The following is a 144179-nucleotide window of genomic DNA, read 5'->3' as shown; positions in this document are numbered from 1 at the left end:
GAGCAGTGGGACGCGGTAAATTTAAATTGACTTGAGCAAACCCCTAGCGTGTTATCTTGGGAAGAACTGCAGAGGGACCGCATAATAGGTGAACGGGAAAGAGAAGGGCTGCATGTATTTGGTAGGGGCGCTAGTGGACTATCGTTTTTTCTCGACATTTGCAATGACAGGAGCAGATACGCGGCCATATTTTGTTCTTCCTCAATCGACACGCGATTGTTGGCGCAAACGGTTTCGCTGTGGCACGCGTATGCATGTAATCGGTTTAGTTTGCGACCTTTATAGCTATAATCAATGTGGAGCTGGAAGCGGCAAGCGCAGCAGATATCTTCGGGCAAGGACAACCTAAAAGTTCGAAGTTACTTAATTTACTAAATGTAGCAGCTTGAATCATGCGGCTTGAAAATCTATTGACAACATAGTGGGCGAAGCATAATGTTGAAATTTGTTTTTGGATATACTGAACATTCGAGTACTCAAAGTTGGAGTTATCGCGAGCTTAGCGTAATCTGGATACCAAAAAAAACGTAATAAAGGGGCTATGAAGACGAAATACAACTTTGTTTATTTCGAAAGATTTCGTGTTTTATAGCGCCCCCAGCGCTTGTCCGGATGGAAACGATGCTTTCTTCACTGAGAAATTAATGAATTCCATTAAAATTTTGAGTTTCCCGCTAAATCTGGTCTTATCTGGAACACCGCAAGCAAATAGTTCAAATCGACGACTGTTTTTCTGATCTACTGCCTTTATCTTCTGGTGTACCACAGGGGAGCATCTTGGGACCATTTCTTTTTAATATCTATATTAATGACGTGTTCAGCAATAGCCGTAGCGCTGAAGTTATTACTTATCCTGATGACACCAGCATATTTTTACGAGGAAATTCGGCAGACGAATTAGTTGGGGAATAAAATTTTGCATTAGAAAAACTAAACAGCTGGACTGACAAAAACCACCTTGAAATAAACACGAGCAAAACCAAATCTGTAATATTCACAATTCAAAATAAGACGGTAACAGTTACGCAACAAATACTTCTGAATTCGACCACGGTTGATATTGCACCCAACATTAAAACACTAGGAGTGGTCTTCCAGGAAAAGCTATGTTGGAACGAGCACATCGACACAATATGAAGTTATCTGAAATATTGTGGCTAGTTTACCGGAATCGTCTGATCCTTCCGAGGCATATAATGATATTTTTTTAAACTTTTTATTTTCCTCAAGAATAAACTATTGCCATTTAGTGTGCGCATCCAATAGTCAAGGAAACATAGAAAAACTGTATTCTCTACAAAAAAGGTTTCTACCTGCTGTAGAGGACGTGCCTTCACATTATCACACGTACCCCTTGTTTGAAAAGTACAGTCTAATGCCTTTTGAGAAGATGCACAACTTTAGATTAACGAAAGCCTATAAACAAGAAATAAAGAGGAAACATGCATTCTTGACTGAACTTGATTACCTTAAAATAAATTCTCAGCCTTATAAAACGTGAAATTGAGCAATTTGGAACGTTAAAACTTCTAGAACAACATATGGGTGACATACGCTAGGAAACAGGCTTCCATGGCTACTTAATGCTTTGCACGAACTTAACTTTCAGGTGGAAAGCAACACTTTCAATGCAATACGTACCTTTCTTGCAAATAATTACATTGACACAATAGAATAGCTCCCGCATGCCTATGTGTGTCAGCTATAGTGAATATGTCGTTGTACGCTAGTCATGGTGATTTATAACCAGCTCATATTTCTTTTCGGTCGTGTATTGAATGATTTGTGTAATTCTATAAATATAGTGTACCTAATATATATATATATATATATATATATATATTGTTACGCGGTGGCAGGACATAGATGAGACGAACGATGTAATGTGGTGGAACGATCTATCTACAGTATTTACAAGCGGCCATGGCCGAGTCCGCTGAGTCTGCACGCGCCCTCTTCTACGTCGTCTTCGATGCCGAGCTATGCCACCATGGGGCATTGTCCACTGGTCCCGTGACACTACCCCCCCCGGGCAAAGACGACCGCCCCGGTCGAGGCCGTAGGAATACGACTCGAAGGCGGTGCCGTTGATTCCTTTCACCTGAGAGGGTCCGAGTCGGCAGCTCGACCTTGTCTTAGCAGTGCTCGATTGCCAGCCGCAGTAGTGCCGGTGGTTGCTGATAGGTTGAGCGCAATTGCAGAAGACGGGGGCTGTGTGGTTGGATGTGCCTGTACGACGCTCAGCTTTGTTATTGGGGCCTCTCAACCGGGTAGCTACAGGCAGCTCTTGGTCCACAAGCTGTTGCACCAGTAACTCAATTTTTCTTCGGGACAAGGCTTTTCCCGTCGCGGAGAATCCGTCGGTAGCAACCAGTGCGAGTTCGATGATGTCGACGCACAGCCGGAAAGTTTTGACGTCGATAGGTGCGGTGAGGACGAGATGAGATGAGTATATATAGTGAAGTCCTGGACGCCGCATATGATGGTGACTGTCGTGATAAGCACCGGCCCCAGAACAGCTGTGACCACCGCCGACCCCACGAGGCAGCATCCAAAGCCCTCGGAGAAGCGCCGGAGATCTGGGCGGGGGAACGTCGTCGGCTCTACGTCTGGTCGTTGCTGGTCAGTTCGTCTGGTCTCGGCGGGGCAAGGGCAGAGGACACGGGGCTGGGGAATGGTCGCTTCCATGGCTCACCGGGGCTGGGGCGGGCCGACGCTTTCCAAGAGCCAGGGTGAGACCGCTTCATGAGTCGAGGCGAGGTGAAGCTCGAGGCCGGGATGGGACTGTGCCCCGCACCTCCACCAAAATGTTACGCGGTGGCAGGACATAGATGAGACGAACGATGTAATGTGGTGGAACGATCTATTTACAGTATTTACAAGCGGCCATGGCCGAGTCCGCTGAGTCTGCACGCGCCCTCTTCTACGTCGTCTTCGATGCCGAGCTATGCTATTATGGGGCATTGTCCACTGGTCCCGTGACAATATATATATATATATTATAGAGTAATGTAAATCTTTATGTATGTAAGTTGAAGGTAATTTATATGTATTGATTGATTTAGTACATCCGTCGGTGTACATTTTCTTTTGTATATGGTTTGTACACAAGGCATGACTATTTAAATTGGGCTCGCATTTCCTTCGGGTACTGTATTGAGTGATTTATCAGTTCAGTACACATTTTTTTCTTTCTTTTTTTCTTTTCCTTCTCTTGTTGTTATTGCTGGTGTTGTCTGTTTTTTTACATTCTTTCAATGGCGCAAGGGATGCCATATTTCTACACGGTTATTATTTTTTTTTGTACTGTAGAACACTGTTGTACGCTGGTGCCAAATGGGGGCCCGTAGCTCCATCAAGCTGTCCTTGAGATGGCTTTTTCTGCCGCCCTCTGGCATTGTGTACTATGTACATGATTTCAATAACGCTCATTGTTCACTGTTCAAATTCTGCGTTTTCGTCGTCTTTAATGACATCACAAGAACCGACCGCTCTGCAGCCGATTGCGCACGGCCGGGCTAGAGCAGCGGCGTTCGCGGATTTGTTTACGTTACTGAACGTAGATGGCACCACCATGACGTAACAAGCCGTTTTCTGCCCCTGGTTTGTTCTTGATAATATTTAAACCTGGCTTGTTATTGTTCTGGGAGAAAATATTAGCGCTTGCTCGACAAATATGGTCACGTAAGACAACTTTGCTTGCTTCAATCGGACAGTGTCGCCTGTCCGATTGAAGCAAGCAGGTAAGCCAAGCAGGTAAGCCAAGCATAGTGCGCGCAGTACTAACAGCAGTACACATAGATAGTAGTTATTTACATATGCTTTGGTGACTTCCACAGTTTGTCCCACCATCCTGATTCCCTTAAGAAGAATGTGCCCTAAATATAATCACAAGTAGCCCGTTCAGCAAGCTTATAAGATCAGCCCAATTTGCGTTTGCTTGTGCCGGCCTCCGGCAATCGCAGAACAAGAACAGGCTGGTATGACATCATAGGTTCTGTGGCGGGAAATGAGCGAGTGGGTCACATGGCCATACCCTTTTTTCCTAATTATATTGGTTATTTTAGCGAAGTTTACGTTAAAAGTGGTCATGATTCTAACGAGGCAATCTTTTGAATGAACCAAACTTTATGGCTGCACCACCTTTTTCAACTTTTTTTTGAAATCTGAAATGTTTGGAGAACACAGTTCAACCAGATATTCAGTACTTAGATTAGGGGGTCGCAAACTATTTCAGCCAAACAAAATTTGCTGGTAAAATTTACATTTGGGTCTTAACATGTAACAAGCTATTCTGTATTAACCTGTAACAACGCCTTCTGTATCGACTCCCAGAAGGCGTTTCCTGGAGCACTTGCTGTATTTACGATATATGCTTAACGCGTACTGAAGGTCAGCGAAGAGAGAAAGACCGACAGGGAGTGTTTTTTAAAGACGATGGTCCTTCTTGGGCTACTTAAACACAGAAAGTTTGGTCTGTCTGTCTGTGTCTCGACTCAGCCACCCGACCAAAGTGAAACGGAAATTGCACAATAGTCATGTATACTCACAGCCAAATCTAAACGTCCCTGTCCGGTGTTAATGTTCCTACCTGTAGACATCATTTTACAAAAATAAGATACTGCGCAAATACGAGAAAGAAAATGAATCAAAAAGTGATATTTACAGTGTTCCTTTATTTAAAAATTCATGAATATTTGATTTTTGCGAAATGAAATACCACGTCCACAGCAGAAAAAAAAAATTCACTCCGTCGCCTGCTGTCGCCCTCACCACCATAGCTTCTCAAGAAATCAAACAGCAAAAATTGGCCGCCTATCTGCTCCTTTCGTAGCAAATGTCGACAAAAGACGATAGTCTTTACCGGCCTTTGCCAAGTAAATGCCTCCCTTCGCTTTCCCGCTCACCTCTCATGTTATTCCTCTTGCGTCGCGCTCCTCTAAAGGTAAAGAGGCCAAACGTTTGCGGAAATCATTTTAAGTTTACCGCGTTCCACTGCTCCAGGCCCGGTGTATGGATGCCAACGCTGCCGTACGGCGGAGACGCGCGTGAATCGAGTCGCCCTACTTCGTCGTTTATAGAACCACGTTGCCTTACTCTACGTGCGTTCCAAGCAGAATGTGGAACCTATCAGTGGTGGCTTTTGTAACTGCTGCCGGTTGATTTCTGAAAATGGCGCCAGAAGCTATAGTGGCGCGGGCGACAGCAGGCGACGGCGGAGTGAACATTTTTCTGCAGTTGATTAAGTATTTAATTTCGCAAAACTAAAGCATGTATGAATTTTTATAAAAGAACACTGCAAATATCGCTTCTGTATGAATTTGTTGTCTTATATTTGCGTGATGTTTTGTTCTTCTTCAACAATGTTGACAAGTATGAACATTACACTGGACTTAGACGGGTAGATTTAGCTGTGACTATATAGGACTAGTGTGCAGGCCTTGCATTGCTTTGGTCGGGTGGCTGCATCGAGTCACAGATAGACAGACAGACAGACAGACACACATACTGAGAGATATACAGACATACCAAAATTTTTGGGCTTAGGTAGCCTAAGAAAGACTATCGTCTTTAAAAGTTACGAAAAGTTCCAGTAAATAGGTTCCAGGTTCTGCGTGGAACGCACGTGGAGTAGCGAAACGTGGGTTTATAAACGCGGAAGTAGGGCACTTTGACTCACGCGCGTCTCCGCCGTACGGCAGTGCTGGCATCGAGGCAGGGAACATACAGCAGTGAAACGCGGTAAAATTAAATTGACATGAGCAAACCTTTAGAGTGTTTACCTCAGGAGGAATCCGATGTAAGACGAACAGCATCAGAGGTGAGCGGGAAATCTAAGGAAGGCATTCGCTTGGCAATTGTCGACAAATACTATCGTTTTTTGTCGAAATTTGCAACGAAGTAGCAGATACACGGGAAATTTTTTATTCGGCACCGTCCCAAAGAGGCAAAGGCCCTCTGCGCTTTCGTGGCGTAAGATGTGACAGTGAAAGGTTTCGGCTGCAGGGTGTTGGTCAGTTTGAGTGAGAAGGTGTGAGTGTTTCAAAGTATTTATTCACTGACGTCTGAGACGGTCTGAAACTTTTTGGTGTTTGCAAAGAGATAGGGAGAGAGAGAAGGTCTTTGTTAAGAAAAGAGTAGTTGGGATTTAGAAAAAGGCGTAAAGATATTTTAGGGAGCTTAAGGGCTAACCCTGAATTCAAAGGCGCCAGGTGCAGCAGCTTCGTCCATTGCCCTCTCGTCAGATAGCATTGATCTCGAGGTAACGAGCAGGTCAAAGCTGTCTCCCATGTCTTGGTAGAAGTGGTATATGTAATGTTTGAGGCGTTCTCCCCGAAGCATACCTTTGGACATGTCTAGATTGCGTGAAACAGGGTGGACGTTTCCCTGATTTTGGCAGAGTTATAAACTAATTTCTGATGTTCCCATCGAACATCTTCATTCAGCAGATCTGCAGATAATTGCGTTTATTTATCCTCCGCTGAGTTTGGGATTCCTCCGCATGGAGACCCCCGTGAAGCAAAGGTAAAAACGTGTCCCTAGGCGTAGGACGGAGATGTTCATAGCGTGCTTCTTGGAGGGGAGTGCGGTAGTTGTGGTCACAAGGAGCAGGGTATATGAGCTCACGTGCCCCATGGTCGGTTTCTCGTTTTAGATGCGGAGCATCTTATGGTCTCGGCATCTCCCGCGTAGGCGTCCGCACTCACACTGCACATGCGGAACTGTCCTCCTTACACCCACAGCTGCGCGATACTGCACTACAAAAAAAGAAACCGGCGCCCGGTTTCCATCCCACGACTCTCTGGCCGTAACGGGAGGTAGGCGTGCTCTTGCCACTACGCTACAAGTCCTGGACAGGAGCAAGTGCTAGGAACGCGCCTTATGTCCTTGACTTATTCAAACTACGTCAAGAAGCTACTGATACAATGAAGGCACGCGAAGCTGAAGGTCAACGGAAACGACGAACTGAAAACTTTAGAGGAGGATGTTGAATTTCCCGTGGGAAAGCTGTGGCGGGAAGGGCCACGCGCCTTGCAGCTAAACCATCCCCGTCCGCAGCGCCTCTGATGCTGATTGTGGCAGGATGCCCCTAGGGATTGGCCAACCAAAGAATCCATCACGAGATAGGTTCGCGTTCAACCACCGTCATCATCTTCCCGTAGGGGAACCGCTGAAGAAGAAGGAGAAGAAAAAGCTGTGTAGAGGAGGGCGCATACATTGCTCTCAGCCGGTGGACCAATGTCAACAACCTTTACCTCACCAACGCTGACGAAGACTACCGATTCTACCACAGAGACAACATCGACAAGAACATGATAGACGAGTTTCGGCGCCTCTAAAACCACCGCCTACTCACCGTAACACAACAGTACTTGCGTGCCTTTGCCACCGGTGTGGACCCGGACGCGGAATTCCCTCTGGCGCTAGTAAAAATACCCAGTCGAAAAACACAACAGGAATTTCTGTCGTACAACAGAAATTTCTGTCGCACGACAGGGATTTCTGTTAGGACTGCAGGATGGTCTGTCGTGCTACAGGAATTTCTGTAGTACAATGACAGAAAATCAGTCGTACGACAGGCATTTCTGTCGCACGACAGGGATTTCTGTTGAGACTACAGGATGGTCTGTCGTGCGACAGGAATTTCTGTAGTACAACTACAGAAAATCTGTCGTGCGACAGGCATTTCCGTCGCACAAGTGGAATTTCTGTTGGGAATGCAAGATGGTCTGTTGTGAGACAGGAATCTCTGTAGTATGACCACAGAATGTCTGTCGTACGACAGAAATTCATGTAGTACAACACACATATCTATCATGCGACAGACATTCTGTAGTCCCACTACAAAAACCTTTGTAGGAGAACTACAAAATGTCTGTCGCATGAGACATTTCTGTTGTACTACACAAATTTCTGTTGTGCAACACCCTGTAGGCAATACACAAATTACCTGTTGCACCACAAACTGTCCTTCAGCCGCTACATCTAGCATTCCGTAATTACTATTATTATCTGCCGTGCGACAGACCATTTTGTAGTCCCTGCATCATATTTTTATTGTGTGACAGATAATTTTCGATTCATTGCAAAAGTGTCACGTGACAGACCGTTCAGTATTGCTACAAAACGCCGAGCTGGACAACAGCAACGCGGGGACCGCATTTTCCAGAATTAGGAGAGCGATGGAATACGCGGGAGACAACGGAGAACACTGGAAAACGCCGCACTGAACGACAGCAACGCGGGGAGGTTGCTGGAGAGCATCGAATAACACGGGGACATCGCCTTTGGGGACAGGGCTTCAGCCAGGACGAAAGGGATAGCATGAACAGGATAGTACGGGATATAGTGGTGCCGCTGCTTGGCTGGACACGGGAATGCCGCGCGCCGGTTAAGGGGTGGACTGGTTGTATTCGAGCACCGCAATTGACGCAGATGCTACGAAACTTGGTGTTTGCGGCCCGTGCGGTACCGCAAATTCCCATTTTTTTAGCGTGCGCTGCACGGAAACAATGGTGCGTGCAAGTGACGGTCATCTCACTCAATTGCATTGCAAGCGTCTGTTGTAATGAACGTTTGTTGCATTGCTGCCAGTAGCATTGTGGCCGTGTTAAAAAAAAACCTTCGCTACAAATTTCCAATTATAACAACGCAACTTAGCACAAATCACTCTAATGTTGGAACATCTAAGCGTAGCCCCAAAACCAAAGAAATGGATACATAAAAAACTTCGCAAATTCCTTGGCGTCTTTGAGTGAATTGCAATTGCATATAATGTACTGTGGACAATCTTTGATAAAACAATGAGGCAATAAGGGTAGCCCGTCGGCAAAACGGAGGCATAAAGGACAAGCAAGACGTGCTTTTTGAAGCCTGGTGTAATAATTGCAGTGCACGTTCTGGCATGTATTTCGGGGTGTTTGAGAGCACCATCGTTTCAATCTGCGTGCGGTTGTTTTACTTTTTTAGCGAGCAATTTGTTTATTTTAACGCGAACCATGTGAACAATCAAGCCTAAATAGTTAAAATAAGATTTTAAAACTAGCTAACTAGTTGCCGCTACATGTGTGAAAAAAACGAAACGGCGCCAGTGAACTGGTTGCATTACCATGATGTGTTAAAAAAATAAATATAGAAAGATAGAAAACGCACGCCTTCGCTCTAGCCCGGCCCTTTGGAAGAAGTTCGGGGAAGCATCGTCACCCCTGAAGGCATGTCGCGCGACAGCACTCGCGGGGTGGGGAGACCACAATACGAAGAAATGGGAAGGGTGCGGAGGGGTCGCGTTAACAAGTTCTCGTGATCGGCCGGTTCCCTCTTTACCCTTCTTTCGTTCCCTCCTGCGTATTGTCTTTCGGTCAAAATTTGGCGGTGGCGGCGTGACCGAGTGGCTCGTTCACATTTAACATCGGCGCTTTGCCTAGCTGAAGTTACGCGTAACTTTTTGAAAAAACGTGCATCTTATGTCTCCGCGAAGTATCAGCAGCAACATTTGAAGCTTCGGAAGCTGTGGTAAAAGCAAGATCAGTGGTCCGGATTTCAAGCATCTCGAACTGAGGACTCCTCTAGCTACGACTAACCGTGGCGCTTGGGATTATTGGCACATTTATGCGAGTGAATACGACACATTTTGCAGGCAGTGTGATTTCGAATACGCGCGATGTGCTTCGACAATCGACTGAACTTGCAATGAATCGACCCCTGCGTGAATTCGGCAGGTATCGTGCGTGCATACTCTTCGAGATAGTGCAGCACCACAGAGACGTGCGCTTTTCGCCACAGGATACCCTTCCACGTTTTGCTGTGCGAAAGCATTGTCAACGAATCAAGGTTCACCAAGGCAAGCATTCCAGCTAAAGATTGACTTTCCATTTTAATTCTCTCACGTTCTCTCGCGTTTTGCTGTTTAAATAAATCAGGTTCAACAAATATTTCTTTGCCTCTGTTTTAATGGTCCTGACTAATATAAGGAACGAATTTTCGAACGGGTATTGTCCATGCTCGTTTAATAGTTTTTTTCTATCCGGGAGAATAAATTTGCTTTCATGAACAGATTGAGCGTCATTGACGGAACGCGATGATGGGATGCGATTTGGCCCTGCTTCAGAAGCACGGCCAAATCAACTGAAAAGTGTCCAAATGAGTCTAGCTAAATTTTGTAGTGCTACTTAGGTGTCCCTGAAGGAAGGACGTCTGTATTCCTTGTTAACAGCTACGCGGGTTTGTAATTACACGGCTATTAAAGAAAAAAGGCCTAGCGCGAGCATCGGCCACGCTATTCGCTGGAGACCGCGTCGTCTCCGGCGTGTTCTAGCGTGGCGTTCCAGCGGCTGCCGGATCCACGAGTTTCCGCGTGTGCACGAGTTTCCGCGACTGCACATGCATCAGGCATGTGGAATCTGCGTAACATCAAACTTTTGTATTGCATGCATTAATGTACCACTTGTTGCACTGCTTACATTGCCTTTTAGTACAGCTTTCTGAAATCAGTTATTCACTAAAAACAATTTTAAGCTTGTTCCAGAAAGCCAAGAATTCCCCTAAATGCTTATGTTTGTTGGTAATATTTTTGTTGAAATTGCTATGCATATCCTGCATACTTCAGGTACTTAATAGAAAGAAACATCACGGGAAGTAAATTTCTTATGCAAAACAAGTTGAAATTCGAGACATGACACGATTTACTACGAAAACAGACATTACAGGATTTTATATGGACTACCGGACAGGATTTACTACCGACTACAGGACAGGATTTACTATAGACTACATGACACGATTTACGACAAACTACAGGACAGGATTTACTACAGACTACAGGACAGGATTTACTACAGACTACAGGACAGGGTTTACTACAGACTACAGGACAGGATTTACTACAGACTACAGAATGTCCCATTCCCTCACAGGATCTTTCTGTCGTATTTTTCTGTTGTGTTTTTCGACTGGGAACCAGATCACTCAGCATAATGGCAACACAATGGAACCACACGGAACCCCCACGATGCTTGGCATCCTCATCAGGGTTCAACTACGGGTAGATGGTGTAATTTTTTTTCAAGACCCTTGTGTCCGGGAGTACAGGTGAGGTTATTAACTTTTAGAATTGTAGAAGGGAATATCTTACCAAAACTTCTAGGCATTCTGCCTACAGAAAGCAGTCTATTGCCTTTTGAGAATCTTTATGATGTCTGCGCTTGTACTGGATACTTCCGTTATTCGGATTGCCAAGAGAATGTCTCCAGTTTCAATTTCCCTGTTCCTGTACGTAGAACGGTCATGCAGTAACTAAGACTAACTACGTTGTCAACTGCCACAATTTGCTGCCTCGTACTTTCATAGATACCAGGGTCGGTGTACATTCTTGCCTCATAATTTTGGTAGTTTTCTCAAATAACTGTGATCCTGGCCTTTCGCCTTTTCTTGGGTAGGATTGGGTTTATGTTTCTGGGATAGGAGAGCATTTGTGTTGTGTCCCTGGATCGAAGACATGTTTATCATGATGACCCACCCGGTTTCTCGACCAGCAGCACTGGCGCAGCCCACGGAGACGTAGAGTGCTCAATGATCTCCTGGTCCAGCAAATCGTTAACCTGCTTGTCAATATCGTCTCTCTTGGCATGAGGAATTCGGTATGCCCTACAATAGACAGGCGCTGCGTAGTTAGTAGGAATTCGGTGCTTTATTACCTCGCAGTGACCGATGTCTGTGTTTCCCGTGGAAAAGGGAGAGCTAAACTCAGGGATCAGATCCTGAATGCGGGATTTCTCGGGTTCACTGACGTGGGAAACGTCAAACTTATTGCAATGGTCGGCCATGCTAATTAGCCTGCAAACTGCCTCCTCCACCGGCTGTTCGGTCACGACGGCGGGGACGAGGACCTCGACCACTTTGTTTCGAGGTAATTTGACTTCCTTAAGCGTAGTGTTTACAATGTGCACCGGCAGCCGGCCGTGTTGGGAATATCTGCCTAAGGAGTAAGCTCCGGCAGGCCCAGATACATGTACTAAGTCAATCGCTGCGATGCCCAAGCGCCCATTTGCCGGTCCACAAGCGACCTGGCCTCTCGGCACGCACTCGCCTAACGGCGGTAGTATGCCTTCCTCTGCTAAGCGGATTGTGGTTCTCTGCGTCGAAACCCAATCTCCGTGATTTTTGGCCCTGTCGACCTTACCAGCCCAATTTACAAGGAGTATTTCGACACCGTCTAATCCTACTGTCCCCTTGCTCTGCAACAGGTCTATTCCCTGCTCTGAGAGAATGTTTTGGCTAATAAGGCCGGCTACTGGCAACATGGGTTTTTAGGTGGAAATAAAAAAACCTTGCCGTGAAATGCCGATCCCCCAACGACACAGGCACTTCACAACACGCGACCGTTTCTAATGTATCGCCCGTGATGGCGACTAGGTTCGCTTTCTGTTTTACCGATATAAGTTTCAGCTTCCTGTCCTGCTTGGCCTCATTGAGAGCGCTATGTCTTAAAATGCTGACCTTGGAACCAGTGTCTATTAGGCATTTCAACAGAGCTCCATTCAAGCCCCACTCTACACTCGGGCTTGTCTCCCCACAAATGTTTGTAACAGCAGTCTGAGCACCCCCTTCGTTTTCCGGTTCCATGCGTTTATGTGAGAAAGGGGGCATTATTAGTTTCCCTGCTTCGTCTCAGAAGCGTTCGTGTTTGTGTTCCCCCCTGCTCGGGTGCGGCCGTCGGCGTGCCTGTTCTCTTTAGAGTTCCAAGAAAAGTCGGAGTACTTTCCGCAGTTGTCACAGGCCCCCCGTCGCGGCGCACTCACCCTTCTGCTGTCGCAGTCGCGCATTTGTTTGTTTTGAAGTTCGGTGCTAGCCTCTAAAAGCTGCTCAACCGTTTCAAGGCGCGCACGCAGCTCGTTTGTCTCCCTGTCGCCTTCCCGCACGCTGCGTACGGGCGTATGACCGCTAATCACCACTCGTTCGTTCTCTCCTCTCGTACGGCTGCGTCGACCGCCTCATACAAGGTCTTGGAGTCTCGGGAGAGCGTGAACTTTTTTATCGGATCCCTTAGCCCGTCCAGGAATTGGGTTAGGAGTTGCTCGTCGAGGAGCTCTCTGCGGATTTCGTGCTTCGATTCGGGCTCCATGTCACCACCTGCGCCCATAGCCGCGTTGCCGAACGTGCGGAACCTCGCCGCGAACGATTGCACTTCCTCAGTCTTTTTGCCTGGCGCATATAAATTTTCGCAATTTTTCACACTCGGGCTCAGTGTCAAACCGCTTTTTTGCCCATTCCTTCAACTCAGCGTAGGTTTTAGCCGCGGCCACGGCCTCATTATGTCATGCAAAATCATATGCGGCACCGACCATGCCTACCAACTACGCGTCAGACCACCCGCCCAGACGTCCCACTGCCTCCAGGACATGCAAAAAGTCAGCGATGTTGACCCCGTGTCCATCTCCCGTGAAGGACAGAACCATGCCACCCAATGCCCGACAACTGCACCTATCACGCTCGCTTGGGTAATAGTAGCCTCGGCCATGGTGTCTCGTTTCCTCCTAGCGTGAGGGTGAAATCTCACGTTTTAGCTCGGCGATTTAGCTTACGTGGATGGCACCGCTGGCACCATGTGTAACGCTCGTTAAATGGGTTAGTCACAAAGTCATATTAAGGTGAACGCACGCTGACCTTGGAGGAAATGAGAAACTGAGGCGGGTGAAAAAAATTAACAATTAGTTTAATGGGGTGCCTGCGTGGTGCTGGCTTCCTCACCAGGCTGGCGGAATCATTCGGGTTGCAGGGGGGTCAATCGTCGACGGGATGCCGACGGGCCAAGAGGGTCTCGTGGCCAGGAGATGGAGTCAGTGCGGGGCCGGTGGCTCGAAAGGTCTGCGCGGTGAACCCGAGGGCAGGAACGAGAGGCAGTACCGGACAGGTAGTTCGGCGAGCTCGAGGTGCAGACTGGGGCAGGAAACGCTGGCACCGCGCGGGCTCCTGGGAGGGACGCACTTTCGGATTGCTCCTACGGCTGCGTCCGAATGGCAAGACGGTCGCCCCAAGTCTAACCTCGATCCCCTCTGTTCGCTCCTCGTTATCTCCCCCTCCTCCTACGTCCGATCAGCGGCGGAGAAAAGGGGAAGAAGGGCCGGCTTCAAGCGGCTGTCTGCCCACCCGCCAAGGACGCGTCGAGCGGAGGGAAGCCTGGCTCTCCCCGAGGAGGCAAAAAGGAACCATGCGTCCTTAGCGAAGCGGCCGCGCGTTCCCGCGGGGAAACTTTCTGCGCCCAAAGTTCTTCCATCTGGTTCGGAGTAGTCCGGGCACACACACGACCGCCACACAGTGTTCCCTCGGTCTCGTCAACTTCATTTTGCCAGTTGCCTGTCTTCAGATCCATCAAAGAGAAGTACTTCGCCTAGCCGGGGGTTTCAAGGACGTCGTCAGTTCGTAGAAGGGGCACTTGTCCTTTTTAACCTTTTCAGGGTCACGGACGTAAATATACGTCCTCTGCAAACACCTTCAAAAGTGTCAATAATGAATCTGTACGTCATCGCTCTATAAAAAGCGCGCCTTTTTACCCAACTTCTCTTGTTTGGCATGCGCTGCCACACTGCGGAAATACGTCAAAATATTTTCTTGCGCCGATGGGTCTTCGTTTTATTTTTTCATGATTTACTTCAGCGGCACGCAGGCTATCGCTTGCGCTTCCGATAACGAGGAGGCGCGCTGGGTATCGATCACCGGGCACCCGTGCGCCTCTCGGTTCTTGCGCCTGCAACAAAGCAAGGTCGCCTCCGAGACTGATGAGGCTGTTTTCTACTTTTTTGTATTTCATAGCAGCGGTCGCCGTCTATGGCTCACTCATCCTGCCGCGCGCGCAGCGGCTGGTTTCGGTATCATCCTCCGGGAGCTTCCAGCTTTTTGCGTACGCGAAACTGATGTCTATCTGTTTTCGATTCACTCAGAAGGTGCCGTTTTGTTATTCTCTCGTTTTTTGGGGGGAATTTTTCTTCTGGTAATCATGAATAAAACACATGTATGTAACAACAAAAACGATTTTTTGTCACATTTAGGTCACCCTAAAAAATTGCCATAATTTTTTCTCGACATAGATTGACTGTAGAGTTTAACGTGCCGACGCAACGGTGACGATGAGGCGCACCGTAGTGGAGGTCTTCGGATTAATTTTGACCACCTGGGGATCTTTCACGTGCGCCGAAATCTCGTACACCCGGGCGTTTTTGCTTTTCTCCTCTATCAGAAGAGCAACCGCTGCGACCGGGAATCGAACCCACGACCTCGTGCTCAACAGCGCAACGCCTTAGCCACTGAGCCACCACGGCGGGTCCTCGAAATAGATTGATCGGAAGAAATAAAATCATCAATAACGAAAATCGATACTGGGGTGTCGCATTTGACAAAAAATGTCAACCCTCAAAATGTTAATGAGTGTGTTCACTCATTGGTAGTCAACGCAGAACCTTAATGAGTCGTCTTTTTTCTTCACGAATACGACCAGCGCAGCTAGGGGCTTTGCGATGGCTGCATAGTTTCATCGCTGAGCTTGTCTTCGACTTGTGTCCAGATAGCTTCCCGCTCGTGTAAAGACACGCGGTACGGAGACTGTTGGGTAGGTCCGGTTCCATCTTGGGTTACTATTCGGTGCCTTGCTAGAGGTGTCTGATGCAATTCTGAGTTAGACGGAAAACACTCGCTGTAGCGACGGAGCAAAGCGAATTATTTGTTCCGGTTTTCGTGGTGTAGTGCCGGGTTCACGTAGAAGGAATGCCGAAGGTTGGAGGCATTTTCGGGTGTGCGTCCAAAGTCGGCGACCGCCACCACGCTTCGTGCCTTTCTTCGAGGGACGCATTGCAACGCCCTTGTTTAGATGCTGGTACTCCTCGGTGAAATTAGTGACGAAAACGTGGTATTTGCATTGCTTAAAGAGTGGAATGCCTTTTGAGACGGAGACACCGCATTCGGGCAGCAAACTTTGGTCAGGGTGCGTCTATGTCAGGGACAGCCTCTTCACAGTACACAGTGATCATCAAGCTTGCGCGGGGTGTCAATGTGACGTTATCATCGGCGAGCCTTACAGCAGCACAGTGGTTGTGATTCGGTTCCGGTGTCATCGATTGATCGAAGGAAAAAGTTACCGACTTTGTCCGCAGATGAATTTATTGCAGCCAGCGGTGTCTGTCAAAACGTCCATTCGAGAATTACTTCGCAGGAGAAGTGAGGCAAAATGACGAACGCAGCAGGGTACGTGGTGCCATCTATGGTGACGGGTCATGTGCACGTTCTACTTGGCGTTACCAGATGGCCTAATGATGTGCATATGTGGACACCATTCCAGCTGGTCCTAACGTTCTTCAGCTTAGATGCGAATGATTCGCTCATTACTAATTGGTCGGCTCCTGTGTCTATGAGGTCGACCACATCAAGGTCATCGATGGACAACTGGACATCGTCATCGTCGTCTCGGGAATGTGGTGTACCCGTCGCGCCGTGTGGCTGTCATCATGTTCGCGAGTCACATCAGGCTTAGATCAGATCTTCGGGCGGAGGGCTTGCCGTGAATCACGGTCTTCGGTGCGTCTTTGCTTCGCTGGGGGGTTTCCGGTTTTCCACCATGGGGCAGCTTCGCCTCCCGAGGTTGCTGGGTTCATCTACGCGTGAAGTCTGCATTGCTTTTACGACTTGGCGATCGCTTTGGGTACGGTGGCGGTGAACGGTTGAAGCTCGCGTAACCTCGGTTGGTGTTGGAAGGGTATTTTTCGATCTCAGTAAGGCGCTGGATGGGTAGGGGTCGCGGTTCGTCGACGGAAAACTCGCAAACCGAGCCTCTTGTAGGGGCAGCGACGGTAGATGTGGTCGGCATCTCCGCAGTGGTAGCGGAACGGACGATTATCGGGCGTGCGCCACACGTCAGTCTCCCTCGGCGTCTGGTATTGGACTACAAGGGCTCGGGCGGGTGATAGTAGACGGCGGTACGGCGGGGCTTCCTGACGACGGGTTGGGGCGGGGCGGGGTAGACGAGATGCGGTGGAGTAGACCTTATCCTGTCACTTGCGGTGTAATTTGGATGGCGTATAAGTCCGCAGTGCCTCTTGAACCTCTTTTCGGGTCACGTCAGTCAGGGAAGCAACATGAGGTTGCGGCGTCTTTGGGAAAAATTTCCGCAGCTCCTCCCTCAGGACTTCACGGTTGGTGTCGCCTAGTGTGTCGGACGTAACAGCCACGGCACCCATCGTCTCCGAAATAAGAGCATTAACTGGGTGGTCGTACTGCCCTGTTGGAACTTCAAGCGTCTTCTCTGTTGCGGCCGCCTCAGACGCGAATTCGGTCACCGTCGTAGGGGGCTTACGGACAAGGCAAGTAAAAAGCTCTTGCGTTTCCCCTCACATCAGAAACCTTAGTTTCTTTTCTTCTATCATTTGCGGGACCGCACGCCGAAACAAACTCATAATCGCCTCAACAAAGATCAGTATCCCTCCGTTGGGGTGTTGCGTGCGTGTATCTAGCAAAAGTGCGGCTTGTTTCTTTCGCACGACGGCGACGGTGGCGAACGTTTTAAGCAATTCGCTTTACAAGAAAGTCTAGTCAGTCAGAGCTTCCGGGGTTCTCCAACCACGTTCGAGCTGCATCTTCGTAATAGAAGAACACATGCCGAGAGGTTTCTTCGTCATCTAACCTGTTAAACATCCCGACGTGGTAATTTCTCAGGGCCTTCACCGGGGAATCTGCGGAATGATGATAGTTCCCGGGGCTTTTGCAGTACTATGGGGGGAGCGGATTGATGCACCATGTTGACGGCTGCGGTGGTTTTACTCGTCGTTCTTTCTGGTAGGAGGCCAAACCGGGCCGGTGAACCTTGAAGTCGGCGGCTTGCTCGGTTCGGGCTGGCTTGTCGGCTTCCAGAAGGCGTAGGTAGCATGAAGGATGCGTACTCAGCACATCCACCAGATGTCACTTAGCCAAAGACGATGTAGTTGTCTTGAAGGAAAAACAAGTTTATTGGAGTGAACTTGTGCTGCCCTAAGAACTAAAAGATACACACGCGGCAAATTACCAGCCAACAAAGTGGCCTGCGCAGGCGAGGTTCGACGAATACACTGGGGCGGCGTCTGCTCACGGGCATTTCTCATTCGCCGGGCTCGAACCGTTAAATGACATCGAGAAAACTGCAGATTAATACTATTCTATGGTAGGGGCGTTACGGTGAAACATTCTCCCCATCAAATGAGATAACCATCGGGGCATAAGAAAGAAAGAATGAAACAGGCGCTTCACATGGCGCACAGATAACACTGCCCTGAGCAGCCGGGTGGTAAAAACAAAGCATAAACAAACCCAGTGGATGTTTCACGGCAACATTGTCAAGTTAACAGAGGCATGTTTTCCACTTCAGGCGGCGCAAAGTATTGTCCATCACACGTTGGAACGTTGCAGGCGTGTTGGAAAGACCAAAAGGCATGACGTTAAACTCGTACAAAATATTTGGTGTTACAAAGAACGTTTTCTCACGATCAGCGCCCGCCATGGGGACCTGCCACTAGCCAGACCTTAAATCAAAGGAACAAAATAACTCGGTTCCTTGCAAAGTGTCAATGTCGTCGTCAATCGTAGGGGAAGGGAAAACATCCTTGCGTGTTATTTTGTTAAGACCGCGAAAATCAACACACAAGCGAAGGTATCCGTCTTTCTTTGTAACGAGAACAAGCGGTCACGCCCATGGGCAGTTGGAAGGCTGTATGACGCCACGTTCAAGGATTTCGTCCACATGATGTCATAACCCCAGGTTGTTTGGCTGACACATGATAGGGCTGTTGTCGTGATGGGGTTGAGTTCCTGTGCCAATGGGGTGAGGAACCAGAGATTGGTGGCCCAAGGAGGATATCTGGCAGTTGAAAGACGAACGGAAAGCTTGAAGAATGTAGAGAAGTCGGTTTCGTTCCCGTGCAGGATGAATCCAGTCGACTGAGCAGAGGGAAACCGATCGATTTGGGGCTGGATCGGAGGGGTAGAGAACAGCAAATGCAACATGTGATGAGTATTGGGAATGTCGGTCAAGAAAAGGGCGTCGATCTCTTCTATATGACCCAGGCACTCACCACGAAATACTGTAGCTGGACAGGAATAGAGGCTGCAAATAAACATTGAGTCGAACGCATGCTGCATGGCTAAAACTGAGAATGGAACCGGGAAGCATTTTAGGGCGATAGTACAGATTGAAAGGGCTGAACAGCACTGTGGCGTCGAGAGCTGAGTCGCGCGGAACGTGTAGAAGTACGGCAGAGCCATGCGGAACGTCGGTGTCCTTGGCGACAACGAGGCGAAAAGAAACAAGGGGCTTGTCCGGTGAGGCGTCTTCAACTGTAAATAACTCGAGCTCAGCGCGTACGCAATCGATGACGGCGTGGTAAGCCGACAGAAAATCCCGAACGAGGATGACGTCGTGCGAGCACAAAGGAAGCGCGATAAACTCAATGAGGTAGGTGATGTGATGATGATGATGGTTGGAATTTTTTGGCGCAAGGCCACCTGGGGCAAAGAGCGCCAAACAAAAGGTGATGTGTTGAATGGGGACCCGGGCTGGGCACGCAGCAACTGGCTGAATGTGTTATGCGCTTGCGGTGCGTAGAGTGAGGTCGGACACCGGCGTCGTCTGCGTATTTTTCGGCGCACTTTTTCGCTGATTACTGACACGGCATGTCCAGAATCGACAAGGGCGAGCGCCGCGCGGCCTTCAACAGTGATATGAATGAGTTATGATGTAAAAATTGGTACTAAAGGTTTTCGACGTGGACGCAGCTCTTGCCTCAGGAACTGCGGCGACTAGTTTTCTTTCTGTGTTGGCTCAACGCGACGACGCATGGGCGACATACATGAGCTATGCTGCGAGGATGACATGGAGATGTTAAAGGTTGGTCTTTCAGCAGGAAGCGAGTGCGACGGCGGCAAGGTGGACTTTTGACGAAGCGGAAACTCATGCGCGACTTCGGACGCCGACCGAAACGACTGATTGCATGGAACAGCTTGGCGGCGACAGTAACGGGCGACGTGACCGGTTTTCCTGCTTCAGTTTCGGTTTTGATGCCAAGTGATTCTACCAGCACGGGGCTAACCCCAGGGTATATATATATATGACATCACTGAATAAACTATTCTCTTTGGGTTGACTCTTCCACTCGAGCGTAAGTCTCCTGCTTCGCCCTTCAGAGCCCTCGCCGTGGCGACACCACAATGGCGCAGCCGACTACTGAACCATGGAAAATTTAAGCACCCACATTTCCTGAACAACATGTACTATTATGAGCAATATGAAAGGGAGCACAGGAACGCGTGGCAAACAGCCTCGAAACAGACACGGAGCGATACGCGGATGGCGCTGTGAAAATGAAAGGGGGAAGGAGGGCGCTCTTCCACTAACTGTTGGCACTCCCACCACGCTCGGTTTTCTAAAAAGCAGCAGCTTACGTTATTTCGCCAGTAATATGGTGTCGGCCGACAGCCGATAAGACGCACGGCGGGAATGGGAAAAGTTGTTAGAACAGCGTCCTCCTCTCCACTTTGTTTCCGACGGCGGCCGCAGCGTATCACTGATAGCTGGATCTTAGGGTGTTTTTGTACGCGTTCCTGTGTTCCCTTTCATATTGCTCATAATAGTACGCCGCCGTACTAGCCGCAAGTTTTTCGTTTGTGTATTTCGGCTTAAACATTCAATCAAGTTCGGTAGAGCATTAGGCCTGCGCGGTTGACCGCATCAGGAAGAACACGGCGGCTAGCGACATCGTTCCGAAATCGGCCTTCATCAAGTGATACTCAGCAAATCCATCCAATAACATGTAACCATAGCGTAATACTTCAAGATATCGCCAACTGGCACCAGGTATTTATTGCACCACGATTACAGAACTTCAGGAAGCACAGTAAAGGGGCACCATTTCGTTCATTATCTTGCCAAGATGGCTAACATAGCGTCAACGCCACCTCCATTTCTGTCGTGCCTGGGGAGGCCGGCCATTCCATGGCGCGAGTGGCATCGCTGGTTTGAAGCATACCTAATCGCAGAAGGGTGTAAAAATTTTTTGCCGAAACGCAAAGCAGCACTCTTAATGACCTTTTTGGAGCGGAAGTAAATCTAACTGCGCACGTGATCCAGTCACCCAGACCGGCGGGTCCATGCACTGGCAACGACTATGAATATCCCGTTCAGGGCCTCGCGGGTCACTTTGACGTCTTGACATCAAAGCGGGCGAATGGCATACAGTTCAGAAGTTTATGTCAAGCAGAAACGGAATCAGCGAACGACTTTGCGCGCTGTGTGCTACATCTTGGTGGATAGTGCAACTTCCGCTCCGACGAAACCGCCTCACTCGTGGATCAACTCATCGTGGGACTTGCGTCCGATCGCACCAGAGAACAACTCCTCCTAGAAGGCCCGGCACTGACGTTTGACAAAGCAATTCAAGTCATCCAATACGTAACTGAAGTCCACGATCTCATTCAACGATATCGAGCAGCCAGAGAAGAGATAGTTCAAGCGATCGATGGGGCTCAACGAACTCGACCTCTTCGATTTCCACATCGTGAATTTCGATCCACTACGTTTAGAACCAGCCACCGACGTTCACCGCCCAGAAATTGTGGCCGTTGGGACAGGGCATGGCATCCACGTCAACAGTGCCCCACCCAATTTCCGCGTCGCGAGTTTCGCCCCCACAATCTCAAGAAACAGAATTGTACGACCGTCACGTCCGGGGCTCAAGTTATCCCGGACCAGTGCTCGGCGTTCTCCTCCTCCAGCGTGCGGCCGCTGTGGTAGGACGCGGCACCCTCTTCAACAGTGTCCTGCTCTAGGGAAAACGTGTTTCTGGTGCGGCAAAATCGGCCACTTCAGGAATGCCTGCCGTACGCCGCGTTCTGGAACCACGCATCCGTCGTTACCTCACGTGAAACGACACACCCGGCCACCGTTGCGAAACATCAAAAACCCAACCGACGACGATAAGGCAATAGTCGTCAACCAGCTGGGCCAACACGCAAATTCATCACGGAAAAGTTTCTACGCTGATGTCAAGGTGAATGACACTCCACTCTCCCTTCTGGTAGGCACAGGTTCAGCTGCCTCAATTCTATCTGAAGAAATTTTTCAACGTTACTTTGCTACACAGATAGAACTTGGCGCTTTACCACGAATTCTTAAAGATTATTCGGGTAGTATCATACCTGTGTGAGGATGTTTTACAGCTAATGTTCAGTTTAAAAATACTCAAGAACCTCTTTTATTTTATGTTGCGCCAAAAGGGAGATCTCTACTGGGCATGAATGCTATTTATGCTCTCTGTCCGATACTTGCAGAAGACCACCCCTAATGCTGTCAAATAGCTACAGCATCTGAGAGTCCGTTATTAAGGTCTCAAATAGATACCCAAAGTTCGCTGAAAGCACAGTACAAACCCTTGGGCGCCGACATAGAAGTATGTAAGCTGACTTATGAGGCTCAAGATCCTCGCGAGGAAGATCACACCGAGTACCCAGACGAGCGACACATCGAGGATGTCGCAAAGAAGCGCCCACAGTTTGTCCGTTACCCGATCAAACCCCTCGCCGAGAAGGACAAAGAGAAAGAAGCTGAGAAGGCCAAGGGAGACACCGAGAATGCCGACGAAGCCGACAAGTCTGAGGGAGGCGTTGAGAAGGCCGACGAAGAGGGCAAGCCTTAGATCCAGGCCGTCCAGAATAACGACGATTCCGCCGACAAGAAAAAGAAAAAGGGCAAGGGAAATAGGGCAGTGTGTGAACTGAAGCACAGTGCAAAGACAGTGAATTACATTTAAGTGAAGTGCTGTGAGGGGGAAGTGCCTTCAATGTGAAATTTTGGGACATGTAGTATTGGTGGAAATGTGAACACAGTATTAGCGTTGCTGCTGGACTGTGTAAGTTGTTTATGTTGGGTATGGGAATGTCATTTGGTCGTTTTGTTCTCTTCTTTATAAGGGGAGAGATGAATTACAAAAAAGATTAAGGGAAGGAGAATGTTGTAACTGGGGGTTTAGGTTTTGATGTCAAGTGATTCTACTATCAGGGAGCTAATCCCATGGTATATATATGACGTCACTAAATAAATCATTCTCTTTGGCTTCACTCTTACACTCGAGCGTACGTCTCCTGCTTTGCTCTTCGGGGCCGTCGCCGACGTGACACCACATTCAGCAACATCTGAAAGCGTCGTTATAGATCCCCCTCAGAAGAAGCCTGATCTTGTCAGCCTCGCTCATGGAAGGGTCTACACGCTTGCACAGGCTGATGACGTCTTCTATGTAACTCGTAAACGCTTGGTCGGCATGTCGCGCCCGCTATTGCAAACATTGTTCGGCACGAAGTTTCCGCATTGCAGGGCGATCCTATACTTTAAAAAAATCGGTTATAAAAGATGACCAAGACTGCATGTCGGCTGCGGTGTTCCGGTACCACGCCTGAGCAACTTTCTTAAGGGAGACTGCGACATTGTTCAGCGTCGTCGCGTCATCGAATCGGTTATGTGCGTTCACCCTATCGTAAGATGACAGCCAATCCTTTACGTCCTGGCCGACAGTGCCATTGAACATGGGCGGGACTCGGTTGCAGCATGAACCGCACCGGGCTATGGGAGGTTGCGAAGAAGACGCCATTATCTGAGGGTCGTCAGTGAACAGGGCGGGACGGGGACTTCTGCTTCGTAGCTCCAGGCTGCGTTGAGGACAGAACTCGGACACTCCACCAATTGCAAAGGTGTTTGTTAACACGGAGGGGTATCGTTGGAGATGATGGTGGTCAGCTGGATGCCGAGAATTGCCGGAGCTATGATCAAAGTGGAGAGAGCTCTCTGAGGTTGTGGCGTGTTCTGACTGAGGCCGGCGCTGTATCCTCGTCGTCTTTATTGTCCCCATTTGCCGCATACGCATTATTCCACATGGCCACACACAAGGGAGTGCGCAGTATTTTTTGCAACGGGGGGGCATCCAATAGCGGGGAGGGGAAGGGGTTCTACGGTTCGATAGCACCAAAAAGGCGCTCTTTGTGGTTACAAAAATTACAAGCAGCGAATTAGAACCAGACTTAGAGAATATACATTAGATTTTACTACCGAACAAAGAAATTAAGTTAATAAAAAAATGCAAAAAGTTACTCTCACTTTGCAAAAAAGAGGTGTCAGTGTTCTCTGCGTGAGGGTTCTCGATTCCCGCCAACTGATCACCAGAACACAGCACAATACGTCTGCATACATGCAACTGCACTCTGTCAATCTTCCTTGAATAGCAGCTGCAAACGCTTCGAGTTTTTCTGATAAAATTGCGAGATTACATGTGTGATGCAGGCTGTTGAAATGGCTCACACAATAAAGATACTACTGGCCTCCCTCACTTTCAATGTACTACCGGAGTACAAGCGTTTTGAGGGGCTGATTTATAGGTTTTGTTTTGAGGCTTGGGTAGTGCCGACATTTCACAATTTCGAAGGAAAGGGTGTTCAAGGTGATGGGACGGCACGCGAGGGGGTTACTCTCTCCCTACCAAGTGTAGCAGGGAAGATTTTGCGCTAGATATAGCTGCAAATTTGTACGAAAACTGAAGTTCTTGTGGTAAGACAACCAAAATCTAGTTAGAAAAAAATTCAAACCTTTCAGAATTGTTTGCTATCTTCAATAGCCAGCACAGGCAGTCTGTTTCACTGCCGTTACATGACCAGCAATGTTAGTGTCCAAAATACAATGTTGACCGCATTCCTGACGGACGTTCCATACGGATCCACAGGACCTGAGTGTAGTTATTATTTGTGGATTGTTGGGCTAATTGGTTCACGTACATAATAAAAAAAAACTTCGCGCTAAAGGACGGGACAACGGAGAGAACGTCGGTGTTGTTCTCTCCTGTCTTCCGTACTCAAGGGCAAAGTTATTTTAATTATGGGCAAACCAAGCTGTGCAGCGTTTTTTGTAGCGCATAAATATATCGGAATCTCCAGGGGGGCGGGGCAGTTTCCCCCCTTTCCCCACCTTCCGGACGCCCGTGGCCACACATCGTAGCGTACCCACAAGGGGAAAAGTGCCTGTTTCGCAGTGATCAATAAACCCTAAATGGGCGAATCTTTACAACTGCGGTATTTGTTAATACTTCCCGACCAGGTGTAGACTTGTCAAGTGTGTATTGCGTAATTAAACTCAGCCATCATTATAGCGACGTCCAACTACTTTTTATTCAACCCACAGTGTGGTGCCTGAGGAGTGGGTACTTCCACTTTGAGGTATTTATTTCGTAGTTCCTAGAAAAGGCATTGCTCTGAGCTGCGGAATGTATGCTGGACATAACAATGTGCTGAGAATTTCGGTAGTATTATACCTCATTTTGTACGTCCGTTCCTGCAGCAGAAATATCTGGTGGAATATATCGGGCGAGTCCCCCGGATAGCGCCCACCACCTAATATTCATATCAGTTTGAGTCTTGCAGTGGTATACGGACTGCTTGAAGCAGAGGGAATACGCCGTACGCCTATCGTAACAGCTGCTGTTGTCTGGGTCGGATGAGTTTCTTTTTGTGATGCCTTTGTATTCCAGAGGCGATGCATATCTCGTCAAGTGGGGCTATTTAAATGACTTTTACACAACGCTGCAGAAAGTAAGGAGCCGGCATATGAATCTTCAACGTAGCGGGCAACATTAGTCCCACCATGCGCCTGCACGGAACACACACAGTCCAAAGGAAACACAATTCAACGTCAGGCGAGCCATTGATAAGTGTAACTGACGCGGCATCAACTGCCAAAATATGTCAGCACATCAGTTGTTATGCTGTTTTAAAGCAACGGACGCTCCTGTACAGACATTCAGAGGCGCAATGTGTCCAACCAACCTTGCTTCAAGTTACGTTCACAATTATATCTGTGGGCCACTGAATGAGAGACGTTTTGCTGAACTGGTACGTATTCAGTGTAATGCTTTCGGACGGTTGTGTCGGATGCACCTCCCTTCATCAAGAGGTTTATTTTGATATCCCACACGCCCTAGCGACATCACTTTGAATTTTAACTTAATCTGTGACTAGCGACGTGTATATCACGATGCTTTTATTTATTCAACGTAATTAATTTACCTGTTTATAGCCTTCATCGAGAGTTTTTACAGCATTCATATGAGTGTATATAGCAATATTATCACGTATCAAGGACTGCATATAGCGTTGATAAGGGTCACAAATACTCGTTTTGGAAACTAAATATTTCAGCAGAAAATTTTCTTTTTGTGAGCGGAATTAATGTTTTCAGAAATCCCACTTGAAAACTTGCGTTTCATTTTTTTTTCAATCGTCGCTTCTTGCGTTGGTTGTGAGAAAAGGCAGGCAATGCTACCAGCACAGTGCACTTTCGGGGGGAAGGATGCCTGTGTTATACCGCAAGAGCAACCAATTACGTGTGCGCAAACGAAACCATTGACGACGAATCAGACGTAAAGAAATGTTTCGCAATGCATGCGCAATGGTATTTCAACTAACTTAGCACCATTGTGGCATAAAGTGAACAAACAAAAAATTCAAGTAACTATGCGCTCTATTTGTAGGTAATTTTCAAAATAAACGTTATGACGCGTTTTTAGGAAAAAATGGCCGCGTATCTGCTCCTGTGGTAGCATATCTCGACGAAAGACGATGGTCGACTGGCGCTCCTTCTCCTTCCGGCTGAACTCTCATGCTGTTCTCTCCGGTCTCGTTTCTCCCGAGATAACACGCTAGAAGTTTGCTCAAGGGGATTTAAATTTACGACGGTCTACTGCTGCAGGCCGAGTGCCTCGATGCCAACAGCGGATACGGTGGTGACCCGCCTGATTCAAGGCACCCTACTACAATGTTTATAGAACCACGTTTCCCTGCTCCACGTGCATTCCAAGCAAACGTGGAACCTATCTAATGGAACCTTTCATTACTGTTGCCGATTGATTTCTTATAATTCTCCCAGCACCTATAGTGGCGCAGGCAACAGCAGGCGATGATTTTCTGCTGTTGATATCGCAAAAGGCAATCATCCACGGATTTTTAAATATAGGAACACTGGAAATACTACTTTTGTATTGATTTTATGCCTCACATTTGTGTAAAGTTTTGTGCTTCTCAACAATATATGAAGATTGCCACAGGACGTAGACCTGAAGATTTGGCTGAGCGTATATACGACTCTTACACAGGTTCAGTTCACTTTGGCCGGGTGGTTCAATCGAGTCACAGACAGACAGACATACAGAGAGACAAAAATTTCTGCGTTTACATAAACCAAGAAAGGCCATAGTCTTTAAAAAGCAACGCAAGAAGCACTGTGTGTCCCACAAAAATTGCAGTGACTGGGCGTGGCCACACGGGGGCGCGTGTGGCGCCATTTTTGATCTAACAGTTGTTTTTGTGTCTGCCTTAAGCAGCGTTAATATTAAACCAAGAGTGTAAAACATAGAGATAGTAGTCCTTTTTGGTAAGATGGCACGTCATCACCCCGCTAGAAAGGGAAAGCAACAGAAATCATCATCATCATCAGTAAATGACTTCTGGGGCACATCTGGGATGCCAATACGTGGGCACGTTCTCGAAGAGTGTTAAAATATTTTGGAACCACAACAAAAATTCAATAATTAGCTAGTTTTGTCCTCAGTCCGCGCTTAAGAAAAGCAGGCGAATCAGCACACTCTCCCTACTTCTCAGGGGCTCTATTACGAAAAAAGGCGAGATAAACACCCATTTATGATTTCACCACTCAACAGCCACAAAAACAAAAAAAAATGATTTTCTTTCAAATTTAACAGCCTAAAAGTGGTAAAGAGAAAATGAAAATTCTTGAAAAAACTATCAGGCACCACTCCGAAAGTAATGAGCAGCGCTACTGCTGCCGTATCAGCAAGCAGCCTGGGAGCTGAGCCCAATACGGTTTATGTAAATGATCAGCTAACTTTCATAGCTGCATCGTGGCTTGCACAAACACTTCCTCAACAATCACGGAAGTTACGCAAAGCCCGTAATTACGACAAACGAAACGGCATGGCAAATCTTTGTGGCTGTACTTCTGGCACAATCTTATGGTACAGGAAAAGTCAAACGACTTGCAAAAAATCGCGTCCCTCCAACGCATCTACAAATTAAGAACTGTACAACTACCATCAGCCATAGCAGTGGTTCCTAATTTCATTACCCTGTCGCAAGTCTATATCCTATCGATGAAACCATGGCTTCGCTCACAGTCACGATGGCATGTAATAACCTCATTGGCTCGTATAAACTGGTGGATTTACTTCAGAATTGTTATTAAATTTTATATCCTGAACTGTGGCCTCTATTCACGAAGTGGAAAATTCACCGAGGCCCATTTCTACATGATGAGCGGTTCACACCACTGTCTCTTATGGCCTTGGAGTCGTAGTCTCAAACGATCTCAGAAAGTCTGGCTTGCACTGAGGCTCAGTCGCACTGAAACTCAGTTGCGATCACTTGGGCTCAAACACACTCAGTCTGAGGTGTACTCAAACTCGGTCGGGCTCAAACTTACTCGCGATCACTTGGGCTGAAACTCGCTTGTTTTCAGGCGTACTGAATCTCACTCAGTATCACTTGGGCTATAATTCGCTCGGGCTCAGTCAGGCCCAAACTCACCCGGGCTCACAAGTATTCAACCTTCGTCATCATCATCCCCAGCCTATCTACGCCCACTGCAGGGCAAAGGCTGCGATTACTCGGAATCCCATTCGGACACAAAAATAGCCTGGCAATATGGCTACAACTCAAACCTAAATAGGAAACAATCCAACATGCCATACGTCGCCTGTCGAACAAATTTGGTGGAGCAAGCCAGAAGGCGACCCAAACATTAGCACAAGCTGTCGCCATTGGTACTATAACTTACGCAGCCCAATTCTACGACCTTAATAAAACGCACATGAGAATACTTCAAAATCTGCGCAGAGCCACCCTTCGAACCATCAGTGGACTACCCAAACATACTCGCCTTGAGAACCTGCCAGCTGCAGTTGCTCTTCCCCCTTTGGAAAATATCATTCAAGAGAAAGTACATCAATCCCTTCATAAACGCTCAATAACTCATCAACGTGTCTCCATCATCGCCTGGGACAATCTGAAGCCGTTACAACCCAACGACATCCCACCGCCTTTGGATCCCTGGAACAGCCCTTCTGTCACGGACTTTACAGCCAGCCATGCCGTCCCGCTTAACGCCCACCCCGTCCGCGCAGCACACATCAACGCCCTCCAGAAAAGTAAACGCCTCCAAGAAATTGATATTTACACGGACGCAAGCATAGCTAATCCACTAGTTGGCACCGCATGGACATCACCTGATATCCCCTCCATCCAAGGCAAACGAACCCTTGATATTCCATGTGCTACCATTCTGGAAGCGGAACTCCATGCCATCATTCAAGCCGTCGACTTTCTCATGTTCGACTTTCACTCCTCCGTCACCTCACAAATACGCATCCTGACGGACTCATTCGAAGCCCTAAAGACATTACAAAGTCCCACATCGACCAATCCTATTGGCAACAATATCCTGCATCACATCTCCATCCTAAAAGCTAGCGGCATCCATCTTCCCATCGACTGGTCGCCTGGACACGAGGAGTCCTCACCGGGGAACCAGGCAGCCCACTCGGCGGCGCGGGAGTGTATAACCTCAAGTCCTCCGCTGCTACCCGACTTGGCTCCTTCGCCTTCTGAGCCATAACCACTACCCATACAGATTCGACGGTACAAAAAAGAAAAAAGACAAAAAAGACCGCCTCAAGGCCCTCACTCCAACAGGCTTTTTATCTGCTCTGCCCCCGCTCCAAAGATCAGCCGAAATTTTTATGAACAAAAATTTTGCAAATGCTTGCTTAACCCCAGAAACATTCAGTAAATGGTATACCTCTTCCCTGCCACCTCGATGTCCCTTCTGCGCCTCCCTCACACCCGCCAATCTCCAGCACCTAATTTGGCACTGTCCGAAATTTACGTGTTACAGAAACTTCATCCCTCCTCCAAATGCCTCCTCCTCATAATCGACCCTCAAACACTGCAACCCTCCACGCTGAGTTTAATTGCGTGCTACTCCCTAGAAAGCGGTCTAGCGCGAGCAGTTTAGAGCCGTGAGCATGCTCTCCTCACCCCACGTGGCTTCTTCCGCCTTCGTGAGGAGCCAACCGGCTTAAACTTGAACGGTTTATTTTCAAGATGTCCGAAGCTACGAATATCCCACCCCCTACTCCAACTTCCCCACTTGACCTAAGGTCTTTCTGTTGTAATAAAGTCTATCTCCTCGCTCACCTCGTACAACGACACTCTGGAATGGTATCGGGATAGCAGGTGGGTGTTTCCGTCGCCCCATCTTAAGCTCACCAGACAAGAAGCAGTAACGCTGCGACAGCTACAAGCGCACGCGGTTTGGACACCAGTGATAGCCAAGCACGTATGCCAGGAAGTGTATCTCAGTGACGTATGTGCGGTGTGTGAGAAGGACAGAGCCACGATGGCTCACATCCTGTGGAACTGTAACGTGAAAGAAGGTACTACAGAGACGTTACCACCGCACCTGGCCGGTGCGCTAGTTAGCAGAGGACTACGACGCCCAGCGTAAGGCAGTCCAGCAAGTGTTGGAAGCCTTCGAGCGTCAGCTGCCAAAAGCACTGTCTCCTCGGAGGCTGGGTGCAAATAGGTAGCTGATGGAAAGGGACCGTCCAGCGCGACGTTAGGCCGTGTCATATCTGCCGGACAAATAAAGACGTTTTCTCTCTCTCTCTCTCTCCTCCTCCAATTACCCTGGTCCTGTGGTAACTGCGACCAATTTATCACCGCAAACATCTTGATCTTATCTGCCAAACTAAGTTTCGGCCGCCTCCAGCAACGCTTGTTTTCTCTAGGAATCTACTCTATTACTCTTAGTGACCAATGGTTATCTTGCCTCCGCATTACCTGCCCTGCCAACCTCCATTTCTTGTTAATTTCTACTATGATGTCCTTAACACGCGTTTGTTCCGTGACCCACTGCGGTCTCCTCTTGTCGCCTAATGTTACCCCTATCATCTTGCGCTCCATTTCCCGCTGAGTAGTTCTCAATTTAAGTTGAACCCTCTTAGTGAGCTTCCAAATTTTTGCCCCGTAGGGGAGTACCGGTAAGATGCAGCTCTCATGCATTTTCTTCTTCAGTGGCAATGGTAGGCACCGATTCATTATCTCAGAATGTCTACCGTATGCACTCTAACCTATTCTTATCCTTCTAATTGTATCTGCCTCATGCTTGGGATCCGGGTTCACAGCTTGGGGTAAGTAGATATATTCACTCACAACTTCCACTGCCTCGCCACCTATCTCAAACCGCTTCGCAATGCCGAGGGAATTGATCTTTACTTTGGTTTTCTGCATAGTAAGTTTCAGGCCCACGGTTCTACTCTGTTTGTCGAGTGCGGAAAGCACGCTTTGCAATTCGTGCCCCGAGTTACTTATCAAGGCAACGTCATCAGCAAATCTGAGGTTACTGAGGTATGCTCCATTAACCCTTACTCTCACCTGTTCCCAATCTAACGTTCTGAATACTTCTTGTAAACATGCTGTGAATAACATTGGAGATATTGTGTCTCCTTATCTGACGCCCTTACTTATATGTATTTTACTGCTCTCCTTATGGAGGATGATGGTAGCTGTGGACCCATTGTAGACATTCCTAGTATTCTTACGCAATCCTTATCTACCCCCTGGTTCCATAATGCCTGAATGACTGCTGAGGTTTCGACCGAGTCAAATATTCTATAATCTAGTCTCATAATCTATGAAGGCTATAATTGTCACGTTGCCAAAGACGACGCAGTTGTCTTCAAGAAAAACAAGTTTATTGGAGCGAACTTGTGCTCCCCTAACAACTCAAAGAATACAAGGCGGCGATAGAGCAATCAACAAAGTCACGCGCGTAAACTGGTGTCGGCGCTTCGAATGCTATGGTGTCTGTTCGGCAGGCTTTTATCTATTGGCGCGAGTGTTTCTGGAACCATCAATGTACATTCAAAACATTGTACATCAAAGAAGCTCATTCTGGGCAAGTGACGTTAGGGCGAGACAATCTGCTTATCTCAATGTGTTAGCCCGTTGGGATTAAAAAAAGAATGAAAGACGCGCTTCGATTGGGACGCAGATAACACAGCCTGGCAAGGCCGGGCAGCAAATACAAACAATAAACTTATACATGGTTCGCAGCATTCCCTCCCCCCTCTAAGAGTGCATAGACCCGATGCTAAAATAAAAGGCAGTCCAAACAACAGCAAAAAAGTACGCCATGTCTCATAGTAACGTTTCAAGCGAACTACGTGGACGACTTCGGGCCACGTGCGTCGTCGTGATGTTCGGGAGTCACCATCGGGGATGACCTCTTAGGAAAGTTGGCCGACACGTCCTAGAATCTGGTAGGTCCGAAATGCCGTCGCAGAAGCTTCTCACTTAGTCCACGTCATCGGATGGGAGTCCAAACCCAAACACGATCGCCTGAGTGGTGCTCGATTGGTCAGCGTCGGAGGTTGTAGCGCCCGGCATCTACCAGCTGCTGATCCATTGTACGAACTCGAACGAGCTGGCGGGACTCCTCGGCACGCTGAAGGTATCCTTGGACGTCTGGATTGAGGTCGTCGTCTTCTACATGAGGAAGCATGGTGTCAAGCATTGTAGTCGGCAGTCTTGCGTAGACAAGCTCGAACGGCTTCATCTGCGTAGTTTCCTGGATAGCTGTGTTGTACGCAGACGTGACATTCGGGAGCACACCGTCCCAAGTCTTATGTTCAACGTCGACGTACATTGACAGCATATTCGCGATCGTCTTGTTCAGACGTTCTGTTTGTCTGTTCGTTTGGGGGTGGTACACCGTCGTTCTATGGTCATGCGTGTAGCTGTAGCGTAAGATTCCTTGCATAAGCTCCGCAGTGAAGGCCATTCCGAGGTCCGTGATCAGGATTTTAGGGGCTCCATGTCGCAGCACAACTTGGTTTATGAAGAACTTGGCGACTTCTTTTGCAGTCCCCCTCGGAAGAGCGGTGGTCTGTGCGTAGCGCGTCAAATAGTCTGTCGCAACAACAATCCACTTGTTCTGTGATCGTGACGTAGGGAACTGGCCCTAGAAGGTTCATTCTAATCTGTTGAAAGTGCCTCGACGGGACGGCGATCGGTTGCAGAAGTCCGGCGGGTCTTGTCGACGGCGTTTTTCGTCGCTGGCAGTCTAGGCAACTCCGAACGTAGTGGGTGACGTCGGATGTAAGGCGGGGTCAGAAGTACTTCGCCTTGATTTCTGCTATAGTGAGAGCTGTGCCGAGATGTCTGGAAGACGGGTCGTCCTGGCACGCTTCCAAACTTTCATAATAGAGGTCTGCGGGGGCGACAAGTACATAATTCGTTCTCTTTCCGGGGCTAAAATGTTTCACGAGGACGGAGTTTTTGAGGCTGAATGCTGGTAAGTTCCGCTTGAACGCCCTAGGCACGGCGACTTTGCGTCCTTCGAGGCAGACGATCATGATGCGCAAGTCGGGGTCGGCATGTTGCTGCGCGGCTAGGTCCCTCTCAGTCACCACTCCGAAGAACGCGCTGTGCTCATCGGAGTCTTGTGGTGGCGGGTCGACGGGGGCGCGGGACAGGCAGTCGGCGTCGGAGTCTTTCCTGCCAGATTTGTAGACGATTGTAACATCGAACTCTTGCAGGCGCAAGCTCCATTGCCCAAGACGGCCAGAGGGGTCCTTCATATTGGTGAGCCAACACAGCGCGTGGTGGTCTGTCACAGCCTTGAATGGTCTACCATACACGTATATGAGAAATTTTGAAATGGCACATATAATTGCGAGGAACTATTTTTCAGAGGCTGATGAATTTGTCTCCTCCTTCGACCGATTCGTTTTCGTCGAATTCAGCGAGCGCAGGAGGGTTTTGCAGGCGTTGTTGCAGCTCGCAGAATGCTTTTTCTTGGGCGTTTTCCCAGGCGAAAGGGGTGCTATGTTTTGTAAGGCGCGTGAGTGACTCTGCAATGCGTGCGAAGTTTGCGACGAAGCGCCGGTAGTATTCGCACAGTCCGAGAAATATTCGCATAAACTTTTTGTCTTTCGGTCTGGGGAAGTTCGCTAAGTCTGATGATTTCGCCGGGTCGGGCAGGACTTCTGCGGCGTTGACGACGTGTCCCAAAAACTTGATTTCCTTGTAAGCGAAGCGGCACGTTTCAGTCTTCACCGTTAACCCTGACATGCGAATAGCCTCGAGTACAGACTCCAATCTTGCGAGGTGCTCGTCGAAATTTCGGGCGAATACCACAACGTCGTCGAGATATACGAGACAGGTGTTCCACTTCAGGCCATCTAACACAGTATCCATGACTCTTTCAAACGTTGCGGGTGCCGTACACAGCCCAACCGGCATCACATTGAACTCGTATAGACTATCCGGGGTTATAAATGCAGTCTTCTCTTGGTTTCTCTCGTCCACTTCAATTTGCCAGTAGCCGGTCTTCAGATCCATCGATGAGAAGTAATTCGCATGGCAGAGGTGGTCGAGCGCGTCATCGATTCGTGGCAGGGGGTACAGGTCCTTTTGGGGGATTTTGTTCAGTCGCCGGTAGTCAACGCGGAACCTTAAAGTGCCGTCTTTTTTATTCACGAGTACGACCGGCACAGCCCACAGACTTTTCGATGGCTGAATAGTGTCGTCGGTGAGCATGTCGTGGATTTGAGTCCGGATGGCTTCGCGCTCGAGTGAAGAGACGTGGTACGGTGACTGTCGGGTAGGTCGGGCTCCATCTTAGGTTATTATCCGGTGCTTCGCTAGAGGTGTCTGACGTAATTTTGAGTTCGACGAAGAACACTCGCTGTAGCGACGCAGCAAATCCAATAATTTATTCTGTTCTTCTTGCGGTAACGCCTGATTCACGTCGAAGGGATTCAGAAGCTTGAAGGTATCTTCGGATGAGCGTTCCAAGTCGGCGACCGCAATCACATCACTTGTGTCTTGCGTTTCTTCGAGGACCGCAATTGCAGCGCCCCTGTTTAAATGGTGGTATTCCTCGCTGAAATTAGTGACCAAAACTTGAAATTGGCGTTGTTTAAAGCGCGCATACTCAATATACGAGACAGGTGTGCCCTTCAGGCCAGCTAACACAGTGTCCATGACTCTTTGAAACGTTGCTGGCGCGCAAACGCAATATACGAGACAGGTGTGCCACTTCAGGCCAGCTAACACAGTGTCCATGACTCTTTGAAACGTTGCTGGCGCCGGGCACAGCCCAAACGGCATCACACTGAACTCGAATAGACCATCCGGGATTATAAATGCAGTCTTGTCTCGGTTTCTCTCGTCCACTTCAATTTGCCAGTAGCCGGTCTTCAGATTCATCGATGAAAAGTGCTTCGCATGGCAGAAGCGGTCGAGCGCGTCGTAGATTCGTGGCAGTAGGTACACGTCCTTTTTGGTGATTTTGTTCAGTCGCTGGTAGTCAACGCAGTATCCTAAAGTGCCGCCTTTTTTTTCACGAGTATGGCCGGCGCAGCCCAGGGACTTTTCGATGGCTGTATAATGTCGCCGGTGAGGATGTTGTCGAACTGAGTATGGATCGCTTCGCGCTCGAGTGAAGAGACGCGGTACGGTGACTGTCGGGTAGGTCGGGCTCCATCTTCGGTTATTATCCGGTGCTTCGCCAGAGGTGTCTGACGTAATTTTGAGGTCGACGAAAAACTCTCGCTGTAGCGACGCACCAAATCCAATAATTTCTTCCTTTCTTCTTGCAGTAACGCCGGATTCACGTTGAAGAGATTCGGAAGCTTGGTGGTATCTTCGGGTGAGCGTTCAAAGTCGGCGACCGCGATCACGGCCCTTGTTTCTTGCGTTTCTTCGAGGACCACACTTGCAGCGCTCCTGTTTAAATGCTGGTATTCCTCGCTGAAATTAGTGACCAAAATTTGGGATTGGCGTTACTTAAAGCGCGCAATGCTTCACGCAACAACTCAAAACGTCGACTTCAGGAACAGCATCTTCACATTAAACAGTGATCATCAAGCTTGCGCGGGGCGGCAGGGTGACATGATCATCGGCGATCCTTACAGCAGCATGGTGTTCGGGGTTCGGTTCCCGCGTCATGGAGTGATGGGGAAAAAAGTTATGGACTTGGCCTGTAGATCAAATATTGCACCGTTGTCCGTCAAAACGTCCATTCCAAGGATGACGTTGCGGGAGCATTAGGCCAAATGACGAACGCCGCAGGGTACGTTGTGCCGTCTATGGTGACGTGCGATGTGCACGTTCCACTTGGCGTGACGAGGTGGCCTCCTGCTGTGCGCATGTTCGAACCATCCCATCTGGTCATAACTTTCCTCAGCTTAGACGCAAATGGTCCGCTCATTACTGAGTAGCCGGCTCCCGTATATACGGGCGACTACATCAAAGCCGTCGATGGACACCTTGACGTCAGGTGCCGCCTTCCTCGAGTTCCGGGTGCGTCCGGGCGTCGCATCTCGGCTTGTGCGTGTTGATGGTTGCGCACTGTGTGTCGTCGTTGCAGTCGACTTCTCAGCGGAAGATTCCGTCATGTCGGGTACGCGTCGCGCCATGTGGCTGTCGTCATGTTTGGGAGTCTCGTTAGGGTTAGGTCGTGTCGTCGGGAAGAAGGCATGTCTTGAATCACTGCCTTTTGCGAGCCGCTATGGTGCTGTGGGTATTCATTTTTCCGCCGTTCTGTAACTTTACCTCCCGAAGTTGCTGCTTTTAGTTTCCCCTGCGTGGGCTGGAGGACCTTCCACGTAAGAAATCAGCATTGCTACGGTGGCTCGGCGATTGGTATGGGTAGGGCGACGGGGAGTGGTTGAAACCGGCTGTGCCACGGCTGGTTTGAGAAAGGAAGTCGTCGATCTCACGTGGTCGTTGCTCAGGAAGAGGGCGAGGTGCTCTATGGTGAAACCATGCAGTCCGAGTCTCTTGTATGGGCAACGACGATAGATGTGATTGGCCTCGCCACAGTGATAACACAAGGGACGATTATCGGCGGTTCGCCAAACGTCGGTGTTTCTTGGCGTCTGGTTTTGGGCTGTGGACGGCGGTACGGTGGATGGCGGTGACAGTGGGGACGGCGGCGAGAGTGGATGGCGGTACGGCGGAGCTTCTTGCAGACGGGCTGGAGCAGGGCGGAGTCGACGAACAGCCATGGAGTAGGTCCTCGCCTGGGGCTCACGCGGTGCCTCGGATGGCACAGAAATGCCCAAAGCGTGTTGAACCTCTTCGCGGATGACGTCAGTCAGGGAAGCCACTTGACGTTGCGGCGTCGTCGGAAAAGCTTCCGAAGCTCCTCCCTGATCACTGCTCGTATGGTCTCGCGCAGTGTGCGGTAGCTTGTAGCCCCGGCACCGATCGTCTCAGAAACCAGCGCGTTTACCGGGCGTTCGTACTGCCTCGTTCGAACTTCCAGCGTCGTCTCTATTGCGGCCGCCCCGGACGCGAATTCGGCCACCGTATTGGGAGCGTTGCGGACAAGGCAAGCAAAAAGCTTCTGCTTTACACCTCGCATGAGAAACCTGAGTTTCTTTTCTTCTGTCATTTCCGGATCCGCACGGCGAAACAATCTCTTTATCTCCTCAACAAAGATCACTACCCTTGGTTGGGGTGTTGGGTGCGCGTTTCAAGCAACAGTGCGGCGCGTTCCTTTCGCAAGACGGTGGGGAACGTTTTAAGGAACTCGCTCTTTAAAGGAGTCCCGTCAGTCAAAGAGCTTTCATGGTTCTCTAACGAAGTTCGAGCTGTATTATCCAAATAGAAGAAGACATGCCGAAACGTTTCTTCGTCATCCCACCTGTTAAGCATCCAAACACGCTCCACTTTCTCCAGCCGGTCCTCAGTGTTTTCCGTTGGTGATCCATAAAATGATGGTGGTTCCCGAGGTTTCTGCAGGACTACAGGATGGGTCGTGGTCATCGTGGATGCGTTGTTCATGGCAAGGGCCGTGACGTCTTCCGCTTTCAATTCATCTGGCAGTAGTCCAAACTCCGGCTCTAGGCCATGCTGTCGGCGGCTGGCACGAGTTTGGCTTGCTTGATGACGTCAAGAGGGTTGACGATGCATGCACCCAGCACCTCAATCAGATGTCACGTTGCCAAAGACGACGCAGTTGTCTTCAAGAAAAACAAGTTTATTGGAGCGAACTTGTGCTCCCCTAACAACTCAAAGAGTACAAGGCGGCGATACAGCAATCGTCAAAGTGACGTGCGTAAGCTGGTGTCGGCGATTCGAATGCCGTGGCGTCTGCTCTGCAGGCTTTTATCTCTTGGCGCGAGTGTCTCTGGAACCATCGATTTACATTCAGAACATTGTAGATCCAAGAAGATTTCTGGGCTAGTGACGTTAGGGCGAGACAGTCTGCTTATCTGAATGTGATATCCTGCGGGGCATAAAAATAAAGAATGGAAGACGCCCTTCGCTTGGGACGCAGATAACACAGCCTGGCAAGGCCGGGCAGCGAAAACAAACAATAAACTTATACATAATTCGCGGCAATATATAAGGGTTCAGTATACTAAGCGCACTTCTATATCACCGGATTGATCGTGGGAATATGGTCCATTTCTGAATAGCCTTTACGGAACCCAGCTTGTTCTTTAAGTTGACTGAAATATAAGGTTTCAGAAATTCTGTTAGAGATTACCTTGGTAAGTACCTTGTAGACGACCGACAGTAAGCTTTTCGGCCTGTAATTTTTCAAGTCCTTCATGTCACGTTTCGTTTGGATTAGGATGATGTTCGTGTTCTTCTAAGATTCCGGGACGCTTGCGGTCATCAGGCATTGCGTATACAGGTTTGGCAGTTTTTCAAGTACAATTTCTCCACGATCTTTGAAGAGGTCTGCTTTTATCAGATGCTCACAAGGTGCTTTGCTTCTTTTATTTCTTTCAAAGCCATCCTTATTTCTTCGGTGGTTATTGGTGGGAAGTCTATCTCCCCTGAACTACTTTCTCGTTAGGCATTATCCTGGATGTCCCGGCTACTGTACAGATCCCTATAGATGTCCTCGGCTACCTATTTTATCCCTATTTGTGATGATATTGGCTTGCTTGTATTAGGTGCATACATCTGATTTTTCCCTACGCCCAACACAACCTTAATTAGGCCCAAACCCGCTCGGGCTCCAACTCACTCGGGCTCGCACACATGATGCGCTATATTGTCCCGCTCACTCAATCTCACGCGTGAGTTTTAGCCCTGATGAGTATGGGTGAGTGGACTCATGAGTGAGTCCATTCACCCATTCTCAATGGGGTGAGTGGACTCACTCGGGTGAGGCGACACTCATCATACTCATGAGTCAGTGCGCCGACCTCCGTCCAATAAAACACCATTTTAAAGGTTATGCTTTTTCTTAGCCATCTACAACACCAAACATGGCGCAGCTTGCACCAGTAGTGCAAGGCTGGAGAAACAGCTGAGCTGGGAGTCGACGTAGCTTGTTTTTTCTTGTGTACGCTGTGGGGAACCGACCGGAACGGCGTTGTAAAATCCAGCTAAAATTGCCGTCACCACTCAACACTAGCCTAGCCTAGCAAGAATATCGAAAAAACGAAAAATATCTAACAAGGCGTAGCAAACCTCAGCACAGCCGGAAGAAGCTAGGTCTATTCGAGATGTGCAGTTCAACCAGCCCTGCTGCATTAAAGGAAGCTATGCCATTTTTTTATTTCATTATTTACTAGGTGTTTTACTGTATTTGCTTTATATTTATCTGGGGAGTTGTGTTCACAAACTCCACTGGTAATGCGTTAACTCTAACTTCTCTTGCAGAGCCTTCGGGCCGTGCGCGTTTGCAGTATTAAGACATCTTGGCTGCTTCTGCCGCGTTGCATATGCAATTCAATATGCATTGCTAGTGACCAAAGGTTGAAAATGTGCGTTTGTTTTTTACATCACTACCAGTGAAAGCTTTTTTCTACAAAATTCGCTAGTCTCGTCTTTTTATCGCGATCGGAGTACTTGAAATTGCCACTGATAGATAAATGTAATTTTAAGTTTTTATTTCCTAAACATTATTGCAAGCATAAATGCGTTTTGCAGTCTGGCGTTAAGCAGTGAGCGACAGGATTATTTATTCAGTATAGAACATTGTTTCACGCAGAAGTTGCTTTTACCAGCTTCTTCTTGTGACTGCAGTTTTGAATATAATCCAGTGTGTTTGCGATTCTTTATTGCGTCTTACAGTGCTACAACAAGTTGGACGATCTAACGCCGCACATGACCTTTCCTTTGAGAAAAATGCTGGACCAAGACTAGCCGGACTTTCCAGACAAGATTCCCGCGAGGAAAACGCGCGAACTGAGAATACACACTGCCTTACAGTCTTTGGCGCGACGCCCATGGCCTCAAAGGCCACCTTCCAAAACACGCGACTATTTAAATACAACATTTTCTCGAGGAGAACGCGGGAACAGAGTACGCACTCCCTCACAGTTGGTGAGCTCTGCCGATGGCCTGAAAGGTCATCTATCAAAATTGGAGGCTCATGAATTTCTAAAGCGAGCTGCATTCGACAGAGACAAAATCTTTCAACTTGTCGCTAATGTAAAGGGCATCCTAATAACTACTTACAGCTACAACTATTCGAGGGAGATGTAGTAGAAGCTAAAGCGTGTTTGGTAGGAACAGCGTCGAAACTGGCGAAAGGCAATCGCTTGATTCACGATAAAAACACCCAATGATAACAACTGCGCAGACATTAGTACAAGCAGCAACTATATCGGCATGTCTAGGTTCCAAGCCCTCATACTTCAAGTAGTAGACAACACTACACGTACAAACACCAAAGCCACGAGAGGCATAACTAAAAGTGCTTGTTGGTGCAATTTCCTGCAACCAGCCAAGGGAAGACAGCAGTTGCGTTAAATGTTGTTTAAACACATTGAAGACAGGCAGCGCGCTAGGTAGGAAGCACGTAGAGGAAAATAGTTAAACAGAATTTATTGGTCAATGCGCAACAAAGTGTGTAAATTTTTGTGTACGTAAGACTGCCATGATAAACACGAGCAATGCACAGAAAGGGGAGCTCGTTAGGAGTCTTGTAATTCACAATGCATTGAGGCTGCTCCTGAGTTGTTTGAGCAACGAGAAGCGAGGGCCGCAGGTGTTATCTTTCTGGGATGTCAGGTGCACGTTGAAAACCAGCCAAGATATCCTTTCCCGCACGCCAAGTGTCTCTATGTACTCGACCTGCGAACATGTTTTAAAAAGGGGCTTAGTTCCCGTTTGGCACACAAGCGAGAAGAGTCTGCGATAACTAAAAAGGTTGGGAATACATTCAAAGTTCCAAAATGGCGAACATGCAACCCCCCTTGACAAGGGGCGTACCCAAGAGAAGTGCGTGCCCATTTTTAACACAGAGAGAAAACCGTACTTAACATAAAGCAGTGTGGTTTTGCGGTATGAGGTGCACAAATTGTGGTTTGGTTCCGATAGAAGAGGAGAGTGGTTGGCTATATACTCTGGGTGCTCCTACTACACTTGTAATGTACATTGCACTGGGCACGCCACCATTGTCATTGCTTAAGAGTGATAGCTGGCCTGGAGCTCGTCGACGGCCCGTCGTGCCAGCACTGTCGGGCGGCTGTCCAGACCTTGCTGCATCTCGTACTGGAGTGCCCCCCGTTTGTTGCAGGGAAGACGGAACTGTTGGCCGCCTTTGGGGGAGGGGCTCGGCCCCTCGAGGAGTTTTGCAGCCACCAGGCAGTGCCAGAGAGCAGGACGGAGTCCATGAGGCCCTGGGGTCCTACCTCAACGCCTCAGAACTCCTACCGGCTCTGCGCTTTCTCCCCAGCTAAGCTGAATTGTTCCAGTTTTTTTCTGTGTGGGTCTTTTTCTTTTGTTGCCCTCGTGTTCCAGCGTTTACCTTGTATATACTATACATATATGTCCTGTTAGACCTGTTTATATGTATATATGTATCCTCTCCTTCTCTCTATCCTCCCTTTCCTGTACAGTTGTGTTACCCGTTGCCCACACCAGCAGACGTTCCAGTATCCACCCTTACGTGAGACAAACTACGCCTCCTGGTGATCTTTCCTTTCCTTGTTAACAATAAATCCATTCATTATTCACTCGTCGGGTGCCTCTATGCGATCCCGTCATTTAGGCGCGACAAGGAAGGGGACTTTTAAATGCATAGCATTTTAGTAACTCACAATGTCACGCGGCGTTGGCGTGCGCTGTCGTAGTCCGCATGCGCGTCTTGTAGTCCGCATGCGCGCCCTGTCGTAGTCCGCAGGCGCGCCTTGTCGTAGTCCGCAGCCAGGAAGAAATAACAGTTTCCGGCGCCCGGTTTCGAACCCATGACGCCGCGGGCGGAACGCAAGGTGCCCGGCGCACAACCGACCGAGCCACGAAACCGACACAGATTTCGATGCACCGAACGCGCCTTATATCCTTCACTCCTTTCTCGTTTGTTTCGAAAGCGCCACAAGTTGTCCCGCGCTTCCAAAAGATGGCGACACGGGTCCCGCGATCAAGAGATACGACTTGCCGGCGCACCCCCTCGGAAATGCTGTGCATTTGATCGTGCCCCTCGCGAGGGGGATGTCTTTTTTTTTATGCTAATACGCTTATTTTGAAATCGTAGATGCTTTCTGGTGAGAACGTTTAAATCAAAGCTCTATACCTATACCAGCCAACGGGTTTTTCGCGGCGTGCGGGTCAGTGAACTCCAACGCGGCGGACCCGCCGGGATGGGAGGAGGAGGGCGGACGGTTTCACTTACGGTGCCTCTGGAGATGGCGCGGCGAATTTGCCCAGCGCTCCCCGCGTGGAGGTGCCTGGTCGCTGGCTGGCGGGCTTGCCGTACGGCTTTGTCGTGCTCTTTAGCGACGATTTTTTTTGGGCCTGTTTTGGCGGAGCTTCGCCACCATTGTGCGCTCAGTTCGGACGGACTGATTAATCTGTTTCCCAGCACATACTCGGTAACCCGGACCCGAGGGAAATAAGTGGGCGTACGAAAGATACGTTAAGGATTGGTTTGAATGGTGAGTAAACAAAATGTATACACCACATACAGACATATGGCACCTAGAGAAACGCTCCCTTTTGCGCACTCCTGTCCACGAATAGCCCTACGTTTTCTAAACTGATGAAAACCAATTCAGTTGTTTTTAAGAGGTATTACAAAATGCGCAAGGAGAAACTTGTCCTGATAAATGGCGATTATCAGGACAAGTTTCTCGCAATTGTCAAACCTACTAAACTAACTATTTGATGATGATGCATAGCAATGTACGCGCATACAACAGAAAACATCATTTAAAGTAGTTATCGAGACAAACTACAAACTTGTTTGATTTGACTACTAGGATTTCATACTTTACTCAGGTCCATTCCGGCCACAAAAGATGTTTTTCAACAGAAACAACAAAAGAAGTACTGAAAAGCGTTCAAATTTCCCGCTAATGTGATGTATCTAGATGTGACATCATGTGAGCCAGCACTAAAAATAATGTTTGGTGTGTTAAAAGAAACTTAGCATTGAAGTTAAGCTATCAAACAGAAGAAAAGGCCCCACTACAATCGTCCAATGATGCGTCTTACCAAAGACTTACTTCGGCGGCCGCGAATGGCACAAACTAGGCTTTGTGACGTCACAAAAAAAGTTGGCGCAAAGTGCATGTAGAGTCGCTACTTCTCACCGTCACATGTTCTATTTGAAATGTTCATTATGTTTCAAAGTTTGCCATAAAACTGCCCCCACCGTATTCTGACAAAGCAGTCCTTATAATAAACCAAGCTTGGAATTTGTCTTCCGGCTATTTTTATTGCGAAAGATTTCTGTGGTAACGCAAAGACAAATTTCGTCTGTTCATGTTCCACACTTTTCGGCCCCAAAATATTTCTCGTTAGAAAAAAAAACCTGTGCCAGCATAGAGGATCAAACATTGCCGGTTGGGTTTTGATTGCACGCATTTACCCACTACAGAGACTTTCGGTTCTCCAAGCGGTCGCAAAATTGCTCCTCTTGTCTGTAGTTCTGCAACAGTACCAACGCTGAGTAGTAGTAACCGTGTAAGAGAAACACGGCACCTCCTAAACCACAGAAACAATAAAGGCGCCGTTGTGAGCACTCCGGTCACATAATCTGAAGGGCAAATGGCACCTGTCATGGCAGATAAGTACAGCGTGAGCTGCTTATGGAGGTGAAAGTGATTACGTGGCTGAGAGTGGTGCAATCGCTTGCCGCATGGTTGCGCGTGTCAGTCGGTCGCCCCCTTCCGCCTTGCCACCACCTGCGTTGACGTTGCAGTATTGGCGCCAAAGAAGAGAAACGACTGACTAATGGAGAAACAAGACGCAGAAAGGGCGAGCAGAAGCTAACCTGTCGCCTCCGAAATGCACTGATGAAGGCATAGAATCGCGGCTGCTATCAGCAATGACGGACTGAATGAAGAGAAGCGGCAGCATTTTAAAGCATACAGGCAGTTATGCTGAATGGAAATATACAATGCAGGTCAAGCAAGGCCAAAGCATGGGCAACGGAAGCGGTGTTGGGAGAGTGTGCACTGGTAGGACACAAAGGGCAAATTGTGCCACAAGAACCTTGGCTAGCTCTTGCTCCCCTACCCCTGCACGTACAGCCGCGGAGTGGGCTGGGTTCAGAGCATTGACAGGCTGTGTGCATTTATGCTTGAAGAGCTTTCATGACCGGGGAGGGTCCTATCAATCATTACAAGGGAAACAACGCGTACGGACAGTCATCCAAGTGGCAAAAATCAGCGCGATTTTAATAACATAACTGTTTCAGGTTGAGCTTGGTCTGTTGGCGTTTGCAGAATAAAACACGAAGGAAAAACTGCTGCGCGAGGTTCTCCGCACGACCTTTGTCCAGCCGCGTAAGCGGAACAAATAGGCGCCTAGGTGTGGAACCGTCGCGCGCCAGCACGGCTCGACCTTCGGCAACACTCGGCCCAGTGCTTGTGGCGGGATCTCTTGCGTGCCGTTTTCCTCACCAGGTCACGTGCGTTCGCGCATGATGCGGCAACTGCAGAGCTCGTCTTACGGACGCCTGTTTTGCGAAGCCGGTTGGCGCAGGTTCTAGCGTGTGCTAATGCGCGTCAGTTTGAGATAAATGTGGAAGCCTGTGGACAAAACCAGCTGGGCGTGCCTGTAATAAACAACTTCCGGTGCCAGCTTTAGAAATCCATTTGAGTGCACAGCTGGTTCTCCGAGGGAAGGAGAGGGGATGCCAGTTCTGCTTTTTGTGCAAGCTTGCACCACTAGTGCACCCCGCACAATTTTTCAGCAACAAGCTCATTAAGTTTGAACTCGGTCCGATGGAGCTCGCAAAAAATATCAAGAAAAACTCCTGAGGGCACTTGAGTGCCTTCTGGGGAGGAGTTCCATACAGCGTCCAGATTTGTGCGTGGGTTTTCGCTACGTGAGGAGCTTGCAAAAAATGCAAAGAAAAAGAGGTGCGCCCCGCATCGTGCATTCTGCTTTCCAGCGCACTCTCGCCAACGTTCGAGAGGTGATCTCTCGTGTGCTCTTCTTGCCAGTTCACGTGCGTTCGCGCCTTAAGTGGGGAGACCACAAGAGCTCGCAAAACAGATTCGATCTTCGCGAAAACGGTTGCTGCGGGTCCTAGCGTGTGCTAACACTGTGTATGGACATGAAACACTTTGTAGCACCTTCGTAAGACAATAAATCAAGCGGGAAAAGATGATCCGGGCCTGCCTGTCATTGAGAAATTTCAGCGGAAAGTTCGGCATCCCTGTGAGGTGCAACAGCCGAGTGGCCGATGAAGAAAGAGTGGCCAACAGTTAGTCCGTTCTTTCCAGCCTTGCACCCCTAGGGCAAACAGCGCCATTTCTTTCAAAAATGCCTTCATCCCGTAAAGGGCTAGAGAGCACTCACTACAAACTTGGCTGTGCCGCAATATTTATTTTTCTCGATGAGAATTTTTCTACAAACCCGGTTGATTCACGGAGTTTTCACCAGAACAGATCCTACAAAAGTTCCGCTGTATTCACTTTCATGGTCAACCAGCGCATCACTTTTTAAATTACATATACTGAGACAACGTTGCGCCGCACGCAAACTGTGGCCATAAAATACGTCTTCTGTTGCCCCAGAGAGAGGAGACCAACTGCGATGCTCACGCTCTGCCACAGAGGCTTCCGAGAGTATCTAAAACACGTAAAGGGAAAGCGAGTGAACGCAGATACCTGATACCAAAGTAAGGGCAGGCAAGCTTATGCCATTCCGCCACGCACTAGATATCCCGCAACCTTTTGCTGCCGAATGTACATTCGTGTAATGTACTCGTCACAAGGTTGCTGTCACGCCTGTTTGTGATCCCTGCCGTGGGTACGAACAAACCGTCTATGCAGGAGCCGTGGATCGCGCGGGACAACTTGGGTCCTACGCCATACCTTGAACCGAACGTTAGAGGCAGTACTACTATAATTGCTGACTTTGCCGTTCGGTTCAAGGTATGGCGTAGGACCCAAGTTGTCCCGCGAGATCCACGGCTTCTGCATAGACGGTTTGTTCGTACCCACGGCAGGGATCACAAACAGGCGTGACAGCAACCTTGTGACGAGTACATTACACGAATGTACATTCGGCAGCAAAAGGTTGCGGGATATCTAGTGCATGGCGGAATGCCATAAGCTTGCCGTTCGAGCACATCATATAGGCTGGACGCTTTTTCCATCCAAATAAGTGATTTTTACTCAAGGCTGCTTAATTGCGATTGTGCACATCGTTGTCGAGGGCAACTTTTAGGTCAAGATGGTGGGTGATATCATGTGCCGCGGGCAAGAAGTACGCTACTCCTTCATGTCGGCCCTGCTCTAGGAAGGACACTACATACGCGTGGGTGCCAGCAGTGCAGCTGGACCACCAGGAGCCGCTGTGCCTTTGGTCGAGAGCATTTAGCAGGCTTTCTAGCAATTTCAATTTGCCAAGAACCACCATCTCTATGAGAGTTCCCACCAGCGAGGGTGATGAGCCGATACGAGGTGGGCTCACCCTGAGGTTAGAACGCGTTCCTCAATGATGTCAAAATGGCCGTCCTCCAGCACTAAAAATGGTGCCATTTCTCCACACCAGGTTGAAGATGCCAACTAGGCGTAGATGATGATTGGTGTCGAGGTTTAGCATTATGGCATATGTAATTTCGTCTGAGCCACGCGTGCTGCGCATCCAGGGGCTGTGCCGGAGATCCGCCAGTAGTTCAGCCACTGTAATATCGGCTTGCGGGTCGCATTCACTTGAGGATCAGCAGGTCTCCTAGGTGGCTCGGCGTCGGGCACCGTGTACGGCAGCAGGGAGCAACCTGCTGGCGTGTGAGCCGGCCCGAACATAGTGGCCATAAGGGGCGGTATTGGCAGTGGGTGCTGTGTTTGGAAACATGGGGAAAGTTGGGCCGCAAGGACCTCGGCCTCCTGTTCCTCCCATATCACTGCTGCACGTCTGACCCGGTGCACAGCTGCACTGCTGACCCCCCTCGCAGGTATGGAGTCCTTTCTAGAGCAGGCCCGACACAGGGAACAGGGATCGTACTTTCTGCTCCTGGACTTCAAGTAAGCTTTCGACACTATACCCTAGGAGACCATTCAGGGTGCCCTTGACGGCCTGGGTATTGAGGCGAGGTGCAGGGAATATGTCAACGACGTCCTAACAGAATATACATTGCGTGTACATGTTGGTAGGACCCTGAGCGCCCCCCGTCGAGCAGGGGCGGTGTTCCGCAAGGTAACGTCCTGCATCCACTTCTCATTTACCTGGCCGGGGCCAACCTTCATAGCTGCATTCCGGTATGGCTGGAGTATCCGTTAAAAATGGCCATCTCTGCCAACGACGGGTCCCTCGGGACCCGGGACCCCAGAAAACTGGCAGGGGGTACACGCATCTCTAAAGGCAGACCTTGATGAAACGGCAAACCACCTGACCAGCAACGGACTTCAATTATCCGAGGTCAAAAGGAGTGGTATCGCAAACCATTCGCAGCCTAGCCCAAGAGGACGTGCTGCTCCACTGCATCTCAACCGCAGACATCTCGCCGGGTGATGCAAAGTTGTGTACGTCAGCCTGACCACCGACGAAACCCTCTCATGAAGGAGTGCAGTCGAGGCACAGTTGGACCAGATAGCCCGCACCGTCAGGGTCAGCAACCAGCTCCTGGTGAAGGGTAGGAGGTGCTCTCACCAGTCAGAGATCCGGATCAAGATATTAAATGCGAAGAATCTCTTGCTGGGGGGTATGTCCGGCATCCGTGACCCGTCCGCAACGCCTCTGGTGATGATTGTGGCAGGATGCCCTAGGGATTGGCCAATCAAAGAGTCCATCACGAGATAGCTTCGCCTTAAAGCACCGTCGTTATCTTCCCGTAGGGGAACCGCTGAAGAAGGAGGATAAGCTCGGGAGGATGTCCGCGTCCGTGCCCCGTCCGCAGGGCCTCTGATGATGATTGTGGCAGGATGCCCCTAGGGATTGGCAAAAAAAACAATCTATCACGAGATAGCTTCGAGTTCAACCACCATAGTCATCTTCCCGTAGGGGAACCGCTGAAGAAGAAGAAGGAGAAGACAAAGCTGCAAAGAGGAGGGCGTGTACGTTGCTCTCAGCCGGTGCTCCGATGTCAACAACCTTTACCTCACTAACGCTGAAGGAGACTACCGATTGTACCACAGAGATGACAACATCGACAAGAACATGATGGACGAGTTTCGGCACCTCGAGAACCACCACCTACTCACCATAACACAACAGTACATGCGTGCCTTTGCCGCCGGTGTGGATCCGGACGCGGAATTCCCTCTGGCGCTAGTGAACACCAGATACATCAACATAACGGCAACCCAATGGAACCACACGGAGCCCCCAAGAACCTTTGCATCCACATCAGGGTTACACACGGAAATATGGTGTAATTTTTTCACTGTCTCTCGGGTCATTTAAGCACTCCCACTGGTAGATTTTCCAGATGCTCAATGGAAAGCCCTAGGATAGCTCATTGAAAGACTGTGCGGAGCTGCATTGGCAGGCTAAGATACTCTCCAGTGGCCAGAACCCTGACTGAAACCGGGAACTGGTCCACCCGGCTGCTCGTCACGCAGATCTGCAGCGTGTGGAGTGCCTCCCCCTGCAACCTGGGGGGTTCCCCATTCCTTACGAGGCGGCGCTCGAGAAGACAATCCCGCGTAGACAGCACGTCCGCTAATATTTTAGTACTACATTGAAGCCCTCGAGGTGGCTTCGGTCTGCCCCCGCCGCCACCCGCAACCTTTCCCCTCGACGTCACTACCACGCTGCCAGAAGCTAAGTCGCGGATGAACTGCCAGAGTTCAGGATTCGTCGGGAAGCTGCCGGCCTTTTAGACCTGGAACTGCCAGGGCAACTTCTGGTCTACACAGATGGCACGGTCATTCCAACAGAGGACCGAGATGGAACGGACACTCCACAAACGGAGTGGACAATCCTCCTCCGGCTTTGCACCGGCTGCTTTAACACCGCGCTCGCCTTCACAGGCTTGGTCGCAAAGCGTCACTCACCTGTTCACACTTCCGGGACACTGAAAGTGGATTACATTCTCCGCACCATCGCTACGTATACTCATGCTGGGCACATACTTATGTCTGAATACCAGGCGTTGGGGCTACCATCGAATACTGCAGAGGACATCCTGAGGCCTCGAGGCCCCTAATGTGGCACGAAAATGCCTTTAGCTCATCATCACGTACTTCATGGAGTCAGGCCTCTACACGCGTCCCCGAACTGTCAAAGGCTTAACCTACCCACCCATACTCCACTCACTCACCTGTTTTCGTTTCAGTGTGTGTGCGTGTGTGTGTGTGTGTGTTCGTGCGTCTATATGTATATAGTCTGCCTATAGTCTGTGTGTATGTATGTAGTCTGTTCATTGTATGTGCGTCGCCTGTGATTTTATTGCCCTTCGTAATATTGAATTGCCTTTTACTTCTCTTACTTTTATTGCTCTGCCTTCCTCCCTCATAGACCTGTGCGTTTTTTTGCGGGGCAAAACTTCGCTATTTAAATATCACCCGTTCCATGGACACTTTCGCTACAGTGAAGCTGCAGACTTTACAGGATTCCCATTAGCTGTCAATACATGGCCGTCACGTGGTATTACCTCATACCGAAAAAATTCTGCCCGTCTTGCTTTATCAGAGGTATCCCGACACAAGGTGCTATATCGAAATAATTGCTAACAAGAGTGGAACATTACACTGAGTTTTATTTATTTATATCATTACGTTATTCAAAGTGTAGTTGTGGATAATCCTTACTCTCGACTGGTCTCAGTACAGCGCTTTCTTCGAAAGGGGAGAATCCGACTCAATTACATCCAAGTTATATTCAGCTTACTATCCGGGAAGCATGCTTGATCGCAATTCACGAACAACGCACGTGTTTTGTGCCCATCTACGCTGCTTGCCCTGGAAAGGGTGGAAGGGCACTATGATTTTTGCCATTTCCGTTGAACTAATATCAAGAATGTTCTGCCATTTAGGATTGGTGCACCTTCTCGTCTTCAGAAAAAAAAACTGTGTGCAAACTAGGAACTGAGAGAGGCTAACCTAGAAGCTTGTTCGCACCTTAGTTCCAAGCACCTTTAGAGTACGTGACCTCGGCGACGGTCATGGCAATGACACAGCACGGGGTGTTGAGAAGCTGTGAGTCCGGGCAGGCCGACGTTGGAATTTGAACCTGGCAGCGTTTAACTCACGATGTCTGTCTATCGAGAGAACCTTAGCTGTACTAGTGGAGGAGCTCTAGGACATTAGTGGGATTGTATAGGCTCAAGCGAAGCTCGAACTACAGGAGAAGGCGCCAGGCAACGCACTTGCGGATATATTCTGTGCTGCAGAAGACATCAAGGAAATAGAAAGCACGGGTTTGGATTCCGAATTCACATGCAAATAGACGGGAACATGCAGAAATTCTTAACGAAAGAGTCGCAGTAGGGGTAATCAAGCTAACATGCGATACAGGATAAACATAGTACACGCCTGTGTTCCAACCGCTTGATGCGGCTATGAGGGCGAGGATAGTTTCCACAAGGACGTCGAATCAGCAGTGAAGAGGGTAACATCATATTTAATAATTGTGATGGGAGACTTTAGGCCACAATTAGCCGAGAAGCAGATGAGGGAATGGTAAGTTAGAAGCTTTGATGTGAGCAGATATACTGGGGAGATTTGCGGAGAGAAACAACCTGACAATAATAAACACACATTCTTGCGAACAAAAGAATAAGAAGCGGGCAAGAAAATCCCAACGGTAAAATAAGATCGAAGATGATGTCCTTTTATTTGACAACCCAGAAATTTTGCAGCACGTGGAAAGGCTAAGAACAATTCGGTGCAGCGATCATAGGTTGGTTAGGTGCGTGGTAAGTAAATCTCAAAAAAAGAAAGAAGAATACGTGTGAAACGTAACCCAACATCAAGTCAGTAAGAGCAAGGACGTAGGATGTCCATTAACGCATTACAACAACTTCGCGCATTGAACTGGTAAAGACGAGCATGGTGTAGACATGCTAAATTATGGACTAACCAGGGATTCCTAGAGCAACCAGCAGCTGTGGGAGAAGTACCCTCTTTAAAAAACTGGAAAACTAACAAAGGCAAGGAATTAACTCATTGTGAAACGTCGGGGCGTGAAAGTGTCGAGTAATGAGGATCGCAATAAATCAGTATAGCTGTCGAAATAATTACCAGATGTAAAACGAACGACATTTATGCGTGCAACGTGGCAATGATCGAATAAACACCGACGGAAAATGGAGGAAAACTAAGAGCAACTAAAAACATTCTGGCTATAGTCAAAAACTATGTACACACTCAGAGGTGAGCAGGGTGCATTACACACGAAATAGGCACAATAATCAAAATAGCGGAACGATTTACAAAAGGCTAAACGCCTGCGACTTTGAACCACATGGCACTAAGCGTATACGCTTCGCTCGCCATGTCCCACTCGTAACCACAGTCAAAGCAGAAATTACAACCAAGGAAACGAAACGGTGAAACGTTGCAGGGGTAGACGGCAAAGCAGATCTTACAGAGGAGTTACTGTACTAGTCAAGCTCGGTGCTATATTGTCTGAACACTTGAGGATTCTAAAAGTGGACGTGGCCTGCAAAAACGCCCACAGAACTCCCCTTCACAAGAAGAGAACGCCAAAGACCTTAAGCACTACACTTCATAAGCCTACTGTCCGTTATGAAGAGGCAGTTTACCAAAGTAACAGTTAACCGCATAAGTAAGAGTGTAGATTCTCATCAGGCCGAGAACAGGCTTGGTTGAGGAAAGGATAACCGACAATGGATCACATCCACGCCAACAATCAAGCCGGAAAAAAATCGGCATATTGAAATAAACCACAATAAATGACATTTATAGATTACAAAAAAAGCGTTTGATTCAATGAGCGGCAAGGCGGTGCTAGAAGCATTGACAGACCAAGTTAGAAAGGCGACCTCCATGTGACTTGACGACGGCTTATATAAAGGGTGTTCAGGCAGGATATCCTCCACAAGCCAAGCGACTACTTACCAATCCGCAAGGGCATGAGACACGGTGGACCCATCTCGTCAGCACTGTTCACAGCTTGTCTGGATGAGTATTGAGAATGCTTGACTGGGAAAACAAGTGATTCTAAATAAACGGAGAATAGTTGATTGACTCAAGTTTGCAGACTGCATGGTCTTGCTAATCGAGACTGCAAAACACCTGCAAGAAGTTCTTGATGCGCTAAATTCAGAAATCAAAGCACTGCAGATAAAAAATATTACGAAAAAAATCTTAAGTAATGACGAATACCCACGAAGAAAGCGCCCTTTTCAGCATATGTAATAGAACACAGGAACAAGCATAAATTTATAACTACCTCCATCAGGCCACCTCTGCTGATCCAAACTATGACAAAAAAATCCTGCGCAAACTAGGAATGGGCTGGCGTGCACTCGGCGGACACCACCAAATAGTAAAGGTTAGCTACCTCTATCACCAGAACGTTGAATATACAAAGAATGTGCCCTACCGGTGATCATTTATGGGGCAATAGTCTCGCGTCTGACTAAACATCATGAAAGCAAACTTAGGTCGGATAATCAGGGCACGGAAAGAAGAATGGTAGGAGTTCAAGATCCAAAGTTCCATGGTTCATAGTTCCAGGAGTTCCATAGTTCATATTTCCATAGGAGTAGCATAGTTCCAAAAAAACAAAAATAAATGGACTTTGGCTGGTCACTTTAGGCGAAATGACCACCCGTGGACTACCAGGGCGACAAAGCGACACTGTGAGATGGGTCTAGAAAAATAGGAAAATACTCTACGAGGTACAAAGTAAATAAATTCGGAGGAAAATAATGAACTGGAGCGGTGCGGGACAGTACTGCACTGGACTGGAAAAGAGTTAGCGATAGCCGGGTCACGGCTGCGCCTCTACGTGGCGAGGCGTCGCACCCTCTTCCGCGACCCCACTCGTCACGAGCCCGTTTTACGGAGCCCTCGCCTTTCGAGCGCGGTGCAGACCTGCTTTATGGCCCATGACTGGTCTGTCTTCCTTGTAGACTCAATGGCACTCTGGAGTTCAACCATATGCTCTTCGACGGTCGTGCCGTCTCAGTCGGCGGCACGGTCCCACATCATGGGCCGGTCCTTTCAATTACACATCGCACTGATGACTCGGGTACTCGTCCGGGTACATTCGCTGTAACACCACCGTCGACGTTGTGGACGCCGCTTCAGCGTCTTCAAGGCCTTTGCTGTAGCCCCTGGCTGTGTCTTTGGTTCCCGTCCACCACTCCCAACCAATACGAGTGCCACTGGGAGCGCGGGGGGTCATAGCGCGTACCTCCCTATGGGCCGTCTCGTTGGAGTTCGGCGAGTAGGGAAAGCAGTCGACCGCGTGCGCAGGGATCAATCTGACCTCCACTCGTTTTGTGTCCCGAACTCCCGACCTTTCGATAATTCTGGCCGCCTTGCCACTCACTCGACCTCGCGCCAATTTGTGGAGGGCCTCTTCCAAATCGCCCACGATCGTGTCGCAAATTTCCTCGGACATCGCCAGGGCTATGCCCATCGCCTCGGCCTCAATGGCGTTCTGGCACTTCGCGCTCGCCGACTTGCAATCCCGTCCCGTACTTGCAATCCCGGTCTCAAACGCGCATCATTCTTGCTCGTACTCCGCCGCGTCAACGTACCTCGTCCACGGGTCCCCGCCATACTGTACGATGAGAAACTTTGCTCGCGCGCGTCTTCTCTCTCCGTCATGCCCCAGGTGCAACTTTCTGCGCAATGGGGCTAGCGTCACTAAATAAGTTACGCTTAAGAGTACCGCCACTTCGTGCGCCCGGTAGCGTCTGGGGGCCATTTTATTTCTGGCTTGCAGTGTTGCCATCTCTACCAACAAAACCGCCGCTGCTTGTGACGGGCAGAGTGCGACCGGCCGCCCTAGCGTCCGCGCAGCAGAGAGAGAGGGAAAGGAGAGGCACCGAAAATCAAAATGGCTGCGCCCATATGTAAACAAATATCACAAGGTGGCGACCGACCAATGAAAATCTTGGCGGCGCATAGCAATGAGAGAGAAGAGTCCCGATACTCTAAAAGCCTTGACTTAGTGACGCGAGATGGGGCTCACCGACACGATCTCGCGCACCCTATTTTCGTGTTCCCATAGGTGTCTCCATAGTGGTTATAGTTCATTGGGAGAGCCCGTAGCCCTGCAGTATACTCAGTGGGCTGTTCTCAAGGTTGATGAGGACAAACTGCGATATTTTCTACACATGATAGGGTGTCTGTAAATGACTGTAAACTTGACTGTACCCATGACTGTAAATTAGGTACAAGAAACTCTACGGCCTGGCGCTCGGCCATTGTGTGGGACTACAGCGCTTAAGAAGTGCAACCGGATTGCACCGGAAATCGCCCCATTGCCAAGAGGCGGCTGCAAAAACTAGGGAACTATTTTAAAGGCTGTTTCTAAAGTATATAATGACAAACTGTGATATTTTCTACGCACATGTCAGTTTCTAGTTCCCCTTCAGAATTCCGGATGCTCGTAAAACCAATCTTCAATGATCTAAAACCGCAGTTTAATGCCATTTTGTCGTCGTACCGGAATATTTTATTATGATTTTTAAGATACCTATCTTACAATGAGAGCAATAGATCATTTAACAAAAAGATGAATATGCCAAAGTATTCAAGCTCGTTGATGAGAATTTTTCTTCACACATTGTTGATGCACGCGGTTGTCGTGAGAAAATGGCCTACAACAGCTGTGCTGTACCGAATTAAATGGTGGACCAGCGCTTTACTTTGTTCATAGCTTACTCAGACAACATTGCACCGCGGGCGTGAAAATGGTGGATTGTGAGCTTTCTTTTGTTCCACCAGAGAGAGAATACCAACGGCGGTGGTGACGCTCTGCCGCAGCAGCTGCCGTGAATAATGAAAGCACTTCAGGGAAGAGCCAAGTACCACATATGCCTGATAACTAATTAAAGACAGGTATGCGCAGACAGTGCATTCGCACAAGTTTGGTGATCCTCTTGAAACCAGATTGTCCATGGCGGCAGAGGGCGCAACAATGCAACTTTTTAGCTGTTCTACCACGAACTACAGATCCTGCGAACTTTTACGGCCAACTGTACATCGAGTACGAATGAAGAAACTTGCAAAGGGCCACTCAATTCAAGGTTTTTGTTCTACGCCAGAAAAGCGCAGTCGATACACTACGCAATGCACAAAACCACAAAACAAACCTTTATGCAATATACATTTGCTGTCATATTGACCCAACTTGCCTTTAGCTCTATCCATATTGATCACTCTTCGTTGCCTTAAAATTTGCACCACTTGATTTTGTGGGAGTTGGCACATCTTTGTTGGAAAAGTATGGCTTAGAACAAAAACGAACACATACTGAATGTATGGAACGAAGTTTCGTTCGTCTCACTAGATCTGTTTTTCCTTAAAGCCTGCGTTTACTCCTTTAGAGGTGTAGGCGATGCGTTAATAATTGTGCCAATCACATCGCCTTTCTTCTGCTATGCTGGTATAATTACCATTTAGGTTTTGTAGCCTCATTTGTCAGTTCTGTAGATTTTGCTGCGGTTCCTCTCTTCATCACACGGAACAGAGTATAGTATTCCTCTACTCCTGATAAATTCATAGTGCTGGCAGTCACTTCAAAGTTGCTTCGGCTTCTCTCGGATTTCCTCGGGGAAATCGATTTGCTGAAACATTTTTTTTCCTCTATTTAGCAGTAAAACTCGATACCGAGGGATAATCGCATGCTTCTTATTGATCAGCTTCTGTGCGCAACATGAACTGCATAATAAAGGCAGAGTTCGATGTACTCCTGCTTTTTTTATCTCTCTCTGTAATTAATGCTGCAAACAAGATAAAGTTTGCGATGCGCTAGTGTTTATTTTTTGGCTTTCTATGATCTGTATGTCCACTGTTGCAACAGCCCTGACTTGGAGCAGTATGCGAAGTACATTAGTGAATCAATATAACGAAAGACCTCTGCTTATATTTCAAGTGGACTGTGATTTGGGAGAGTTGGTGAACTTTCGTGATTGAAAATCAGCGAGGAAAACAACACGGTGCACAAGGAATGAAAGGTCAACTGGACAGCGCTGAACTCAGTGTCACGTGAACCGATGGTCAGGTTGTCTCAACCAGCTCGAAGAGAAGGAAGCAGGAAAGCCGTTGACGAGTTTGACAAAACACCCATGTAATGCACACCCAAAAAAAACCCGAAAGCAAAGCACACAGTGAATTAACTGCACACAAATGACACAGGCTCATGCCTCTAACATTCCCAAAACACACCTCCAATATAAACCGATAACTTAACAGCTCAATATACAATTCAAATCAAAACCGAAAATCTCTACAATGAAGTCCTACACTTAGTACACTCTAAATACGCTCCTTAATCAAGTTCTAGATAATTGCTCTCGTACCACAACTCCTCAGTTGTGTCCTACAACTATGTCCGTATAATGGACTGGCCTAAACCGCTGTCGTCGGCGCTGACGTGTCGCACCCCTTGCGTGGCTGCGACTCGGTGGTTGCCGTCCTCGTATCGTTTCGGTGCCGGTGTTCGATGCGGGCGGTCACTCTTTGGACGGCGTGGGCTCTGCGGGTCCCGACTGGTTTCCTGGGCGGCTACCCCCTGGTAGCCGCTGTCGTGCTGGCGGCCGCTGGAGGTCTCAGGTAGGCTTGGCATGAAAGTCGGCTTTCGGGGCCGTCGAGAAGAACGTCGACGGAGCGTGGACGTTTGCCGCTGGTGCTCGACCGATGCCGCTGGGAACACGAAGACAGGTTCGTGGTGCACCTATGATGACGGTGCCGATGCGACATCGGCCCGCTCCCGCCCAGGATCGGAAGGCACGGTCGATGTCCTGGCTGCGTCCCCTTGGCTCGTTCCTTGAAGCGCACGTGCTCCTACCGCCTACTTGTTTTAAATGCGAATGCATTTTTTAGTCGGGGGTTGTCTTGCGTCCATCGAGCGGCGTGCGCCTGCATTCCTCCAGCGCGAGCGCACGTGACCGCGCGCCTCGTAGTTCTGCCTTCGTGGTCGTCGTCGTCGTATATGCGAACGCATTTCTTAGTCGGGGGTTGTTGTGCTCCGTTGGCGTGCGCCCGCAGGTGTTATCTCTCCGCGCTCAATGCCGAACGCATGCGCTTGAAGCGAGCTGTACTAGTTTGCTCGAAGCGGCAAGGACGGCGAGTACTGCGGTGTTAGTCTCGTGTCTAACGTGTATGGGAACATGATATCGCACGCCGTTGCCACGTCTCCCGTTCGAGACACGTCTCCGTACAAGGACTTGTACACCCTTGCCTACGCCGGAGGCGGAGTCTTTGTGGTGACCGTGTACCTCGCGCCCAACCTCGCTCGAGACGCCGTTGCCGCACAGCTGGACGCGGCTATGGAAAGTGTGCGCGTGCGCTCCAAACCCTCTGACCCCACAGTCTTGGTTGGCGACTTCAACGTTGACGTGCGCAAGAGTGGCGATTGGCTGGTCGAGTACATGCAGACCAGGCACTCTGCGCATTGTCTCTCTGCCGGCTTCGACACGTGCCCCACTACCATTCACGGGAGTTGCATTGATTTGGTCTTTACGCGAAACTGTGACGTGCGTATGCTTCTCAAAGACCCTGTGACCGTGCACTTTAGCGATCACAAGGCAGTGCTTGTGGCCGTCAGGTACAACGATAACACAAACAGGTGCTGGTCTTGGTTGGCGACTTCAACGTTGACGTGCGCAAGAAGAGTAGCGAGTGCCTGGTCGAGTACATGCAGACCAGGCACTCTATGCATTGTCTCTCTGCCGGCTTCGACACGTGCCCCTCTACCATTCACGGGAGTTGCATTGATCTGGTCTTTACGCGAAACTGTGACGCGCGTATGCTTCACAAAGACCCTGTGACCGTGCACTTTAGCGATCACAAGGCAGTGATTGTGGCCGTCCGGTACAACGATAACACAAAGAGGTGCTGATGAATAAAATAATTACGTTCACACTCTCGTCATTAACTACGCCATTACTCGCAACACACTCATCGGTGCACCCAATGCATTCGCATTTCTGCACGATTCCCTTCGGGGAGGTGCGGGGGAATTTTTTTCTTCAGTTTCTTGCCTCCCGGTCCTCTTTGTGCGCCCCGATTTTATCCCCTCTGGGCTTTCCCGTGGCGTACTCTCATTGACTGTTTGTCGCTTCTATGTACTTATATGGTCGCCCCGCCACTGGTATCCTGCGCGGCGTTCAATAATTGGCCGACCAGTGTGCTGCCACCTTTGCCCATGATTCCTCGGGTTTTAGGCGCTTACGTTCTCTGATTGGGGCGCTCCTGGTGCGCACTTCAAGTGGCCGTTTCTTTGTTCTTTTCTTTCTATTTTAAATGCGGGGCATTTCTTAGGCTCGCGATGTCACTTGTCGATGTTGTCGGCGCCGTCCACACGCTCACTGCGTATGCGCGTCGCGTCGAGGCGTAGGTGCGCGTCTCACCCCGTACCGTCCTCGCTCTCAACAACAGTTGCGGCGGTGCGGGAGGAGCGCGTGTACCCCGTGCGCTCCGTCGCTCTCAACAACAGCTGCGGCGGTGCGGGGGGAGCGCGTCTGTGCGCGCATGCGTCGTAGCTACCCGTGCTCTGCGTCGCACTCAACAGTAACGGCGGCAGGGCGTGTACACGTGATAACGGCGTGGTGGGTGCGTGGAAAGTTCGCGCGCTTGTGTACGGAAGTGTGCGCATGCGCGTCTCTCCCCCGTACTCCTCTCCCTCCAACGCGGGCGGTGTGTATATAAGCGGCGGAGCGCGCGTTCGGAATTCAGTCAAGGGCGTCTTTGCTTGGCTTTCGCTTCACTTGACACTTTGCTTGACGGCACCAAGCAATAAAGACAGACTTTAACTTTACACTCCTTGCCTTCGATTCTCCTTCATTCAATAAATAAGAATAATAAAGACGAAATAACAATTAAGCATTCCCAAATCTTACCCCATTACGCAACATTCACGCGAAACCCCCACCACTCGGCGACGCATTTACTCGAGTTCCCCCCGTGGGAAGATGCGGGCGGGTTTCCTTTTGTGGGTTTTGATACGTCCCCCTCTCAGGGGGTGCCCTGACACGTGACAATTACTCCCTGCTTTAAGAGTTTGTTCTCAAAAAACTGCTTCATCTTGAACGCCGAGGTCCCCTTGTTTCACAATCCTTGCTCGCTTCTCTGAGTCCACGGTTAACCACCACTCTTCGCTTGCTTCGTCGCACTGTTCACCTCACACTTCACCTCATCTTCACTTTTTCCACACTTGTCTGTAGTTCACTCCTGTCACCGAACACGCCCAGTTGGTTCAAACCGCGTTTCCATTCTCTCAACAATATATCACTTTCTTAGCACTTGAGATACTCATTCCTTCTACACTACACTACAATCAAGCACTGCAAAAATCTCTTATTGGACAGCACTTTTCCAATCCGCGCACACCAGCTTTTTTCCTACTTCCGCTCCTGTATCGGCACTTTTCAGCTACTTCTAAATCTATACTTAATAAACTCGCCTTTACACTCGGGTTCCTACTTTATTCCTATAATGCATGCACTTACACTACCATACACATATAATCATACAATCTATTAGAACACATCATCAAATCAAACACATCAATGATCTTGTATTCGACACCACCATGTTTCAATCCTAACTTTGTCACTCACTAATTCATCTCTTTATGACATAGATCGACTCCAACCTTGCTTTTTCCCTATAATGCAATGTCTATGCTGTGCCACAATACCCATCTTATTCGCCACCGGTATGGGGGCTCTTGCTTCCACAACTCCATAAATTCACCCAGCTTTTTTTTACTTCATCTCTTCCGCAAACACCCCACTGAGCCGCATTGGTTTTACAATAGTTTAGTGGTTGAAGGCGCATTTTGTTTCTCTTACGCCCACGCCAAATAACGGAGCACACTGCCTCATTGTTTTGGTTGTTTAGGACAGGCCGCCTTTGCGTCTAACCAGCGATTCTCCCCTTAGCGACAACCCTCCCACATTCTCTGCACGCTCTCACATATCTCCGGAGGTCACTGGGTATACGACGCCAAAAGAATTCTTCAGTAATTTTGGCAGCCGTCTGCCGGGCTCCTAGATGTCGATCTATAGTACTGACATATCGTAGCCTTAAAACTGAACCTCGGAGACCCTTTGGCACTACTATCTGACCCAATTGTCTGCCCACGCGAAAGGTGGAATGGCGAACCAAAACTCCCTCCACTATCTTAAAAGTGTATACGATGGCGTTGCACGTTCGCCTAACCTCCTCACCAGCCTTTCGAAAGCACACTTTCAGTGAGGCATCTTTCTGCTGTTGATACGCAAACTCGCTTAGTCTTACCGTCAACCCTCGCGACACTGTAGCCTCTACTGTTTTCACCCGTCTGTCTTTTTCAGATTTCACGCTTGCGTGCACTGCTGCTAATAATACCTGTCAATTCCGCTGTTTCATCTACATGCTGGGTACCCGCCCGGACCCTTGGCTTTTCACTAAACTTAAACTTGTACCTCCAACTGTGCTCTGGATCATCGACTTTCCTTACACCAGGTATATTTCCTAAGACGATACCATAGAGTGGATCCTCCATACACTTAGCTTTTAATCTTCCCGAGTAGTGCGGGGAGTGCACTTTGATTATTGTCTCTGCCAGCAACCTCTTAGTGTCATTCGCCATGATGATGACGGCCTTATTTCTAGTTAAATCTTTGTCTCTGGCCAAGCTCCTCCTGACGAGCACCGTAGTTGAACCGCTGTCTTTTAACACTGACAAGCGACGGCGGCTCATCACCCCATATACGATAGGCATTTTCTGTTCAACATCAGCGGCCAGACTCTCTGCGTCTACCTTAGCATCTACCTGGCCCTCCTCGTCTTTCACCTGGGTGGACTTTGGGGTACTCACTCTGGGGCATATCATGCAAGCCACCTTGTCTGTTGTTCGCGACCGGCAGTCCTCTGTGCGGTGTCCTTTCTTATTGCACGTTTGACATACAGGTGTCGGGGCTCCCGACGGGGTTCCACCCTGCACTCTGCGACCTTATGCCCTACCCGACCACACAGAAAACACTTCTGCGGTGCTCCAGCCACTGCCCCTCGAGTTATTTGCCTCTGATCATCCCCTACCTTGACTGGTTTTTTTTCTTCAGTTTCGCTACGCCTTTTAGGCCCTGAGCCTCCATGAACCTGTCCGCAAGCTCCAAGGTTACCCCAGCCCTCTCTGTTTCCTTTCATTCAGGAACACCATCAGCTCCGGGCTGCAGCGCACGTAGAACTGCTCAGCAATCATGAGCTCTATTAGGCCCTCGAACGATTTGGTTGTCCCGGCCAGCTCTATCCATCGGTCAAAATACTTCGACGGGCGCGCGACGAACTGCTTGGATGTCTCAGCGTCTTCCGGTTTGGAAGATCGAAACTTTTCGCGGAAGCACTCCGTGGTAAGACGGAACCTCTGTAGCAACGCTACCTTCACCTTATCATAGTCCATCGACTCATCCGCGGGCATTCTACCAAATACACTCAATGCTTCGCCAACCAAGCACATGCTCAGGGATGTGTCCCACTCTCTCCGTTTCCACCCCTGCCCTAAGGCTATTCTTTCAAAGCGGTGCAGATAAGCATCCATATCGTCACGCTTTTCATCAAACGGGGCAATCAGTTTCCTAGAGCATATGCTCCCTGAACGCGGCATCGCCACTCCTGACAATATAGTATCCAGCTGTACTCGAGAACTCTGTTCACTTGTCTCTGCTAAGCGCGACTTCATTTCCACCACCGCCATCTCCATATCAAGCTTCGCGCTTTCCTTATCCAGCCTCGCGTTTTCCTCACGCTTTAATTCCTTCTCCTTATCAAGCCTTGCGCTTTCCTCACGTGAACATTTGTAAAACAGAGCCATCTCCTCCTCCTTACTCAAGTATAATGAGCTGCACGACACCAGCTTTCCCAGATCCATTCTCACAGCTGGCAAGACACGTGACTGGCCCAGATGGAAATATCCTGTATAAGGATAAATCAATCCTGGCAGGCTCGCTAATTGTTTTTATTGCCACGTTAACCGATAGTCCGGTTGTCTTAACCAGCTTGAAGAAAACGATTCAGGAAAGCCGTTGACGAGTTTGACAAAACTCCCGTTTTTTTGCACAGTAAGAAAAACCGTAACGCAAAGCACGCAATGAATAAACTGCACACAAATGATACACGCTCAAACCTCTAACAATCCCAAAACAAAAATTCAATATAAACCGATAACCTAAAAGCTCAATATACAATTCAAATAAAAACCGAAAAGTCTCTACAATAAAGTCCTACACTTAGTACACCCTAACTACACTGCTTATTCAAGTTCTAGTTAATTCCTCTCGTACCACAACTCCTCAGTTGTGTCCTACAACTATGTCCCTATAATGGACTGGCCTAAACCGCTGTCGTCGGCGCTGACGTGTCGCACCCGTTGCGTGGCCGCGACTCGGTGGTAGCCATCCTGTTTCTGTGCCGGCGTTAGATGCGCGCGGTCAAACCTTGGACGGCGTGGGCTTTGCGTGTCCCGACTGGTTTCATGGGCAGCTACCCCCTGGTAGCTGCTGCTGCTCTGGTTGCGGCTGGAGGTCCCAGGTAGGCTTGGCACGCACGTCGCCTTTCGGGGCCGTCGAGACGAACGTTGACCGAGCGTGGACGTTGGCCGCTGGTGCCCGACCGATGCCGCTAAGACATGAAGACACAGGTTCGTGGTGCACCTAGGATGACGGTACCGATGCGACGTCGGCCCGCTCCCGCACAGGCTCGGATGGCATGGTCGATTGCCTGGCCGCGGCTCCCTGGCTCGTTCCTTGAAGCGCACGTGCTCCTACCGCGTCCGGGTTTCTTGCCTCCCGGTTCTCATCGCGCACCCCGCTTTTATCCCCTCTGGCCTCTCCGGTGGCGCGCTCTCATTGGCTCTATGCCTCTTCTATGTTCTTATATGGTCGCCACGCGACTGGTATCATGCGCGGTGTTTTTAATTGGCCGACCAGTGCACTGCCACCTTTGCCCATGATTTCTCGGGTTTTAGGAACTCGCGTTCTCTGATTTGCGCGCTCCTGCCGCGCACTTCAAATGGGCGCTTGTTAGTTCTTTTCTTTCCTTTTTTTCGAGGGTTTTGATACGTCCCCCTCTCAGGCGTTGCGTTTGCACATGACACTCGGAACTAGAATATGTTGAGGCGGGCTGTTAGAATATTGAATTGCTAGGAAACAAAATTACCTTTGTCGGTAATTTGGGTTGTAGCTTCTTCACTTTAATGTGCTGGGCAGTTCCTAGTCTTTGCTGTAACGAGACGCCTTGCGCTAAAGCAGATGTAGTAGTTGTACCTACCTACCAGTCGTTATGTCCTGTTCCACCTCTTATACCCCCTCCCCCCCGCGCTCTCCTTCCCTGGTTTTGGTTCAAAAGTGATGTATACAGAAAGCAATTATTCCGAGTTTGCATAGCTCGGCTGGCATCTGTCGAGACAGTGCTGTAACCACGTGCCTCCCATAAGAGACCATGGTAATATAAAAATGATCGGTATTAGTGGCTATTAGGGGCACCTACTAAGCTAGGACTAACCATTGTTGCGTAGTCGTTTGAACACGCCAAACTTGTCCAATTTTCTGATAGGTAGTTTTAAAACCCTAGTTCCATGCGTTCCCTATAACCGCAGCCCGTAGGAGGCTTTAGGTATTGACTACCGCCGAAATATCCCAGTTGTGTACAAGTCCATCGGGATGTTACCAATAAGGAATAACTCAAGATGGCTTATATCTATTGCTCTATCGGCCCAGAAATCTATTGCCCGATACTATAACTTGTAAGACGTACAAATAAACATTTCTCCTAATAAAAGCCGAGAATCGTTGGGCGTGTACGTATGCGGTTGTACCTCAGGACGAATGAATTTCACGGATTTATTTGTTGTGAACTCGGGAAAACAAAACACAAATTCTTGTTAAGTATACGTATCGAACGACCGGCTCTAAAGGTGTCGTAGAGGGGGATACATTAATGCTTCGATAATGTGCATGGTTGTGGCGATAATTAGCAGTTCAACAAGAACAGTGATAAATTCAGCGAACTATAAGAAATCAACTTTGTGGTAACTGTCATCAAGGGAAATGGAATTGCAAGTCGTCTCTAAAGGGCCTTTGGGTTTTAACATCCGCAACGAGCGGCCACTTCCCAGAATAAAATTCTTGCCATTGCCAATTTAGCTAACTAGGTTCTCCGAGAAATATTAAAACAGTTCTGATTTATAAAAGGCACAAACCTTTTGGAACAAACTTTGCAGTTCCTCGCCAATGAAGACGTGCTCGTTGCTTCCGTTAACGTAGTGGCCGATTCTTCCGAACGGTAGGCTCTTGTCGCGGACATTCTGGTCACAGAACTGGAACGGGCACGGGTGTTCACGTTTAACGTGTGTCGTGGGTTCGCAGAGCGCCACTATTCGAACGATCATCACAATTATACCCCCACCATAATAATGTTAACATATCCAGCCCTACCTCATAAACCCCAGCTTCAGGATAATCACAGTGGCTGTAGAGGTCACAGGCCCACCACAGAAGGAAAAGCATTACAGCTGTGGTCTGAAATCTTTAATCTGAAACCTCCTATCGTGCCGCTGTTTTTGTCTAAGAACTCCACCCCCTGACACTTTTTACTTCGCATTGTTCAGTAGCTACGCTGCAATGTGTTGACCGTGTGTTGTCCTTCACTCGGATATGTGCCGACCTGCCCATCTAAAACACTTTTTCTACTACCGCACAAAGTGGTTTCCGCTTTACTTCGCGCTAAACACTGATAAGCAATTTAAATGGTTATATGTTGCATTACCACCCAAGATGGTGTTGGTGCGGTGGTATTACAAGTGTTGCCTTACTGCAAACGGTGCTGCCATGGTGGGCTCAGTAATGCTACCGCGTCGAACAAAGTTGGGATTAGAAGTGCGACCTGAAGAAAACTTTCTCCCTGATTTGTTTCTCACGGTGCCCGACTTGGCGCAAGCGGAAATCATGAAGTATTGTTCTTACGAATGAATAGTAGAAAATATCAAATAATGGATGAACAGTTCGTTCACGGACACCCACGCACGCACATACAAATACACAGATATTTTAAAAAATATTTTTACGTCGAATGAAGGGACCTCGTGTTGCTCATATTGCGCGGCGCTTATTTGCGGCTCAACCCAAAGTGTGCAAGAGGCTAAGTACAAGTTTTGTTAACCGAAAGATTGCCTTGTTGGAAACATTGTCTGCGTGTCTGATTACTTCGCTGTTAATGTCGTCGAAAGACGATAGCCGCTTGCCGCGCCCTTCACGTAATGCCTTCCATATCACCCCCACCCATCCGTCAACCTTTTCCCCTACTGTCTCGCTTTTCCCATTATGTAAGCAGGCAAGAGAAGTGCTGAAGTCAATTTCATTTTTGATTGTTGTGCTCATTGCACGGCATCTATTAAAATTTTCGTTTTGTTTCATTGCAGCGAGCAATCCAGGCACGAATGCATTATTCGCCCCACTCACGAATCTGCTCTATCTCGCAGTACCGGCCCCTGGAACTGCATCGTAGGGTCTACCGCCTGCGACATGACACGTGTCGACGAAGCCTGCTGAACTTCCGGTGCCACGTTCCAGGGAATCGGACTCTAGAGCGCCTGCGCGGAGCATCGCTGACACGGCCTCGGGACCGTATAAAGGCATCCTCAGCTAAAAGCTTCACATTGCAGCAAACAATCCAGGCACGAAAGCTATATTCGCCCCGCTCACGAATCTGCTCTATCTCGCAGGTGCGTAGTTTTCCTTGACATTTTGCTTAGTACGCTTGGATCGCTCGCTGCATGACCTTGGGTGACAGACCCCCAAACAGTATAAAGGAACTGCTGAAGCACTTCACGGACATCACATCAAACCTCAAACAAGAGTTAGACGAAGTTAAAAAAAGCATAGAATTCATTAACAACACATTCGAGGTACTTCATGGCACGAAGCAAGAGTTGGAAAACCTGAAACAAGATAATTCTGCCCTCAAAAAAGAGAAAGTCGACCAGGCTGTGTCACTGCTTAGTGTAACGAAAGAGTTAACTGATCTAAAGCAGTACACTAGAAAGAACAACCTTGAGATAAACGGAATCCCCAAAGAAGAAAATGAATCGCTCGTATAAGTTGTTGGAAAGATAGGAGGGAAATTCGGAGTAGCAGTGGCTGCTTCAGACATTGATGTGGTACACAGAGTGCCGACGAAAGAAAAAGATAAAACTAGCGTGATTTTTTGATTTGGGTCCCGAGCTAGACGTGACAAAGTTCTCCAGGCAGCAAAGAAAAAGCGGTTCGCAGCCAATGAATTAGGGTTCCCAGACACGAATGCGGTGTTCATCAATGAACACCTGTGTCCTGAGAATAAAGCCTTGCTGGACATGGCCATCGCAAAAAAGGAGAACAACTGGAAATTCGTTTGGGTCACTGAGTCGAAAATCCTCGCGAGGAAAGAAGAAAACGCCAAGGCTATCCCCATAGCCACAAAAGAGGACCTCGCCAAAATTGTTTAAGGTGAAAAATTCTTGTACGCTAGCCGTCCGAAATGGGTAGTAGTGCTCCGAGTGCTGAATTTTCTTCGAGTACTCCCACTATTAGTCTCCTACACTGCAACACAAGAAGCCTAAACAAAAATTCTGACTCACTACTTTCTCTTCTAACACATCAAAATTTACAGTATGACATCATAGCTCCATCAGAAACTTGGTTGAGAGATATAGAGTTTATTAATTTGCCAAACTACACGTTTGTATCACTTCCTAGAAAAGCTGGTGCTAGAGGTGGTGGAGTAGCTCTCTACCTATCCACACAAATTCGCTACAAAACACTCAGCTTAACCGAAACACGCTTTGGGGAACATGAACTGTTGTTCGTTGAAATAGAAAACAAAATTTCTGTTGGCGTAGTCTACAGGGCACCAAGGTCTGAAGTTAAGACATTTATGTCAAAGATGGAGGACGTTTTGCAGTAATTTGCTAACAATAGCTGTGAAGCTATCATTTGCGGTGATTTCAACCTAAACATGGCCAATAACATGAACACTGAGTATCAAACGTTGCTGTCATCCTATGGCTTCCAAAACCATATAGTAAACCCCACGAGAGTATCTGCAAATACGTCGTGCATAATTGACCACATACTATCAAATTACGATTTGAACTGTGTCCAGCAGGAGTAATAACAGAGGATATTACCGATCACTATCCCACATTTTGGTTGGAAACTGTTGACAATCGCAAAATGGAAAATCAACAGACGCAATTGTTATACGATGGGAATATAAAAAAACAAGCCAGAGTTTAAAAGAGCAAGACTTCTCATCGGTTTGTGAAGCAGATGCAAACATAGCTTAGGATAGATTCTCAAAATTGCTTTTGTCAAGCTGTGTTAAATTTACGACTTATTCCACCGAGCGACATACTTTTCGGTTCCCGTTTGTCCGTGGATGACGGAAAGCATTATCAGTGTTATCAAGCGCAAAGAGCACTGGCGGAACAAGATGAAATAAAACAATGACAACCACTACTATCAAGCACAATATCTGTCAGCGCGCAACTGATCACTTGCCCTCATTCGCAAAACAAAAAAAGAGTACTACAACAACCTGGTCCTTACAGCAAATAGCAATTTCAAAGAAATCTGGCGTATAATCAACTCTGTAACAGAATCACTCCAAAAATTCCACACTCTGCCAGATTTCATGATATTAAACTGCTGTCAGGATGGGGTCGCGGAAATGTTTAACGATTTCTTTATTAACCTTTCAAAGTACCCCACTACCATTAAGTGTGATGAAACCGAACCGCAACTCTCTCCCGCAACTCAACTCATTCGTATTTAGTGAATTAACAATAATGGAAGTTATAAACAAGGCAAGACCGATGAAATCAAATAAGGCAATGGGACATGACGCAATTTCTGTTAAAATTATCAAAGACAACATTGAAATCCTTGCGCCAGCGTAAGCAGCAATGTTTATTCAGGCATTTCTTTCTGGCACCTACCCAGCACAGTTGAAAATTGGAAGGGTTGTGCCCATCTATAAAGGAGATGATTCTAATGACCTGGCCAATTACCGTCGCATACCAATTCTGTCCTGCATCAACAATCTATTTGAGAAACTAATAGCGAAGCGTGTAATGAACTTTCTAGAAACATTTATCATATTAATGGAACAACAACACGGTTTCAGGAATAAATACTGAGCTAGTACTGCGGTTAACGCGGTTACAGAAAAAGTAAATCAGGCCCTTAACGGTAATAACCTTGTAGTTGATATATTTCTGGATATCAGAAAAGCGTTTGATTTCGGAAACCATACCATACTACTACAAAAAACTGGAACTGTACGGATTTCAGTTCCAGCTATTAACTTTTTCCGCAGTTATCTCTCCGACCGGAAACAATTTGTCCAAAAAGCGTTTAGTAAATCGTCACTCAAAGATGTCAAAATGGGCGTGCCTGAAGGCTCTGTATTAGGCCACATTCTTTATTCTCTTTACATTAATGACCTTGTGCGCTCGCTAAAACACTCCAATGCTGTTCTGTACGCGGACGATACGACCCTTATGATATCTAGTCCATCCTATCAAGAAGCAGAGTCGCTCGCTAATCTGGAACTCCGAAACACCTAAGCTGGTTTAAAGCTAATAAGCTCGAGTTAAACACTAAAAAAAAACAAGTTCATAGTATTCGCATCGAACCGAAAAGTACAGACCGGCCTATGCAGCTTAAACCTTGGAGAAACAACAATAGAACAGGTTACCACCCATAAATACTTAGCTATAACTGTAGACTCGTTTTTGCACTGGACCCCTCATATAGAACTACTAACAAAGAAATTAGCATTTGGCTGTTTTACACTGGTTAAGGCACGCAAACATTTCTCTCCGCACGTTTTACGCCTCATTTACTTTGCCGTGTTTCACAGCCATATGACGTATGGCATAGAGTCATGGGGGTTCACGTACGCGTCGTACAGCAAATAACTGTGTGTAATTCAAAAAAGAGCCATTAGAATATTGGCCGGAGCACCGAGGAATCAGCCATCAGCTACGCTCTTCGCCGAGTTTAACATATCACCGTGTGATAGAGTCAGGGACTATAATACTGCTGTTCTTATCAACAAAATACTTACCACAAGCAATCCGTACCACTCGTCAACGCTTATTACACCCAAGCGAGATAAAAGGGACGCTGATCACAAAACTCTTAACCTAGCAATAGTACATAATGTATATCGTCAGCGCCTCTTGTCCTTCATGGGAGCAAAAATATGGAATAACATACCAAACTCCATCAAAACAGTACCAAATATGTTGCCGTCCCGAAAACATTACTTCAGAATTCAAGTACAATAAACAAGAATCGTTAACTTGAATGTAAGCAACATTACTGTACAAACACTAAACAATGTAACTTGATGCCAATTATTTTACTTGTGTGCGACAATCACCCCCTTTTTGCCCAGAATTGTATACTTTAAAATGTTTCTCTAATGGATCCAATACTAGCCGTACAGGCTATGGATCCAGGTGCCTTATCAACATGTTTTTGTGATGTTTTTCTATAAAATAAACTACTTTATTCTTGCTGTTGTTCTAGAACACCACAACGTGGTCAATGCTTGTCATGTGCTATCTTTTTATGTTTCGGCCAAAATATTCATTTCTACTTTACTGCTTTATTCGCTCTCCCAGAAAGTCAGGCAGCCGTATAGAAGAACACTAAAGATGCCACGCTCTATCGATCTCTCTCTTAAATTTGCCTCATATTTTTTTTGCTGAGCAATGTTTACAAGTTGTGGTAAATAGGGGTACCAGTAGGGCTAATGTTTTCAGATAGGGGTGGAAACGCTTAGCCTATATAAGCCTGTCGTTGGCGTATAGCTTTATTTTCGGCCTAAAGGATGCATTAGAAGACAGACAGACAGACAGACAGAGAGACAGACAGACAGACAGACAGGCAGACCAAACTTTTTTGGGTTTAAGTAGCCCAACAAAGAGTGGCGTCTGTAAAACATTTGTGCCACTCATAGCACGGTCTATACTGAATGAGCTATAAAATCACGAACACCGATAACTTGTACGCACGTCAGGAGCCACCTCGGTGATGCTTTTGCAAATGGATGTGGCTGGTATTGTTAACTAAACAGATAATCGTAAGTTATAATGGTGGGCCAACCAGCATAAGTGACGAGCAAGCATGTCAATACATAAGCCTTCGCGCACAGAACAACCGTAGGATGAGACTACGTGTCTCGTTGGACTGTTAAAGATTTGTGTGTTTGTCACTGAAGCGACACTTCCAGTAACGTGGCTTTGTTTGTATGGTCATACTCAACGGTTTACAAAGCGATTACTGTGAACCGTAATAAAACACGGTGCGTACAGTTTCGATGAGAAGAAAACTGAATATCGAGCGGTCACTTAGCGGGAACCCTGTACCATCCAGAATGTCTGACAGTAGCTAACAGCATGCGGGTATGGCCTATTGCAAGCCTCAGTTTCGGTTACTGTTATAGTGCACTTTTGGGATGCTACATTAGGTCAACGTACATTCTCTCAGTTTTTGGCACCTTCCCCTAATACATCATTGTTGGCTTCAAAAAACGCGCCATGCTTCAGATAATCAAAATTTCTTCCGTAATTGTTGTAGGTCCGAGTAATTAACTAAAGTTTGTTACCGTATAATTAGTTTGTGCACTTCAAACGACAGAAAAATATAAACCAAAGGTTTGATATCTTCTTGTCCCATTTGAGGGACAAACCCGGTGGCATTTAAACATTACTCAACACACCCGAGTTAGCACACGCTGATCTCCGGCGAGGAGGAATTCCTCGCTCCAATTCCCGTTCCTGCAGACGTTCGGAAGTCAGCTAAACTAATAACAAGCTGCATCCAAACATGCTGATGCAATGAATGCTCGGTTTGCGCGATAGTCGTGAACGACAACTCACAGCGCCGATAAAGTGCTTATCGCTTCTAACACAGTGAACGAAATGATTCAGACTTCGTTTGTTGATGCTGGAGTGTGACAATAAATGGGGCGTGCTAAACACTGCAGAGGTCGGTAACATGCATTGACCCGGCCGCTTCCAGCAACAGTGTGTCTTAATCGGCCTCCCTTTGAATGTAGCTGATCTTTGCAGACCTTTACGTGGTCCTTCTACATAGTTATTGAATCACTGAAAGCTATTTTGATACAGGATAAAATTGCCTACTTCAGGGGAATCAGGCTGCGACTTTTCGTAGGGGAGGAATGGAGTGTTCACGTGAGGGTCAGTGAACATCGCGGTAACGATAATGAGAAAGGTTATGATCCAACACTTATCTCAGATTGAGGGGAAGCCGCTGGCACACCCGTACGGGGGAAAAACATAATACAGGCTTTGTGATTAACGTAGTCAAACTTTCCTTTGAAACATAAGTGCCTGGTTTCTCCTCATGCAATATCAGACCAAATAGATCAAATAACTAAATATGTATGGTTTGAGCATTCAACTGTTTGGCCATAACACTTATTTCTTCCGATTTTATTATCTCAGGGAGCTACAGTAGACCTCGATGTACTCTGGCATCAAGGGACAGCAAACGTAACCATTGCTCCAAACGATTTCTCTCACTGAAAGTAAAACGAACCACTGCAGCACAACATTGAAGATGTAATTGCACGGCTTGGGCACAAATCTCAGCGCCGTGATTTTCTCCCACTGCCCCGAGGGAGTCAAGTTGTCATACTATTGACACCAACCCCTGCTGAGACTGCAATATTAGTAATCTTCTAGTAAAGGCAAACATCAGTGCTGGGAACGTTACCAACTGCAACCAATACTGGAAGACCAGGATGTCTCATCAATGATATTCAGGGCTCTTGAGACCACTGTGTGATAAAGATCCTCTCAGAATTGAAAATGAATACTCAGTCATCGTCATGGAGTACAAAAATCCCTGTATAAACCCAAAACTTGGAGGCCCGTCACAGTTTCACAATGTGAGAATGAGGAGAGATAACCGGAAGCTACATAAAATATAGCTATGTCAGAGCACGCAGCAGCCTTAGGAAAAAAATTGTTGAAGTTTTATAACGGACCTTAAGTCACTCTGTCCACAAGGAAGATCTCGCAGCTGTTGTGGTATTTTGTCAACCCGCTAAACATCAAGCCCTAATCACGCCGTTACTTCAACCGCACACTCAAAGCGTACTGGGGAACTAAGTGAATTTTCCTGCTGTGATATATGGGACGGAAAAATTAGCATCACCTGCTTCACAAAGTTGCGCCTGACCGGTTGATACCAGTATAAACCACATAGGACCGTCCGTACTCCGGCACTGCCCGATCGAAGCTTAGACCACATCACACATCACGCCTAGGCCTACTATGGCCGTGGCGGCTGCAGCCACCACTACAGCTCCCACACCTGTGCCCTCGGAGAGCCATCAGTTACAACAGTCGCCGCAATTCAACAACCAGGAGAGAGGCATGTATTTCGACGAGCTTAGCGGCCGAACAATTGCCCAGCCCGGCCCTTGGACAGAGATGCTCAGCGCCACACGCCGCACGCCACCGCAAGCCCACGCTCAAACATCCGGTAAGCCCATTACCCCTCTAAGAGCACCGCTTGCCCCCGTCTCCCAGAAATTGACTACAAAGTAATATTTCGACCACGCGACGGCCTACGACATGCCTCATAGAGTGACCGCCAAATCACAGCTGGTATCCAAGCGGCCAGTGCAATACCTGAAGGCGCATTCAATCAGCAGGTAGTGATCCAAGTCCAGGCTGTGCAAAATCTGATAGCCAGTACGCCCAACGCAGAATGCGCAGACGCTCTCAGTGACGTGACGTCAATTCAACTAGGTGCAGTGACCTATACGGTTCTCCCCTAAGTGAAAAACTTCCCTGGCACAATTAAAGGCGTCATCCATGGCTTAGACCCTGGTACCACCACCGAGCAACTGCCCCATATCATTGCGTCGTCTGGAACCCGCATAGTGCAAGCCCGGATGCTTGGCAAATTGACGTCTGCCGTAGTGACTTTTGAAGGCCCCCATGTGCCTTTCTACATTCGCGCCCACGGAATGAATACTCTGTGCCGCCCGTACCGTCGATCAATTCAGTGCTGCACTTTGTGCGGGGACATCGGTCACCGACGCGACGTTTGTCCCACGCCGGACGTAACTACATGTGCCCACTGTCATGAGCGTGATCCCTCCCAAGACCACGTGTGCAACCCGAAGTGCAAATTATGCGGACTTGTACACCCAACGGCCAGCAAGGAATGCCGGCAGAAACTTCGTCCTCCCCCGCCACCCATCCATGTACGAGAACGCCTCACCCGTGTAGAGGTGCTTCCTCCCCTCCATCCTCCCTTACAAACTCAAACCAGCCATCCACTGTCGTCGCATTACCAGCCGGGCAGCAGCGGATGCCGTCAACAACCCATGCAACTGGCTAACTGGTCTGCCGTAGTTGCCTCGGGGATACCGCAGCTGGGAGATTTCCCCCCATCACCAGCCCAAACCGTCTTCACGCAGGCGCCGTTTGGCGACCCTCGCACGTACCAGCTACCACGGGAAAACGCACAACTCAAAAAACAACTCGAAATGTCGGCACCGACTGATGACCTTCGCATGCAACAGCTACAACAGGAAAACGAAAAACTCAGAAAGCAACTTGAAATGCAGGCGGCTCGCACCGAAAACCTAGAGCGTCGCATCGAGGAGTTACTAGCCCGCCTCACAGCGCTTCAGGGGCCTCCTGCACAGCAAGCCCCAGAAATAGTGACGCCCTCCAACACAGTGCAGCCAACTTTCCAGGCCCCTGAGACACCTGACCTCGTCCGTATTGAACATCTAATCAGATCCCTGAGTGAAACTATGGAACGCCGTATCACAGCATTGGAGCAACGACAAGAGGCTGCAGAGTCGGTGAAAAGGAAGACCCGCAAAAAGAATAAACACCAAAGCCTAGGAAACTCGACCACTGCTCCGAACGACAACCCTACCAAAAACCCGCCCAGCCAATCGACCAGTGCCATGGTGTCAGAGGACGAATGGTAAACCTGCAATAATGGTGGTCCCTAGGTGTCCTGTGAACAGTGTTGCTACCGCTGGGCGTCAGATATCCACTAAAAAGCCACAAGAAATCCGCCAGATTCCGCTAGATTCTAAAACGTATCCGCTAAATTTTTCGCTAGGGCCTATTTTATTAGAAAAACAGTGCAATTTCGTATGATAAATACCTTTATCATTCTTAAAATCTCCTCAAAACTGCGAGAGCTGAAATAACATATAAAAGAGTCTTCCAAGGAGTCTAACTAGAACACTTGAAGCTTCAGTGCGGCGGTAGTCGTCATTTGTCAACCTCATCACAGATGAGGCTAAAAGTTATAAATGTTCACACTGATGAAAAAAGAACTCACAGGTGACCAAAAAACCCATCGAGGTCTTCGTCGCAACTGTCGTCGTCTGATATCATCTCTACAGGAACTTGTTCAGGGACTAGAAAGGAGACTTGGTTGCACATACGTTGCAGATGTCCCGATGGCACTAAGAACTGCCGCGGGAAGTTCGTAATCAAAACAACGTTTCTGGTGTCGCTTCAGCCCCGCTCGTACGACAAAGATGGTGTTTCTAGTTTCAGGGTTCATCTTGTTCCGCACCTTGGATTTTAGTATTTTAAGCTGACTAAACGTCCTCTCTACTTTGGCATTTGAATACGGCAGCACGAGCATCGACATGGCAAATCTGGCCAGGTCGGTGAACAGGTTTTCGCCGCAGGCGTCCTTACAGGAGTGAACTTCACACCAGAACGACTGAGTGGATGATATTTGCCTCCATTCAGGAGGGTGATTTTGCTCCACTGGTTTTAAATTTTTTCTATTGTCTCAGGGGGCACTGCCATTGCTTCCAGCAAAGGAATCAATGGCTCCTTCACGACGCACAAAGCGTTTTCGATCGATAAGAGTGATGTTTCCTGGAGAACTGTGATCTTGTAGGGAAGTCGCTGTCTGATTTGATCTACTAGCGTCGTAATAAACCTTATGCAGCTTTCTCGCATCACAGCTTCATCTGCGAGAGAGAACCCGTCGGTCTTCTGAGCTTTCACGTTGTTAACGTACGTCTCAAACACGTAGCCAAGATATGGCTTGGGGTTCAAGTTGTCCTCAAGTCTGCACGTCAGAACGTCAATCTGCTCTGTCGGAATTACGACTTTTTTAACCAAGCTTGAAAGCAACGTCATAAGGTCTTTCTTGCAGGGCGATTTTGAATCGGTGCACTGCGTGAGGTATCTGCCAGAAATCCGCTATGTATGAAAATGGCCCGCCAAAAAATCCACTAGCCGCTAGACTAATTTTTTCCCCGTCAGAACAAAGTGAAATCCGCCAGATTTAGCGGAAAATCCGCTAAATTGGCATTACTTCCTGTGAACCCACCAACACTTATTTGGCAGTGGAACTATCGTTCGTTTCGCAGCAAACAAGCATCATTGTCTTTCTACGCGTCTCAACACTCGCCCATCGCCATTACGCTACAAGAAACAAACACGGACAAAGTGCATCTTCGAGGCTACACAACTTACACTACGGACCAACAGAAGAGGACAGCGATACTCGTACAGACGAGTAAAGCAGCGCAAGTACACTCCCTGCCCACATCTATTGACTACACTTTTATCTAGCTTCTCACACCAAAAAAAAATCAGAATAGCCTTTTTCTTCTAAATATCTATAGCCCTCCGACGGCCGGCCTAGGGGAGATTGACTGCCTCTTCAAAACGGTTAAACAGCGCACTAGGGATCATGCTTCGATAATAACAGGAGATTTTAATGTGCAACACACAGGTTGGGGATATAATAAGGGCAACAAAAAAGGACAACAACTTTACGATGTCATACGAGATAATAGCTTGCACTTGTGCAATGCCCCGGGCACTCCGACCCGGCTCGGTAATAGTGTCTCTCGAGACACTACGCCAGATCTTACTTTAACACACGGAGTGAAATATCCAACATGGGAATGTCTCTTTGAAACGCTGGGCAGTGACCATTACATTATTCAATTGCAAATTTCGAACTATCGCACTGATTCACAAAAGATCAGCACTGCCCGCATAACTGATTGGCAGAAATTCCGCGAATCGGCACCAACCGGTCCCATTCAAGACATCGAAGAATGGGCACAGAGAATGCTAGAAATTTTCCACAAACAGACGAAAGAATTGCCTCTCACGCAAGATTGCCCCGCTGTAGATGCACACCTCTTACATCTGTTGGAGGCCCGAAGAGGGCTAACTAAGCGATGGAGAAAGCACAAAACAAATCGAAAAATACGTATCAGAATAGCTAAATTAACGCAGGAAGCAGCTGAATATGCTAAAACACTAAGCCAACAAAACTGGGCTCAATTCTGTACGCAATTGCAGGGTACACTGGGTACCCATAGAACATGGCATCTGCCTCGATCCCTCATGAGAAACAAGAAATCTAAATCATCCATAGCCCATCAATTAAAGAGACTTATTCATAACTATCCCGGAACAGAGGCGGAACTCCTCGAGGAGCTACAAAAGCCATGGAAAGACAGCGCCCAACTTACGCTTCCTCTCCCACCGTACAATGGCGCCCCTAACCCCGAACTGGATGCCCCTTTACCCTTGCCGAGATAGAAGCCGCCGCACGGAACCTCACCCCGAACACTACACCTGTAAAGGACAAAATTCCGAATAAGCTCCTCCGCAATCTCGACTGTGAAGCATTAGAAGCCCTTCTAGGCTATATAAATAATATTTGGGTGACGGGACAAATCCCTCCACAGTGGAAACATCGCGATGTAACATTAATACCTAAACCTGGAAAGCCGTTAACAACAGGGAACTTGAGACCCATATCGCTTACATCCTGCGTAGGAAAATTATTTGAACATATGGTCCAAAATCACCTCTCCCCATTCACCATGACCATTTTCCCAACACTATGTATGGGTTTCGCCCACACTTATCCACTCAGGATGTACTCCTTCAAATTAAAGATGACATTCTTGACCGGCTTCCCAAGAACCATAAGCGCTGCATCCTGGCTCTAGACAAAGGTGCTTTCGACAACATCAGTCACCACGCTATCCTTCAGGGCCTTTCATCCATTGATTGTGGGAGAGAGTGTACAATTACGTCGCAGCCTTCCTCACGAAACGCACCGCGACCATTGGAATTGGACATTTACGGTCTGCTCCTTTCAAGACGATCGCTCGTGGCACCCCACATGGGTCAGTCATCTCGCCACTTTTGTTTAACCTTGCCATGAAGGACCTCCCACCATTATTGCAAGATATTCCTCACCTTTGTCACGCCATCTACGCAGATGATCTCACCTTTTGGACGCCTACAGGATCCATGGGTGAGCAACAAGAAGCACTTCAAGCCGCTATAAACAAGGCGCAAAGATACCTTCGAGAACGAGGTCTTGAATGTGCCCCAGATAAATCGGCACTTTTGACACTTAGTGCTGGTACCCCGGAACAAAACAAGTCCACCGTCCCAGACCCGGACCTATTCATAAATGAGCAACCAGTCCCAACTGTGCCTCACTTGAGAATTCTTGGACTTGTTATCCCTAAAAATGGCTCTGGGATCCACACAATCGCTCCCCTCCAGAAAACTGTAAACCAGCTGACACACATAATTCAGCGCGTCGCACATCGACGATATGGCCTCAAAGAACACGACACGCTCAAAATAATACAAGCAGTACTCATAAGTAGAATCACCTATGGAACACCGTACTTGGCTCCTAAAACAAACGAAAAATGCAGATTAAATATAATTATTCGCCAAGCCTACAATACGGCGCTCGGGCTACCCTCGAAGACATCGATATCTAAATTATTAAAATTAGGCGTACATAACAGTTGGGAGGAATTACAAGAAGCGCACCACACTTCTCAGATAGAGCGCCTGAAGAAAACGACGACGCGGCGCGCAACTCTTCACCGATTAGGTTATACCACTCCACCGGTTAAAGATCAGAAAACAAGCATACCTTTGAAGATTCGGCAGCACATACGAGTGGCCCCAATACCAAGAAATATGCATCCAGAGAACAAGGCCAGAAGAATTGCCCGAGCACGAGCCATGTCCGCCAGATATGCAAATGACCTAAATACCGGTTATGTGGATGCATCCCCTTATCCGCACCATCCGGCCCACGTAACTTGTGTAGTGAATGGACGGGGCCAAGAGATCACATCCTGCACCGTCAATACCACAGCGATTGATACTGCCGAAGAAGCCGTGATAGCCCACGCCATCACCACAGCCCAATACCCAATCACCATACTTACGGACTCTCAGGCAGCGTGCAGAAATTACTTACAAGGTCGAATTTCTAAAATGGCACTTCGTCTTCTTTTAACAAGACAGAGTATTCCCGAAGTTTATATAGTTTGGGTGCCAGGACACGAATCCCTTGAGGGGAATGAGCCGGCTCACGCCACTGCCCGCGATTACATACACCGGGCCGTTTCTCTCACGGGCCAGTCACCACCTCATCCACCTAATCCGCAACCTCTCTTGCGCTACACAGATATATTGGCGGACTACCGACACAAACGGCACATTTTCCCCATTCCACACCACCAACTCACAAGGGATGAAGCAACAACGTTCAGACGACTTGAAGCTAACACGTATCCACACCGTACCCTTCTTCATGCCATTTATCCAACAGACTATCCAGCCACCTGCCACTACTGCCCAGCGCCCGGTACCCTATACCATCAGGTGTGGGAGTGCCAAAAGACGCCGGACCTGCACCCAATTCCCAATCCCTCTATACAACAGTGGACGGCGCGGTTGACCAGCAAGTACCCTACGTTCCAGCTTGACCTGGTGCAAAGGGCCCGCGCAGCCAGCCGCAGCCAGGGGATCCCTGACTATGGATCCCCTCCACCGGGCGGGTGCCCTAACAACTGCACCTGTTGTTTTAATAAAGATTTTCCTCTCCTCCTGCTTTCCCTTTCCTTATACATTGGGAAACCCAACGCCAAACTGCAGAAAGATCATACAGCATTACGAACTCCTGGCGGCGATCGCTGAAAAAGAGACAGCGCCACAGAAGAAAACAGCACCACCTACGAGGCCTTGGCAAACTTAGACGACCAAGCCCTTGAAATTCTCACGTCCCACTTTTACACCTTTTGGACAAAGGGAAAGGGTCAAGCACAATAGAAAAAATTCAGTTTATGTCTAACGTTCGTGCTGTGATTTTCTTACTCCTGTGGTCCGTCTTTTGAGCTAGTAAAATGTACCCAGTGGTACATATATATATATATATATAAATATATATATATCTTGGATATCTACCGCAATTTATCTTGCTGATACTATTTTGCGGTTCGTTGATTGATATATTTGTGTTTTCTGACGTGTGTTTCCGTCTGTGTAATGAATAACAGGAGGTTCCCCCTTCAGTCTCTGACTCTGGGACCTCCTTCTGAAATCTTGTATTGTACACATTCTTATTGAAGCACAAAATGAAATAACTTCAAATTAAAATTTCAAACTAGCCGCAGCCTTCCATCTTACATAATCGAAGACGACTATATATGGCGTTTTGTAAATAAGCCACTGAACATTGTAGTCGAGGGGGTGTGCGTACTGGCCCACCCCTTCCTATAGGCTAAGAATAAAAGCAACTTCAAACACCGCAGTGTAGTCCATGTCACAACGTAGGACTCACCTGAACCTATACTCAGAAACTATCAGGAAATATCAGTACAAACTACAGTGGCGTAGCCAGACGTATTTATCCGGGCTTGTTTTATTCATCCGGTAAATACATAAACAGGAGAAAGCTTGTACCTGAACAGTAGCTTTGTCATGGTTGTTCTCTCAGAGTCATTTTATTCGTTCTTTTTACATTTTGCTATATTATAGTGATGCGTAAATTTCGTGAGCAGAAGAGGCCGAAAATAAGAGGTGGGTTCGGAGCGCTCTGGAAATTTCGGCGGGTGTTCTCACACGAAACGAGCCCTCCGAGATATGTCCCCTAAAGACTCCACCTAGCAGACTTTTTTGTCTCACGCTTAGAGTTGTGCAAACAAACACGCATCCCCACCCAGCACTGACGCACCCGGTGTTCCCAAACCAACACGAAGTGAATGCGTATTTGGTGCGCAGCCAGCACCCCGCAAGCACATTGCAATTGAACTTACCAAAAAACCCTATTTGCCACCTCCACAAGTTCCCCTTTATCCCGAGAAAAGGGAGACGCTTCTGTCCAGGTTGATCAGCTTTTCCTGGTTGCGAGAGCGGTAGCATCTATGATGGAGCATGGCTACCAGTAAGAAGGCTCCACTCCCCCAAGGCTCAGCTGAGTAAATAAGTGTTACTCTCTTTCATCTCAGCTGTGGTCGCGGTAGAAAGCGGTAGCTCGATTGTTTAAGTGCTAACTTCAATGTGGTTTCGGAAACTTTAGAATATGGCGAAGAGGCTTGTGTAAGGAAAGTTCTCACACTGGGCTGCGTGCAGCTGAGGTTTTTTCACAACGACGCTGCAGCTTGAAGATACAATCGGTATGGCACCACCGCACCACAATATAGGGGGCTGTTGCGGCTTAACACGCCAACATTTGCCGACAAATAAACCTTACTACTTTTAAGACTGCGGTCACTTACGCACGTTAAAGACGACAAGCAACTGGAGGTTGTTTAAGTATAGACCAAAATAACAGTGGACAAATCTGTCTAGGAAAATTGAAGTAAACATTTATTGTTGGAAACTCTGTCGAAGTGACTTCCACGTCCGCGACAGCTTACCTATTGCTTAAACTGGACTTCAAGAGGCGCATAGCCACCGTAAAGCCAGCGAGCTACAGCTGCGTTATTAATAACTGTTGTAGCACACCTTCCACCGACTTTCTCATATCTTAGCACCTATTGTAACATAGAACACATACTCAGGATGGCGCAATAAACTGGTGGAAACAAAGAGTTGCTGTGCTTGGATTTCATGTTGTACGGGATGCAGGGGCTGGGGTGAGGTAAGAAGGAATGCATTGCACGCGTATTTTTTTACATTTCCTTTCCTCAAGAGAATATCCCATGACACGTTCATCCTAATATTTTTAGATGAAGTCGTGCTCGCCTGTGTCGACCGAAAGAGGAGGTAGTCCTACTGCTTAACTAGCTTCTTGCTTAAGTGACTGCTCAGCGGAGGTACAAGTTTGTCCACAGTAAGGGTAATATTTCCAACTGAATAAGATATGGAGAATGACGTCAGGTAGAACTAACACGATCATTTTGTGCATATGCAGTGTGTGAACTACACTGCTTTGATTTGACGACCATATAATGGCGAAGTTTGCCAGGAGAAAAGCGAGTCAAATAATATTATACTTTACGAATAAAACTACAGGGCAAACGTGCCTAGAAGCTTACGATCTCAGTATTTCCGAAGATGCTACTTTTGCATTTTCGGTACGGTATCTGGTTGGGATCATCCGTTCCGTCCTCCAGTTCGTAGAAAAGGGCCGCCAACTGAAAGGAAAGACCCACAACGGCGGCGGGGTTTTGGTACTTGAAGGTGTCTTTCACAAACTCCCCGTGGTGTATCTGTGAACGAAGGCATCCGTGAACTGTTTCAGTGGCGGCTGGGAGAAATTGTAGTCACGCCTTCCGATCTCAGCAAAAAAATAGTATGATTAAACAGATTCAATATTTCCCTAACGCATGGTAAACATGAAATCAAAATACCACGCACACTGTGATTGATCCACTTTGACTAGACTGACTACTTCTTTGGCGGAATTTATTGCCTTCGCATTGCGCCGAACCGTAGAGGGCTAATATTTTGCGTAATTTATGTGTAGCAAGCAAGGTAAAAAAACAACACGTACGCGTTAACAAGGGCGTTATGAGCTTCGGAAAGCCGATAGATTGTCTGAAGTACTTAAAGCACTCTAAAAAGCAAGTTGTCGGTATATTAGTGTCAACAATAGAAAATAGCACTCGCATCAGAAGCAGTTGTTTAGTAACTGGCATGTAATCAACTAAGCAGAGAGGATCCACACAAAACATCTTCTACAGGTTGACCTGAGCAGACACAATAAAAAACCTGTACAGGGTTCGGAAAAGAATCCTCACGTTGACTTCGCGAAGTATACATATTAGGCCTACACCTCGGTTGTTATTAGCCATGGCATAGCCAAGAGTGTTCTTTGTAATTCACGCGTGCCAGATTCGGATAGTGTATTTAAGGCAAGCGCTTTACCGTCATTCGATATATTGTTTAAGCAAATCATCGCGCAAAAATATTTCTGGTGTACGGATTATTGAGCTACCAATGTTAAACCCATAGCTCAGCGGCACATACCTCGCGCTATGACGGCAGGGGTCTGTACCCACTACGGAATGGCTGCAAGGTCATATTTTGTACCTGCTATCTTAAACGAAATGCCTCACGAACTGTTCTCTTGAACTACGTGGAAACACTTGCGTGCTGCTATTCTAGCATTAGAATAGTGGAGACGTATGTATGTGGGTGCTGCGACAGTTTATTTCTTTGTTCTCTAATTGTTTCTTCGTAATGAAGAAAATGACACGCATGTAGCCAGAACCCATGTTGATTTAGTGTGTTTTTGTTTGTCTGTTTTCAGCTGTCCTTTTTTCTCTCTTCTGTTCTTTTTCTTTTTCTGTTTGCTTGTCTTTTTTACCTCCTTATTCAGTTATCGCTCTCAGTGAGTGCATTTTACAGAAGTGAAGACCGTTGGTGCCGGACGAACCGCACACGCCCACCTGTTGCCTTTGGTGGGCCCATTGTACCTCTGTATGCACTACTTGACAAAAACAATTTGATTGATTAGTAGCAACTGCATTTTCGGTCCACTCGCAGAGATGCTGGTTTCAGTCACGTCGAATGGGGTTTGGTAGTTGTGGGTCAGAGGCCGACGATCCCGGGAGCCAAGAATGGCTAGCCGCCGCTCTACCGAGGAGCTGTAGTAAGTGCTAAGCCCAATCGTCCGAGCGGCACAACTCAGCCTGCTCTTGTTTCGCAATTTGAATACCGCCTGGACCGACGCAAAGATGGACAACCATGGTCGGCGCGTTTTCACGGGCTTTTAGTTTGGGAACATCTTCTGCTGTTCGTTCCTCCATCTTCGCCATATTTGGGACCCGCCAACGGTGCGCGGGAGCGGTGTCGTGTTCCGAGAGCATGCCCTGTCCTCGTCTTCTCTTTCTCATTCGCCGTCGAGAGCTCCCGAGTTTTGGCTTGTATCACTTCTCCGGGATTGTCCCTGCTTGCTTGGAATTCATTTTTTTACTTTGATATCCGTATTTTCTTCCCCGGGGCTGAGGAAAACTTCCCCTTTTCGGCGTTTTTCTAGGAAATGGATATCTTTCCCACGTAAACAGACCACACGTTATTCAGAAGAGTCTACACTCACAAATACTGAATCTTCTGCTGCACTGTCCTATAGCAGAAGTTCTTAACTCACTCGTGTAGAAGTCTCTATGTACTATCGCGGTCACACTTAGTGGGAACACGGGAGGGCGTGGCCCGATCTACTACTAGAGCTTCCTAACGGCGCCGCGCGGAAACAGCACGCATGAGCGTTGTCCGGAGGGTACAGAGCCGATCTCGCGCATCGCGTCACCGAGCGGCAGCGCGTCGTCTGCTACATGCGAGCTGCCGGCGCTAAACGAGCAGCAGACATTGCCAGCAGCCGTGAACAGCATTTGCAGATACGCAGCCATTTGTTGCTGGAAATCAAGATCACATCGCGGTTCGTTCCGCAGATGCGCACCGCTATTGTGCCACCTTGGCGTTCACATGCAAGAATTCTAACCGCGTTCTGATGAATCTTTGATGCATGGCCACACTGTCATCTTTAGGGGCAGTTTTATCTTTGTGGGCGTAAATATGCCCTAAACGCCCGTCATGTTGAAATACCTTTTACGCCAGTGATGTAGGGATTCACGCATGTATATCTTTTATGCGTTTTTTTACTTCATCAACAAACTGCCACCGCTTTCCGAACGTTTTTTGGGTTAAGACACGCTATAAAATGCGCACAAAATCGCGCCAGTGACGGAAGGGCCGTAGGAACTCAACATGCCAAGAGTTTCTGAAGAAGACAGGTGCCGGATCGTCGAATTGTCGAAGAAGGGCTACTTCCAGCGACAAATCAGTGAACTTGTGAGCAAGCCCCTGCCTACGGGGAATACGACTGTTCTAGCATACCGTACGAAGGCTGAATCCGGGACACACTTCGATGCCACCCTGCCTGTGTTTGGCCCTGGCCCCCGTCCATACGGCCCGCTCGGTGCAGGTACACTTTCAGCAGACCGGCATCGAGCAGCTGGCGTGGGTGCCGAAGGGAGTCGACCTCAACATCATCTAGAATGTTTGGGGTCGCGTGAAAGTGGCGCTGAACAGGACCCCCATGCGTTCGGCCACAGAGGACGAGCTGTGGGCTGCAGTGCTCGCCGAATTGCAGCATCTGGCAAGCGACCCCTCACTTGTTACAGCGCTCTACGAATCGCTTCCGTCAAGAATGTCTGCTATCGTAGAAGTTAACGGCGACATGACGCACTAGTAAGGGCGTCTCAACTGGTTCCTTATTGTTTTTTAACGGCCCGGACCCCCGTCTTTCATTAGAAAAGCTTGAAATAAAGTGTTTCTCTCGGCCATATACTTTAGAGCACCTTTGTTACTGGCATTACCATGAGAAATATTCTGCGCGCTCACGTCAGCTATAAGCCCATCGCTGATACCTTTTCGCCTTACAAAGCGTACAAAATGTATTTACCTTTAAACAAATTTTCTATTGCGGAGCTCGCGGTGACAATTCTTATCTGCAAAAAGAAAATCCTAGAAGTCTGCAGTTGTTTATTACTGCGGTTCACAACCTCTGGCAACGTCTGCTGCTCGTTCAGCGCCGGCAGCTCGCATGTAGCAGACGACGTGCTGCCGCCCGGTGGCGCGATGTGCGCGATGACCTCTGTACCCTCCGGACCCTCACAACGCGCATGCGTGCTGTTTCCGCGCGGCGCCGTTAGGAAGCTATAGTAGTAGCTCGGGCCACGCGCTCCCGTGTTCCCACTAAGTGTGACCGCGATAGTACTTGGTTGACCAGGACAGATCACAAAGGTTTACACTTCAACATCTGTAGAGAATGAATCTGAATAGTGCACTCACAGTTCATACAAGTCGAACTATACCTGGGTACCAGTGTTCATTAACACAACAATAGTTCCATTATAGTAAATCAACCTGCCCATCAAATGCACACCTACAGCTTGTCTTGCTAGGCTCCTGTTATTAGGTTTTGTATTCATAATAACTAACATCTCTTGGCTTCCCTTCTCGCATTATGAGCTCTTCGAATTTTATATCCTTCGCTCATCATGCTGGCTGCACTTTGATGGCCATTTTGGGAACACCTGTCACCATGTTTCTGTAACACATTGGTTAGGACTTTTTTTTACTTTTACTCGGTGAGATAGTAGAAAAATATTTGGCGGTACTTTACACGGTGCATGGCTAAGTAAGGCGCCAAGAAAGTTTGTAGGCTAAGTCGAAAGGTATTTAAGTATTTCTTTGTGTCACTTTGCGTGCTCTGATAAAACTCTTCATTATTTCTAATAAGCATTATTGTGTGCCGCCCTAACTAGAGGTATGACCAGCTGCATGGCGAGAGCACCTGAACTAGACTTCTTCAGTAATGAAAAACAACAAATTTAAAGCTTATTAACTGAGCGCTTTTGTCACCACTCCACTCCTAGTTGCTCATAACGGCCTAATATACAGGGAGTCTCAGCTATCATAGACTAAAATGTAAAAAAATAGCAATGGTGTTACTCGAAGAAACCCGAGGGCATAATGTTTGGAGTATTATAAAGAAGCGGACCGTGCTTTTTATATTAATAGGAGTTACTAATTATATGCAAATAATGATCTAACTCGAGAAGTAATGTCCTAATCACTAAAGTGTAAATGAGGTACTTGTACGTACCAAGGAAGAACATCTAAGTGCGGCATTTTGAGGAACTAAATAGTCGTACTCATTTATTCTAACTGATAAAGAAACCCGCGAAACATCAAACATTGCACGTGACGGGGCTGCCGCGCGCATTCACCTTTCGAAGGAATGCCCTAGGACGCTCTCTCACTGCACAAAACCGCGCAAAGAGGAATGGAGTAGAAACGGTTTTGCCCCTCTGGATTGCCAGCGGTTTAGTGAAATAACCCAATAAACCAAGGGGCCCATCTTTCATGTTTCTGAACAATTGGCCGCCGTTATTTAAATTGAAAGTTCAGTTTCTACTGCGCTGATTTCTTACAGACAATGTAAACCAAAGGTCTTTCCTTAGCGAAACTTGATCCCATGCAACCTGCTTTAAAGTCCAAAATCATAACTGCTCTGAAAGCTTCGTAACGGTGGAATCGTAACCTCATCAGTTTAATGGCGCAAGGACCCTCTTCGTCTAAGACCCTTCTGTAAGTTGGCTTCTCCGCCGTGCGTGTTGTGCGCGGAAATTTGGATTCTGGATTTCACCTTTGGAGTTTTACGACATTATCTTTCGACCGGAAAAATCTTTCACTTTTCCCACGATCATCCCAATCCTCAGAGATAGTTTGCTTTCCAGCAGTGCGTTCAGGGATTACAACTCTTCTCTTTAAAAACACACGGATACAGTGTAGATTACTGCAATTAAGCATATTTGGTCTGTAATAAATCAGTACCGGCTAGCCATTTCATTTGGCGTTATTCATTGAAAGGTACAAATTGTAGCTTTGTTTAGTCTCTGCCGCGGTTTGCTTCCTCTCAAGGTATTCTGCGTGGTGTCATATATTCTGCACCCTTCAAATACCATACCAGGTAAACTTACCAGTTTCGGGTAGACATTATTGGCAGAATCTATCACTAATGGTGGAGCAGCGAAGCAGTTGTTGTCGTTCTCGTGCACTCCGGTTGAAGTGATTGCGATAACGGTGTCTGCCTTGTATTCACTTTAACAAAGAAGGAAATTGTACAAAAACAGTGAATATACCGAATGTGAGCAGATTGCAACTGAGCTTCCCGAACTCTCATATTTACGAACCATAACAGCAAAGGTGCCGACGTCAACTGTATAAAGCAGTTTTGCTACACCTCGCCGAGATGATTTACAACAAAGTCTGATGACAAAGTTCTCTATGTCAGTCTTGAGTACCCTTGCAGAAAACGTTTTTTCCAGCACATAAACTTCAAAGAATCCTTTACGCAGGTGCTCAAACACGCGTTCTAAAACCATGTTGCAAAACCATAACCGTTGATCAACCCTCCGTTTCAAGCTACTTAAATGCTTCAGTAGATGCAGCATCCACATTTCCATTATTAAATAAAATCCATCAAGACACGTAGGTGGGTCTAGGCCAGAAAAGGCGTCCACCTCTACAAAGCCCATACTTTCTGGCGCACTAGCTGGCTAATAACGATTTTGTGGCATGTTGAGGTTATTTATTTATTTAAAAACATTGCAGGCAGCATCGCTGCCCAAGCAGTAAAGAATTACAAGAGGTGATTACACAAGGCATGTTCCAATGCACCAACACATATACATTCGATAATCGATAGGGGCAAACAGTTCCATTGTTTTATTTTATTACGAAAATAAAGACTTTCGAAATATGTTAGTGCGGGCGGAGTACGGTCGTATGACTTTGCTGTGATTGATTCTCGATGACCTTTGTGGTGTCGGTCATTGTCCACAATACACAAGTCCTGCGGAGAACACTGCTGAAAGTAGCAATTGTGGTTCCCCAATTGCTTATGCCTTTAACGGTTTTCTTGGGCTGTCATGAATGAGTACCTCTTATCAGGAACGATATGTTTAAAAAAAATGTGCAAAGTTTCAACGTTCTTTTAAAGACGACGATAATTAACCCCGCATCGACCTTGACGTAAATATTTCTGAAGGTAACTTCTTCGCTCAGCAAGCTATCACTCCGGAACACACTTTAAAGGTTTGCAGAAGCAACTCCCTTACCATAGCGAATCTTTAGTAGTCTATACGGGTGGGTAAAGTGATTTGCCAGTTCCGTGCATTCGAAGACAACCGCCTCCCCGATAGGGTTAATCGGCGCACTGCGATAACCACTACTTTAGCGTCACCTCAGGAGCTGGTTTGCAATAAATACAGTCATTTTCTTTTTGTCTAACATCTCAAGAACAATCATATATATATAAATATGTATATATATATATATATATATATATATAGATATATATAAATTATATATATATATATATATATATATATATATATATATATATATATTGTAATGCAGAAGATTGGCAACGTTCACCGAAAGAATCAGGACCGTCACCAATCCCCTGCGGGAGATGTGCGCCACTTTATCGTCGTCGGTAGCAGAAGCCGAATATGGAAGCCGCACCGCCGTCGCCTGGAGCTACGGGGTTCTCTCTCTCGCTCTGCTTTCTCCAAGCGTCGACTGTGCTCGGAATGTGCCCGCACTGTGCCCTCCTTACCTTTCGCCTGCACAGCAACCTTTGCCAATAAACCCCATATATATATATATATATATATATATATATATATATATATATATATATATATATATATATATATATATATACATATAAAGTTGAACTGCAAAAGCCACTAGATATATAATTTGCGCATTATAGTACAATGTAGTTATTACATCTGTAGTCTGGTAAAAAAGCATATATAAATAGCTGTAAATACATATGGTATAGATTTCACTCAATGTCGCTTAAATGAATGTTACGTTTTGCATCAGCTTACTGTCAGTCGTCTACAAGGTACTTACCAAGGTAATCGCTAACAGAATATCCACTACCTTAGGTTTCAGTTGACCTAAAGAACAAGCAGGGTTGCGTAGCGGCTATTCAACAATGGACCATATTCACACGATCAATCAGGTTATGAAGAACTGCGCTGAGTATACTGAACCCCTATATACAGTGTAGAAACTTTATAGGTGTCATCATTGCTGCACCGATGCGATCACCATCATAGGTGCCCATAGTCGCGTCAGCGCCTCTCGCTCGAGCTGCTTTGTCTTCCTCAAGTCGCCATTAAAGCTTCCGGCCGCTCGTTCGCTCTCTCCCTTGTCTGAAGGCCTCTATCGTCCTCAGTGGCTGAAGAATCCCACAATCAGGTGCCGAAACCCGGGATGCAACGGCAGCGACAAGAAGGGCCTGACCCCCCTCAACGACACGGCCTGCTTGACTTTCCACGAACCAGCCGCTGATGACCCGAGATGACCTCCCTGGAGCGCATGCTGAGGCGCTGAATTACTATGCGAGCCAAGCTCAGCGGCGCCTTAAAGGAAATTGAAGACGGCCTACATGATGGACGCTTGACCGCACCGCCGGATTTTGCTATTTCCCTCAAAAGATTCGATTTCATGTTCAAACCAAGGCAAAAGCTGAATGGGGACATCTACCGCGAGCACCCCCAAGAACTCGACGCGGAAGGGACCTCCGACGTGACAATGTTCAACGCCAGCGTCGCCAAGATCATGGCAGAGCTTCGTTACCGCTCCTAAAACCATCCTACCGGTGAGTCTCATCCTTCGAATTCATCGACAAGAGCCCACGCTGCTGAGAGTTTACCGATACGGACGACATTACCGAGAATAGAGCTAACGAAGTTTGACGGCCATCGTAGAAACTGGCTTAAGTTTTGGAGCCAGTTTGAGGGCTATATTAATTCGAATCCCGAGTTAAAGGACACAGACAAATTCCAGTACCTGGCCAACCTACTAACCGGAACGACGGCTTCTGCTATATCAGGATTACCGATTACGGATTCTGCTACGCTGATGCTGTAGATATTCATAAAAAGCAATTTGTAGACATTAAAGTCATCGTACAAGATCACTTGCACGCTTTGATTAACTTGAAACGTGTCTCGTTATCGTTAGACGTAGAAGAGTTACGCAAGCTGTTCGACAAAGTACAGGTACACTGTAGAAGCATGAAAGCGCTGCGGACGCATCCCCTGACGTACTGCTCCATGCTCCACGAAACAGTGCTTCAGTCGCTGCCTCGAGATATCGTTCTGCGTTATCACCAGCAATCGAAGATAAAACGGGATGCCGCCGATTCGGGCACCACAGAACGTTCGAAGCAGCCAGCGGACAAGCACGAAAAGAAGTTTGAAGACCTAATGACCTTTTTCGGCCAAGAGCTCGAATGTCTCAAAGCGGTAATGCCAGCTATATCAAAGGGATCGGACCCCCCGAGAGCCGCGAACCAGCATGATCCGCGTCACACATCAAACGCCGATCACGTACCATCTGGAGCAGCTCTACATGGAGGAACTAATAACGTGAAGAAATGTTTGTTCTGTTCTGCTCCACACGATGCACCTTCTTGCTCATCGAAAGAAATCAGCATTGACCAAAAGAGAGCCCTACTAACAAAATATGGCCGTTGTTTCCGATGTCTCTGCAGGACATATCTCCAGACAGTGCAAGAAAACAGTCGTTGGCGGGCACTGTTCAAGACGACACGTTTCGTCGATGGGTAATCGTGTTGTTCTAAATCGCGTTGTTCTAAAAAAGAGCGGAGTGGGTCAGGGAGCAAACGCGTGTGAGGGACATATTAGTGGAAATTAAGAAGAAGAAATGGATAGGGGCAGGGCTTGTAATGCGAAGGCAAGATAATTGTTGGTCATTGAGGGTAACAGAGTGGATCCCTAGAGAAGGCAAGCGTTTAAGAGGGCGGCAGAACGTTAGATGGGCAGATGAGATCAAGACGTTTCCGGGAATAAATTGGTTGAACTTAGCACAGGTCCGGGGTAGTTGGAGATTAATGGCAGATGCCTTTGCCCTGCAGTGGGCGTAGATAGGCTGGTGATGAGGTTTTGCATATCTCCTCAGCAGCTGGTATAGCTTCCACTCAATGGCAATTAAATAAATATTACGTTTTTCTATCTCTTCAACACTACAGAATGCTGAGCGTGGGCGACTCATTAAACTGGGGTCCGGTACCCAACTGACGACGTCACTGAAAAATAAAAATAGTACCTGCATTTCCGCCACTCAAGGAAATGATTGGAAGAGTGAGACAAATAAATCGCGCTGAGTAAGGATGGAATATTTTCGTTCACCTTCATTAAGACTACTAGATTAAGCCTATAAACCATGCCAGAAGACACTCAAAATAAAAATGAAAGAAGGCTTTATTGATGCATCCTCCAAACAGCGGGATCATCTCATCCCTGTCTTGGAGACCTGGCCCGATGTGTAAGCCTTGTTCCGCCTGTACTATTTGTCAGCACGAATAAGAGGGGTATAGAATAAATAAATATCGGTATTCTATTTAATTTCAGCAGGGACCTCTTGAAGAATCAGAAATCATACAGAAGAGCAGGAAGGTTCGTTTGACCTGAACAAGTAAGGTTTGGAAGAAGCGAAGACCCACCTAGATGGCTAGTATGTGTACCTTTTGTCCCTCTAAACTTTGATATGTTTGCGAAAACTATAATAAATGAAAAAAATATCGAAATCCCATCGCGAACGGTGCTACTGTACTGCGTTTTCTACATCTTCGGCTGGCCTGCAGCAAGTGTGCGCAACAATAATTTTAGAAGCAAACATGTCCCGGCACCTACGAGCGTGCGGCTGGATATTAAATATAGAGGGGGGTCTTGTTTACCGCTCCACCATTGGGTGCATACGTTCTGCTGCCCAATGGAACGTACACGCGGCCACAAAGTAAAATAAACCAAGCGAGCGGAGCGTAACAGCTATCAGCGCGATACCTTCCGGCGGAGCGCCTACAGTTCATGCAGTTGAATACGCATATATGTCCTTCGCTAGACAATAGATATCAGTTTTCTAGATTTCGGCAGGAGCGTTTTTGTTCTCTTGAAAGTAGCGCTCGATGCTGCCTTACGCGGCAGGACGAGGAGTGACACGATTCCTTGCACCGTGCGGCATGCACCAGTACCCGCAACATAAATAGTTTAACGCTTTGCATCTGCACAAGAATACAGAATTGGCGAGGTTAACACATTTAGTCGTCGCAACTGTGTAATGATGATAGTAGTGGAAAGCGTTGTTGAAACCGATAAATTCATAAACCTAAAAGAATAGAGTAACAAATTAAAAATGCTTCCCTTATATCCTGCCTCATTTGATCAGGACAAATGGCCGAGAAAACATAACCAAAACCAGAATAAACGATGCGCACAATATTGGAAACACGCAATGCCCTCCCTTTGAAAAATATGCATGTATGGTTGTAAAGACAATATAAATGTTCATCATCCTTTGGAAGAAAACAAACCTGTCATAAGGAAAGCGGTGCTGTAATGTCTGATATTTTCTGTCCGTTGACCCCAGCCGACCAGCAACAATTAGGTTACGCATGAAACTTTATTTTCGCTTTGTTCCGACGCCATTATACTTAAGAGACAACGCGAGGTCTAGAAGAGAGCTTCTGGTGCAGAAATGATGTCACAGATGATCATGTATTGTTAGATGACTGCGGCACATGCTGCAGGCCGCTGGCTACTACACGAAAGCGTGCCGCTCGCACGGTGGGCTGCACAAGGCGCCGCCGTGTTTCTTGATTATCGGACGGCGACAAGGTGCGGTCGCAGAAACCGAGGAATTGGGCGTGCATTGAAGGGCTTGCGAGATACCCGCATGCGCACTCAGCTATCTCGACAGCAAGCTCAGCGCCGGAATATGCTGCGACCGTAGCTGTCCAACACTTCTTGCTTGGTCGGTTTTGTGGTGGTGCAGCGTATAGATGGGGATGGGATCATACTTTGACTCATCGCGTCTATGGTATGTTTATGTCTATGTCATAGCATGTGATGGCATAGCATCGTGTCTATGTTATGGCATGAGACGCTTTCATTTATCACAACAGTTACTGGGTATATTGTAGTTCGATGTTTTCAATTTCCATCATTTCTTGTCCCCCAAAATTGAACGTAATGCCTCTGGAAATGTCGAGCTATTTTGTCAAAAAAGAAAGGCGCAGCAGTTTTGTTTTCGCCAACGTAAAGTGCTGTACTCACTCCACCGCCTTTTTGAAGAGAGTCTTGTACGTGTCCCAGGCATTTGGCTGGCTGTAGTCGACCAAGCCCACTGCCAGGATAGTCTTTCGTTTTGCATCTTTGCCTTGAAGGGCTTTCATTTCCTACACGGGCAATAAAAGCAATCAGGATTCAAACTTCGACGACTGTGGTCATCTACGGAGCAAGCGAAATCAATTGATGTCTCCGTCTTTATTTGAAAGGCGTGCACAGTGTGCGTGATACATCGATGAAGGTTATTGGTATTGCCTTTTTAACTCTTTCCGCTAATTCCGGTTTTCCGCTCCCTCCCTGCATGGCGACCTCCTCCCGTAGCGCACATAACTTATAGGTTGCTCGTGGTGGGTAATTAGTGACCCATTAATTACCAGTTAGCCAGTTAACCGGTAGCAAGCCGATTTCCTCCGGTGACATTTGTGTGACATTCCAGTTTAAGACAGAGCGAAAATTTAGCGTTCACGTAGCGGAAGGAGCACTGTCCTTGAAAGCTCACCGCATAGCGAAGTTCTCTTGGCTAATGCCTTTTGGATTCCCGCCTATTAGGAGCGGTGTGACAGGTCCGTTCTTGTAATATAGAAGTGGTTGGGCAAACGGTGGCTCTCACATATGCAAAGTTCATCATATTTCTCGGAAACCATAATATCTTCCGAGAAGTACAATGACAGAAGCAGTGCTGCCATGTTTAATGAACCTAGTCATCGCAGGACTCTGACCTTTTCCCTGCTTGTGCAGAACAGATTATTCACTATTGCCTAATTTTACAAGCGGTACCAGCCTTCCAATCTTGCATTATCTTGCTAATAGGCCGTACTTCAGACTCTGGCGCGAAACCTTTACTACAAACTTGTATGTGGTCGGACAATTCAGCACGGCCAAATATACGAGCAAATATTTCCAGTTCCGTATTCTACACACGCGCCGGCAGTTTTCTCTTCGCTAAGGAGCGATGCTAAAACAAAGAGTTAATTACTATCGGCTTAAAATTTATTTTCACACAGCTGGCGTTGGAGCCAACCCATTTTTACAAACGATTCAGCAAGTATACCAGACTTGATACTAACAACACAGCTGGAAGTACTAGCCTTTTCCCGCAGATAAGATTCTTAACAGAAATATTTAACATTCCTTCCTACAAATAAGGACAGAAGCGAAAACGCGTTCCCACATCAAAACTACGTTGAACGTGCGTCAAAAGTGCACCAAAAACTTCGTAAACGTGCGTCCAACCTTCGCTTTAGGTTCGTCCAATCATCAATCGTTAAACCATCAAAGGCTCATATTGAAAACGAAGAACAAATCCACATGACTTGTTTTCCGCACTCAGTAAACGCATCTACGAATGATGTTAGTGTGTACCGATCCGTGTCTTATCAGATAAAGGTACGGCTTTTTCATAAACTATCCGTTTATTGTCTTGGTTGGAACCGTTCCTTTTCGCGATTATCAAGTAACCGTTGTGACAGAATTCAAACCCAGTTTTCACGCACGCGCCGTGTGTCCGGAGATGTTATCAGAGCTCTTAGGTCGACTAACTGGTCTAAGGGATAATGTACTGGTTATTTTATAGGGCCCCATCGGTGGCAGTGAGGAAGCTTTCGCTTTTAGTTATCCTAGGAAGATTTTGCGAATCATTAGCAAGCACAAAACACGCTCTGTTCCAGTGAAAAATTAAGCTGGCCATATTATCAGGAAAGCTGACAGTGCAGAGCTGTTGAATGCTTCTGACAGGGGCCAAGCTGCTTAGGGGCTCGGGCTGTCGTCGTCACACATCATCGTCGTAATCGTCGTCTCCTGTCGTCACAGCACTATAACAATGGGACTCTCGTTTTTACCTCGCGCTAGTACGTAGCGTGTACTAAAAGAACACCGGGACATTCGTTTGCGCCTCACTCTAGAATACTTCGTACATAAACGACACGATACTTTCACAGGAAAGTTGGGTACTTCTACTCCCCAATGGTTTCCTCTGCGTTGGCAAAATCGCAATGGCACTAAGAACACACTTATACACTGCATGCTTCACCCATTCCCAGGTCTCAGGTTTGTGGAGATTGCCCGGGGTATTTTTTATCGTTGTTTACCAAGAAAACCCATCGTCCTTTTTGTGTTACCTAAGCACATCCAGCTATCCTTCGCGTATACCCTTATTTCAGCCATTGCAGTGCCCATCGTAAAAAAAAAACAGAAAATCTTCTTCAGCAGGTGTGAAAGAAATCAATTTTTAAAATTCTTAAAATTACTACATTCAGCTGTTAAGCCATTTTGTCGCTAATATTCGCGCATACAAGCTATGGTAAACATGTTCGCTCTGAACGGCACTAAATCTCTCCTGTCATGGATACCGGGACACGTGATGCACGGAGATGGCAACCAGGCCTCGCATTCCGCGGCTAGCGACAGTGCCCCCGTAACCCCTCCACGGCATGACCAATCACCTGTAGCTGCCTCGCGGACTTCCTTAGGTCAGCAACTACTCCAAACTCGCGAGGCGGGCATTCCGCTTAACATCAAGTGCACCGCTTGGGTATCTCAACAACGTCCCTGCTCCATCTTGCTGTACCAAAATTTTCTCATAAGACATTCATCATGCTCTGCTCACCCTTCCCTTATTATAAGGGCTTCAACCCGGGAAATCAGAGCCCTAATGATTCCAGCGCTATTTAGCGAACTCAATCGCGGACAAAAACAATTCAATCTGGCACCGGGCTGCGTTCCCACACCACCGCTGTTTCCTTGGAAGTGCAGTTCCGTATGCATTTTTTGATAATCCCCATACCATGACTCCCAGTTCTTCGCCACGTTAGGCAATTTCTCCCTTTTGAGCGGTATGGCACGAGTAGTGTGAAGTCGGGGTCTAAACCGGCTCGGTACCAGAACCTCTACCAATATTTCCTCCATTAAAGGCTGCTGCTGCTTAAATTGTTTTAAAAGATTTAAAAATTATCGGGTGGATAGAGTGGGTGAATATATCGGGTGGCTGAGGCGTCTGTCAGGCCGCATCCGCCTCTAGTCCAGTCTCCGCCTGGTTGTGCCAAGATATAAAAATCTAAAACATATATTCTTCCCTCCTGCATTTACATTTCCCACCACTGTACAAAGGCGGCCTTCTTCTTCCTAATAAATGACTTCACGACTACCACACTGTCAGTTCGCACAGATCACTTACCAGAGGACAGGGAGATTCACAAGGTTAACCAGGTATTCGATTCATGTAAAATTGGGTGTCCCTAATTGTCACCCAATCTCTGTAACTTCCTTCCATTGAAATATAATGGAACAAGTCATCTCCTACAAATCATTCACTTTCTTGGTTCCCAGAACTCCGTCCACACAGCGCAGTTTGTGTTCCGTGAGGGCTACTCTTGTGCAGCATAATAAACTCTTTTTGGACAGTGTTTGCATACAAGTCCTAATACTCACCTGCCGACTACCGTAATATGTATAGAGGTATCAAAAGTGTTTGACGAGGCACCTCAAAAGAGACTGCCAATAAAACATATATCTTAAAAATAGAGATCCTGATGTTGTAACTTACTAACCCCGCCTTGATTGCTAAAACAGGTATCCACAGCTGGGCTGTCCCCCTGGCTCTCCGCAGGGCTATTGGTTGCTTCAGCGGACGGGTGCCTGGCAACTTGATTTTCCCCTGCACACCCCTTAATAGCTAATTCCCAGTAACCTCCGCGCTGTGACCCCATTCCCTCCAACATAACCGCACATCTCCAGGAGGGCAGACGGCAAGCCGGTGCCTACAACCATGACCCCTTCCCTAGGACGCTGTCACATGCTATGTTGACACGACGGATCACCTTACTTGTTGCTCCACTTGTAGCGTCATGACGTCCCACCCCACCGATACCCCAATTACCTCCACAGCAGGCCTTCACTCCAATCCGACTTCACTCTTAGGCCTCGAACTGGAGGAGATCGTATGCGCAACTGGAGAACTACGTTTCCAAACTCCTTCCTTTCACTACCGCAATTGCTCCGACTCCATGGCGGCGATTCCAGCTCTTCCCTACAGCCAACTTTCCAAGGATTTGCATGACGACCTCTCAAACTCTCTCGCTCCACTCTCCTGGCTCGGTCACTGTTGTGTGGCTGCCGGGCCACTCAGGGATCATTGGTAATCGGCTGGCTTACCAGCTCACGCGCGAGATTTCTTTACGGGTCCCAGGGATACCTTGGCCTTTTCCGCCCATGGCGCACGAGGTATATTACTAAAAAACCCTCAACCAGAGCTATAAACACCTCCGGCATTTCTAACCTGTTGTTCCGCCACCCGATACCGCATATTCATATCATAACTGCACACCTATCAGGCGATGCAGCTGAATACACTCCCCACTCTTGCACATATTTACCGCTAGGGTTATCGCTCCGAACCATCCTGCCCCAACGGCCTCTCTACGTACGAACATTTTGATCACACCCTCTTCTCCTGCCCCACTGCCCACCTGTCCCCGCATTACCCTAACCTTCCTCCTTCAAACTATCGAGTGGGATCGGCATCCGCGGCTCTCGTTGACCAGCTGGCAGTAGTTCTGGCAGACGAGTAAGAATAGGTCTTAACCGACCGACAACAGCCTCTCTCTTACTTTCTCTCTTTAATAATTGAGGTGAGTACTAGCAATCTTCCCGAAGTAGTTTTGTTCTTCCGCTTGATATGGCATTTCGTTACACTTGCTGAAGAGGGCACTTTCGGATTGCTATAGTCTTTCAGACAAGTATCGGATCTTTTAAATATTGACGCCCGACGTCGCATTCGGAGCCTCTGCCTTTGTAAAAATTCTTTTCTCTGGCCCCTTCGTGATTTTTACATTATTGCACCCGACCGCACATCTCACCGCAATACTCACCCCCTTCAAATTACCAGGCCACGGAAGAAAACTGCCAGTATTCGGTTTCCTCACATACACAGACTGCAAATGACTGAAATGCCCTTTGCAATGATGTCGCCGATTTTCCTGCCCATCAAACATCTTTTACCAACTGTAACTACGTTTCACACACACAAACAAACTCCTGGCTAAAGGAAGTATTTCCATTGTCAGGAACTCCTTGTGTGTTAAAGGAGTACTGACACGAAATTTTTATGTTACGTTTTTTTCGCTGCTATGCGTGCCTACCAGCCCGCTAATCATAGAATGACAGATTAGACGGTCGAGCGCAGCGTAAACATTCATTTACAGCGTCGTTTATTCGTGCCAGTTTCGGTTTCGACAAAAAAACGCCGAGCGGCCGCCATGACAGCATGTATGACATGGCGTCACCATTCTTGCCGTATCGCTGCCTGTCTGGAAGCGCGCGCGAGCGAGCGCACGTGCGCGCCCAGACCGGCCGAGGTCTTCGCCGTCCCCACAGGCCCGGGCAGCATGACGTCAGTCCCAAAACCATGACGTCTACACACGCCCGAGCAGCGCGCGCCAACCACAGCCAGCGCGTCGGCTTCGTCACGGGAGCCCCGACGTCGGCAGTTTGGGGCACGTAGCAGATGATGTCACGTCGGCCCGATCTGGGCTTTCTCGTGCGAGCGAAGATTAAAATGGATTTTAAATATGTTTCGCTGAACGGTTGCTGTTGAAACTTGCTGGGAGATATCTCCTGATAAAAAGGAAGCGTTTTACATAGTTATCTCAGCTTTGAAATTTCGTGTCAGTACTGTATCGTACTTGGCCTTCGCGGCGCGCAAGCCGATAACGAGCCCCACTGTCACACCCTCTCCCTTCCCTGGCTGCGCATGCCGCTATATAAGCAAGCCCAATAAAGCTGCGCGCGGTCTGCTTTGGCTTAGCCACTTCATGTGTCGTCTTCCTGCCGCCCACACATGATACATGGTGTCAGAAGTGTCAAAACCGCCAACGCAACAAGCATCAAGGAATGGACGCCATAAAGCCACCGGGACCACTGCAACTGTCTGGAAACATCAGACGCAACTGGGAGCTCTTCAAGCAACGACTCGACCTGTTCCTGACGGCGACTTCGGCGGAGAAACCCAGGACAGAAGCGGTCAAGGCAGCGATCCTTCTCAGCACAGCTGGCGAAGAGGCACTGGAAATCTTCAACAACTTTACCTTTCATGAAGGTGAGCGAAAGGACGACTTCCCCACGCTGGTGCGCAAATTTGATGAGTACTGTCTCGAGCAAGGGAACGAGGTTTACGAGCGACATCTGTTCCGCGTGCGGGTGCAAGATGAGGCAGAGCCTTTCGAACGATTTTCCCGAGAGTTAAGGACGCAAGCCAAGCTGTGCAATTTTGGGGACCTTGAAGAGTCTATGATAAGGGACCAAATTGTTTTCGGGACCAAGAACAAGAACACCAGAAAAAAAATGTTGCGGGACAAGAACCTGACTCTACAGAAAGCAGAAGATATGTGCAAAGCAGCAGAAGTAGCGGAGCAACAAAATACTGCATGGGCTAGTGAGCGCGTACAGGTTGACCTTGCCCGGCGGAATGAACGCAGCAAAAAGCAAAGAAATCGTTGCACGCAATGTAGTAAGAGCCATCCGCCACGGCAGTGTCCAGCCTACGGGAAAGTGTGCTACGCATGCAACAGGATGAATCACTTTGCGTCCTGCTGCAAGAACAAGCATTAACGATATTCAGAACGACGCGGACGATCATTTCGACGTGCTTGACGTTAGCATCTGTGGCATCAACAACAACGCAGGAAAAAATTGGACAGTATGCGGTAAGGTGTACGGCTGCGAAATTGAACTGAAAGTAGATACGGGTTCTCAGGCGAACCTTATTCCGCTCAGCGTCTTCAAACGCATGTCAACAACAGCGGCATTGCAGAAGAGCAACGCAGTGCTCACCGCCTACAATGGGTCCGTAATCAAACACCTTGGCGTGGCGACCACAGCACTGGAGATAAACGGAGCAAGGAAAGAAACCAATTTCTTCATCGTTAAGAAAGGGCGCCAAGCAATTGTTGGTCTGAGCACTTGCCGTGAAATCGGCCTTATCCCGGCAACCGTCGATACTATCGGACGAAGCGGAGCAGAGGCGCCCGAGACAGAATTCGCGCACCTTTTTCGAGGCACTGGGTGCGTAAAAAGAAAATACAAGATGGTTCTTCGGCCAGACGCTGTTCCAGTCGTGCAACCAGCAAGGAGAGTGCCACTGGCTCTGAAGGAACCATTGCGGGACGAACTCGCCCGCATGGAGAAAGCAGCCATCATCGTGAAAGTAGAAGAACCAACTGAATGGGTGAGTCCACTGGTTGCTGTACGCAAGAAGAACGGGTCGCTCAGAGTATGCATGGACCCACGAGAAGTGAACAAAAATATATTACGTGAGCATTACCCTATGCCCATCCGCGAGGACATCGAAAGTGAGTTGTCAGGGGCCCAAGTCTTTTCGCGTCTAGATGCAAACTCCGGATTTCATCAGATACCACTTGATGAAGCTACATCGCGTATCTGCACGTTTGCAACACCGTTCGGGCGATATCGCTTTTTAAGGTTGCCGTTCGGAATTTCATCAGCCAGCGAAGTATTTCAGAAAACGCTGTCCGAAACTTTTGAAGGTGTACCTGGAGTACGCGTGTACGTAGATCACGTCCTGGTGTGGGGAGCTGACCAAGCTCAACACGACGAACGTTTGCGGGCCGCTCTAGAAAGGGCAGAGAAGGCCGGGCTGACCTTTAACCCAGAAAAATATGTCTTCGGTGTGAGCGAAATAACATTTTTGGGTGACGTGATCAACGCACAAGGTGTGCTCCCCAGCCCCGACTTGATCAAAAGCATCCGAGCTATGCCCGCTCCGGAAGACAAAAATGCAGTACGGAGAATGATGGGAGTCTTAAATTACTTCCGCAAGTACATGCCCCGACTAAGCGACAACACGTTATTGTTGCGGAGCCTCGTAAAGGACGATATCATTTTCGAGTGGACTGCAGCTCACGCGCGCGAGTGGGAAGCCGTATGCGAGGCGTTAACGTCTCCTCCGCTGTTGGCTTTCTTTGACGAAAAAAAAGAGACAAAGCTGGCAGCGGACGCCTCTGCAATCGGAATAGGTGCCTCTTTATTGCAAAAGCACGGCAACGACTGGCGCCCAGTCATGACTGGCGGCAACGACTGGCGCCCAATCGCGGACGCTATCTGATAGCGAAACGCGATATTCCCAAATCGAAAAAGAAACGCTCGGCATCGTGTTCACGTGCGAAAAATTCCAGTTTACATACGGCCGCAAGATTCTTATCGAGACCGACCACAGGCCGTTGCTTGCCATTGCAAAAAAAAAAATATCGGCGAGATGCCACCAAGGCTACAGCGTTTCTTTGTGCGCTTGCTCAAGTACAATTATGATTTGCAGTTCGTTCCTGGCAAGGACCTGCTCCTGGCTGACATGCTCTCTCGCGCGCCTGCCTACGCTTCGGAGCCGGCAACAACCGAAGACGTCGAAGTCCACGCAGTTCAGGTCGTCTCCGGAATAGTAAGAACACCAACGAAGCGACGTCTTCAAGCTGAAACTGTGGCGGATCCTTACCTAAGTTTGGTGATGCAGCAGCTTTCCGAATGTCGACCTGTTGAAGGGGAATTACGCCCGTTTGCTGCCGAGCTATCAGTCATCGAAGGAATATTACTTAAAGGATGCAAAGTTGTCATACCTTTGTCCATGAGAGCTGAAATGCTAAAGAAAATACACGCCGGTCATCTCGGAATGAACAAATGCAAGGCAAGAGCGCGTGGATTAGTTTTCTGGCCTGGTCTTGACGGCAGCATAGAATCGATGATTCGTTCATGCAGCGCATGCCAGAAATATGCGTACAAGCAGCAGTCCGAGCCACTTATTCTTCGGCCAACACCCAGTATGCCGTGGTACAGAGTAGGCATCGATATCTTTTCCTTTGCTGGTGACGCATACTTGACAGTGTACGACGCGCACTCCAACTTTCCTGAGGTGGAAAAGCTAGCTACCACGACAGCACGAGAGGTAGTAGAGAAAACGCCCGCTATCTTCGCACGCTGTGGGATCCCTGGACAAGTATGCACAGACAATGGGCCTCAATTTGTGTCAAAAGAATTTGCCGACTTCGGAAAACGGTACGACTTCGAGCACATCACTTCGAGCCCGCGATTCCCTCGGTCCAACGGACTAGCGGAAAAGGGGGTGCAGGTAGTCAAGCGAATCTTGAAAAAGACTACAGAGTCGCGTGATGATTTTTGGCTAGGTCTGCTGTCGTATCGCGTATCTGCATTAGAAGATGGCCACTCACCCGCACAACTATTACAGGGACGGCAACTGCGCACCAACGTTCCGGAATACCGAGCGGAGCTCGGAAGCGCCGTAGTAAAGCACAAGCATCAGGACAAAGGCAAGCCACTGCCACTACTGCAGCGAGGAGAGACAGTGCGCATACGGGACGACGACTGGTCACGCAAGGCGAGAGTACTCCACGAAGTTTCTCCTCGATCCCACATCGTCGAAACGGAGGATGGACGGCTGCTGAGGCGGAACAGACAGCACCTGCTTCGAACCCAGGAAGAATTCCGCGCCATGCCTGACGACGGGAACAGCCACGACGCCGAGGGTGACAACGCGCAAGTCGTGAGCCAGGGCGCTCAAGTACCAGGTTCTATTCAATCTGGTCTCGCCACTCGGAGCCTGCAAGCCAAGGATCCTGGAGTACCCGAGTTACAAAATGAAACGCGGGAGACGGCCGGAACCCCGGGAGCCACGACGGAAGGGCGGCCGTCGACCGGTACCCGCAGGTCAACCCGTCAACGCAGTGAACCGAAGAGGTTGCGTTATGACGAAAGTTTCCGTCTAATCTCTTGACTTTACTTGTGAATTGTGGTTGTTTACTGATTGTGTTTTTTTTGTTCACACGAAGAAAAAGAGATGTATCGTACTTGGCTGTCGCGGCGCGCAATCCGATAACGAGCCTCACTGTCACACCCTCTCCCTTCCCTGGCTGCGCATGCGGCTATATAAGCAAGCCCAATAAAGCTGCGCGCGGTCTGCTTTGGCTGAGCCACTTCATGTGTCGTCTTCCTGCCACCCACACATGATACAAGTACTCTTTTAAACTTCGAGGGGTCTTTAAGGAAATAGAAAGATTGATGTGAAATAAATGTGATATGTGGGTAAATAAAGAATAATAATGCCGTAAGGAATGAGAATAACGTAGACTCCCTTAATGACACGGGGAACACCTGGAAAGAAGGGTTCAGACAGTGTACAAAGAACATGTAGTCACAAGGGTTTTTGAAGGGCATAGGTCCAAGGTGATGCTAAATAAACATGTGAAATGCGTCCCGTCGAACCTAGATAATTTAAAAGTGGGAAAGAAATGGAGAGCAAAAGTTGATAAAATACCTATTTTGCTCAAGTGACAGCACCGATCCTAATCACCGGAAGAACAAATCCGTCATAGCATTTTCACACCTGCCTGTCCATTCGAGCAAGCACTCACAGCTAGTAATAAAAGCCAACCTATACTGTCACTAAAATGACGATTGCGAGGTATGTTAAATGTATGTCTACAGCTTTCACAGTGTTCAAGTGCGGTTGGTGGCAAATCGGGTGGATTACTTAATACCGTTTACTGGTTTATGCCTTGCGAAGTGTTATTAGGATGTATGTACGCGTTGTGCTGAAGAATATTTTCTTTTGGTTCTTGTTTCAAATGTATCTTGTCGTTCACAAGATAAAATGAACTATAAAGATGCGCTGCAGAATGCAAACCAAACTATACTCTCGTGCGTAATGAACTCGCCAATCGTAGAGCTGCCGATGATATCGGCCTGGCGTATGCTGATAAATTGCTAGCGGTCAGGATTTCTCCTTCATACGTGCGCAAAAAAACGATTCAGCTACCTAAATATGTCAATTGATAATGACCTCACCACACTAACTAGAGTTTTGCAGCGGTTGTCTACCGTTGGTGCACTCACTTGTAGCAGCTCTTTGCCCTTCTCCAGCATATCCGCCAGGGCCGTATGGTTTGCGACAACGTTTAAAAGCCCATAATGTGCCACATTCTTGTTTGCAAGGTAGCTGAGCAAGGAATGAACATTAGGATCTCGCAGGTTATCCGGTGTCGTCGACCTGAAAATATTGTCATCATAATACTGTTAGTGAGAAATTTTTCTCCACTGAGAATAAATGACTGATATCACATTGTATCTTTATTCTAGTTTAAAGTTCGAACAAAGAATTCAGCAAAGCAGACATGTTAGGGAATAGTTAAATAGAGAGAATAATAAGGGCACAGTTCTGCAGCCATTGCTCTTAAATTTTTTAGCACTAGCGATAACAACAAACGCGCTGTAATCGACTACGTGATGTAACGCCATGCGCAGCCATGTTGCGGCAAAACATTCAGTTCTTTTTTGCTACAAAATTGATGTAGGTTTGGGTCTTTGGGCACTTCTAAGGGAAGAACACCCTGAACACGAAGTATATTTATCTCCACGATCACATGCAACGGCCGCTTCGATGGACGATACTAAATCAGAACCGTGACATGCAGAAGGCGGGTCGATTTGGTCCAATTCGCACAGTTGACGTGTGGCGACGCTTCTTCTCGCCTGGCCTGTGCAAGTCAGTACGACAGTTTTCCTGGGTTGGGGTGCCTCCCCGCGACAGAAATATTGCTGGTGGACCGAAGGTGTCTCTTCTGGATGCTCGAAGTTCTCAGCAAAATATTTTAAGGGGCAGCTTTCGTTCATTCTTCTGCCGGTTTCACGGCAGATGTTGCTTCTGCTTTCTGGCGCATGCGGCGCTGAGTACTACGGTACACCAGATAAGACTTGCGCCACGTACAGTGCCCGTGAGCTCGGAGAGCCACTCGCGGGGGACGCCAGGAACGCTACGCGAGATAACAGTGGCGCGCTGCGACCAAGCGACCAGCCCATAAAGCGACATGCGGAGAAGGCGGCGTCCGCAAAGTCCCCTGTTTATGCGGATATCAGTACGTCTGCGCTTCATGCTGGTTGCATCTTCGAGAGTGGTATTGAAGTGTTGACCATTTCTCGTTATGTGTCGTATCTCGGTGCAGGCTCACCTCTGCTAAGCGTTCTGAAGTATCAACTCAGCCAACCTCAATACCAGAGTTGGAAATCAAGTCACGGTCACTGTACTCCCTAAAGCAAAATTTGTGTGCAGTCAGAAGTGCAGCCTTCTGGATCACGGCGCGTATCTGCTGCTTCTGAGAAAGTGATCGCGCGATTAGGGAATGCAAGGCGACATCCGGTACGCTGTCGTTATCTCGCAGCCCTTCAGGCTAGCGTGTTTTCGCAAATAGTGTTTGACGTTCCCCCAAATGTCACATGGTTGGGATGACCCAGAATCGGTGGTAGAGCGTTATGGAAAGAGTGAGGGTAAGGTTGCTGGAGACGCATGCCGAAGCTGTGAGCGGAGGAAGTGACACATACTGAGCTGTGGCGAAGCGCTGACAGATGACGCAGGGCCTGCCGCAGCGGCAGCGCGTTCCCCCTTCCCCCAGGCACTTTCTCCCCTGTCCTCGTTCTCCTGGGGAGGCACATTCGCTCGCTAGATTACGCGTCCGCCTTAGCCGCCACAAAACCCCTGTACCAAGCACCAAAGCACTGCGGTATAAAAATGGCGCACAAAACTCACACCATCTCCACGCCGTGAACGAAGCTTAGGATGCGAAGCAGTGGGACGCATTGTGTGGATAAGTTTTATCGTCCGTGCACTATGATGCACTTAAAGTTTAATAAATGATTTGGAGACACAAGGTGTGTGTATTGTGTGGATCAGTGTTATCATCCGTGCACAATGAATCACACAAAGTTTATTAAATGATTTGGGGTGCAGTACGTACACTGTAAATGACAAATGCTACATGCAAGACAAGTTGCGTCCCAGTGCATCACACCGTCGGCATCGTCCACGGCGTGGAGATAAGGTGATTTATTCGCCCGAATTGAAACGAAGTGAAACAACGAATTGCGCGCTTTGAATGTGAACTCGGGTTCGCGCGTAGCGCCCTCTCGTGTAGCTCGCCGTAGTCTTGGAGAGGCACCGTCGGACGGCGGACGGACATTGCAAAGTCTTAAGGTGCTTCGCACCTAAAAGCTCACTTCAATCAGGTGTGCAACGATGGATACTTCGCGTTAAGTCAATTCCTACTTAAGTGTAAGATACGTCATGTGTTCAAAAGTGGAGCTTTCCCAAGTCAAGCCTCGACGGCTGTCCGGTGGTGTCTCGCAGCTTAAGGATTGCTGACCGATCGCCAAAGGCCGCCCCAGTCTCACCGGAATAAAGGGGACCAATCAGGGCGTGCCGCGGGAGGAGAGGGTGTTTTGTCTGAGCACGTCCTTTCGCATCATGCCCTCGGCATGGCGTTAACGGTGGCAAGCAGAGGCTCCGACGACGTGGAAATCGCGAGTGTCCTGAGCGGGCAACTCGCGCGGGATGCCGTAGCAAAGCATCAAAACTAAGTCGCATCTCCAAATTCAGCTCCACAAAATAAATCTTGCAGTAAAGTGAGCTTTCTGGTTAATTCTCTACACTTCTCGACCTACTGCACGTATCTTGAACAAAATACTGACATTACCTGATAGGATGACTATCATGCCACCGAGTGTCCACTTCGTGTTTGTTTCGTAGACTTCTTTGGCTGTGTCCGACTTTACCGGCCATTCTTCTGCCCAGTTTAGAAGAGGACTGAATAAGGGTGGAAGTCCGGTGCCTCTTGCTATCGTCAACATTGCGGAAATATTTGACTCCTGTTACAGGGGACTCTCCCACGCGTTTTCGATAAGCATGTTTTTGATGCAATTGCCGCCGCCGACTTGCATATTAAATACAGTAATTTAACTCACACCCCTGCACTCGAATTTCGATTCAGCGAGGCTGCTATTGGTTGTCGAAGGTGGTCACTGGTACATGTGGTTTGTCAGAACTATCAATGCAAGAGCTTTCAACGGCTAGCAATCCCCACAGAGTTAAACTTCCGGAGCGTTTTAATTGCGCAAGTACAGACGTGCCATCTATGTATGCCTTGACCAATCATCAAGACATGAGTATTATCTTGTTCTACGTCACTTCCTTCTGGCGTCCCTATGCGGTTGATTTCGCCCATTGCCTCTTCCAAGGTTTTGTGCTTACGTCGCCTTTCACCAGTTGCTGCCTTCACGGAGGACTTCCATCGTCCAATAGCCGTCCTAACAGATATCTCGGGAATTCTTGGTACATCACCTCAACCATACCTGTCTCTAGTGTTCAAAAACCTTGCGGAAAAGCACATCAAAACCAACGCAGGGCCTTTTTCTTATAGATTATTTTGTTGCTATGGCCTACTCCTCGCAACGTGGCCTTTACACAAAGCGTCTATCATCCTACAGTGGCCATCCTTGGGGGCGGCGTCAGGTCACAGACTGGACGTATGAGGTAACTCCAGATGTTTGGGGTAAGATAGAAGCGATGTGTTACATCATAAGCGGTACACTTCTCCCATCGGGATACTGTGGTCCTTCCAGTATTCAGCGCGAGTACACTGGGTGGATGAAATTGTGTCTAACGTGCGACCCTGTAAATCAGCTCCAGATGAACAGAGGCATCCGAGGTTAGAAATTTCAGCCAGCACCAGCGCTCGAATCATGTGTCTTCTACCCTCCTGCACTGCGTCATTGCCTCTCTATGTGAATGAGAGCAAAAAGTCTAGAAAGTTGGTGCAGGAATAAGCTAGGCATGTTCCCTGGCGCAAAACGACGAAACACCCAAGGAAAATCTTCCGTTACATCACTATTCTTCTTCCGTGTTTTCGTCTTCTTGCGGTAAAGGATATTGTCACGTACCAAAAAGAACACCGGCTTCTTTCAGAAGACATTGTTTATTATCTTGAAATGATGTTCAGCAACAAACAAGAAATACGAGGTCAACCAAGCGGCACGCACAGTAGAGGGTCACCGAATGCAGTGCTGCGGCGATTGCCCTGCGACCACTTTTCTGTCCGCGTTATTCTCTCCGCCCCCATAAAATTAGATACAGAACACTAGAGGCCAAAGAATAAATTAGCAATGACTTAGCTAGGCTATGCCCGGATATACGTAGCGTGAGCTAAGGTTCAGCTGGTTAATCTTAAGTTTCCTGGTTGTCTAGGATTACTTGATTATCATGCTTACGGCTGCTAAAACGATTTCCAATCCAATCCAGTCGCTGTGGCGACGGCTCCGGTGCGCCAGCTGTGCGCCGTGAGACGTCACTGCTCTTCACAGATGCGCAGTACGACTATCCAAGAGCCACGCGAAACTGCTCAACCTCGGCCAATGTAGCTGACGCTACGAAACATTGTAATCTATTGAATGCGAATCGAAACACTCTTTCTGTATACAAAGTGGAGCGAAAATACGTGTTTGTTTCTTATAAAGTTAAGACCACAGGGCACGGCGATACGCTGGCAACAAAACACCTAAGTAAACCAAGTGAACCACATGGTTCACAGCTATTTCAGTAAGAACCCCCTCTACTCAGTACTAAGCCCACATTGGGATTATAATCATGTCAGACACAGCAACTGCTGTTGGAGACCCTGGAAGGCGCAGCACTAGATAGGGTGCAAACGGAAAGTAAGTATGTAATGGAGCTTCGCCTATATATGGCCACCATGCTCAGTGGCTGTGTGGCTAAGGCGTTGTACTAAGACCGAAGACGCGAATTTGGTTCCGAACGTCATGAGTGCTTACGAAGGCGAAAAGCGAAAACGCCAGTGTGTCGAGATGTCTGCGCACTTTAGAGAACCCCAGGAGGTCAAACTTAATTCGGAGCCCTCCAATACTGCATGCTCATTGCCAAGGAGTAGTTTCGGCGAGTTAAACTCCCCCAAAGCGATTGCCTAACTTCGTCCCTGCTTAGATGGCGCTATCCCCTAGATTGTGTAGTGTACCCCGACTATAACCTTATCGCATCTCAGTAGCTTGGCATATTAGATGGGACAACGATGTTGTTCTATATCGTGGCTGAACTCTACGTTCGTCCGCGCGACGAACAACGATAATTGCACCAAGCTCAATGCAAATGCGTTCATTCTGAAGTTTTATATATGGGTTTGCAACGCATATGGGTTTGCTCTGAAACAAAACGAGAGAACAAAATATTCAACAAAAATGGCGAGAACCCCCCGAGCACTGGTTTAATGAAAGCAGTTAAAGCGATAGACTTTATTTGTTATTCAATGCTTCTGCTTGTTTAGAGCCGAGAAAAACCGAAGGAACTGCCGCGCGGCAGGTGTGGAAAGTGCCCTGTCTCGCTGGACACTGCCCTGCCACCATGTGAGAACAGGGTGTGCGTTGAAGGACACCGTGGCTGCTGCGACGTGCGTACTATATCGTTTTTAAAGCCCGCCAAATAAATGCTCACGATGCGTCACAGCCAACGAGATTTTATGTCCCAAATTTCAGGGAGGGTGGGCCGCTTTTAGAGTCAGCCGCCTATTTACTCGACTAGCCATTCATGCATTTGAAGAACATCCAAGCGGCGCTGCCTGTGCACGAACACTACACGCATGCTAACCTTACAGAAAAAGCTTCCAAATTTTTGCTTCAATTGATCATTTTTATGGGCTCACATAAATTGTCTGCAAAGAGAAAGTGATACAGACAATGTGCGCCACATTTCGTCAGCAGAATGCAGGATTGTGCGAGTTGGTAAACCGTTTAAACGCTGCAGCTTAGAAAAAATTAGCAGTGGTGTAGCTCGGCTATGCCACGATATATGTAGCGTAAACTAAGATTGAGCTGGTTGTTTTTCGCTTTGCCGGTTGCCTAGGATTGGCATGATTATCATGCTTACTGCTGCTTAAATGACGCACACACGGTATACGCATTATGTGACACATTTATACTGAACAAGAAGCTCCGGCACAGCGTCACCAATCGCCCCAGAGCTACGCTGGTTCCATAGGCGCACGCCGGTGTTGCTGTGACACACGAGCCATCGGTTCCACACCCGGCCACCCCTCGCATGATCAATAAGTGGACGGGCCGGCACGTGGCGCGCTTGCACAGTACGGCTCTCCAGGAGCCGCGCGAAACTGCTCAACCTCGGCAAGTGTAGCTCAGGGGCCCTATTCTCGACTGCACAAATTGCCGGCATTTCGCCCATGTTTTTTTGCGTAATCACGACGTAAGCAATCAGTGACGTGCTGCACCTATAGCTATGACGACATGCAGTGTAATTTGACGAGTCACTCATAAAGATCGCCACCAAGGTATCAAATATTGTGCAAGAAAGATATAAAAACACTTGGCATGTACTATAAAAATTAAGACGATAGCTGAGGCTGACAAGAAAAACACATTTCTGGAGGTCAAATTTGGCGCCAACACCACAAGGCGATCGAGTAACGTTGATCCAAAAGCGAGCAAAAGGCGGATGTCGAGCTAAAGAACATCACACAATTTTTTTACCGTATCTCTTTATTTCTTTCAATCGCTTTTATTAACATAGCTGGGCTCTCTCCTTCAATGCAAGCTTTGTTGCGTTATCACCTTCCCTGCCGCCACCGCCGCCACGCCATCGTCTGCTGCTATGTTATAAGTTTATGGCGTGATCACAGAAAAACACGGCCGCGACCATCGCTTCTATGACACATAAGAGCAGCGAAGCGCTACGCCTGATAACCGCGGAGCGCACCGATGTCGCCAATTCACTCATTCGTCAAGCTCGACTGCAATCAGCGCTGTAATGAACTAAATAGTCACTTTTCATTGTTATTTTTCTCTTGAGTTCGATCATGTGACCCAACAGCTTACTAGGACAAGTATGGACAAATGCCATGCATTGGGTTCTCTTTGTCATGGAGAGGCTTGTACTGCCCTCTAATGTTGCGGTTACGCCAAACAAAGAATTTTTATTTCATTGCCAAACATAAAAGCAAAATACTGCATGTTATTTGTATGTTCCATGATTGCTGACTTGGAAGCAGTTGAAACTATAATTTGTTTCGGTAGGAAACATGCTTTAAACAGCGCGCATGCGAAACTGCGCCTGCTGAAAATTGCCGCAGATTTCGCGGCGCCGTAATCCGGGGCAATATTGTGCCCTATTTTGCTTGTATTTTGTGACAAAAACAGCCGCCATTTTCAAGCTGTTATGTAGCATTACGTCACTTTTACGCAGCCTGAAGTTGCCAATGCATGACATAATCGTTCCCGCCAACTGTTTAAATTACGTCACGCCTTCCCAGCCAATCACAGAGGGGGTGTGTATTACACGCAGTATTGTTGTTTGACAGCAAAGACAGGCTTACGTTGTCATGTCCGCTGCATTTAGTCTGGTTTTTCATTGCCGGCCAAGAATTATGCGCCTTTAGTAACGAGAAATAAGGCAAACTTTAGAACTGGTGTCCGTAGACGACATGAAACGTCAAAATGACGACAGCACACACAACCGCTTTGTCAACCCGAAGCACGTGACCAAAATTGAAAGCCAATCAGAAAAGACTTCCGGAAAATTGCCTGAATTGCCGGCAATTTGTTCAGTCGAGAATAGGGCCCCAGGCTACAAAAAATGACGATAGTGTTGCCACGCACGACGAACTCTGTCTTGTGGCCAGTCATTTTAGTCTATTTTTGCTGAACTGTTGTGTTTTAGTGCGAAGTGTCGTAAAGGGGTACAACAATGCTCTGTGAGCAGTTCTTTCAATAAGGTTTCAGCTTTAGCCCCGCAGTGCCAGCTTTATCAAATTGAACGAAGTGGTCATTATATACAGCAAAGTTTTCCGGTGTCGAAAAGGAGTGGGTTTCATACAGTGCGCCTCTTTTATTGCTAACAATTGCAACACCGTTTTCATAATAGCCCCGTAGAATGTTGTGCTAGTAAAAGCGTTTGCTTACTGAGCATCGAAACCTATTCCGCCACCAGTTTTAGACAGTGCCTTCATCTGTCGCCGGAACGTCAACCATCCGATCTGCGATGTTTGCCTCAGCAAGTCCGGCACGCTGATCGGTGTGAAGTAGATGTAGTCGCAGACCGCATCGTCCGGGTACATCCATTCGTACGTAGCATAGGTTCCAACGGTGCAGACGAGTTCCTTGTCTGCAATAAAAAGGTCAGTCAAGAGTGGCCTCTCTGGGGCCAATGGGGCCAGCCTTCTTAACATCGTTTGAAGAGGTCGCGAAGATGAAACATAACTTGGCGTAATTTGAAAGTATGAACCTTGGTAACTTACTCGGCTGCATTCCAACCACGCCATACGTTTTAAAAGGGTAGGTTTTCTTAGCGGGATAAATGGCGTCTCTGTAAATGAAGTAATTTACTTTCCTTCGCACTGCTTTGTCGACCAAAACGCTCGGATAATATCTCTGTACAGAGGGCGCTTTTGTAAAGCCGGGCTTTCATTGTGTCATAACGGTTACATGAAAGGTCACTGTGGTCATTCACAACATGGAGTACAATCGTGTACCTCCATAAAGTAATGAACCTATCGCTTTACAATTAGGTAAATCGTAGACGCCTTTATTAGTGTGCGAGAAATAATCGCATGTCTCCATTTATTGATTGCGATTTGGGTATTTGAAGGTTTGACGATCGATTGGACGCACTTCAGCGAAGGATTGAACGCTCTTTTTTTGTAGCTCTGATGTCTGAAAGCGTTGGCGCTTCTTTAAACTTTACTTAGTAACGCACGTGCAAGGATGTTTTAAAAGACAAAATAAAAAAGATATTAACAACGTTTTTAAGTGGCGAAAGGTGGACAGAGTGACGTGGTACTGGGAAATAGTCAAAACATAGTTAGCAGTCACTACCTATTAGCATCCAAGTGATACGGTCAAGTGAAACTAGAGACCCCACTAGTGGAGCCTCTAGTGTTGTATACAACTGACCAGTCTATTTTATTTCTGGTGGCTTGAGCTGGTGGCCGCAAATAGCACAAACAAGTTCCTCCTACCTCATAGACGCTCACTGAGACATAGCAGGGAAGTCAGCCATGTTTTTATATATTTGAAGTCTGGTACAAAACTGTCATAATTGTTATCAGGGCGAAGCATTGTCTGTAATAAACGAACGCTATATTTTATCTTCATCACTCCTTTAAGACATTGCAGAGAGCGCAAACGAGTTGATCGCTGGAGAACTCGATTTTTACTGCTGAAAGTAAGCCCATGCTCTAGCCTCTATCATCAGAATTTTATCTGATTTCTCTAAGCTATTACTGCATTCAAACTTATCCTGCAAGCAATGCCTTTTGACGCTATTTTATTTTAGATGAAAAGGTGAGTTGTGACAGTCTGCACGCTAACATGACATGCCCCGCCAAATGAATTTCCGCTTTCTTTACCGTGTCGCGACGGTGACAGAGAGATGCGAAGACACACGTCTGCACGCTACAGCGCCGTGGACCCAAACTGGGGTCCCCGCTTTATTCCACGCTCGTGTCCAGCGCGCACCGCAAGCGCGTGGTCAGCACTCGCCACTCGTGGCTCAGCCCCAGCGTCATCGTTCCTGGAGCGTGCCCGTTTGCGGCAGCAGACGACGCAAGCTGCTGGGCTCGCCGCCACATAGCCCCCCCCCCCCCTCTTCAGACGGAGTGGCGGCAAAACGGACAGTCTTTGCGCTGGGATGTTCACGGGTGGGGCTCCGAACGGAGGGGAGAGTGGTGGTGTTCAGGGTGGAGTGGTGGATAGTGGTGTCGAAGGCAGGCGGTTCGGCCTCGGCGACAGTGTCGCGGCCATTAACGCGAACTGTAAACGCCTTTTCGCCGCGTGAAATGACGAGATGAGGGCCGGTGTAGGGCGGTTAAAGCGGCCAGCGGGCACTGTCGACACGGATGAAAACGTATTGGCTGACAGAAAGACTTGGGTGAATAAACGTGGGTTTTGTGGAGCACGGCCAAGCGGTTGGAGACGGATATAGCTGAAAAACCGGGTTATATCCTTTACGTAGGGTGGGCCAGGAGAGGAAGGGTTATCTTGAGGCTGTGGAGCGACCAGAAAGTCTGCCGGTAATCGCAAAGACGTGCCGTAGACCATTTGGGATGCGGCACAACCAAGATCATCTTTGATGACGGTGCGTAATCCTAGCAGCACAAGAGGAAGGTGAACTGCCCACTGCTCAGGTGATTCGTGAGCCATCAGCGAGGCCTTGAGCTGACGATGAAACCTCTCGACCATGCCGTTGGCTTGAGGATGATAGGCCGTTGTTTTTAGGTGAGTAACACCGAGTAGGCATGTCAAGCGGCGAAAGAGTGTGGACTCAAATTGGCGGCCACGGTCTGTGATAATCTCCGACGGCACGCCAAAACGTGCGATCCACGTCGACATAAGCGTGGAAGCAACAGTCTCAGCCGTAATATCGTTGGTTGGAAAAGCCTCCGGCCAGCGTGTAAAACGGTCGATCACTGTCAAGATGTAGCGGCAGCCCTTAGATGGTGGTAGTGGGTCAACGAGGTCCACGTGAATTGTAAAGAACCTTGAGTCCCGTAGTGGGAAAGCAGCCAGAGGTGATGTGGTATGCCGAGAGACCTTGCATTGTTGGCAGGCGAGGCAGGAACGGGCCCAAGCGCGTACGTCAGTATTCATGCCCGGCCAGACGTATCTCTCGGCAATCAAACGCCGTGAGACACGAACTCCAGGATGAGAGAGACGGTGAATAGAGTTGAAGGCAATGCGCCTGAGAGACGCAGGAAGGTATGGCCGTCTGCGGCCTGAGACCGGGTCAATGTCGCAAACGATGTTGATTCCCGAATCAGGGCATAGAATGTCGTCGAGTTGCAGAGAGGAGCTGTTTGAAGAACGTAGAGTTCGGAGCTCCTCGTCATCGCTTTGGGCTTGGGCCAACTCCTGAGAACTGAAACCGGAGCGCTGTGCGGCGGAAATACGGCTAAGGGCGTCGGCTGGAATGTTGTTAACTCCCTTGACATGCCGAATGTCCGTCGTAAACTCTGCAAGATAAGCCAAATGCCGAGTCTCTCGGGGAGAATATGTAGTCTTCGATGACTTGAAGGCGTTCGTAAGAGGCTTGTGATCGGTGAAGATCACGAAGCTGCGGCCTTCGAGGAAAAAGCGGAAATGCTTCACAGCGAGGTATGCCGCCAGGAGTTCCCGTCCGAAAGTGCTGTACCGTTGCTCAGTGGGAGAAAGCTTCTTCGAAAAGAAACCGAGCGGGTGCCAGCTGCCGCGGATGTGCTGCTGAAGTACACCTCCAATCGCACAGTGGGAAGCATCTACCATCATGCTTGTGGGAGCGTTGTGGCGCGGGTGCACGAGGAGGGTAGAAGAGGCCAGGCGCTCCTTGGTGGTAGTGAATGCGCGATCAGCAGCGTCAGACCATTCAAGACTGCACTCGGGAGACTTGGAAGTTTGAAGGAAAGTTTCGAGAGGTTGAACAATGGCCACACATTTTGGGATGAACCGTCGGTAATAATTCACCAGCCCTAGGAAACGGCGCAGTTGGCGCAAGGACTCAGGTCGGGGAAAGTCGATTATGGCCTTCACTTTGTCTGGCAGAGGGCGAATTCCATTGCAGTCAACGAAATGACCGAGAAACTCCAACGACGGCAACCCAAACGCACACTTTTCGCTATTAAGGATGAGGCCATGCTCTGCTAGGCGTTCGAAAACTATCCGCAGATGGTGAAGGTGCCCAGATAGCGATGAACTGGCGACAAGAACGTCATCTATGTAGGCAAAAACAAAAGGGAGACCACGAAGGACGACGTCTATGAAGCGCTGAAAAGTCTGAGCTGCGTTGCGTAGCCCGAAAGGCATCCGAGTGAATTCGAAGAGGCCAAACGGTGTAACGATGGCAGTTTTCTTGACGTCATCCGGGGCTACGGGGATTTGGTGGTAGGCTTTTTGGAGGTCAAGCTTTGAAAAGATGGTACATCCACTGAGGTTATTGGTGAAGTCCTGTATATTAGGTAGGGCGTACCTGTCGGGTACCGTGGCCACGTTCAAGGAGCGGTAATCACCACAGGGTCGCCAGTCTCCTGATTTCTTCGGGACCATGTGTAACGATGAGGACCAGTTGCTCGATGACGGGCCAGCAATGCCCATTTCAACCATGTGGTGAAATTCCTGTTCCGCGATTTTATGTTTCTCTGGAGCCAGTCGACGCACCACGGCGTGCGTAGGTGGACCGGTGGTGATTATCTGATCAACGACGCCATGCTTCACTGGCTTTGTCCAGTCTGGAGGGGCAGTCAGGGAAGGAAACTCGTTCAGCAATTCCCGGTACGGAGAAGGTAGTTCGCAAAGAAGCGTAAATGCGAACGGATGGAGTGGAGACGATTTGCGGATGACAGAAAGGCCGGTTTTGGCGTCAAGGATTCTTTTTCGGGCCATGTCAACCAGGAGGCCGAAGTGCGAAAGGGAATCGGCTCCTAGAATGGCGTGACTCACGTTGGCCACGAGGAAAATCCAGCGGAACGCACGGCGTAGGCCGATGTTGACCATCAGGGATTTTTGTCGGTACACGGGAATGCTGGACTTGTTAATAGCTTGGAGATGGCACAGTGGTGCTTGAGTGCGGTCACAGGAATTAGCGGGGAGCACACTCACTTCAGCACCAGTGTCAACTAGGAAACGTTGACCACTGGTTGCATCTGTGATGTAGAAGAGGCGACTTTCGCTGGCTTGGAAATCGGTCGCCGCCGCTAACGATCCCTCGTCCGGTTTCCCGGCCAGCCGCAAGGACGGCTGCAACGTTGCGCCGCTGCACCGAAGCGGCGATGGTACCAGCACAATGAATCAGGGTGTTGAGGTGGCTGGCGCGTTGTGCCTTCCTGGCGAAATACTTATGGAGACGGGGTACGGCGAGAAGGGCCAAACCGGCGAGCTCGAGGGTTGCGAGGCGGCGGCGAGCTGTAACCAGCCGAGGCGACAAGCTCCTCCAAGTTTTGCATGCGCTCTCGGAGAGCGGCGAGGTCGTCGGATAGCGGTGAGGGCAAAGAAGTAGCAGGCGCCGCCACGGTGGTATGGTCGGAAGATTGAGCGGATGCCACCGTGGACAAAGGCGGATGCAACGTGGCGATTTCCATTATCTTGTCAGCATGCGCGGCCAACGCGGATAAGGGAAGGTCAGAAGCAGTCGCGAGGATCATCTGCACAGAAGAAGGGAGCCGTCGCAGGAAAAGTTCCTTCAACAAACGGGAGTCCGTGGCAGAAGGTGCGTCGCCGAGCAGGGTTTGCAGTTCGTGAAGGAGCTGCCAAGGTCGACGGTCACCCAACTCCTCTGCAGAAAGCAGCCCCTGGAAACGCTGCCGTTCCGAAAGGCTCGTGCGGCTCAAGATGGCAGCCTTCAACGTGTCGTAAGGGTTCGTGGTAGGCGGGTTGGCAAGGATGTCACGAACCTCAACCGCGATCTCAATAGGCAGTGACTGTTGTAGATGGTTGAAGCGGGTCTCTTGCGACGTGATGTGACTCACTCGGAAGCTTGCCTCGGCTTGAAGGAACCACACGTCGGGGTGCTTAGCGCTGAAGGGGGGCAAACGGCAAGCGACGGCGGAGATGCCAGGTGAAGAGGCAGCGGAGGACACAGAAGGACCGCTGGCGTCGCGGGGAGGGTCCATTCTGGGTACGTGGCTCCGCTGCAACGTCCGGGTCACCAATGTCGCGACGGCGACAGAGAGATGCGAAGACACACGTCTGCACGCTACAGCGCCGTGGACCCAAACTAGGGTCCCCGCTTTATTCCACGCTCGTGTCCAGCGCGCACCGCAAGCGCGTGGTCAGCACTCGCCACTCGTGGCTCAGCCCCAGCGTCATCGTTCCTGGAGCGTGCCCGTTTGCGGCAGCAGACGACGCAAGCTGCTGGGGCGCCGCCACAACCGAACTTGGTTGGTGGCGTATGACCACACGTGATCGACAGTGAGTGAACCCCAGCGATATCATGCTTGTGGCGTGTCTCTTTGAAAAACACAATATGAAAATTGCTGCGTTTTACTTTGCAGCCTCCTGACGTTGTGATGGAAACATACACTGCCTCTTGCATGCTGGGATGGCCAGCAGAGGCGCGCACGAGGGCTGCGATGATGGGTGATTGTGGAGGGTCTTTTGGGAAAGGGCAGTCGGGTGGATTTCGAGGCAGTTGGTTAAAGCCGCTGTCGGCCTTGATCCCACATACCAATGGTGGTAACAGTAATATTATAATGATATAGCGGAAATGATGGCAAGGACAAGAGAAGATAACAAGAAAAAGTTTTGTTGCGTGGTAAAATTATGAAATCGATTTGGCCTACGTTGGTCGGAGTATACAGCGGGCTTTGCGGGGAGGTGCAAGAACACATTGGCTATAAAAATATACCGGTATGTTTTTATACACAAGCGAAACAATACCAAATCTTCACAGTTCTGGGTTCGTGGAGCCTCATTTTGTTTCGATGCAGTTTTAATTGGACAAACTTCCTTGGAAAATGGATTCGTGAGGTAGTCCCGCTATGTAAAACATGTACGGAGAATTAAATTTAGCACATATTCTGCAATAAAGGTCGTTGCCGAATCGGTTCAACAAGTGCTCACTTTTGTTATTTCGGTAGAGTGAGGGGAAAAGTACGGCGGGGCTGTGTGTATTTTCACTCCACAATGGCTCTACCGCCGCTTTAAAACGAACACACACCAACACGGCGCAATCCACAGTGCCTTCTGCTCCTCAACCTTCCATTTCCGCACCGTGTGTTCCACAGCCTTCCACGTAAAGTGGGATTGCTTTCACATTCCTCCCTCAGCCACATTCCCAGCCCCAAGATGAGCTGGACGACCCGGATCCCGGAGATGAGATTCGACTGTTCCAAATGCAGTGGCGGCACCGCCACATCTCGAATGAGAATTCCCATCACCATTCAGCTAAGCATTCCTTGATTTAGATAAAGGTTTTTCCTCTTAATACTAATTTTGGAGCTTACCATTAGAAGGCAGTTGGGTTTAGCTTTCTTGGAGGCATAGCACCCGCACAGAAATGTGGTATGCTCGCTATAGACATACGTTTACGCCCACGCATTCCAGGAAACGGCGGCGGTTTCTTTCTGTACTCTCCTAACAGTAGCAAAAACAACAGACTTCGCACGCAAGAGGTGCCCAAATACGCACAAGTAATAAGGCTGGCTCCAAAGCTGGCGTGTAGAAAGACTTTCGGAAACATTCATACACGCACACGCACGCGCGCACAGACGGTGAAAAGAGCACTATCTACCAGAGCGGATAGCAGTCCCCCCTGCCCCCCCCCCCCCCAACGTTAGGATTCATGCTCGTAACAACCATCGAGACAACAACGGAGTAACCATGTGGAAATGTAGGCCATGTGACCACGAAATGCGTCGCCCGAGCTTCCGATAATCCGCAAGCACTGTGCAGAAGAAGGGGACATCAAAATTCATCACCATGTGAACATGCAACGTAGGCAACATCCGGCTGACACACTCCTGCTCTGGTTAGGCGTCCTGAATTTGACCAATGAAGCATTGTGAAGGGTAAAAGGAGGATTATGACTTTCCGCTCGCAGTACAGTTGCTTGCGAGCGAGTTTAAAACCCCACAGTTGTACTTGCTGATTACATAGAAACTTCTAAGGAAGACTACATTTCGGTCTCGGTGTATGGCATGCGGGCAACACGAATGGCTTACTGCGGCGTGACGATTTGAAAGGCAGCTGTTAATATCGTATCGACCTTGCTTGTTCCTCAAGAAACAGATCATTTTCTTGCATGAAAACAGTAAAGAGCTCAGGAAGCGTTCCTGAGCTTCCCTTGCTTATTAAATGACACAACTCAAATGGGCATAACAGTCTTCAACTTTAAATTCCAGGACGCCTTCTGTATTGTTACTATTCCGTATCCGAATCGAAATTTGTTTTATGACAATTTTACCAAGTGATTTGCGATAATTTAATATTGGCTTTAGACATACAAACCACCGAGGCTAGGCATAAAGCACGTGGGGCTAGTCTCGCGCACTGGCGCGAGATAGCGGTTGATTGTAAGGACACATATTGAAATATTGCGTTTAAAAATCTTAATGCAATGTAACGTCTTAAAAAATGATTATGTAGATGTTCTGACTACTAGCTTTAGAATATATTCTTTGTTTACACGACCATTTGTTTGCCATCACCGCATACAGCATGGATGAAAATATTCTTTAGAGAAAGTTCAATTTAACAGTTAGATTTCGAGATAGCCTCTGCTGATATGAGAGAACTTGCGAAAATGTCAACAGTGTCTGCGGCGTCGTTACGAAGAATGGAAATTCTAACAAATATATAACCAGTTTTATTCTAAAAGGGGTGTCAGGAGTCATAGTGTGAAGACGGGTCAGACGACGAAGAAAAAGACACTAAGAAGCGGGAAATTTCTGGAAGCTGGATGAGAAAAGAAGAGGAACAAGGAGAAGGAAGACGAAGAGCAAGTGGACGGAGAGATTGTGGTTCGATGCGGCTGAAGGAGGCGGGCACACAGGTCTGGGAACCCGCAAGGCAGCAGCGGCACTGCCCGTTGGCCTCCTCAAGCAGTTGACGCGGCTGATTCTGGATAAGAGCAGCTCCGCTCCGTTGGTTTCGGCACCGGATTGCACGGGCACACACGCAAGAACGGCTTCGCCCCACTGGCCCCGTCACCATCTTCACGGCGCTGCGCTCAGTGAGCCAGCTCAGCGACAACTGACTCCCGACTTCCGCAATAATCTGGTGCAACGCAACGACAAAATGTGCAGTATGGAAATGGTGTTTGAGAAACTATAGGGACCAGTAGATATTGCGGGAGGACACTATTGTATTTTTTTAACTGAAAGCCATTTAGAGTATTTTTTTATTATGTAGTGAATTCCTTAAACTTGCATTATCTTTTTTTTTCTTACCTTCGCAATACCTTTTACTACCGAAAAGTCTCATCTCAACTTGATCCATTTGTGTCCGTAAATCATTCTTTTACAGAGGTGAGGCGTGACAACAACATTGGCGAACCTCCCAGGATTCTGGTGCAATAACTGCCAGGATCCCTTCTCCATTGTCACCTGTTTACCGCGGTAGAAGAGATGGATCTTGAAAAGTAATGACATTGGCGAGTAGCTTGGGGTTGATAAGGAAGAGATGTTGGACCTGTATGAGAGCGAAAATCAGAGACGGAGGGAGGAAAGCACAGTGGTGAGAGAGGCGAATCGAGAAGAGGAAGAGAGAGCCAAGCGAATGGCGGATGTACAAAAGAAAAGCTAGCCCAAGAGAAAGAGTTTGCCGATTTAAAGCTACGTTTAGCGGATAATAGAGCACCAAGCCAAAGTGATGAACAATCCCATGTATCTACAGGACCACAGACGTCCAAGAGTCCGGAAGTTTGCTTGCCCAAGAAAGCTCATGGTTTTTTAATGACAAAAGAGATGAACTGGATGCCTATCTCTATCGCTTCGAGCGAGTAACACTAGGACAAGGTTGGGAGAAGAGTCAGTGGGCGACGGCATTGAGTCTCTGTCTGGTCGGCGACACACTTAGTGTCTGCCGAAGAATGCCGGCTTCAGAGTCTATGGACTACGACACTAAAAAAACAGCATTGCTGAAAAGATTTAAACTTACAGCTTACGATTTCCCCGAGAAATTTCGCAACGCAAAGACAGACGATGCAGAGACAGGAAAATAGATTGCTTCGATTTTCATGAGTTACTTTGACCGGTGGTTGGAGAAGTCAAACGCAGAAAAGACGTACGAAAAACTTCGAGATCGAATGGCGACGGAACAGTTTCTCGCGTGTTGCAATTCCAAGTTGGGAGTATTTCTTTAGGAGCGCAGCCTAAAGAGCCTTGAAGAGATGACTACGGCCGCACATCAATACTGCGAAGCTCAGAGGCTTAAGAAATTGGGCAAAGTGAAGGAAAGGGCGTGGCGATGAGCATAGAAGCACAGGAAAGTATGACACAAAGGTTCGGTCCAGGGGCTCCATTTTGTTGTTTTCTTTGCAATCGCGTACGTCATCGTGCCGTTGATGGCCGACCTATTTTGTAACTCGAGGCAAGAACCTTTGACTTTCCAGGTGTGTAAGAGAAGAAGACATTCAACAGAAGAATGCCGTTTTAAAAACCAGAAGTCAGCTTTTACAATAAACGCGAAGAAGTTGGTCCCAGCCCCACCAAAGCCAATCGCAATCACTAAATAAACGCAGACAAAACTGAGAGAAGGAGAGTATCGGGTGCCACAAGAATGTGAAATGCCTGTTGTAGATGGCGAGCTGCGGGAACAGCGAATCTCAGTTCCCCGGGATACCGGAACTAACACGGTATTAGTGAGGAGGAGTTTTGTGACGCAAAAGGAGTTTACTGGACAGGAGGCACGAGTGGTTTTTGTGGGTGGAACGGTAAGGTGCTGGCCGGAAGCTGTCATTCAAGTTTCGACCCCTTACTACACGTGAGAGTTAATAACCATATGTGTCACTTAATCACCCTATGACCTGATTCTGGGTAATGTGCCAGGCTTTAAAGAAGTGAATGACCCTGATGCAAAATGGAAACGCCAAGTAAAGGAGGTGAATGGAGAAAATAGAACATCCCGATGGCAGAAAAAAACGATAAAGAAACAACAACAGCGGTCATTTCAAGCCCCATAATGTCTAAGAGAACACGTGCAATGGCTGCAATTGAGAAAAGAGAATCGCTACATGAACTCGGTCATCCAAGTGCACTAGCGTTGGGCAGGTCACCCGAGAAAATCACTCGACAACAAAAGGAAGACCCATCTCTGAGTTATTGGTGTCATCCACCCTGTTACCATCATCCCTGGCGACATTTTCGAAACATCAGACGACCGAGTGGTAGCTGGAAATGCGGCAGGAACAGTGCCAATGGCCATACAAATCAATCATACAAAAGCTTTCGTCAGGATGAAGTCGGAACCTAAAGTCATCGTGACCGGAAAGCGGAGAAAATCTACACTGGACCACGAAAGTCATATATCCTAGAACAACGAAGGAGATGGCGGAAAATAGTTGAACAGAGTCGAGAAGACGGTCTATCCAACGTTCGTGGAGCAACTCAAGGGTGTTGCCAAGCTCGCCAAGGAGGTGATGGCACAGGTCAACGGATTAAAGAATTGCCAGGACGGAGAGCGGTTCGAGGAACAGGGCGGTGGAACCCGAAAACCTACATGGGTATAGGACATTATGCCAGACCAGCTTACGCACCGAGACGATGGCAATTCGAAACAGGGCGGTGTAGATCGTAGAGATGCAGTTTGCCAGGAATGTCAGAATAGAAGGAATTGCTAGCTGAACAGAGTAGGGTGAATTGGAAGGTTATTGAAGTAGTATTGTATTTTGGTGAATGTTCAAAATGAGAAACATCGGTTAAACTAGCAGGACAGCAGTGCCCTAGATAAACGACAATGTCATGCTCCACCAGATTATATGGGTAGAATAACGTGAGCTACTGTTGAGCGGGCGATGTGTGGACAGGCTGCCTGCGCAAAGTTATAAAATATGTGTTGGTGAAATTATGTGTGCGTGGGGGAAAGTGAAACTTTCGTGAACATTTCAGTTATTATACCTTAGTGTGATAGCTGTGACCCTTAGGACTGTGCTGTGAGAAAGTGACTGAATGTGATTTGTGAAATGAATGTGGGTCATCGACCTCAAACGTTAAAGCAGTTTTTCATTAAAAAATCTTGAAGACGGGGGCAAATGTCAGGGGTCAGGGTGTCAAGACAGGAAAGAAGACGAAGAAGAAGAGACTAAGAATCAGGAAATTTCTTGAAGCTGGAGGAGAAAAGAAGAGGAACAAGGAGAAGGAAGACGAAGAGCAGGTGGTCGGAGGGATTGTGGTTCGATGAGACCGAAGGAGGCGAACCCAGAGGTCTGGGAACCCGCAAGGCACCAGCGGCACTGCCCCGTTGGCATCCTCAAGCTGTGGACGCGGGTGATACTGGATAACAGCAGCTCCGTACCGCTGGTCTCAGCACCGCATTGCACGGGGGCACACACGCAAGAACGGCTTCGCCCCACTGGTCAGGTCACCATCTTCAGGGCGCTGCGCTCAGGGAGCCAGCTCAGAGACAACTGACACCCGACTTCTGCAACAATCTGGTGACGCTACGACAAATTGTGCGGTACAGAAATGGTGTTTGAGAAACTATAGGGACCAACAAATATAGCAGGAGGAGACTATCGTATTTTTTTAACTGAAAGTGTAATTCCGACACTTCTAATCTTTTTTTACCTTTGCAATACCTTTGCCTACTTAAAAGTCTCATCTCAACTTGATCCATTTGTATCCGTAATACATTCTTTTACCGATGTGACGCGTGATAAGCGGTAAATTAGCGCCAAACCGGGGTGACAGGCAAATTCTTGGGAGGGATAGCTTAGCATTGTAAGCGACAACTGCCCCCTCTATAACGCAAATGCTAATAAACGAGAGATAGATTGGCGGATGAGATTAGGACTAGAGGAATAGGACAGCGCTAGAGCTGCCGCTTTTCTTTGCGATTGGTGTAGTACTTCAATGCCACCTCGCCATCATAAAGGATGTACGTAGTGCTCGTAAGAAGAGAGCATGGACTTTCTTTCAGAACAAAAAACCTATGCTACTTTCACTAACAACAACATGAGCTATGTCTTATTAGCATTATTTCGCTTCGTTGAACCAGGCAAAATACACGCGAATTACACAAAAAATGTACGCGAAAAAGCGCGCTTTATTTCTCATGTAAATTAGAAGCCCCACAATGCTCTTGACAAGGATTTGTTTGAATATTCGGAAATCGACCCGAAAGAGCACTTTGCTTTTGAGCTTACTTGATGGTTTTACTCTTACATACAAGAAAGAAAAGTAATGTCCTCCTCACAGCAAATAATGGAATACAGGCTGAAAATTCCTACTCTTTTTTAACAATGAGCTACAATTTCAAGCAGCGTAGTAGTGAGCCCCATCATCGTTCGGTGAAAGAACCGAAGGCGGTCATATAGTGATTCAGGGGGGCATCAGGAAGTAAATGGTACATCCTAGAAGACGAAATTATTCATGAACACACACACGAAGCTTCTACCAAAGGCTATGAAAATAAACATCCGGTGGTATCAAGAATATAAATCTCATGGTGGGCTGGCCTTCATTTTACGGGCTCGCCTTCACTTCGGCAGTGCTGTCAAGTATTCCTATTAACAGGATGACGAGCACAATATTCAATCATTCTGAGCTTCCGCGTATCACCAATGAGTCTGAAACGTATGAACTCACCAAGCACCTTCAAACAAAACGCAGGTGGGACAAAGCAGCAACAGAAAGATTTCTAGGGTTGGCGCTTAGCAACGGGAAACAAGCTAACTGAATTGAAGAAGACATTCCCCCGGAAGACCTCCTAGCTGCTCCTATAAGAGAAACCTTGAGTTGGGCGGTGAAAATTGGTGGCCCATAAGAAAACAGTAGCTGCCCACACACACGACAGGGTGCATAGTATGACAGATGACTTGGTTGAGAGATCAGGTAAGACATTCGGGAGGCAGAATGAATACAAGCCGCGCTGGGCAGGAGTGGAAGTGCGAGGTTCTCCCGTGATGCACAAACTCATCTGATAACGCGATTATGATAATATGATGTACAGTTCTGTGCCAATTGTTGCCCGCACCGACATTGTTTCGTTCATGCACTACCACCTTGAAGACTCGTCTGCTTTACATACATGTGGGAATACTCCGCGTTCACCGAAGGATGTCATAGTATGGAACGAGTTTAGATGCTTGCTTGAGAAACTTGCATATGTGTATATGGCAGCTGAGAAAAAGTGCTAACTCATAGTAATCTCTCCAAATTTATATTTGATCTGTCATATATTGCTTTCTTTATAGGTAGCGTAAAGGGATAGGGAAACAAAAGACGACATACTCACATGGGCCTGGTGGGCTTGTTGTTGTGGTAGCTGTTGTTTTGGTAGCTATTCCGAATCAAGGCAGGAAAAAAGTAAGGCATTTAAGGTCATTTTATGCAACAACAAATTACTGCGAAATGAATCATTTGTATGGTAGTTCATAGGTGCACATGATAAACATTCATATCCAGCATTAAGATGAAAACCGTTTGGCCAAGGAGTGTTTTATAGGCAATAATACAGATGCTAACATGGAGTAAGGACTGGAACATTACGCAAAATGCGTATACTGACCGATGGTGTCCTTGGAACCCATCAACAGGTTGGCTGACTGGATACACGGAGCGTACGCGAAAATGAACTTCTATTTTCGACAAAATGATGAGTCCAGAGTCGGGATAAAGTAAAGGTTTTAGATTAGACAATGCATGCATAGACCATGAAGGATTACCATTTATGTCATAAACCACCAATCGGTGTACAGATAGAACGTTGGTGGGTGTGTTTCTTTATTGCGCAAATAATTGCCGCCTTGGTTCATTTTTCGGTTGGGGTTTGCGTCTTCGATGGTTTGACTATTCATTGTACGCGCTTTTAATGAAGTTCGGATGCCCTTGTAGCAAAGGTTTTGACTCACTTTTGACACAGTTTTGATGTAAAAGAGCTTTTGCGCGTCTTCTTTGATTGATTTTGTGGTTTAACGAGCCCACACTACACAGGCGATGAGGCGCGCCGTTGTAGAGGGCTTCGATTAATTTTGACCACCAAGGGATGTTGAGTGTGCGCATAAACCTTGAATACACCGGCATTTTCGCTTTTCGCCACCACGAGAAAAGCGGCCGCCGCATCCGGGAATCGCACCCGCTTGTCTTTACTCAGCAGCACAACGCCTTACATTTTATTCTGTCAACTTTCCTTCCGAAAAAATTGTGAAATATTCTTTCCCTTCAAGTCCGTACAAAGCCTATTTAAATGGGACAGAACAACCGGATTCAATATTGTTTACTTTAAAATAACTAGGCTTCAACACCTTAATAAGCTCTTCCATTTACGCCACGAAAGCCGTTTCGTAACAAAGAAAGCAACAATTTTGAAAAGTGCTCAAATTTCGCGCTACAATGTCGTGTTAGGGGCAGGAGGGACCTCGTGTGGGTCAACATCAAAGCAATTTTCAGTCTGCTAACTAAACGTTATCGTTCAAGTGAGGAGGTCAAACTGGGACTAGAGGCCTCAGTGCAATCGTCCAGACTTGTGTCTTAACTTTTGTCCTGTGAATATCTTAATTGCACAAAGAAGATTCGGTGACGTGATCGAGTTCGTGCCGGCAACTTACCAGGTGTACGCCACTTCTTGACGCGATTTGTTTAATTACTTAATTTTAATGCTAGCTGTAAAATTGGTATTATTGTTATCAGGACAAAGGAGTGTTAAACCATTTGTAAGGGAATGAAAGCGATTCCACGTAAAGCCTGTTTTAGGTAGAAGAAGCAGCTGATAGAGTAAAAACATCTTAACCACCATATTGTACCAATAAATGCCCCTTTAGGAGTTAAAATTAATACGGCCGTAATAGCGCGTAAAATAGATATTTCTGGTTTCATTGTGCCTTTTTGGGTTTTCGGAGTACGTCATATTCTAGGTATGTTTTTTACTTAAGAATCTCGTCACTCGGTGCATATTGCATGGTGCAAATTGCACTGCGATGGCAATCGACACATTAGCCTTTGTAAGAAGGCGAAACGTGGAGCCATGCCCGCAGCCCTCCGTTATAATGTACCCCTGATATCTCAGCCGAAGACATGGTGCCGCCACCTGGCAGTAGCCCGGGGTGGGCGAAGTTGTTTTTTTCCTGGGCCAGTGCCAGATGACGCCATCAGTGTCGCTTCGGTGGTCGTTTCGGTGGTGAAGGAAAAATGACGTTGCCAGATCACGTGGTTTTCCACCCCTCAGCGACCATGGCAGCGGTCACAACTTCCAAAGCGAAGATGCGGAAACATGCACCGAACACAGAAGGAAAAGATGCGGGGACTTAAACAGCGAGGGTTGCTGAAGTCTATAATCTTGCGTAGACATTTGCTGCGAAGGAAGCAGATACGCGGCCTATTCTTTGCTGCTGCAACTTTAGGAAGTTTTATGCTCATTTTCTGGATCTGGATGTTACAGTCGATCGAGGTAATCAGAGGCATTTTATCTTGAATTGCTACTTTCTTTCTGAATCCCAGCCTTTATGAGTCTGAGTAAATAATTAGCACCTAAACAATATTACATGCTTGATGGGGTTCACCTGTGTCCAAACTAACGATTGTATTGGTCGCTAAGCGATAAATTATAAGTTATTGTAACGTACTCTTTTTAGAAGTTTGCTTTATTTTACATATCTTATCTTCCTGCTTGGTAGAGTGAAGCGAAACAAACAGAAAAATAAAGCAAAATACTCACTCGTTGGTTGTTGCGACGTTGTTGATGTGGTTGTGGAAGCTGTTGCTACCAAAAAAAACACGCAAAATGTAAGGCCTTTCCCGCTATTTGTTCTCTCAAAGCAGCGATATCTCCAGCTTCCAGATGATCCCGCTATTTACGGTACCATCACCAATTCTATATATCAAGGCTAAGAGGTAAGAGCAGGTGTAGAAAAGTAAATATACAAATAAATTATTCCGCGGGCCATCGATTTAAATAAAATGTCCATGCCTTTCCACTCTGTGAAGGAGAATGACCAGCAAAGCGGTGGTGCCGAGCGTAAACGTGAGCGACAATATGCTTTGACCGTGTCGTAGTTAGGGAGTGCGCGAAGCAATACACGCTTCATGATGGAACGTAACAGCGCTATAAGCGACGAGGGAGACGGAAGAAAATTCACAACACGGGCGCTGTTGCATCATGAATATGTACCAACTCGCCCAACTTTAAATGGTGTTCCAATACACGCTTGTTTGTAATTTTCGGTTCAGCATACATAATGGGTAATTAAATGAATTAAACGCTGAACAAGAGTTTTACTCTCGTGGACAACCATGTACTCTCCGTTTTCCTCCCATAGAAGCCTATTTATTGACAGCAGACGAGAATTCCATAAATTTACAACTTCACTGAAGTATGGAATTTTAAATAGTAAATGAAAGTCGGCGTAATGTTAGAGTCGTCGTAGCTTGAATGAGTCTTCGATTGTCATATAACGTGTTTTGGAGTAGTTACAATAAAGCAAGAGTTACAGCCACTTTCCATAATCCTACTCCCTCCACAGATAGACGTGCTTCGCTGTGCAACACTATTCTTGGATAAACCCATCTCACAAAGACCAAGCTTCCAACACTGCCGCAAAAGTCGGCTTCGCCTATGAACACAAATGCATTGCAGGAAGAAATTTATCCAGGGTAAATATACGACGCCCTCTATTAAAACGCACACACCCTAGGACATGTTTTAATTTTTGAAGTGTTTTTACATGCGTTGAAAATGTGGCGGAGTTTTACAAACACGGGGATTAGAGTTGGCAGCGCAGCGTGGTGCGACGCTCGCTTGTGATTCTTGTCGACATCGCTACATTGCTGGAGACGATCTGCTAGAACCTAGCCTTAGACAGCTTCACTGTAAACTGCTTTCTAGAGAGAAGTCAGCAATTAAAGTCAGCGTGAAGGGTTCCATTGTACGAGGGTGGAAGTATGAGGAGGAGGCCTTTGGAGGGAGATTGGTTCCGAGGTTCTGTAGCGTGTAAATTTTAGACAGTGCCAAGTTAGGTGCTCGATATTGCCGGGTGTGAGGGAGGTGCGGAATGGACATCGAGGCAGCACAGATAGGGTGCACAGTTTGCGGAACGTCTCCGGGGCCAGAGAGAGAGAGAGAATATTCTTGAATGATACCGGTGAGGTTACCATGGGCAAGGAGCCTCGCTTGAAACACCAGAAGTATGAAAAAATGAGATCAATGAAGAGATTATTATAACGACTGAGAAGAAGATGAAGCGCTCAATAATACAGTGCTGTTTAAAGACTCTGATCAAGTGCTGTGCTCCGCAGGAAAGACAATATAGCTTTTCTCGCTCGACATGCTCGTTTAGAGTTCGACCAAGGGCCTAGCACGTCACTTAGAGTTAGTCCTCTAGACAGCGGAAGACCCAAAGACACTAAACTGGACGTTCTATCTGCTCTGTACTGCGTACACTCACATAATACGGGGTTCAGGTCGTTGCGCCAACACAAAGAGTGCACAAGAAAAAAGCTGCCTCTTTCACCTTGAATCGAAAATAACTTGGGTAAGAGACATTTACCCGCACGCGGTGAAGAACCGCTTCGTTCTGCTTTGAAAGTCCGTCAGACATCCTAAAGGTCCTGTGCGGGTCTATGGAGTGAAGCGGCGCATAAATGTGCGGCGGCACAGCCCACATAGATCGCTGAAATCTTCAGGTAGCCTTGGACGCAAGGGCAAAAGCTTCTCTTCTGGAGAACGGTATCGGTATCAATGGCCCGGGCAGAACATGCGCTATCGATGCCGCAGTGCCCACCTTGACATTCGCAGCGGGCAGGAATCCACTGAAAATATACATGATGGTGTGCATTTAGAGCTTGTAAGTGGAATGCATGACTGTCGTAAACAAGCTAATCTTTCAGGTATGATTTTAAGCACTGAAGAGCAGCCCGATAATCCGTGAAGATTGCCCACTGACGCGCTGGTTGCTCTATAAGGTAGACAAAAGCAGCACGCAGAGCGGCAAGTTCGGTGACCATGGATGTCGTCCTGTCGCTAAGCGTTGCGCTGAAGGTGGTACAGAAGGACGGAAACCAGATTCCTATAGCCGATGAGCTAGCTGTCACTGATCCATCCATGTATAGATGGGTGTGGGCTCTGTATTTTTGGTGCATCAGTTCCAAGGCGAAGAACTTTAAGTCAGAAGTAGCGATATCTTGTTAGCGGGTAATGCCGAGAACTTCAGTTGTACTTTTCGGACGCGGGTACATCCAAGGTGGTTTTATCGACGGAGAAGGGTGCTGGTAATGCAGGGCAGAAGGTCTCGCACTTCAGTGGCTGAGCTGAGTGCTAATGGGTGACCTTGCTGCCGTGCTACAAATGGCAGTTGAGCGCCAAGGAGCTTGTGCGCGCTAAGAGCAAGTGGTGCCAGTCGTCGACACTCCACCATAGTTCCCACCGTGGATACGGCCTTCGGAACTTTAATGCACACCCTCAGGACCTGTGCTGGCATACTTTCTAGGACTCTCGCTTTTCCTTTTGATAGGGGAGCGAAGAACAGGGACGCTGTATCCTAACAATCCTACGCAGATTACGTAATACAGCCGAAGAAGAGACGGGAAGCTGCATCCGCCAGCGTTACTAGATATCATGTGGAAAATGTTGGCGAAGGACGCAAGCTTGTCTTTTATATAGCGGGCGTGTTTTGGCCCAGTTAGAGACCCGTCAAATATCACCCCAAAAACTTGTGGCGCGCAAAATAAGGGATAGTTAAGCCTGAAACGGTGCGTCAATAATTTGATATATCACGCTTCGTGAAAGCGATGGCAGCGCACTTGTCAGCTGATATATCTAGACCTCGGGTTCCTAGAAATGCCGCAATGGAATTTATTGACCGTTGCAGACTCGCACCCAATACCCGACTGTTGCGGCGTCGAGCACTCCATATGCAGATGTAATCCGCGTACAAGAATATTTCCAGTGACTGTGCTAAGCGCTTCTCTATGCCCATCATAGTGATGTCAAAGAGCGTTGAACTGAAGACACCACCTTGAGGAACACCACGGGTCACTTGTATAGCGGTGTATCACCACTGCCCGTTGACATATAGATGCATCTATCGGTTAAATAGTCCAAGACCCATGCATACATGCAGCCCCCAAGGCCCAAAGACCTCATGGGCTGAGCATATAGCTTCATGATACACGCCATCGAACGCTAGTGGGATATCAAGAAACACAGCGATTGTAACGTTGCGCTGTGTTTTGGCTTGTTTTCTGCTGTTAGCAAGGGCTATGGCATTATCAATGCTACTACGTCCCTTGCGGAAGCCAGACTTCTGTGGCGGGTATGCGTTGCGAGTGGCCAGGTCCCAGTCCAGGCGATGCAGCACCATTTTTTCTATGAGCTCGCCGACGCAGCTCAGGAGGGCAATAGGACCGTAGGACTAGATGGAAGTCGGTATTTTGCGTGGCTTCAGTACAACCACACAACGCCCGTGCTTCCATTTTTTCTGTACGTGGCCAGTTTCCCAAGAACGATTAAAGATGCTTAAAAGCCACTTCTTTTCCTTTTCGCACGAATGGGAACGGGCTGTGTAGCTGATATTGTCCGGACCAGGCGACGTAACTATCTTTGACAGTGGTCAGTGCTGCGATGAGTTCTGCCATAGAAAACGGTTCATCCTTGGGTGATGTTATTGCTAGGGCAGCCGCATTTGTGGGCGACGAGAGTCTTATTTTGATGTCGGCGAAGAGATAATTTTTCTGTGGAATGCGTTTGTAGCGTCCAGGTCACTCATGTTCGTGCTTAGCGAAACAGAGTTGAAGGGGTGAAGTTGTGTCAGAGTGCCCGCAGACTTCGAACCAGGCACCATATTCCCGAGAGTGGCTTCTTGAGACCCAAATTAGAGCAAAAAAAGTCTATTCGCGCTTGGCCAACATGACTATGTGCCTCTGAATGGCCTTCTGTGCTCTTCTATCATCTCGGATATCTTCCGTTGGTTGCGTCCGGCGTGCTCTTCTTTCGGCTCTCTGACGCATGAAGTCTTTCAAACTCTGCATCGGCGGTAGTATACCTTTTCTATAACCTCAAATACTTAGTGCAGGCTGCCCTGGCAAATAAAATTGTTTGGACTAAGTCGTCATAGGATGACTTGCAGTTTACTATCCCCTCTACTGTGGATTTGAAAGACATCCAGTCAGAGCAACGCAGTGTCCGTTGAGAACGACTACCCTGTAAGCCATCCACAGTGACGAAAACCAGAAAGTGATCGCTGCCTTGCGTTTCAATGTCCGATATCCAACTTGTTCTAGATAGCAGTTGCGATGACATGTGACGTCCAGGGCGCTTGATAAGGTTCCACAGAAAAATGTTGGTTCTCCAGTGTTCAGTACAAACATGTCGTACCATTGAGCGCAGTCAAAAAGCTACCGCCCTTTAGCTGTCACACACTACCTCCCCATGACGGGTGGAGGCAAGCATTGGAAAAATATTTCTTTACGAAAATGTTCGCTGGTCTTCACAGCGGGGCAGAGCGCAGAAAAAGCCGGTTGGGGTGACGGTTTTTGTTTCTTTTTTGTACTGTCGAACTTGTATGGCTGTCTGTAATGACTAGGCAGAAGGTGGAGCCAAGTCGATTAGCAGCAAAAGTTCATGGATGCTTCATTTTAAAGACGCTCGTGCCTCCTGCGCTGCAGTGGGAATCGACACACTATCCATCGTAAGAAGGCGAAACGTCGAGCCATCCCCGCAGCCCTGGGCTACAATGTACCACGCATATCTCTGCTGAAGACACGGTGCAGACACCTGGCAGTTGCCTGGCGTGCGCGAAATTTATTTTTCTCCTCAGCCAGTGCCAGATGGCGCCACCAGTGTCGCTTCGGTGGTCGCTTCGGTGGTGAAGGGATAATGACGTTGCCAGATCAGCTGGTTTTCCATCCCTAAGCGACCACGGCAGCGGTCACGAATTTCCCACTTAAGATGCGGAAAAATGCACCGAAAACAAAAGGAAAAGAGGCGAGGACTTATACAGCGAGGGTTGCTAAGACTTTTGCTGTGAAACAAGCAGATACGCGGCCTATTCCTTGCTCCTACAATATTTCGAAATTTTACGCTCATTTTCTGAATCCAGAGGTTACAGTCGATTAAGGTAATTGAAGGTACTTTTTCTTGAATAGGTACTTTCTTTCTGTATCCCCGTCTTTATGAGTATGAGTGAATAGTTAGCAACTAAGAAACCTACATGTTTGAATGAGGTTCAACTGTATCCAACCTAATGTCTCAAGTGATAACAAGCGAAAAATGACGTATTTGTTGTGTTCCGTTTTTAGAAGTTTGCACTATTACACTTCTTATCTTCCCGCCTGGTATCGTTAAGAGAAACAAAGAGAAAAAAAAGCGAAATACTCACTCGTTGATTGTTGAGTCGTTCTTGTTGTGGTTTTCAAAGCTGTTGCTAACAAAAAAACAAAAAGAGTGGGGCCTTTTCAACTATTTTTATCGCCAAACTGCGAAATCTTCTGCTTCCAGAAGATCACGCTAATTACGGTACCATCAGCAATTCTATATATCATAGCTTAGAGATAAAAGCATGTGTAGACTGCTAAATATACTAATGAATCGTTCAGCGCCAATCGATTTAGGAAACAAGTCAGTGCCTTTCCACTCTGTGAAGGAGGATACCAGCAAAGCTGAAATGCCGAGCTCCAAAGTTAGCAACAATATGCTTTGACAGTGTCGCAGTTAAGGAGTGCACGAAGCAATACACGCTTCACCACTGAATGTAACAGCGCAATAGGCGACGAGGGTCACAGAAGAAAATTCAGAACACCGGCGCTGTTCCATTTTAATACGTACCAACTCGCCCAACTTTCTCTCTTGTTGCAATACACGCTTGTTTGTAATTTGTGATTGAGCATACGTCCTGGTTAATTACTTCAATAAAACTTAGAAGAACTAGAGTTTTAATCTGGCGGAAAAACACGGAGCTCTCCATTTCCCTACAATACAAGCCTATGTATTGACCGCAGAGGAGAACTCCAAAAAATTTTCAACTTCACTCAACTATAGAATTTTAAATACTAAAGGAAAGTCGGCGTAATGTTAGTCTCATAGTAGCTTGAAAGGGTCGTCTGATTGACATATAACGTGTTTAAGAATAGTTACAATAAAACAAGAGATTTTAAAGGGTAATTTTAACAAGTAAATAAAACTCGGCGTAATGTTAGAGTCGTCGTAGCTCGAAGGAGTCATCTGATTGTCATAAAATGTGTTTGGAATTGTTGCAATAAAACAAGAGTTATAGCCACCTTCTATATTCATAAAACCTCCACAGATGGACGAGTTTTGCTGTGCAACTCATTATTGTGGGAAATACATCTTACAAAACCCAAGCTTACACCGGTGTCGTAAAAGTCGGCTTTGCGCCTTCAAACACAAATGCATTGCAGGGAAGAAATTTATTCACGGTAAATATACGCCGTGCTCTAATAAAATGTACTTTCCCTAAGAGATATTTTTATTTGATGTGTTTTTATATACGTTGAAAATGTAGCGCAGTTTTACAAATCCGGGGATTTTAGTGGGTGCCACAACGTAGCACTACGCTCGCTTGTGATTCTTGTCGACATCGCTACATTGCCGGAGACGATCTGTTAGATCTAGCCTTACACACCTTCTCTGTAAACTGCTTGCTAGAGAGAAGTGAGCCATTAAAATGAGCGGGAAGGTTTTGCATTCCTTGAGGGTGATGAGAAGAAGGGATTTGAAGGGAAATTAGATCGGAGGTTCTGTAGCGTGAAAGTCTTAGACAGTGCAAAATTAGGTGCTTGATATTGGCGCGTGCAAGGGAGGAGCAGAATGGACATCGAGGCAGCAGAGATGTGGTGCACCATTTCCAGAACGTCTCCGGGGCAAGGAAAGCACAGGCAAAATATTTTTTTACGAAACTTTCCGCTCGTCTTCAGAGCGGGGGCAGTGCTCAGAAAAAGCCGGTTGGAGTTACGGCCTTCAAGCGGTCTTTGTTTCTTTTTTGTAATTTAGAAGCTGTATGGCTTGGTGTATTGACTCGAGAGGAGGAGCCAAGTCGGTTAGCAGCAAAATTTCATAGATGCTTCATGTTACAGAAGCTAGTGTCTCCTGCGCTGCGCTGGGAATCGACACAGTAGCCATTGTAAGAAGGCGAAACGTGGAGCCATGCCCGCAGCCCCCCGCTACAATGTACCCCAGATATCTCTGCTGAACACATGGTGCCGCCACCTGGAAGTACGCCGGGGTGCGCGAAAGTTTTTTCCTGGGGAGGCGCCAGCTGGCGTCACCAGAGTCGCTTCTGTGGTCGCTTCGGGGGTTAAGAGAAAATGTTCGCAGATCACGTGGTTTTCGACCCATCAGCGAAAATGGGAGCTCTCACGAATTCCCACGCGAAGATGTGGAAACATGCACTGAAAACGAACAAAAATAGGCGAGGACTTATATAGCGAGGGTTGCAAAGACATTTGCTGCGAAACAAGCAGATACGTGGCCTATTCTTTGCTCCTAAAACATTACGAATTGTTACGCTCATTTTTTGAATCCGCATGTTACTGTCGATTAAGGTAATTGGAGGTATTTTTTAATGGTACATTCTTTCCGAATCTTCGTTTGTTATGAGTATAAGAGAATAGTTAGCAACAAAGAAACCTACATGTTTGATTGAGGTTCAACTGTATCCAACATAATGACTTTAGTGATACCTATGCGGTAAATGACGTATTTGTTAAGTCCCCTTTTCAGAGGTTTTCTGTATTACACTTCTTATCTTCCCGCTTGGTAACGTGAAAAGAAACAGAGAAAAATAAAGTGAAATACTCACTCGTTGGTTGTTGCGTTGTTGTTGATGTGGTTTTTGGAGCTGTTGCTAACAAAAAAACAAAAACGGTGAGGCGTTTTCAGGGTTTTTTTTGTCGCCAAATGGCGAAATCTCCCGCTTCCAGAAGATCACGCTAATTACGGTACCATCAGCAATTCTATATATAATAGCAAAGAGATAAAAGCATCTGTACACTGGTAAATATACTAATGAATCGTTCAGCGCCCATAGATTTAGGAAAAAAGTCAGTGCCTTTCCACTCTGTGAAGGAGGATACCAGCAAAGCTGAAATGCCGAACGCAAAAGTTAGCGACAATATGCTTTGACCGTGTCGCAGTTAAGGAGTGCAGGAAGCAATACACGCTTCACCATGGAACTTAACAGCGCAATAAGCGACGAGGGTCACAGAAGAATATTCACATTACGGGCGCTGTTCCATTATGAATACGTACCAACTCGCCCAACTTTCAAACTTCTTACAATACACGCTTGCTTGTAATTTGTGATTGAGCATACGTCCTGGTTAATTACTTGAATAAAACTTTGATGAACTAGCGTTTTAATCTGGCGGACAAGCACAGAGCTCTCCGTTTGCCTACGTTAAAGGCTTTGTATTGACAGCAGACGAGAACTCCACAAAATTTACAACTTCACTCAACTATGTAATTTTAAAAAGTAAATGAAACTCGGCGCAATATTAGTGTCGTCGTAGATTCAAGGAGTTGTCTGATTGCCATATAACTTGTTTTGGAATAGTTGCAATAAAAACATAGTTACAGCCACTTTCTATATCCATGCAACCTCCACAGATAGACGTGCTTCGCTGTGCAACTCATTATTGTGGGGAGAACATCTTACAAAGACCAAGCTTATAATGGTGTCGTAAAGGTCGGCTTTGCCTTTAAACAAAAATGCATTGCAGGGAAGAAATTTATCCAGGGTAAATGTACGACGTCCTCCATTAAAATGTACATTCCCTAGGAGATGCTTTTATTTTTATGTGTGTTTTTTTAGATACGGTGAAAATGTAGCGCAGTTTTAGAAACCCGGGGACTGGAGTGAGCCCTTCAACGTGGCGTTACGCTCGCTTGTGATTCTTGTGTCGACACCTCTACATTGACGGAGCCGTTCTGCTAGAACCTGGCCTCACACACGTTCACTGTATACCGCTTTCTCGAGAGAATTCAGCCATTAAAGTCAGCGTGAAGGCGACCACTGCATGAAAGTGATGAGAAGGAAGGATTAGGAGGGAGATTGGATCAGAGGTTCTGTAGAGTGCAAACTTTAGACAGTGCAAAATTAGGTGCTGGATTTTGGCGGGAGTGAGGGAGGCGCATAATGGACATCTAGGCAGCAGAGATATGGTGCACCATTTCCGGAACGTCTCCGGGGCAAGGAAAGCACTGGCAAAATATTTCTTTACAAAACTTTCCCGTGGTCTTCAGAGCTGGGGCAGTGCCCAGAAAAAGCTGTTGGAGTAACGGCCTTCAAGCGGTCTGTGTTTTTTTTTTTACTTTAGAAGCTGTATGGCGGCGTGTATTGACTCGGGAGGGGGAGGAGCCAAGTCGTTTAGCAGCAAAATTTCATAGATGCTTCATTTTACAGAAGCTAGTGTCTCCTGCGCTGCGATGGCAATCGACACACTAGCCATTGTAAGAAGGCGAAACGTGGAGCCATGCCCGCCGCCCTCCGCTACAATGTACCCCGGATATCTCTGCTGAAGACACGGTACCGCCACCTGGTAGTAGCCCAGTGTGTGCGATGAAGTTTTTTTTCCTGGGGAAGTGCCAGATGGCGCCACCAGAGTCGCTTCGGTGGTCACTTCGGTGGTGAAGAAAAAATGACGTTGCCAAATGACGTGGTTTTCCACCCCACAGCGACAATGCCAGCGGTCCCGAATTGCCAATCGAAGATGCAGAAACATGCACCGAAGATGAACAAAAAGAAGCGAGGACTTCTATACCGAGGGTTGCTAAGACATTTGCTGCAAAACAAACGGATACGTGGCCCATTCACTGCTCCTACATCATTACGAAATTTTACGCTCATCTTTTTAATCCAGTTGCTGTAGAAGATTAAGGTATTTGAAGGAGTTTTTTTAATTGGTAATTTCTTGTGAATCTCCGTCTTTATGAGTACGAGTGAATAGTTAGCAACTAAACAAATTTACACACTAAGATGAGTTCTACTGTATCAAACCTAATGTCTGTATTGATAGCTCTGCGAAAAATGACGTATTTGTTGTGTTCCGTTTTTAGAAGTTTGCTCTATTACACTTCTTATCTTCCCGCCTGGTAACGTGAAGAGAAAAAAAGAGAAAAATAAAGCGAAATACTCACTCGTTGATTGTATCGTCGTTTTTGTTGTGGTTTTCGAAGTTGTTGCTATCAAAAAAACACAATGAGTGAAGCAGTTTCTGTTATTTTTTCTCGCCAAACTGCGAATTCTTCGGCTTCCAGGAGATCACGCTAATTAAGGTACCATCAGCAATATTACAGCAAAAAGATAAAAGCATGTGTTAACTGGCAAATATACTAATGAATCGTTCAGCGCCCATAGATTTAGGAAAAAAGTCAGTGCTTTTCCACTCTGTGAAGGAGGATACCAGCAAAGCTGAAATGCCGAGCGCAAAAGTTAGCCACAATATGCTTTGACCGTGTCGCAGTTTAAGAGTGCACGAAGCAATACACGCTTCACCAAGGAACGTAACAGCGCAATAAGCGACGAGAGTCACAGAAGAATATTCACAACACGGGCCAAATCACGTGGTTTTCCACCCCGCAGCGACAATGCCAGCGGTCCCGAATTGCAAAGCGAAGATGCGGAAAAATGCACCCAAGATGAAAAAAAAGAAGCGAGGACTGATATAGGGAGGGTTGCTAAGACATTTGCTGCGAAACAAGCAGAAACGTGGCCCATACACTGCTCCTACGTCATTACGAAATTTTACGCTCATTTTTTCAATCCAGATGCTGCAGTCGATTAAGGTATTTGAAGGCGTTTTTTAATTCCTAATTTCGTTGTGAATTGCCGTCTTTATGAGTATGAGTAAATAGTTAGCAACTAAACAAATTTACACACTTAGATGAGTTCAACTGTATCCAACCTCATGTCTGTATTGATAGCTCTGCGAAAAATGACGTATTTGTTGTGTTCCGTTTTCAGAAGTTTGCTCTATTACACTTCTTATCTTCCGCCTGGTAACGTTAAGAGAAACAAAGAGAAAAAAAAGCGAAATACTCACTCGTTGATTGTTTCGTCGTTGTTGTTGTGGTTTTCGAAGATGTTGCTAACAAAAAAACAAAAAGAGTGAAGCAGTTTCAGCTATTTTTTGTCCCCAAATTGCGAATTCTTCCGCTTCCAGGAGATCACGCTAATTACGGTACCACCAGCAATTCTATATATCACAGCAAAGAGATGAAAGCATGTGTTGACTGTTAAATATACTAATGAATCGTTCAGCGCCCATAGATTTAAAAAAAAGTCAGTGCTTTTCCACTCTGTGAACGAGGATACCAGCAAAGCTGAAATGCCGAGCGCAAAAGTTAGCCACAATATGCTTTGACCGTGTCGCAGTTAAGGAGTGAACGAAGCAATACACGCTTCACCATGGAACCTAACAGCGCAATAAGCGACGAGAGTCACAGAAGAATATTCACAATACGGGCCAAATACGTGGTTTTCCACCCCGCCGCGACAATGCCAGCGGTCCCGAATTTCCAATCGAAGATGCAGAAACATGCACCCAAGATGAACAAAAAGAAGCCAGGACTTCTATACCGAGGGTTGCTAACACATTTGCTGCAAAACAAGCAGCTACATGCCAATTCACTGCTCCTACATCATTACGAAATTTACGCTCATTTTTTTTTATCCAGTTGCTGTAGTCGATTAAGGTATTCGAAGGCGTTTTTTTAATTGGTAATTTCTTTGTGAATCTACGCCTTTATGAGTACAAGTGAATAGTTAGCAACTAAACAAATTTACACACTTAGATGAGTTCTATTGTATCCAACCTAATGTCTGTATTGATAGCTCTGCGAAAAATGACGTATTTGCTGTGTTCCGTTTTTAGAAGTTTGCTCTATTACACTTCTTATCTTCCGCCTGGTAACGTTAAGAGAAACAAAGAGAAAAAAAAGCGAAATACTCACTCGTTGATTGTTTCGTCGTTGTTGTGGTGGTTTTCGAAGTTGTTGCTAACAAAAAAACAAAAAGAGTGAAGCAGTTTCAAATATTTTTTGTCGCCCAATTGCGAATTCTTCCGCTTCCAGGAGATCACGCTAATTACGGTACTACCAGCAATTCTATATATCACAGCAAAGAGATGAAAGCATGTGTTGACTGGTAAATATACTAATTAATCGTTCAGCACCCATAGATTTAGGAAAAAAGTCAGTGCCTTTCCACTCTATGAAGGAGGATACCAGCAAAGCTGAAATGCCGAGCGCCAAAGTTAGCGACAATATGCTTTGACCGTATCGCAGTTAAGGAGTGCACGAAGCAATACACGCTTCACCATGAAACGTAACAGCTCAACAAGCGACGAGGGTCACAGAAGAATATTCACAACACAAGCGCTGTTCCATTATGAATATGTACGAACTCGCCCAACTTTCAATCATGTTGCAATACACGCTTGCTTGTAATTTGTGATTGAGCATACGTCCTGGTTAAATACTTGGATAAAACTTTGATGAACTAGCGTTTTAATCTGGCGGACAAACACGGAGCTCTCCGTTTCCCTACGTTAAAGGCTTTGTTTTGACAGCAACCGAAAACTCCACAAAATTTACAACTTCACTGAACTGCGTAATATTAAAAAGTAAATGAAACTAGGCGTAAGGTTAGAGCCATCGTAGCTTGAAGGAGTCGTCTGATTTTCATATAACTTGATTTGGAATAGTTACCATAAAACAATAGTTACAGCTACTTTCTGTATTCACACAACCTCCCCTGATGGACGTTCTTCGCTGTACAACTAACCCATTGTGGGAAAGACATCTTACTAAGACCAAGATTACAACACCGTAGTAAAAGTCGGCTTTGCCTCTAAACACAAATGCATTGCAGGCAAGAAATATATCCAGCGAAAATATACGACGTCCTCTATTATAATGTACATTCCCTAGGTCATGTTTTTATTTTTTATGTGCTTGTATATACGTTGAAAACTTTGCGAGTTTTACAAACACGGGTTCTTGAGTGGGCGCCACAACGTGGCGCTACGCTCGCTTGTGATTCTTGTCAGCATCTCTACATTGCTGGAGACGATATGCTAGGACCTAGCCTTACACACCTTCGCTGTTAACCGCTTTCTAGAGAGAAGTCAGTAAATAAAGTCAGCGTGAAGGTTTCCATTGCTTGAAATTGATGAGAAGGAGGGATTTGGAGGGAGAATGGTTCTGGGGTTCTGTAGCGTGCAAATGTTAGACTGTACAAAATTAGGTGCTGGATAGTCGCGTGTGTGAGGGAGGCGCAGAATGGACATCGAGGCAGCAGCCATGGTTTGCACCATTTGCGGAATGTCTCCGGGGCAAGCCAAGCACTGGAAAAATATTTCTTTACAAAAATTTTCACTGGTCTTCAGTGCGGGGGCCGAGCGCAGAAAAAGCCCGTTGGAATGACAGCCTTCAAGCGGTCTTTGTTTCTTTTTTGTACTTTAAAAGCTCTATGGCTGGGTGTATTGCCTCGGGACGCGGGAGAGCCAAGTCGGTTTGCAGCAAAAATTTATGGATGCTTCATTCTACAGACGGTAGGGCCTCCTGCGCTGCGTTGGAAATCGACACACTAGCCATTGTAAGAAGGCGAAACGTGGAGCCATGCCCGCAGCCCTCCACTACAATGTACCCCGGAAATCTTTACTGAAGACTCGGTGCCGCCAGCTGGCAGTAGCCCGCGGAGAGCGAAGCATTTTTTTCCTGGGGAAGTGGGATATGGCGCCACCAATGTCGCGTCGGTGGTCGCTTCGGTAGTGAAGAGAAAATGACGTTGCCAAATCCCGGGGTTTTTCACCCCTCAGTAAAAATGGCAGCTATCACGAATTGCCAAGCGAAGATGCTGAAAAATGCAGGGAAAACGAACAAAAAAAGGCGAGGACTTATATACCGAGGTTTGCTAAGACATTTGCGGCAAAACAAGCAGATATGTGGTCTATTCTTTGTTCTTACAACCTTACAAAATTTTATGCTCATTTTTTGAATCCAGATGTTACACTAGATTAAGGTAAATGAAGGTAGTTTTTAATGGTACTTTCTTTCTGAATCCTCGTCTTCATGAGTATGAGTGAACAGTTAGCAACTAAGAAACCTACAGGTTTGAAGGAGGTTCAACTGTATCCAACATAATGTCTTTAGTGATACCTAAGCGAAAAATGACGTGTTTGTTATGTTCCCTTTTTAGAAGTTTGCTCTATTACATTTATTTTTTTCCCGCCTGGTAACGTGAAGAGAAGAAAAGAGAAAAATAGAGCGAAATACTCACTCGTTGGTTTGTTCGTCGTTGTTGTTGTGGTTTTCAAAGCTGTTGCTAACAAAAAAATAGAAAGGGTGAGGCGTTTTCACCTATTTTTTTGTCGTCAAACTGCGAAATCTCCCGCTTCCGTAAGATCACGCTAATTACGGTACCATCAGCAATTCTATATATTATAGCTAAGAGATAAAAGCGTGTGTAGACTGGTAGATATACTAATGAATCGTTCAGCGCCCATCGATTTAGGAAAAAAGTCAGTGCCTTTCCACTCTGTGAAGGAGGATACCAGCAAAGCTGAAAAGCCGAGCGCAAAGTGAGCGACAATATGCTTTGACCGCGTCGCAGTTAAGGAGCACACGAAGCAATACACGCTTCATGATGAAGTGTAACAACGCAATAAGCGACGAGGGTCACAGAAGAAAATTCACAATTTGGGCGCTGTTCAATTATGAATACGTACCAACTCGACCAACTTTCCATCTTGTTACAATACACGCTTGTTTGTCATTTGTGATTGAGCATACGTCCTGGGTTATTACTTGAATAAAACTTTGAAGAACTAGAGTTTTAATTTGGTGGAGAAACACGGAGCTCTCAATTTCCCTACATTAGAAGCCTATGTAGACAGCAACCGAGAACTCCACAAAATTTACAACTTCACTGCACTATGTAATTTTAAAAATTGCATG

At 47.5% G+C, this 144179-nt stretch overlaps 2 protein-coding genes across 2 annotated transcripts; one reads left to right on the top strand and one right to left on the bottom strand.

Moving 5' to 3' along the window:
- Positions 1 to 40961: 40961 nt before the first annotated feature.
- Positions 40962 to 126548, bottom strand: LOC144148772 (uncharacterized). The gene is made up of 6 exons (XM_077680283.1): positions 126510 to 126548; positions 112554 to 112755; positions 104643 to 104796; positions 93720 to 93841; positions 64882 to 64998; positions 40962 to 41226 (listed from the first exon to the last, which is right to left on the bottom strand). The coding sequence occupies exons 2-6, from the start codon at positions 112706 to 112708 to the stop codon at positions 41214 to 41216; spliced, it is 561 nt and encodes a 186-aa protein (XP_077536409.1). The 5' UTR covers positions 112709 to 112755; positions 126510 to 126548; the 3' UTR covers positions 40962 to 41213.
- On the top strand, positions 99541 to 103699 carry LOC144150164 (uncharacterized). Its single transcript, XM_077682005.1, has 3 exons — positions 99541 to 100950; positions 102058 to 102177; positions 102979 to 103699. The coding sequence occupies exons 1-3, from the start codon at positions 100513 to 100515 to the stop codon at positions 103522 to 103524; spliced, it is 1104 nt and encodes a 367-aa protein (XP_077538131.1). The 5' UTR covers positions 99541 to 100512; the 3' UTR covers positions 103525 to 103699.
- Positions 126549 to 144179: the final 17631 nt, after the last annotated feature.

This window comes from Haemaphysalis longicornis, unplaced genomic scaffold (assembly GCF_048455015.1).
Source record: "Haemaphysalis longicornis isolate Haplotype H1 unplaced genomic scaffold, Haemaphysalis longicornis Haplotype H1 scaffold_8, whole genome shotgun sequence".
In the NCBI taxonomy this organism is placed as follows: domain Eukaryota; kingdom Metazoa; phylum Arthropoda; class Arachnida; order Ixodida; family Ixodidae; genus Haemaphysalis; species Haemaphysalis longicornis.
This window is presented reverse-complemented; position numbering and strand designations above follow the sequence as displayed.

What these genes read in the sequence shown, in the direction of transcription:
- LOC144150164 (XM_077682005.1), top strand. Translation starts at nt 100,513, where the DNA reads ATGTCAACAACAGCGGCATTGCAGAAGAGCAACGCAGTGCTCACCGCC. An exon ending in TAGAAGAACCAACTGAATGG is followed by an intron (nt 100,951 to 102,057) that starts GTGAGTCCACTG and finishes TATGATTTGCAG; the next exon opens with TTCGTTCCTGGCAAGGACCT. An exon ending in TTCAGGTCGTCTCCGGAATA is followed by an intron (nt 102,178 to 102,978) that starts GTAAGAACACCA and finishes CAACTATTACAG; the next exon opens with GGACGGCAACTGCGCACCAA.
- LOC144148772 (XM_077680283.1), bottom strand. Translation starts at nt 112,708, where the DNA reads ATGTACCCGGACGATGCGGTCTGCGACTACATCTACTTCACACCGATC. An exon ending in AGGGCAAAGAGCTGCTACAA is followed by an intron (nt 93,842 to 104,642) that starts GTGAGTGCACCA and finishes TTGCCCGTGTAG; the next exon opens with GAAATGAAAGCCCTTCAAGG. An exon ending in CTCTTCAAAAAGGCGGTGGA is followed by an intron (nt 64,999 to 93,719) that starts GTGAGTACAGCA and finishes TGCCCGTTCCAG; the next exon opens with TTCTGTGACCAGAATGTCCG.